General features: G+C 48.2%; 2 protein-coding genes and 1 pseudogene across 18 annotated transcripts; 2 read left to right on the top strand and 1 right to left on the bottom strand.

Moving 5' to 3' along the window:
- Positions 1-27,065: 27,065 nt before the first annotated feature.
- LOC107130326 (uncharacterized) lies at positions 27,066-88,696 on the bottom strand. 10 transcript variants are annotated; one of them, XM_073996800.1, is made up of 7 exons: positions 88,002-88,696; positions 71,555-71,699; positions 65,982-66,073; positions 37,768-37,859; positions 35,832-35,944; positions 35,496-35,662; positions 27,713-28,561 (listed from the first exon to the last, which is right to left on the bottom strand). In XM_073996800.1, exons 1-3 carry the CDS (start codon positions 88,490-88,492, stop codon positions 66,062-66,064), a joined length of 648 nt encoding a protein of 215 aa, XP_073852901.1. In that variant the 5' UTR covers positions 88,493-88,696; the 3' UTR covers positions 27,713-28,561; positions 35,496-35,662; positions 35,832-35,944; positions 37,768-37,859; positions 65,982-66,061. The 10 variants fall into 10 exon arrangements, with proteins under 10 accessions (XP_073852902.1, XP_045251952.3, XP_045251955.3 ...); XM_073996801.1 differs by lacking the exon at positions 35,832-35,944 and having other exon boundaries at positions 27,066-28,561; XM_045396021.3 differs by lacking the exon at positions 65,982-66,073.
- On the top strand, positions 88,075-134,286 carry RGMA (repulsive guidance molecule BMP co-receptor a). 8 transcript variants are annotated; one of them, XM_073996799.1, is made up of 5 exons: positions 88,075-88,360; positions 104,665-104,780; positions 123,971-124,169; positions 125,003-125,517; positions 131,993-134,286. In XM_073996799.1, exons 4-5 carry the CDS (start codon positions 125,200-125,202, stop codon positions 132,698-132,700), a joined length of 1,026 nt encoding a protein of 341 aa, XP_073852900.1. In that variant the 5' UTR covers positions 88,075-88,360; positions 104,665-104,780; positions 123,971-124,169; positions 125,003-125,199; the 3' UTR covers positions 132,701-134,286. The 8 variants fall into 8 exon arrangements, with proteins under 8 accessions (XP_073852900.1, XP_073852897.1, XP_073852898.1 ...); XM_073996796.1 differs by lacking the exon at positions 123,971-124,169; XM_073996797.1 differs by lacking the exon at positions 123,971-124,169 and having other exon boundaries at positions 124,849-125,517.
- LOC135971917 (Y-box-binding protein 2-like) lies at positions 108,990-112,234 on the top strand (annotated as a pseudogene).
- Positions 134,287-143,045: the final 8,759 nt, after the last annotated feature.

The following is a 143,045-nucleotide window of genomic DNA, read 5'->3' as shown; positions in this document are numbered from 1 at the left end:
AATCAGGCCTGGCTGCCTCCGTGTCCACGCCCTAACCTGCGGCTGAGGCCCATTTCTGTCTCTGGTGGTGACCCTACCTCCCAGGACGCTCCCATGTAGCTGTCGATTGTTCTCCTTCCCTTCCTCTCATCCTTTCTCCCTCTTCCCTGTCTGTGAATGGCATTTCTGGAGTGTGAGAGAGGCCCGGGACCGCAGGTATGTTTCCTGTCTACCCGTTCTAATCAAAGGCAGATGCCTGTGGTGCGCCTGGCCTCGCAGAAGAGGAGAACCCATCCTCGGAGAGCGGCCAGAGGAGAACTGTGTGCTGCTTCACGGCTGCGTGCTTCGGGTAAGGGCTCCCTTTATGCTTTTTACTATTTTAACTTCAGAGAGGCTACCCATCCTGTCTGGGGGCTCCTGCCCTGCCTAGGACAGTAAGGTGGTGTAGAATCGTCATGCAGCTGTGAGCCTAGATAATCCTGAGTTCAAATCCCGTGCCATCATTTCTTAGCTTCCCCTACCTTTCGTCCTATGGGAAAAGGGGACACTAGATGAGGGAGGAGGGAACAGTACAGCCACTGGCCCTGGCTTGCTGTTGGAGGGATGAGGCAGCAGACTCAAAGGTCTGGCATCTGACGGACACTTCATAGTGCCAGCCACCTTCCCGCCCCACTTGACAGTGCCTGAACCTGCAGGCGAGGTTGTAACCATGAGGAAAGATTGGGGACCCGGTCACTCGTGCTCACGGACAACCTGCCACTCCCAAGCCAAAGGGTGACGCAGGGGAGATGCCCAGGAAAGGAAGCGAAACCTGGCATTGTTCCACCAACCTCTTAGGCCCTGAATTTCTGTTTCTTAACAAAGTCACGTTGTTACATTTTGTGTTGAAACATAAGATCTAGGCTAACTTCCTTCTTGGGTCTTGGGACACTTTCTTGCTGTTACATGATCAAGGTGGGGGCTGCATAACTATTCCCCACTGCACATACTCCCTCCCTTCCCCCCCAACTCCCTCCTTCCCCAACGCCCCCCACCCAGTGCAATCTACTAACTGTCTCTCCCACAATGTTTCCCTGACCGGCTCCTGCTGGCACAAAGGGTCCCACCTTTGAAGACCTTTGGGTTTAAATCCCAGCTCAGTTCCTAACCAGCTGTGTGACATAGGGAAGTTGCTTAACCTCTCTGAGCCTCAGGATCGCCATCTGTAAAACAGAAGGGCTGATGGCAACATCTTCTTCTCAGGACCCATGGAAAATTAAAAGAGTGCCGCTTCCAAAGATGTTTGTGCAGGGTGGAAACTCAGCAGAGGGTCGTGTCCATTTCACGCCCTTCTAAGGGCTGCAGCCTAAATGTGGTCTCCAGCCATGGGAGAGGATAACAGCTGCCCTTCTGTGGCAGGCCCGGGAGTAAAACTCCCAAACCATCCCCAGTCAGCAGAGGCTGCCCAGCCCAGCCCCTCCAGCAGGGTGGCTCCGTAGACTGCAGGGCATCAGGGCCCAGAGGCTGTTTCTGTCCACCCATGCTGCACCAAGCTGGCTCTGGGAGGGGCTGGGGAAGGCAGCCAGGGGAGGAGGCAGGAGACTGGGAAAGATGCTACAGACACAAGTTTGATTTTTCATTAAATCCTCTAAATATTGTGAAGGGAAAATAAATCTTGGAACCCCAAAATCACTAAGCCAAAGGATAAAGTAAAGCTGGGAACTGCTTAGGGCAAACCTGCCTCTCATTCTATTGCTAATAATAAAAGATAGCTACTAAGATTCAAAAACCACCAACCTCTCTCACAAGAAATTTCCTTCTGGACAAATGACAAACAGAACTCAAAGTCATCCCTCTGCTCGCTGAGATAAATGCATATCTGATTGCCTCCTTTGGAAAGGCTCATCAGAAACTCAAAAGAGTTTCACCAGGTGCGGTGGCTCAAGCCTGTAATCCCAGCACTTTGGGAGGCCAAGGTGGGCAGATCACGAGGTCAGGAGATCAAGACCATCCTGGCTAACCCGGTGAAACCCCATCTCTAATAAAAAATACAAAAAATTAGCTGGGCGTGGTGGTGGGCGCCTGTAGTCCCAGCTACTCAGGAGGCTGAGGCAGAAGAATGGCGTGAACCCGGGAGGTGGAGCTTGCAGTGAGCCAAGATCGCGCCACTGCACTCCAGCCTGGGCGACAGAGCGAGACTCCATCTCAAAAAAAAAAAAAAAAAAGAATGCAACCATTTGTCTCTTACCTACCTATGGCCTGGAAGCCCCTCCCTGCTTAGAGTTGTCCCGCCCTTCTGGACAGAACCGACGTACATCTTACACATATTAATTGATGTCTCATGTCTCCCTGAAATGTATATAATATGGTCTGGTTGTGTCCCCACCCAAATCTCATCTTGAATTGTAGCTCCCATAGTTCTCAAGTGTTGTGGGAGGGACCCAGTGGAAGATGGTTGAATCATGGCGGCGGTTTCCCCATACTGTTCTCGTGGTAGTGAGTAAGTCTCACAAGATCTGATGGTTTTAGAAGGGGTTTCCCCTTTCGCTTGGCTCTCATTTCTCTCTTTGCCTGACACCATGTATGACATGCCTTTTGCCTTCCGCCGTGATTGAGGCCTCCCCAGCCATGTGGAACTGTGTGAGTCCATTAAACTTCTTTTTCTTGATAAATTGCCCAGACTCGGGTATGTCTCTATCAGCTGCGTGAAAACGGTCTAATACATGAATAAAACCAAGCTGTGCCCTGATCACCATGGGCACATGTCATCAGGACCTCCTGAGGTTGTGTCATGGGCATGCGTCCTTAATGTTGGCAAAACAAACTTACTGAATTGACTGAGATCTGTCTCAGATATTTTGGGTTCACAATGTCAAAGGTGATTCTTTATGGAAAATGTAGGTTAGCATTATGGAAAATCTAGAAAACATATACAAAGTCAAACATATTTTGAAAGGCTTATGATCAACCCCACACTGTGAATAATGGAGTCTTTTTCTCCATCCTCTACCTCTGACTTTGGCTCACTGGTTGATGATATCTTATTGTACACCCTGCTTTGCATCCTGACTTCGAGCCTACCATTATACAGTCATAAACCCAAGGAAATGGTCTATTTCCCAGTTTTATCGATAAAGGTATTCAGGCTCTAAATAAGTTGGCCAAGGTCATAGAGGTCAAGGTCATATGGAAGAGCCACTTGTATCCTTTCCACTGGCTGCTGATGGTGACCTCCACTTCTGAGAAATAACCACAAATAATAACGAAAGAACTATTAACCCTTGGCCTTCAAACAGCACTTTATTCTCTAAGAAGTCCTTTTATGACTGTTATTTCTTCCTGTCCTCCAAACCCCCCTGCAAGACAGACAGGAAGGCTACCAGCATTTTCAATTTGTAAATGAGGATCCAAGAAGTGAATGACTTGGCCATAGTCATGGAGGTGGAGGCAGAATAAAAGATGGTGGCTATGCCCTTCACACGCGCCACCACCTTCTCAGATGGCGCTGGGCTACCCCCTAGGGCTTAGGCAGAGTGAAGAAGAAGAGATGAAGGTTAAGATGAGGCAAACAGGAGGTGAGAGAGAAGTTCTGTCAAGAAATTCAGAGGAGGGCTGCAGAAAACTCACCTTTGCCTGCAGTGCCTACTCCAGCCAGACATCAACACAGTGGGCTCCACACCAATGTTCTGATACATTCTGAGCTACAAGCTTCCAGAATATTAGCAGCCGAGCTCCTCCGCCTCCGGCCAAATATGCCACCAAAAGGCCGTTTCCCAGGTGATTTATCGTAGGTTAGAACCCTAATCAAGCTGAATTCAAGTTAACCGCTGGTGATTTTAGCACAGTGCTCTGAGCTTCCATTTAAATGCAAGGGGAATTGACTTTTGGAGTAACAGCTTCAGGGGAGGCTTTCTTCCCACGCCTAGATGGAGCAGAAGCTCACACTGTGTGCACCCAGCAATGAACGGGGACCCTTTTGGAGGCACCTGACTCAGGCTTCTGGATTCTGTCAGGAGGCAGATGTGCCATTTCCAAGAGGCCAGGCATTAGAAAGTGCTCAGCATGGTTCTTGCAGGGCAAAGGCAGCCCCCTGCTCAACTCACTCATACCTGAGGAGACGTAAAGCAAAGGCCACGGAAGGCCCGAGGTACCCCGGCACCCCTAGACCCCAAAATACAAAGAGCCAACAGCACCATCAGGCACACACACTCTCTCTCCGCCCCTTGGCCTCCCTGTCTCTTCCGCTTTGTATCTCTATCTCTCTTTGTGTCTCTACCTATTTCTCTCTGTCTATCTCTTGGTCTCTGTCGGTTTCTGTCTCTGTGTGTTTCTCTCTGTATCTGTCTCTATCTCTATGTGTCTGTGTCTCTATTTCTCTCTCTCTCTGCATCTCCATCTCTATCTCTTCCCATCTCTATCTCTCTATCTCTACCTCTCCCTCTGTCTCTCTAACTTTCTCTCTGTCTCTATCTCCTCCCGAGGGGGAGGAGCTCAGCTGCTAATATTCTGGAAACTTGTAGCTCAGAATCTATCAGAGTGTTGGTGGGAAGCCCTTCGTGTTGATATCCAGCTGGAGTAGCCATTGCAGGCAAAGATGAGTTTTCTACAGCCCTCTCTCTGTCTCTGTTTCTGTTTCTCTCTGTCTATCTCTTTCTCTGTCTCTTTCTATCTCTGTCTCCATCTCTCTCATCCCTCTGTGCCTTTCTGTCTCTGTCTCTATCTCTGTCTCTTTGTCTCTGTCTCTATTTGTGTGTCTCTGTCTCTGTCCCTCTCTGTCCCTGTCTCTCTGTCTGTCTCTCAGGTTGTGTCACTGTCTCTCATATGCTCAGGGGTATTTATGCTATGTGGGCATTTGCAAGGAGCTTTTGAGTCTGAATTATCATCTGGGATTTCTATCAGGCTCCATCTGCTTCCAGAACTGTGTGCAAACAGTAACATCCAAAGCTCAGAAAAGGGAGGACATAAAACATTTTTATTTGTTCTGACCAGAAAAGCCATATGATCTAGAATGTGTGAAAGAAAGTCAGAAAAAATAAGGGAAAACAGATTGTCAGTGCTGGTCATAGCCCACAAGAGTCTCTCAGACCCAAACAATGTGGCCCAGGCATATATAAAACAAGCCCACAACATATGCCTGTGGCCAACAACACAGCTTTCTGATCCACTCCTCCTTGTCTACTGGAAGAGCAAACAAACCTGGTTGAAATCCTGGCTCTGCAGCTTTCTACTGTGTCATCTTGAGCAAATTCTTAACTTTTCTGAGCCTCAGTTTCCTCCACTGTAAAATAGGACTAGTAATTTCTACTATGTAGGAGTATCGTGAATATTAAACCCTTTAAAAGCCTCTAGCATGGTGTCTACCATGTCACAAGAGTCCAGTAAATGGTAATGGTGGTGATGACCGTTGTGGTGGTGGTGATGGTGGCAAAGATGATGGCATTGAAGGTGGTAATGAGAGTGAAGGTTGTAATGGTGGCAGTGGTGGTGGTAGAGGGATGTGGTGACGGGAACTGTGGAAGAGGAGATTAAGATGGCGCTGGTGGAGGTGGTAGTTGCAGTAGCAGCATCAGCATTTTAGGAAGACCAGGCATATCAGTGACAAACTGCTCCTGCTTTTCAGATGCATTTCTCCCTAAAAGACTTTCGGAATCACCATTATGCATTCCAATCCTGCTATGATTGGATATTTGACCCTCCATAACTCATGTTGAAATTTCATCCCCGATGTGGGAGGTGGGGCCTAGTAGGAGGTGTTTGGATCACAGGGGTGGATCTCTCATGAACAGCTTGTGCCATCCTCACAGGAACAAGTGAGAGTTCCTGCTCTATTAGGCCTTACAAAAGTCCCCTTGAGAGCTGGTTGTTAAAACAAGACTGGCACCTTTTCCCTTGCTCTTGCTTCCTCTCTCATCATGTGATCTGCACACACCAGCTCCCCGTTCACCTTCTGCCTTGAGTGGAAGCTTCCTGAGGCCCTCACCAGAAGCAGATGCCTATGCCATGCTTCTTGTACAGCCTGCAGAACTGAGCCAAATAAACCTGTTTTCTTTATAAATTACCTAGCTTCAAGTTGAACAATGAGAATACATGGACACAGGGAGGGGAACATCACACACTGGGACCTGTCAGGAAGTGGGGGGCAAGGGGAGGGAGAGCATTAGGACAAATACATCTCCAAACCCAAGAAAACTGGCATGAACCTATCAATTGACATCAAGAGCTCATTTGGAATTTATTCTCCCAGAGTTCTAACATTACAAGTCACAGTTATAGCAATGGAGAAATAAGCCAAAATAATGTGGAATCCCAGAAATCAGTGGTGACAAGGATACAGATAACAAGGGAGAGCAATGGCACATGTATACCTATGTAACAATGTAACAAACCTGCACTTTCTGCACGTATATTCCAGAACTTAAAGTAAAATAATTTGTTTAAAAAATCACCCAGCTTCAGGTATTCCTTTATAGCAACACAAACAGACTAAGACAAATCCCTTCAGCCTAATTCAGACAATAGCTGTTTATGAGTCATTTCAACACAGCAAACGTTGAGCCAGGTCTGGGCTAAGGCCTGGGAGTGCCATCATGAAAAAAAAATGTGCATTCTTTCTCTTTTCTCTTGACTCTTTCACTTCCTGCCTGCTAAGTACTCAGCTTTCCAAGCACAGAGAGGTTTTTTTTTTTTTTAACCAGCTGCTATGGTTTGAATGTTCCTGTGTTGGAAACTTAATCCCCAATACAACAGTATGAGAAGTGGGACCTTCAAGAAATGTTTAGGTCATGAGGGCTCTGCTCTCAGGAATGAATTAATGCCATTATCATGGTGGTGGGATAGTTATCTAGGAGTGGGCTTGTCATAAAAGTTAGTTTTGCCCCTCTTGCTCTCTTACCCTCCCTCTCTTGCCTTTCCGCTTTCCGCCATGGGGTGAGGCAGCACAAAGGCCCTCATCAGAGGCCAGTGCCACACTCTGGGACTTTCCCTCCTCCAGAAACATGAGCTACATAAACTTACTTATAAATTACCCAGTCTGTGGTATTCTGTTATGGCAACACAAAATGGACCAAGACACCTGCTCTCCCTGCTTCCTCCCCATCTCCCTTTCTGCCCTGAAGTCCCAATTTCTTGTTGGCTGTTGAACTTCAGATCTTACACTAGGGAAACCCAAAGTGAGCAACAAAAATACTGATTTTTCTTCAATATAAGCCAATAACTTCCTCCTGCCTTGCCTTAAACTGACCTTGATAAATCCCCTCAACATTCAGAGAACAAACTCTTTTTAAAAGATGAGCCTGGGCTGGGCGCGGTGGCTCATGCCTGTAATCCCAACACTTTGGGAGGCTGAGGCAGGTGGACCACTTGAGTTCAGGAGTTCAAGACCAGCCTGGCCAATATGGTGAAACCCCGTCTCTACTAAAAATACAAAAATTAGCCGGGCGTGGTGGTGCATGCCTGTAATCCCAGCTACTCGGAGGGCTGAGGCAGAAGAATTGCTTGAACCCAGGAGGCAGAGGTTGCAGTGAGCCAAGATTGCGCCACTGCACTCCAGCCTGGGCACCAAGGACAAGACTCCGTCTCAAAAAAAAAAAAAAAGTGAGCCTTGTAATTGTAAACTCCAGTTGGATTTAGAACAGAAAAGCCAAGAACTGAGTGACAAATTTTAAAAGGCAATAGTCACTCAAAGCTAATTTCAGCCTTGTACACACTGAAGGCTCTCGAGAGACAGAGAGATGTGTCCTGTCAAGTTTTGCATATGACACATTTTTCTATGGAGATTTCAATAACAATGATACAAGTGAAGCAGACAGCAGATCTGGGGTCAAAGCTCTGGGTTCAGGTCCAGGCCCTTTTAGTAGCAACTCATTCAATCTCCCTAAGCCTCAATTTTCATATCTTCAAATTGGGGATAATTCCCCATGATGAGGAATGGATCAGTTTTTAAATGGTGAAGAACTCTGCAAATGTGAGCATTTTTTATTCTTCTGGTTTATTTGTACATCTTTCCAGAACAACCAACTTTCATTCTTCAGGCAGGGCTGTGGCTCCCCGCTGTCCCTGTACAATGTCTGTTAGTCTATCTCCTTCTATTTTCAAGCCGCTTCCTAAAAACTTCAGTGATAATAAGGTCTGTGAAAAACTCCCTTGAATTAGGGTCAGGGTAGGACCACACGCTGCATCAGATTGTAGCCTATAACGGAAACTTCTGTAGATTGAGGTTGAGGGGCTAGAAAACATTTTGCTGGGGAATTTGCATATATATGTATCTTCCTGGGCTTGGCAGTCTCTTCCGGGGAAAATTTCCCACACAACAGGAAATGAAGTGATTTTTAAAATCTACTCTGCCCTTTTCCAACAAATCCATTCCCATTCCCATAAGCCTGAGAATTTTTAAGGGACAAGGTGAGGAAGGTAAACTGCTGAGAGATTGAAATATTCCAACTGAGGCTTATTTGGAGAACATCATTGTACTGCAGCATAAAGGGCAATGCCTGGTATGTCACAACAATTCAAGAAATATTTGGGAAAGCTGATTGCTGGCAACCTGAGAGCCTGCACCTGTTCTTCCCTTTTCCTACAATTCTTTCTACTTAACCCCCGGTCACTTTTTTTTTTTTTTCCAGCACAAACTGAACTCGGTTTCTTTTTTCTGGGAAGCCTTCCCTTACCATCATCCTGCACTCCCACTTGCTCTAAATGGTCCCAGAACAACTTGGACATAAATCTCTAGATCCCTTTCATACTTCACTGGAATCATTGGTTCAGTGGCATCCACTCCACTAGTCTGTGAGCTGCTTTAAAGCTAAAACTGTATTTTCTTTTTTTGTGTGTATCTTCACATCTCCAAACCTAAGAAAACTGGCATGAACCTATCAATTGACATCAAGAGCTCATTTGGAATTTATTCTCCCAGAGTCCTAACATTACAAGTTACAGTTATAGCAATGGAGAAATAAGCCAAAATAATGTGGAATCCCAGAAATCAGTGGTGACAAGGATACAGATAACAAAAGATCTTCTTCCACTCACCCAGGGCCTTAAAAACAATGAGCATCAAGAAGAATGACTATGTGGCCTCCTAAGAATTGGTGCTTATGCCAGAGCCTGTTCTGTGACTTCCCCAGCAGCAGGGTGGTCTGGCTGCTATGGAGCCTACCTGGCTCAAAGACACCTGGCTTCCCTCTTCAATTCACTTATGAGCCCTGACATGTGAGAAAACTTCAGGGTCCTCAACAATGCAATGGAGGTACTCATCCTTCACCCCCATCTGTCTCTCACCACTTTCCAAAACATTGACTTTATTTTATTCTTAACCATGGGAAAATATCCCAAGCTTCTCATAGCCAGGTGGTGCTCCCAGAATCTTCCCCACATTCCACCACATGTCTGCCCCCGTCACTGTTAAAGTTAGGTCTGGTTGGGAGCCAAGAAATTCTGATGAATCCCAAGCCAGAAAACTTGTTTCTAACACATCTTTCAGGTTTCTTGGTGCCATGTTTTCAAATCCCAACATGTGGCTGATTAGACAAACCGCCTTCTTGCTAAGCAGCAGATGTCATCTACTGACTGAAGGGAGAGTCTTTTAAAACTCACAGCACATATTAACATAGCAGAGAAGAGTGGCTACACTTGCCTTCACTCAGAGAATGTAGCTGGACAGCTCCCCTGAGAAGTGTCTCGCCTGGGTTTAATGCAGCCTTGCAAATAACTTCACAGCCACTTGTCCAGGGCACTGCTGGATGCCGAATAAAGGACAAAGAACTATTACACAGAAAGCCAGACAGGGGCTTGAAGAAGCCATTGACAAAAAGGAAATATACATGGCTGATATTATAGAATTGAACCATTTGTTTTGGAAAATGTACAAGTCAAAAAGCACATTTATCCACTCACTGCAGGTGGGAATGCGAAATACTAACTTTCTACAGATTACTTAGAAATACTGAGTTACGGCCGGGCGCGGTGGCTCAAGCCTGTAATCCCAGCACTTTGGGAGGCCGAGGCGGGCGGATCACAAGGTCAGGAGATCGAGACCACAGTGAAACCCCGTCTCTACTAAAAATACAAAAAATTAGCCGGGTGCGGTGGCGGGCGCCTGTAGTCCCAGCTACTCAGGAGGCTGAGGCAGGAGAATGGCGGGAACCCGGGAGGCGGAGCTTGCAGTGAGCCGAGATCGCGCCACTGCACTCCAGCCTGGGCAACAGCGTGAGACTCCGTCTCAAAAAAAAAAAAAAAGAAATACTGAGTTACTTAGACATACTAAATCTGCAAAATGGGGTGGGTGTGGTGGCTCATGCCTGTAACCCCAGCACTTTGGGAGGCCAAGGCAGATGGATCATTTGAGGTCAAGAGTTCGAGACCAACCTGGCCAACATGGTGAAACCTCGTCTCTACTAAAAATACAAAAAATTAGCAGGGCATAGTGATGTGTGCCTATAATCCCAGCTACTCAGGAGGCTGAGGCAGGAGAATCACTTGAACCCAGGAGGCAGAGGCTGCAGTGAGCAGAGATCTCGCCACTGCACTCTAGCCTGAGTGACAGAGCAAGACTCCATCTCAAAAAAAAAAACAAAAAACTGCAAAACGTACCCACCCTTTGAGTCAGTAGTTCCACTTCTAGGAATCTATTCCAAGGAAATTATCAATGATTATGGTTGTGATAAACGCGCAAGGGTCTATACTGTTACATTGTTTGAATAGGAAGAATCTAGAACCAATATAGTTGGACATTATGAACATAAGAATTTCTAATATGTAGATATGATTGAAAATTATAGAATATCATGCAGCTCTGAAAAGCCATTCTACATAATAGGGTTTGGCAAACAGTTTCAACTGCCAGAGGGTGAATATTTTAGGCTTCGTGGGCCATAAGCCAAAATCAAGGCTATTACGTGTAATACTTATAATAATGAGAGAAAACAAATTTCCACACATTTCTGGACAAATTAAAAATACAAGAATGATTAATTACAACTTTTTGTAATACAAGTCAACCAGTGAGAATACTCTAATTCTCTCTGGACTAACAATATTTTGATTAATTGGAATTCAACATCAGTTTTCTTTACCATCAAGTTGATTTCAAATGTTTGTCTGTAAAAAAACAGCTGGCAGACCAAATGAAAACGTACAACAATCAGATTTGGCCTGTGCCTATACTTTGCGGATCTCTGCTATAAATACTTGCTCACATGGAAGAACATTCACGAAATATTGTTATGCAGAATCTGAAACAGTATAAGCAGTGTGTATAGCAGTCCTTTGTACTATTCTCCTACTATCTCCAGTTCTCTGCCTTTCCAGGCACAGAGTAGAAGTGCATGTCCCAGCCCCTTTGTGACCACATGTGACCACAAGACTAATTCTAGCCAATTTTCTCACTGTAGAAATAACCCATGTTATTCTAAGGCCACAGATTGGGAGAAAATATTCGCAAATCACATATGTGGCTTCTATCCAGAATATATTCTTTACAGTCTCAAACTCAGTAAGAAAACAGACAACTCAGTTTTTTTAAATGAGCAAAAGATTTAAATAGACACTTCACCAAAGAAGACATATGGATGGCAAATAAGCATGTGAAAAGACACTCAATGTTATTAATCATTAGGGAAATGCAAATGAAAACTACAACCAGATACCATTTTGCACCTATTAGAATAGCTTAAAGTAAAAAAAAAAAAAAAAACCTGACATTATCAAGTGTTGGGAAGTAAAAGAAGGAAGTAGAACTCCCACATATTCTTGGTGAAAATGTAAAACAGTACAGCTGATTTTGAAAAGTGTGGCAGTTTCTCATAAAGTTAAATATACCATATGACTCAACAGTCTTGCTCCAATATATTTGCTCAAAAGATATAAAAACCTATGTTCACACGAAGACCTATATGTGAATGTTTATGGCAGCTTTATTTGTGATCATCAAAAACTGGAAACAACCCAAATGTCCTTCAGCTGGGGAACAGATCAACAAATTGGGGTACATCCATGTAATGGAATGCTACTCAGCCATGAAAAGGAATGTAACTGAGACACAGAATCACATGGATGAATCGTGAACATAATTTCTAAACAAAAGTAGTCAGACTCAAAAGGTTAAATATTGTATGATTCCATTTATATTACATTGTAGAAAAGGCAAAACTATAGGGACAGAGAACAGATGGTTGCCAGGGGCTGGGTGTAGTGGGAGTGGATGACCACAAAGGGGCAGCATGCAGGGTAGTGCAGGGGGTTGGTAGAAGCTCCTTTGTCTTGATTGTGGTGCAGTCGCATGATTATTGCATTTGTCGAAACATAAAAAACTATACACCAAAAAAAGTGAATTGTACTGTATGGAAAACACAAAACAGATTTTTTTTCAGTGTTTAATGCCGATTCTGGAAGGAAGGAAAGAAGGAAGGAAGGAAAGAAGGAAGGAAGGAAGGAAGGAAGGAAGGAAGGAAGGAAGGAAGGAAGGAAGGAAGGAAGGAAGGGAGGGAGGGAGGGAGGGAGGGAGGGAGGGAGGGAGGAAGAGAGGGAGGGAGGGAGGGGAGGAACGAAGGGAGGGAGGGAAGAAGGAAGGAAGGAAGGAAAGAAGAAGGGGAAAGGAGGGAGTAAGGGAAGGAAGGAAGGAGGGAGGAAGGAAGGAAGGAAGGAAGGAAGGAAGGAAGGAAGGAAGGAAGGAAGGAAGGAAGGAAGGAAAGAAGGAAGGAAGGAAGGAAGGAAGGAAGGAAGGGAGGGAGGGAGGGGGGAGGGAGGGAGGGGAGGAAGGAAGGGAGGGAGGGAAGAAGGAAGGAAGGAAGGAAGGAAGGAAGGAGTAAGGGAAGGAAGGAAGAAGGAAGGAAGGAAGGAAAGGGAGTAAGGGAAGGAAGGAAGAAGGAAGGAAGGAAGGAAGGAAGAAGGGAAGGAAGGAAGGGAGGAGGGAAAGAAGGGAGGGAGGAAAGAAGGAAAGAAGGAAGGAAGGAAGAAAGAAGGGAGGGAAAAGAAAAGAAAAAAAGGAAAGAAGAGAGGGAAGGAGGGAAAAAGGGAAGGAGCAAGAGAAAGAAGGGCTGAAGGGTGGAAGAGAGAGAAGGACCACTGCATGGGCCATATGGATGGGCAGCTCAGCCCTGCTTAGCCCTGAGATCTAGCCTGGCTGCTGCCCCTCCTTGGACCCAGTGTGGGAGTGAGCAGAAGCACAGGCTGCAACTCGGGAGCTGATGGAGCATCACTCGCTAGTGAGGCCTTCAGGCAAAGGGAAGCCTGAAGTAACTGAAGCTGCCCAGCGAGTGCCTACAGTGCAGAACTGCAAAGGCATCTCCTGGCACCTGCCTCTGTCCTTTGCACACCCTGGTCAAGCAGCTCCCTACATCTGCAGGCAGGGGTTCTGCCACATCCACCAATTCAATTCTTTTGGGCCCAATCCTGCACAGAAGCAAACGGAAGTCAGAGAGAGAGATCAAAAGCTCGTTGCAGATTCAGCAGCCTGCATTCAATGCCTCACTGAGCCCAGGCTGAGCATAGGGTGCTACTGCCCACCGTTTTGCCCAGTAATCTTATTCCTGAGCCACACATATGAAGCCCACATATCCCAGTTGTCATTCTGCAGATTAAATGAGACGAAGTGCAATGTCTAACACCAAGTATCACCAAACAAATGTATGCTGACATGTGGTTTTTGTTCCTCCCCTTGATCCTAAGGTCAGCATCCTGGCCTGAGAGCTCTGGTTGAAGGTGGAAGGTAAAGTAACCAACCAATGTTTCATGAGCACCTGTGCAGCTGACATCCTGCCACTGTCTGTGAACTGCAGCTGGGTGCTCCCTCACCTGCCCCTCCCAGACCCCACAGTATCAAAGAGGCTGTGTGCTGCTGAGAACAAGCCTTCAGCAAAAGCTCGATTCTGCAGAGAACCAGACCCTCGGCTCCCTGGGGAAGCTGGTGGGTCTTACTCACCTGGGGTCCCAATGAGGTTGGCAGCAAGCACAGCGTTGAGTCCCATCTGGTGAAGAATGAATGAATGAATGAATGAATGAATGGACACGTGCACTATCACCTGTATCTGTTCACACCAAAAGCAAATGATCAAAATCAGTCAATGAAGCATAGAAAACAAGGTATATCCTAGTGCAGGGCTTAATGGGCCAGCTGGTGGCCAGTCAGACTTGAGATCAAATCCCACCCTGCTGCTCGCTGGCTGGGAGGAGCTGGACAAGCAGTTTCCTCTCTGGGAGCCGTTTCTTCATTAGTACAATAGGGGAGCATGAGATATCTCCCTCATAGGGTTGCCGTGGGGATTAAATGAAGTAATTCATGTGAAGCACTTAGGACAATGCCAGGAACAAAGCAAGTATCAATGAATAGTAGCTATCATTATCACTGTCATCATCGTTATCACTATTCAGCTGTGGCAAAAGAATAGAGCCACAAAAGTTGAAGCGGTGAAGTGGATGCTGCCTGCTCTTAAGCCCGGACTCCACTGACAGACTTCATGAAAGAGACCAAATTAACAGGTCCCTTTATGGTGTCTCCATCTCTGTGATAACAAGGAAGGGCAGGGTACAGACTATCGTAATGGTTCTTTTTTTTTTTTCCTCCTATACCTCCCAGAATGGAAGACAATAGCAACACCAAACAGCCCCTGACTGCCGTGTCTTGCATGTTGTCCCTGGCATCCTGTGTGTGCTGTTGCTGTTTGTGCTCTGTTTGCTTATTTCTCCATCACTCTCCTGGGCAAAATTGATCCCCTCATCAGCAGCTGGGAGACAACCGGCTATGATCTCACGCCTTTGGAAGGTCAGCTCAAGAGGCAGCATCTTCCTAGCAACAGTTGCCAGGGAAGATTATGAGGGTGGACTCGACTCCCAGGGGAGAGGAAGACATGGAGGGGTAAATAATTGGCATTTGTTTAAATGAGTGGGGGTGGGGGGTGGGAGGTGGGAGGGCTTGCCACTGTGAAGGGGATATGCAATCTCCCCGGGTAGTGTGCCTCTCATTCCCTCTGTTAGAAGTTCTGGCTGGCCTTTTTGTCTTAAAGTATTACGCTGAAAATTATTCAGTCCAAAGATTCTTAACCCTGTCAGACCCAACATCCCATTTTATAAAATGGTCACGACAGTAATTCACAACATCCCTTTGGCTATTCTTAAATGAAACTATAGATATATAAGCTACCTAAGTACATTTCTTTTTTTTTTTTTTTTTACTTTGAGACAGAGTCTTGCTCTGTCACCCAGGCTGGAGTGCAGTGGCGCGATCTTGGCTCACTGCAAGCTCCACCTCCCGGGTTCACGCCATTCTCCTGCCTCAGCCTCCCGAGTAGCTGGGACTACAGGTGCCCACTACCACGCCTGGCTAATTTTTTCTATTTTTAGTAGAGATGGGGTTTCACTGTGTTAGCCAGGATGGTCTCAATCTCCTGACCTCGTGATCCACCCGCCTTGGCCTCCCAAAGTGCTGGGATTACAGGCGTGAGCCACTGGGCCCGGCCTAAGTACATAATTTTTAAAACCAATATAATGCCCCGTAATATAAATGAGAAGTAAAGTAATATATAATACAATGAAAGTCCAGTATGTTTTCCATTTGTTCACAAATACACCTGGAAAACATAATGAATACATCAAGTGCTTACACCTATGTAATCATATGTATGGTATGTTATCTACATTGGTCTTTTATTTTCTCTCCTGCCCCTCCTCTACATCCACACTTTCTAGTTGACATTAGAAACTGGGTAATTTATAAAGAAAAGAGGTTTAATTAGCTTATGATTCTGCAGTCTGTACAGGAAGCATTAACACTGGCTTATGTTTCTGGGGAGACCTCAGGAAGCTTCCAATCATGGCAGAAGTTGAAGGAGGAGCAGGCGTCTCACATGGCAAAAGCAGGATCAAGGGACAGGGGAGGTGCCACACAATTTTAAACAACCAGATCTAGATCACTAGAATAGCACCAGGGGAGAGTGCTGAACCACTCGTGCAAAATCCACCCCCATGAGCCAGTCACCTCTTACCAGGCTCCACCCCCAGCACTGGGGATTACAATTCAACATGAGATTGTGGGCAGGGATACAGATCCAAACCACATCAGTGACAGATATGAATCACCAAGAATCCAATGGTTAGAAGTGCAGTGTGAGAGCACTGTATCAGCACCTCAAACCCTAAGAAGGGTGTTGTCATCAGTGATGTGATTTTCTAAAATGTGAGCAATTCTTGGTAAAGCTAAAAGCAAAACAAAGTATACACTTAGTTCTATTTGCACAGTACTTACTTTCCTTGAAAATTCAGTGTATATTAAAACCATGAAACAGTGGATTGAGTTTATATGTAAAACAGAGTGGGATTTGAGGCCCAGATCATTACAACAAGTTTTGTACCCATTGAATGACCAGCAGAGAAATGTCAGTGGGCTATGCCTTGGGATGCCTTGTGCCCCACAGGGTCCCATGACTCTCTGGTCCCACCAACTAATGCCAGTAGAACCCTGCCTCATTGCTGTGATGGTCAAAAATGTCCCCACGGCTGGGTGCGGTGGCTCATGCCTGTAATCTCAGCACTTTGGGAGGCCAAGGCGGGTGGATCACGAGGTCAGGAGTTTGAGACCAGTCTGACCAACATGGTGAAACCCTGTCTCTAGTGAAAATACAAAATTAGCCAGGCGTGGTGGCACACACCTGTAGTCCCAGCTACTCAGGAGGCTGAGGCAGGAGAATCGCGAGGCGAAGGTTGCAGTGAGCCGAGATCGTGCCATTGTACTCTAGCCTGGGGAACAGAGAGAGACTCTGACTCAAAAAAAAAAAAAAGAAAGAAAAAGAAAAGGAAAGAAAGAAATGTCCCCACAAATTTCCCAAATGTTTCTATGAGTACCAGTAGTCCAGTTCAATCCCCTCAATTTAAAGGTAGATAAACTGAGGTTCAGAGGGAAAAAAGTGGCTTGTTCAAGAGAAAGCCAAGATGAGAACCAGGGTCTTCTAATGTACAGGTCGGGGACTGAACAATTAACTGAAATTTTGTGAATCATCCCTCACTCCCTGGATGTGGAGACATGAAGCTGTGATCACACGATGATGATATTCATGGCTCTATTTATTGTCTCCTCCTCTGTCCATTTTCAAGGTCAACTTTCCTTCTGATGGCCAGTAATTTCTGGCCATGTACTAAGTTGTGAGCTATTCTGAAGCTCTGCTTTTGGCAGGAAGACATTGTTTTTTAGAGAAACAAGTCATTTCTCCACTTTGGTGCTTATGTTGTTTGGGATGGCTCAACAATAGGGTCTGTTGATGCTGGGCCAATGAAGGAGGATAGGCTAAAGGCCAGTCTTGGGCCACTGTGAAGAGTTTTGATTTCACTGTATGTGCAAAGGGAAGGTTTCAAGGACAAGAGTTTTATCACCTGGTTTACCTTTCTAAAAATTATTAAAGGTCGGCCTGGCACGGGGGCTCACAGCTGTAATCCCAGCACTTTGGGAGGCCGAGGCGGGCGGATCATGAGGTCAAGAGATCGAGACCATCTTGCCTAACATGGTGAAACCCCATCTCTACTAAAAAATACCAAAAAAAAAAAAAAAAAAAAAAAATTAGCTGATCATGGTGGCAGGCACCTGTAGTCCCAGCTACTCTGGAGGCTGAGGCAGGAGAATGACGAGAACCTGGGAGTTGGAACTTGCAGTGAGCTGAGATCGTGCCTGGGTGATAGAGCAAGACTCTGTCTCAAAAATGACCTTTTTTAAAGGTCATGTGTTAATTAATAGTATCATTTTTAGGAGAGACATTAATTGATTGCCACATGTTCAAAGGCAACGTCCAGAATGTGAAACTGAAGAAGGAATTCATGACTTTTACAAGTAAAATCAAAGACAACCAAAAATTTTTACTTTTTCCTTCAAAAGCTAAGTGTAGTGTAGCGCCCCCCGTAGTCTAAGTTAGAGAAGAATACTAACACCTGTTTTTCCTTCTGTGCTCAGCGAGCCTTATCTGTACTCCCCAGTTTCACATTCCTTGAGGCTCAGCGAGCTCCTGCTTCACCTCCCTAGGGGAGCTGCAAAGTTACAAGGTTGGTCCAGAAACATGGCTTCCCAAGGATGTAAAACATACAGTATAGATAAATGTAAAAGACCGATTAGCTGCCTTTGTTCTCGCTTCCGTAAGTACGCTTCCTGCATCACGTAGCTCCCGGCCACTGACTGCTTAAAAGTTGGCTGCTTTCTTTATCTGGGGCTCAGACTTTCCTGGACGCTAGTCCTACTGAGCCAGGTGATCACCTTTTAATAAAGACCTTTTCTGAACTCACTCTGTTCGGTCTCTTCTATCTTCTGATTGTCCTGCAACAAAATAACTATGAACTAGACACCCAAGAAAGAAGAGACAGCTGAGTTTGTCTGGTGGGGAGGGGGCTGTGATGGTAAGATGACTTCAGACGTGGAGGTGCCCATGAAACAGCCACATGAAGATGCCCAGCGGGCCTTTAACAAAGTGGTCTGAACTTTGCAACAGAGGGGTTGAGCTGAAAGCCCAGCCCTGGGGGTGATAACCAAGGAGAGAAGTGTTGGCCACCACAGGATTAAGTTTAATCGCCCCTAAAACCAGGTGTTACATATGAAGAAAGGGAAAAAACAGATTAAAGATAGAACCCTCAGGAAAGTCCATGTTTTAGTGGCAAACAGAGACAAAATGCCAAGAAAGGACACTGAGAAAGAACAAACAGGAGATAAAGGAAGAGAGTGTTGTCGAAACAAAATAGCTATTGAGGACTAGGCCCCATGCTAAGACCTTTCACAACACACACCATCTCATTTAATCCTCACAATAGACCAAGAGCTCATGCCTGGAATCCCAGCACTTTGGGAGGCCGAGTTGGGCAGATCACTTGAGCCCAGGAGTTTGAGAACACCTTTGGCAAAATACCAAAACTCCATCTCTACAAAAAATACAAAAATAAGGCAGGCATGGTGGCACGCGCCTATGGTCTGAGCTACTAGGGAAACTGAGGCTGGAGGATCACTTGAGCATGGGAGGTCCAAGCTGCAGTGAACCAAGATGGCACCACTGCACTCCAGCCTGGGCAACAGACGGAGACCCTGTCTCAAAAATAATAATCATCATCATGATCATTCCCGCAACAACTCTGACAGCAAGGTAATATTTTGGTCCCCCAATATATCCTTAAAGAAACCACAGAAAAGAAAGGTTAGGTTACTTGTCCACAAATACACAGCTAGTAAGAGGTCAAGCTGGAATTTGAAACCAACTTGTCTGACTACAAAGACTACACGTTAACCTCCTGTTGGATTAAAGAAAGATAAGAACTAAAAATTATGCCTTGGATCTAGCATTCATAACAAAATGCTTGGAAAAAGCCAGGTTTCGGCTCACACAGTTGAGTTGGGGGCTGTGACTCCTGCCCCCGGTAAGCATGGTGCAGGACTCAGAAGGACAGCAGGCTCTGTCAATCTCCATCAGCGATTCACAGCCTCCTGCCGTCCTCAGCACAAGCGTGAAGATGGAAAATTTCTCATTATGGATTACATTGTCTTCTCAATAAAGCAAAAATTGCCCCCCAAAATAGATCTTCCCAGACAAGTGAGTAAATGGATGAACTAAGAAAACACGTGTCCAGTCTATTATACAGAGCAAATGAATTTGATTTTAAAATGTGGAAAGCAAAAAATTGATTGTATCACTGACATTGGTCGTCTCTCACTCTTACCCTTAGCAATCTGGTCACCCACACGACGCAGCAATTCCTACACTCTTAGGAAGAGTTTTCTGACAGGCAGTAAGAGATGAGCTCCAACTCCACCCTATAAAAGAAAACCAAGCTTGGACTAACTGGACCAAGCCATCCCACAGGAACAGTTTCCTGCCATTTGAATGAAACTCTCCTTATAGAGAATAGATGACGTTCGTTGTTTGTCCTGGACTTCGAGCGATACTTAGCTTTGCCAGTCTCCTCCAGCAGAAGAAAAATCACGTTATGTTCAAAATCAAAACAATGATAGCCCTCCTGAGGTTGTGGTGATGGGGGATTAAGAGACTGGAGAGGCCAGGCGCAGTGGCTCATGCCTGTAATCCCAGCACTTCAGGAGGCCGATGCGGGTGCATCACGAGGTCAGGAGTTTGAGATCAGCCTGGCCAAGGTGGTGAAACCCTGTCTCTACTAAAAATACAAAAATTAGCTGGACACGGTGGTGGGCACCTCTAATCCCAGCTACTTGGAAGGCTGAGGCAGGACAATTGCTTGAATCCGGAAGGTGGAGGTTGCAGTGAGCCGAGATCGCGCCACTGCACTCTAGCCTGGGTGACAGAGCAAGACTCCATCTCAAAAAAGAAAGAAAGAAAGAAAGAAAGAAAGAAAGTAAAAAGACTGGAGAGCAGCCGGGGAGGCAGGACTGGAACCTCCTTTTTCATGGCTGTCCTCAACACTACAGCCCTTGCCTCACTTTGCAGCCAGCTGTGGGGAGCTGGAGAGGGCTGGTCCCACCTAGGGGTTAGGATATGGAGAGGAGCCCACTGGCCCTCAGGGACTCCAGCTTTAGAGGGCTCAGCTATATACACAGAGCTCTGCATTGATTGAAGGCCCAGGGGACTTTGGTGGAGGCCTTTACAAGTATGTGCCTTGGAGGGAAGAAACAGGACACTGGGAGGGAACCACCAACTCTGTTGTGGGTAGAGGGTCAGGAAAGCCCACTGAGGCTGTGACACTGAGCTGAGTCTTGACAGATAAGTGTCCCCAAGCAGATCAAGGGGACCAGGCCACATTCAGGCAGAGAGAGGCGTGGAACAAAGCCTGAATGTGGCAAACACTCCAGAAACACTAGCCAGTGGTCACTCGCCAACCTTAGCATGCAGCCAAGTCACCCGTGGAGCCTGATTCAAAATGAAATGGTTGGTTCTCCAGCCCAACTAACAAAAAAATCCCCGTTCCCTAGGTCTGGAGAGGTGTTTGGGAATATGCATGTTTAACTACTGTCCTAGGTAATGTTTATGCAGGTGGTCCCCAGAAGGAGCTGAGGAACATCACTTAGTGGGTGTACGGGCTGGCTCCCAAAGGAAGAAGGCAGAGGCATGAAACAAGAAAGGAGAGATAAACAGGGCCTTTTATTCCTGGAGGCTGAGAGATCAGGGGACAGATTGCCTTTTAGAAAGACCACTCTCAGCAGTGGCCACCTCTGCCACCAAAATATCAGCGCTTGGGGGTCTGTTTTTGCTGCCACTGTCTTGCTACCTGAGTGTTCAGCACGTAGTGGGTACACAGAAAGTATTTCTGGAATGAATGAATGAGTGAGTGAATGGATGTTTTTTGAGTTTTTTTGTTGTTGTTGAGATGGAGTCTCGCTCTGTTGCCCAGGCTGGAGTGCAGTGGCGTGATCTCGGTTTACTGCAAACTCCACCTCCTGGGTTCACACCATTCTCCTGCCTCAGTTGCCCAAGTAGCTGGGACTACAGGCACCCGCCACCACGCCTGGCTAATTTTTTGTATTTTTAGTAGAGACAGGGTTTCACCGTGTTAGCCATGATAGTCTCGATCTCCTGACCTTGTGATCCGCCCACCTCGGCCTCCCAAACTGCTGGGATTACAGGCGTGAGCCACTGTGCCCGGCCAAGTGAATGAATGGATGAGTAAATCAGTGAATAGTGGCAGGATAGAGGATGGAAGGAGGGTGGGGGGCTCTTACTGCAGCCCTGAGTGTGGTTAAGGAGGTGTTCTATGCCAGGGGAATGGCGCTAGAAAGAAGAGGCAGAATTTGCCATCATCTGGCATATTCGAGGCCATACAGGCCTCACAGTGCTTCTTGGAGGTGTTTCTGTATTTCTGGCAAATTCAGAAATGTCTACAAGACTAAAGCAGTCGTGAGATATAATCAGGATTGAAATATATTCCAAAGCTTGTCCACCGCCCTGCCCCAGCCCTGGGAAATATTGTTCTTCGAGCACAGACAGCTGGGCAGTGGGATGCGGACTCTGCATTCTCCAGACCAGAACACACCCAGGCCAGGTGGACACGTTTGTGGCTCCCTCCAGCTAGAGGTTTCATTCTGGGTTTGGCAGTCATTTTGGGGTTTCTGTGTCCTAGAGACATTGAACTCTGTACTGAATTTAGGTTTAATAGGCAGCTATTATGTTAAATAGAGACCAGCTGAACTGATTATTTAAGCCATAGTTACGGTCATTTAACAACTATGTGGTTTGACTGCTACATCTCAAGAAAGGTTTTCCAGCCCCCGGCTATGATTACCATTTTGGTAACTGTCCTCACCTAGCCGCTGCTTGCCTGAGGGCCCAGAAGCTCCCCACTCTGCCTCTTTCCCTGGTCCCCAGACTGGTTTCTTTGCAGAGTGTCAGAGTGTCCATGGAGGTCAATGAACTGGAGCTGAGGCTACACATGGCTGTGCAGGAGGGCGTGGCCCTGCAGGCAGGGTGCCTGCCAACCACCTGTCCACAAGGCTCTGGATTTGTCTCTCAATGAGAGTATGGCTTTGCTGGAGAGCTCAGAGGCCACAGCTGAGCCCAGGAGGGGATGAAGTCACTTGGAACCCCTCTAGAAGGAAAGAGTCTGTGTGTAAGAAAGAAATTGGGAAGAAAACTATAGGGGTACAAATTCGCTAGAAGTTTCGCTATTGCAAGGTTACTTAAAGGAACACTGGACCAGTGCCGATGAGACCTGTTCTAACTGGTCCACAAATTAAGGATAAGAATTCAGGAACGTGCATAGCACTTTAAAATTGCCACAGTACCTAAGCATCACATCAACATGCCCAGTTCATTGAACACGGCGTAGACCAGTTTGCGCATTGAACTCACTAGCTGCAATTAGTCATGTGTGAGGACCATGTAACTGTCCAGCAAGGACTGGAAATGTTAAAGCTGGTCTTCTGGCTCAGATGCTTTAAGGACCACGGCTTGAGTGCAGTATCTCTCACCTCATTTGTTTCCCCACCCTGCCTGCACACTTTGAGCACATAGCAGGACTTTTAAAATCTTCCTTATGGACATTTAGAAATGCTTATAATGGGCCAGGCATGGTGGCTCATGCCTGTAATGCCAGCACTTTGGGAGGCTGAGGTGGGCAGATCCCTGAGGTCGGGAGTTCAAGACCAGCCTGGCCAACAATGTGAAACTCAATCTCTACTAAAAATACAAAATCAAAATAAAAGAAATACAAAATAAATAAAAGAATTTTAATTGGCTCATGGTTCTGCAGGCTGTACAGGAATCATATTAGCTTCTGCTTCTGGGGAGGCTTCAGGAAGCTTCTAGTCATGGCGGAAGGCAAAGGGGGAGTTTTCTTCTCACATGGCGGGAGCAGGAGCAAAAAAGAGAGATGAGGGAGATGGCACACCCTTCTACATGACCAGATTCCATGAGAACTCACTCACTGTTGTGAGAATAGCACAAAGGGGATGGTGCTAAACCATTCATGAGAAATCCACCCCCATGATCCAATCATCTCCCTCCCGACCCCACCTCCAACATTGGGGATTAAAACTGAACATGAGATTTGGATGGGGACACAGATCCAAACCATATCACGGGCACAGGACTAATGGCATTTAGTGGCCAGGAGACACAGATGTCACATGTCTTCATGCACAAACTGTTCTGCACAACTTTCAAATGTACTTACAGACATTACGTCGGTTAAAAAAAATTGCTTATAGGCCAGGCATGGTGGCTCACACCTGTAATCCCGGCACTTCAGGAGGCCAAGGCGAGCAGATCACCTGAGGTCAGGAGTTCAAGACCAGCCTGGCCAACATGGTAAAACTCCATCTCTATTAAAAATACAAAAAATTAGCTGGGTGTAAGCAACAAAAATTAATTTCTCACAACTCTAGAGGCTGGGAAGTCCAAGATCAAGGCACCAGCAAATTCAGAGTCTAGCAAGGGTTTAGGGTCTACTTTCTGGTTCATAGATGGTGTCTTCTTGCTGCATCCTCATGCAGTAGAAGGGGCGAGGCAGCTCCCTGGAGCCTCTTTTATAAGGCACTAATCTCATTCATGACAGCTCTTGCCCTTGTGACCTAATCACCTTCCAAAGGCCCCACTCCCATTAAAATACAATTACTTTGGGGATTAATTTCAACATGTGAATTTGGGGGAGATGCAAGCATTCAGTCCATAGTGCTGTCTTTCTCCTTGTAGGCAGTTTATAGGCACATCGTGCTCAACTTTATATCCCCAGCACCTCGAATGTGGCCTGGCTCACCGGTGTTTATGGAATGATTTGCTCCCTCAGGAAGACACATAATTTGAAGATGCTCCACCTGTGTGGCTTTCCTATTCTATATATTAACAATGTATGACTTCTTTGTTTATCCAGGATGTCATATATTCCTTCCCTAGAAGTAGCTTCAGCTTGGGAATTATGAGTCAGCTGTCCCTTTATAAAACAACCCAGGAGACCCGGAGAGTAGAAGGAGTGATGAGAAACTGCAGAGAGGAAGCAACACTCTTTGTAGCCTACTCACATTGGTTCCTTAGAGATTTTCTGACACAGGACTGGAAGTTGTGTGTGACTGTGAGCTTTTCCACTTAGGGACTACCCACTGCTGTCTCCTGTAGGACTTTGCTTATTGGAATTTCAGGATTCACTCGGAATACACAGAAAGCAGATTCTTCCTCTTGTCCACCCACCACCACGAGGCTCCTTCTTGGAGTTAGGCTGGGAGAATCCACTGGTTTCCAGTGTGGCCCAGCCCAGTGAGCCAGTGTGTCAAGTGTCCCTGCTCCGTGTGACTGACTTCGTACCCTTGGAGGAAGCGGAAACATCTCTAAGAATTAAAATTTAAAAAACCTGGAGCGAATGACAGAGGGAAAGGGGCAGATCTGAATGTGTCTGCTTCCAAAACAGAGGGCGCAAGAAGTAGATGACTTCCCCTCGAGCTCTTTAAATTATATTTTACATTCAGAAATTGATTTTTAATCCTGACTCAGTGCATAAACACACATATTGTGATGGTCAGTTTTATATGTCAACGTGGCTGGGCTACTGCCCAGCCATTTGGTCAAACACTAAGCTAGGTGTAGCTGGGAAGGTATTCTGGAGATGTGATTTAAAGTCTATAGTGAGTTGACTTTCAGTAAAGAAGATTACCCTAGATAATATGGGCGGGCCTGGTGTAATCAGTGGAAAGGTCTTAAGAGCAGAATAGAGGCTTCCCTGAAATAGAAGAAATTCGCCCTGGGGATAGCATCAACTTGTGCTGGAAAGTTTCTGCTGCCCTTCCTTCCTGCCCTGTGGACTTGACTGGCCAGTCCCAGAATCAGGCAAGACAATCCTTGCTGTAAATTTTTTTGGATGTATACATACATATTTTTTAAGATAGAAAGAGTTTTAGGCTGGGCATGGTGGCTCACATCTGTAATCCCAGCACTTTGGGGGGCCGACACAGGTGGATCACTTGAGGTTAGGAGTTCAAGACCAGCCTGGCCAACATGGTGAAACCCTGTATCTACTAAAAATACAAAAATCAGCCGGGCATGGTAGCACACACCTGTAATCCCAGCTACTTGGGAGGCTGAGTCAGGAGAATCACTTGAACCCAGGAGGTGGAGGTTGCGGTGAGCCGAGATCATGCTACTGCACTCCAGCCTGGGCAACAGAGAGACACTCCACCTCAAAAAAAAAAAAAAAAAAAAAAAAAGTTTTATATATGATTATTTGATTATTTATTCATTTATATTTCCTACTGGTTCTGTTTCCCTGGTGGAACTCTAACTGATACACATACAACTAGCAAAAGATACTCAAGACAGTTATTAACCTTTCCTATGTACAACAAACTTCTATACAGTCAATGCAGGACAGCCCTTTAAATCAGTTTTTTTTCCCTAGTAAAGGGTTATCAGCTGCCGTTTAAAAACCATACAGTGCTAGTGAAACTTCTCACACATGCTCCACTGGAAGGTCTGAGCATGAAACAAGTCTGCATGGACACCCTTCTAAAAGGAATCCTTGAGGGACAGAGCACCCAGACTGTACCTAATGGCCCTGCCCAAGTACTGCTGAGCAAGTGTCTCTAGGCCAGATCCTGGAGGAATTTGGACGCCTGCCCTCAGAAGAGGGGGAGAGGAAGGGTGTCAGAGCAGTAACCCTGGGGTCCTCTAAGAGACACAGAGAGGAAGGTGGAGGCATTGATGGGCTCCCCAGGAGGCCAGAGCACTGGAGGACAGGCTGTTCCTTTCCAGGAGCAGAGAACAAGCCAAGAAAACTCTTGGCAGAAATCCAGTTGGAGACAGCATCATGGAGCCATGGGACAATGTTTTGGCAGTGAGAACAATGTGGTTTTCATCGTTTTGAGACAGTAACTCAAAAGGACCTCACCTGCTGGGTTGATGGACTCAGTGCAAGCAACATCGGTTGATCGCATGCACCCAGAATGGGGGTGACTATCCTAAGAACATTTATGGGAAAAGAAAGCTGACGGTTTTAGTTTACCATGAGCTCAATCTGAACCAATCATGTCTAAAAAAAAAAAAAAAGAAGAAAGAAAAAAAAAAAACCTCTCATTAAACACCCTGAATAACAAAAAAAAAAACCTCTCATTAAACACCCTGAATAACAAAAACATACTGTATCACCAGGTTCAATTGCAAATAGCATGAAACACTCTATCTAGTTTACACAGAAAGGGACTTCATACAGTGACTTACGTCCTTGCAAAGCTGATGGAATGGCTGTAGAGCAAGCTCAGAGCTAAGCTGCCAGGAATGACTCCCAAATGACAAGCTGCTGCCTTGGTCCTGATTGAAAAGCCAGGTAACGAGGAGGCTGCTGTCTCGCCTGCTGGGACCAGGGCCACCAGACAGCCTGTTCTAACTCCCTCACCTCCCCAGTGCTGGGACCTCTGCTGCGGTTGTCATAGGAAAACCCAACACTTCCTCAATCACACAGAAGCAGTGGAAACAGTTGCACTTAATGTTGTTCACCCTCTCCTTCCACATCTCATGAGACAGGTCTTCTTGGGGAAAGGCAGGCCACGGACTAGAGACAAAGATGCAAGGGAGTGTAGGAAGTGGAAGCTGCGGTTTCCACTGGGGAGCACGGCAGGTCTCTCTGCAGGATCTGTCCCACCCTCTCTTCCCACTTGCACACCTAGGAACACAGAGAAAGCAAACAAACAAACCAAAACACCCAGACACCCATAGCACCACTGAAAGTTTAGTACTCAACAGCTGACCTGCTAACGTCTTGGAAGAAATGCAAGAAACCACTTTATTTTTACTCCTGAACCTTTTCTCTACCCACCTGCTCATCATCAGCACAGAGTTTAATGGCTCTAAAGGAAGACTGCCTAGGTTTGAATCCTGGTCTCGCCATTTATAGCTGTGTGACCTTGAAAAAAGTACTAACCTCTCTGTGCCTTGGTTCCTTTTCTGGGGGGGAGGGAAAGTGAACTGCATAGAAAAAAAAGATAATTGCACCGATCTGCATAAGTGAGTTAATACGTATAAAACTCTTAGCATGGTGCGCAGTATGTAGTAACACTACTTGTTAGCTGTTGCTGTGGCAAATTCTATGTCCATTCAAGACTGGAACTCACAGTCACTAAAGGGTGGGTATTAATGTCGCACTGGTATGAGAGGGTGGTAGCAACAATATTAGCATTGCCATGCAAGGGATGCACATTCTGTGCCGTAAGACAGAGTAGATTGGTGGTTACTAGAGGTTGGGAAAGGGAGGAGGAAGAAAGGATGAAGGGAGAGAAAGAATATGAACGTATTCATCACCACTCAACTGTACACTTAAAAATGGTAAGGATGGTAAATTTAAAAAATTAATAAAAAAATTATTTGGGATTATGTTGTAATTACAAACCAGTTTTGTACAAATCATATCATTATATGAGTCATCCTCATTTTTTCTTTTTTAAAGTTGAGTTTATGGAGAAAACTTATGAGCAGAGACGTGGGAGAGCACATGCAGTCCTGTGAACTGTCATTGTCCCCAGCTCAGGCCAGCTGTGGCTGGACTGCAGGCCCCACAGCCAAAGCTCCAGGCAAAAAGAAAATGTCCCCGTTAAGCTCCACATTTTATGAGGCCACGGAGCAGCTACAGACACATGATTATGTAACAAGTGAAGTTCTTGACCAGGATAGAAGAGGCAGCCCTAAAAATTAAAGGCTGGTGGCACCAGCCGGTTCTGCCAATGATCTAACTCAGACCTGCTGAGCCAGCCCATGGCTCTGCTGCTGAAAGGGAGGGGGAAGTGAGCCATCAGCCATGCAGATCTGCCTCTCCTCAGTTCGTCCCCTCGCTCGTGGGGGAATATTAACTACAAGTTCCTCCATAGGCTCCTGCTGACACCAGGATTAATGGTTTCCGAAGCATTCCATCACATCCGGGAGGGAGGTGCCAATAGGGCCCCCACACTTATGTTGGATGGAAGTGGACATGTCTAACATCATGAACAGTTTGGGCAGAACATATTCATAACCAGAAAAAGAAGAGTTCTTCATCTATCCCCTCTGGCCTTTAACCTCTTCCCCGGGGACAGACGTGGTCGCATCTTTCCAGCTGAGGTCTCTCTCCCCTCTGGGGCTGAGCCAGATGGTCTTTCCTTTCTCCAGGGCGATGACTTCCACAAGGATCCAGGTGCAGCATTTGTCATGGTAAGTGATGTTGGGGGCAGAAGAGGGGGCTAGAAAACAACCCAAAGCAAAGTCAGGATCCAAGTTCATGTCTATTCAGAAATCCTCAATCTAAGCACTATCAACATATGAGCATCATATGACATAACATGAATTTCCATCAATCCAGAGAACAGAGTGTATACAAAAAGGAAAAAGGGAGAGAGAGAAAGAGAGAGAGAAGGAAATTGTTTTATTTATTTATTTATTTATTTATTTATTGAGACGGAGTCTTGCTCTGTTACCCAGGCTGGAGTGCAGTGCTGTGATCTCGGCTCACGGTAACCTCTGTCTCCCGGGTTCAAGCAATTCTCCTGCCTCAGCCACCCGAGTAGCTGGGACTACGGGGGCCCGCCACCATGCCTGGCTAATTTTTGTAGAAAGGGGGTTTCGCCATGTTGGCCAAGCTGGTCTCGAACTCCTGACCTCAAGTGATCCGCCCACCTTGGCCCCCCAAAGTGCTGGGATTATAGACGTGAGCCACCGCGCCCGACAAAATGATTCCTCTTTCAATATGTCCAGCTCAAAAGAAAGGAGAGTAGTAGACTGCTGCTTCTCACGTTCTCTTTGTTCCCCATCTCTGCCTCCTGGGTGCCAAGGAGCTCAGACAGACAAACAGGCAGACAGGGCGAGGCTATGCAGAACTCATAAATAGCTGAAGCCAGTCTGACCAGCGGGCCCTGTATAAGTTGTCACTGGAGACACAAATTACCAAATTTGTCTCAAAGAGAAGCACAAAGGCTAGGCACAGTGGCTCACGCCTGTAATCCCAGCACTTTGGGAGGCCGAGGCAGTCGGATCACCTGAGATCAGGAGTTGGAGACCAGCCTGGCCAACATGGCGAAACCCCGTCTCTACTAAAAATACAAAAATCAGCCAGGTGTGGTGGCGCACCTACTACCAAGTAGTAACCCCAGCTACTTGGGAAGCTGAGGCAGGAGAATCGCTTGAACCTGGGAGGCAGAGGTTGCAGAGAGACTCTACCCTGGGCAACAGAGTGAGACTCTGTCTCAAAAAAAAAAAAAAAGAAAAGCACAAAAATTTGTGTTAACCAACAAGAATGGAAGAAAGCAAACCAGGTTTAAAGAACTGCCTCCCCCAAAAAAGGCTTTTGAGTCAGATTGTTGTCACAGCACATTCCTTCAAATGTTCATGGAACAGATTATTCTCATATTATAAAAACTGTTCCAAAGTGTGGAAAAAGATGGAATACAATCCAATTTATTTTATCAATCTAGCACAGTACTAATAACAAAACATTAAAAAGGACGTAGCAAAAAAAGAATAAATTCATTTCAATAATAGGCTACAAAGATCCTAAATAAATTCTAATTATGTCCTAGCACTCTGAATTTGATGGCTCCTCAAAAGACGTTGACAGCTTTGGTGAGACACAGTGGGCTGCATGTGCTCCTACCATTTGCCACAGCGAGGATGCATGTGTTTCCTCTGGGCCCACTGACACCTGTGAGGGTGGCTGGGATCTTTCCCTAGGGGGCAGCCCACTGGGCAGGGAAACCCCAGCAGCAGGAGGACAGATCTGAGGCTATAGTAGAGTTGTCAAGAGAGTCGAAAAATCACTTGGCTCTTGTAAATAATGCTACAATAAACATGGGAGTGCAGATATCTATGATTTTATACTTATTTCAATTCCTTTGGATATATACCCAGAAGTGGGGTTGCTGGATCCCACGGTAGTTCTGGTTTTAGTTTTTTGAGGAACCTCCATACTCTTTTCCATAGTGGCTGTAGTAATTTACATTCCCACCAACAGTGGGCAAGGGTTCCCATTTCTCCACATCCTCCACAACACTTATCTTTTGTCTTTAGATAAAGAATCAACCTAAGTGTCCATCAGAGGACTGGATTTTTAAAATGTGGTATATATACACAATGGAATACTATTCAGCCATTAAAAAGAAGAACACTTTGTCATTTGCAACAACATGGATGAACCTTGAGGACATTATGTGAAGTAAAATAAGCCAGGCAAAGAAAGACAAATACTGCATGATGTCACTGATATGTGGAATGTGAAAAAGTTGAACTCATAGAAGTAGAGAGTATAATAGTTACTGGGGCTGGAGGAGCAGGGTGGGAATGGGGAGATGTAGGTCAAAGGGTACAAAGTTTCTGTTAGACAGAAGAGGCTTTAGAGATGGATTGCACAGCAGGGTAACTGTAATTAATGATATGGTTTGGCTGTGTCCCCACCCAAATCTCATCTCGAATTGTAGCTCCCACAATTCCCACATGTTGTGGGAGGGACCTGGTGGGAGGTAACTGAATCATGGGGGCAGGTCTTTCCTGTGCTCTTCTCGTGAGAGTGAATAAGTCTCATGAGATCTGATGGTTTTATAAAGGAGAGTTTCCCTGCACAAGCCCTCTTCTCTTGTCTACCACCATGTGAAACGTGCCTTTCACCTTCCGCTATAATTGTGAAGGCCTCCCCAGCCACGTGGAACTATGAGTCCCTTAAACCTCTTTCTTTTGTAAATTGCCCAGTCTCAAGTATGTCTTTATCAGCAGCATGAAAACAGACTAATACAGTTAAACATGTGTTGTAAATTTCAAAATTGCCTAAATGGTAGATTTTAAATGTTCTTACCACATTGATGTGATGGATATGTTCAGTAGTATGATTTAATTATTCCACAATGTATACAGGTACCAAAACATCACATTAGACTCCACAAATATGTACAATTATTATTAAAAATAATTTTTTTTATATAAAGGTCATGCAGAACTAGAACTTTATCTAGAATATTGGGGAACAGCACCTTGGGGAGCTCTGCAGCTCTCCTCAACTAACCCCTTTAGCCCCATGTGCTCCCACAAGATCCCCAGCCTTCATAGGCCTGGCACGCGTGGGCTCCGACATCACACAGCGGGCTCCGACATCCAGGGAGAAAAGAAGGTGACAGCATCGAGGGAACAAAGGAAAGTCCTGGCTCCTCCCTCCCTGCTGTGGCCCCAACATGCTAGAGGGTCTGCCTTCCAGGGAGGGGGTGGCGAGCGGGACTGTCTTCCAGGTCAGAGGTCCCAGCTCCAGCCTGTGCAGAGGAGGGCAAGGAGGTGCGGTTTAAATTGAGTTTGAGACTGAAGCATTGCACTGGGCTGAATTTGAATAACTCAGGGGACCTGGGGTACTACAGGACTGGGATGCGGTTGCAGGTTCGGTGACCTGGCGGGGAGCACTGCCCAATGAACTGGGTGTATTTACCCAATGTTCTCCAAGCATATATTATTTCTATAAATATGGCCAGGCATGGTGGCTCACACCTGTAATCCCAGCGCTTTGGGAAGCTGGGATGGGTGGATCACCTGAGGTCTGGAGTTCGAGACCAGCCTGGCTAACATGGTGAAACCCTGTCTCTACTAAAACTACAAAAAAAAATTAGCCAGGCGTGGTGGCAGGCACCTGTAATCCCAGCTACTCGGAAGGCTGAGGTGGGAGAATTGCTTGAACCCTGGAGGTGGAAGTTGCAATGAGCGGAGATCGTGCCATTGCACTGCAGCCTGAGCGACAGAGCGAGACTCCATCTGAAAAAAATAAATAAAAATAAATAAATAAATAGGAAAAAAGATTGAATCTGAGACTGTGGGCTCTATGGAAAGGAAAAGTTTGCCATTTAAGGAATGTATGAAGAAGGCTGTGCTATTTGACCTAGGGAAGAGGAAAGGGAATTTATCACATATTTAAAAGGGTATCCTTTATAACCATCAACTCCACAAAAACATAAGCTCTAAATAATAATACTTGGGAGAAAGAATAGGCTTATTGTGTGATCTTGAAAATGCCAGGACAAGGGTCTGAGGGCCACTGATTTCTAACCTCAGGGAGGCAGATTTCTGTTCCATATGAGGACAATTTTCCATCATCGCAGGATGAGACAGCATCAGCTGTCTGCCCATGTGCCACACTGGCTGCATTACCACATTCTGGGAAGGAGCCTTAGTGGCCCATACAGCTCCAATGTTCTAGAATTCCTTGCTTGCCAGGGCTAGCCTAGAGCATACTATTTAATGCTGAGTCCAGCCAAGAAGGGGTGGCCAGTAGCTGGTATCATCCATAAATAGTGTGAATCTAAGATTGTCTCACACTCAAATACATGAGGCTGTGTATGCAGCATGGCTCACTGTGGATATGCTGTCCTAAAAATCTTACTCGAGGTGGTAGGGGCAGGTGGAGGATGGGTAGAAGGCAGTGGAACCCAGGCTTGGGAGAGCAAACTTCCCCTTCTTCCTAGGGAGAGGCAGCGGAGCCAGCTAGTGTGCCCATGGCTGGAGCCAGTCCCAAGCCCAGTGGTACTGGGAACGCTGCCCTCTGAAGTCAGTTAAGGACATAGTGCCTCTTGGAGTAGCCCCTGGGCAGAGTTGGATGCCCAAGTATCCTTCCTTCATTAGCACTCAGGAAACAAGTGCTCTAGGCCAACACTCAACGCCTCAACAATCAGCTCTCGGCAAAGCCTGGCCATCTTCCAACAAAAAGACAAGGGACATGGTGGCAATGAGTATGACCTCACTCCCAAGCACCATCTCCCCAGGCTTCCAGCTTTCAAACTTCTCCAAGTAAGTCCTTCACCAGAGGCCACGTTTGCCCAGGTGACACTTGATTGCAAGGGTCACACACAGGGAGAGAGAATGCAACTTTCTCTGCCTCTATTCCTTACAATAAAGTGGTGAGATCATTTCAGGAAGCCAGGAAGTTAGGCTTCACATTTGCCGTGAAAGTGATGAGTTTGGTTAGCCTGATGTTGCCAGAACCTGCTATTCATTCTATGCATTTTCGGCAGCACAGACTTCACTAAAGTGATAAAAGTATTAGATATAGTATCAGAAGAAATTGAGTCACCAGATTCTCTGAGTTAGAGAGATTACCCCTTCAGGCAGCAGTTAGGATGATGTGCCGACTCCTTGACAGGCATGAGAAACCCCGCCCACCCCAGCTGCTGCCCCAGCCTCCCCATCATTCCTCCAGCCACCTGCAACTCCAGTCCTCCAATAAGCCTGTGTCTTTGCTTGGGCCCAGAGGCTCCTCTCCCTCCCTGTTCTTTGAATCATCCTTCTAGAATCCTCCAGTTTTCCCGAACTCCTCCCTGTCCACCCAAGTCACATCTTGCTGCTCGCTGTGTCCTCTCATGATGACCTGGATATGCCTCTTTCACAGCAAGCCAGACACTCCATCACCATTGCCCACCCGCCACTAGGCTGTGTGCACCTTGGGGGTGGGACTTCTGTCTTCTAAACTTTGAGTCTGCAGCACTGTGCCCGGCACAAGCAAGTGCTCAGCCAATGCTGGCTGAATAACTGAATAAAGGAACCACAGCATCCTAGAGGTGTTCCCTTTTTAAAATGCATGCAATGGACAGTACTGTGAAGCCAAAGTGACTGCATTTGGGCAGTGCTTAAAACCTCAATCTCTCTCTCCTTTCTGTAATTCACTGAAGCCCCATACATCAATCAAGGTGGACATGATCATTGTGCACTTTGGTTAATTGTAAAACCGATCAGTTCCAATCAATACCTGGCATTTTACATAAAGTCCACTGGTTTTAAAAGTGTGTGTGAGGTGGTTTCCTGATGGGCAAAGAACTTCAAGGAAATATTTATTGTGCTCACGGATGACATTCTAGCTATTGTCCGTGTTCCTTTTCACGGAGCTGTAAAGATGCCTTTTTACGGTCAGGCCAGCTGACATCTTCCTCATCCACTCCTCTAATGCACACATTCACTGTAGGATCTTTGTATCAATGAGGAATATTCAGCCACGTTCCACAAAGGTTTTTTGAGTGCTTGCTCTGAGCAGGGCGCTGAGTAATGTGATTTGTCTCCAAAGCTTTCAAATCTGCTAAAAATATTCTCCATTTCCCAAGCAGTTGGGACAAACAAAAATTTTGCTCGAGTCTCTCTTCTGGGGCCCACTGAGTAAAAACGCACCTAGAGTTGCCCAGGGAAATAAAACCTCCCTTCATGGACCTTCCAGATCTCCTGAAAGGTTTTGTCTCCAGCTGGCTGGAGAGAGCTTGCTCATTAAATTCAGCACACAATCTCTGTCTCTAAGCAGCTGAGCTTCAGGGCACGCTGCAATCCATCAACCCTAGGAACTTGCCCAAGACCAGTCCCAGAGATGAGACGAAGCGTACATGACCACGGCTCCTCATCCTTCCCTATTCAAAATCCTAAGGAGCCTCCAACGTAGAGGGAACAACATCTGGTTTCTTCATCTCCAAGTGGGGATAACATTGCCTTACCTCCCAGAAACGTTATGAAAGTTAAAGATAATCTATTTCAGTTGTCTAGCATAGTGCAAAGTATCTAGTAGATGTCCCAAAACAGGCTCATATATTTGCTTTTTTTTGAAACAGAGTCTCGCTCTGTCTTCTAGGCTGGAGTGCAGTGGCGCAATCTCGGCTCACTGCAAACTCCACCTCCTGGGTTCACGCCATTCTCCTGCCTCAGCCTCCGGAGTAGCTGGGACTACAGGTGACCACCACCACATCCGGCTAATTTTGTTTTTGTATTTTTAGTAGAGGCGGGGTTTCACCATGTTAGCCAGGATGGTCTCGATCTTCTGACCAGTGATCTGCCTGCCTCAGCCTCCCAAAGTGCTGGGATTATAGGCATGAGCCACCACGCCTGGCCATCTATTTGCATTTTTTCTAGCCAAATAGGACACCCTGGCTACTCTGTGGATGTGGCAGAAGAGATAGAGAAGAGGGAACAGGGAGGCAAGGAGCACGTTAGAAGGAGACACCACTGGCCTCAGTGACAGGCCAGGCATGGTGGGGAGGGAAAACTAAGAGTCAATGATGGTGCCAAGGCTTCTAGCCCAGTGACCATGTGGTGATGACATCATGGACTATGGCCTGGGGAGAGGCAGATTTGCTTTGAGAGCTCTTTGCTGTGGTTTTTATCCTATTCCACCCCTTCTTCACTCACCAAACTCTGCTCCCCGTACAGCACCAGTGCTTCCCCCTCCAGGCAGCCTTCCTTGGGATCAGAGGGAGAAGCAATCCCTCTCTCCTTTCATGTTTTGTTTGTCACATCATTCCATAATCATGGACTCCCTTCCCTCTCCATTAGGTAGGAGTGATTCCCCCAGGTGCCTGGGACAAACAGACAGAAGACAAATGGGGCTGAAAAATCATGAATGAACAAATCCCACCCATCGACACCCCAGCAGGAAACAGAATCCAATACAGGAGGTTCAAATGCAGAGAGTTTCAGAGGTGTGGGCAGGATAGAAGGATCAGAGGCACGCCCAGAGACACACACCTGAGTCCATGAACTTGCTAGTGTGCCGATGGTCCTGGCTGCCAAGGGATGGCTTGGACATACTACGCACACAAGGTGGAAGGGGCCACCACTAGCAAACGTTGAGTAGAACACTGTAGAGATTAGAGGAGGGGGGTGAGTGTGAGAGGCTCAGAGGTGGAATGAACGCACCTAAATGCATCACTTGAATGTGGGAGGGGGGACGACTATGATGGCACCAACGACCAAGGCAGCAAGCACAGAGGAGGATGGGATGGCATCCAGAGTGAGAGCGGAGTGAGGCGCCTGCATTTCCTCCAGGCAACGCATTCGGGAGGCAGATGGCTTCTATGCCAGAGGCCCGGGCTAGGAGACAATCCTGGAGGCAGCAGGGGATGGGTGGCAGGGGATCTTCCAGGGAAAGCCCAGACAGGCATGAGCAATGAAAAATGAGGAGAATCCCTGAGCACACCTTTAAAAGAAGGCAAGGCGTGCCACAGGGCGTTGAGCAGAACAACTGGAGAGAGGGAGCACGAAAAAGTCAAAGGAGGAAGTGGTCAGTAGCATGAAATGTTCCTGAAAGAACAAGTGGCGTGAGGAGGATGGGGGCAGAAGGGACATCCCATGCAGGCCTCAGGAGGCTATTGGCTCCATTGCAGGATATATAGAGGCAGGCACCCGACTCTGGTGAGTGACAGTGAGACTGGCCGTAACTGCAGTGCTGGGATAGGCAGGATCGGGAACCAAGATGTGCATCCGTGAGGGATGTGTTAGTAAATTCTACTGTGGAGGAATCTGTAAATCAATGGAACAATGTGTAGACAGACATTAACTATAATGAAGTAGGTCTATATATACCATACAGAAAGAACTCATTACATGAAAAGACAAATTGCAGGACAAATGGATATAATATATGGATATGATCCAAATATGCCTAATGTAGAGAGATAGATACAAGAGGTGTACCAAAATTCATTGAGCCACATGCTGAATAGCCAATAGTTTAAAAAAAAAAAAAAATATATATATATATATATAACTGCAAAAAAGATCCAAACCAAATATTGCCATGGAGAAGGAAATTTTGGGATCCAAAAATAAATCTCAAAGCCACTAAAAATTAATTATAGTTACTTTTTTGTTATTAAAAATTTAATAGGCCAGGCGTGGTAGCTCACGCCTATATTCCCAGCACTTTGGGAGGCTGAGGCAGATGGATCACGAGGTCAGGAGATCGAGACCATCCTGGCTAACACGGTGAAACTCCGTCTCTACTAAAAATACAAAAAAATCAGCCAGGCGTGGTGGCAGGAGCCTGTAGTCCCAGCTACTCGGGAGGCTGAGGCAGGAGAATGGCGTGAACCCGGGAGGTGGAGTTTGCAGTGAGCCGAGATGGTGCCACTGCACTCCAACCTGGGCGACAGAGCGAGACTCCGTCTCAAAAAAATAAATAAATAAATAAATAATAACTAAATTGTAAAAGTCTGACATTATACATTATGGGGAAAGAATTATTAATATACACACACTAAAGCTAGTAGGAAGGCAGTTTCATTTTTGTCTAATTTCACCAGGATGGGGTGCTGCTAATGGTGAAATCGACACGGAGTGATTTAGTCCCTTTTTGTCTTTAATAGTAACTGTCTGCAGAAAAGATACATCTCCTCCTCTGTGGCTGTGGTAGGTTGCATTACAGTGCCTTCTTCCCATCCTCTCCCTTTGCCTTATGACTCGGCAGGACCCCCTCTAGATTGCCCTCTCCCTCAGCCCGATTGATTGAGCTGGACCATGTAAGCTTCATCAGCCAATGGCCTGTTAGCAGACATAACATGATCAGAAATTTAAATGTATTTGAGTGATTTGGCTTGGCCTAGAGGCGTCTGCCACTTGCCATGAAAAGAACTTGTCCCACATACCCACTGGTCCCAGAACGATGGAGACATATAGAGCATACCTGAACTCGACCTGAAGGCTGGGGTTCACAGCGCCCGGCAAAGTCAGGGTGAGCCTGGCTAAAATCAGCTGAACCAAAGCTGTCTTGCAGACCTGTGAACAAAAACAGGAAGTGAGGGTTGTGGTAAACCACTAAGACGCTGGTATTGTTCACTTTACATCATTATTGTAGCAATTGTTGACTAATAACATGGCAATATACAAAACACTTCCAGGAAGATTAGAATTATGATATAAATTATTTTCTACCGTTTTGCCTTTTATTATTTAAACTTTTACAAACATTTGTGTTGCAAAAATAATACGTTCTTTGTAAAGTTACCCTAGACTGTCTTAATATTTGAATTGACTGTTGATCTGTTTTCCTGCTTATTTAACTATCTGAACATTCTTTTTTTATTATTTTTATTTATTTTATTTTTTTTTGAGACGGAGTCTTGCTCTGTTGCCCAGGCTGGAGTGCAGTGGTGTGATCTCGGCTCACTGAAAGCTCCACCTCCCAGATTCACACCATTCTCCTGCCTCAGCCTCCCAAGTAGCTGGGACTACAGGTGCCTGCCACCACGCCTGGCTAATTTTTTGTAGTTTTAGTAGAGACAGGGTTTCACCATGTTAGCCAGGATGGTCTTGATCTCCTGACCTTGTGATCCACCCGCCTCAGCCTCTCAAAGTGCTGGGGTTACAGGCGTGAGCCACCGTGCCCGGCCTGAACATTCTAGTTTTGTACATAAGATGAGTAGCATCCACAATCATTAGTTGTTGCAACAATTTGTCTCACAACAAATAAATACACATTTATGCTTCAGTTGATTAACAATTCAATGTGTGAAACACAAAAGAGATCTTTACTCCAAATGACATATAAATACCTCCTACACTTAAAGTAACTATTTTTGCATCAGCCCCAAATCTCAATGACATGTCATGTTCATAATGTGGACATTATCATCCTGATTAGATATGCGGATGATTTCCACAAACACACAATTATTGATCAAGGGCAAGCTCAAGAATGCCAGAACTTACATCAACGTAGGCATAAAACTAAGGCCAGGGCAGATTCTAATTCCACTTCTTGGCTTCAAAACCTTCAGCAGCTCCCCACTAAGAAATACAGGTCAAACTTGCAAACAATTCACTCACTGGCCTCAGTCTCTTCCCTTCACAGCTCTTTAGGTCTCAGACACAAGGAAATCACCCTATCTTATTAGGGTGTACCTCGTGTCTCAGTAACTTTGTACTGCTGTTCCCTAAAGCCTAGGAGGCCCTTCCCTTCGCCCATTCCTTTGAGCCCCAATTCTTTCCAAATGCTCAAGTTGTAAGGGAAGTGCTCCTGCGGAACTCACAGGACGACCTTTACTTCTCTATTGTTATCTTCATCTCACTACATGGCAACTGTTTGCTAACACATCAATCTCCCCCTCTGAGTTGTGAAGGGCCTGGACTTTGGGGCCAGGACTGTATCATCTTTACAGGCCCAAGACCTAGCACAGTGCCTAGTGGTGGATACATGTTAAGTGGAAAGGTAATGGGGTGGATGCATAGACAATCAAGTGGATGGATCTTTTCTCATAGACACCTCCAATATTTTTAGAATAAGTACAAATAAAGAAAATATAGCAAGATGACAATGATAATAGTAAACCAGCATTTGGACAAGCATCCTCTGTGCAATGCGGGATGGTGGGGAGGCAATTCCCAACCTCCCCCATCTTTTTGGCATGAAATCACAGTTTTTTCAGATTCCCTGCAACTGGCAGAGGTCACCTATAGGAGTCTGCTTGCCAAGATTTATCCCTGGTAGCACAGGGGATGCCAATTCATGTATGCAGCCCACTCATCAGTCCTCCCTGCCTCTAGGAGTGTTCCTGACATCCCTGCTGGCCCTGCCTGTCTCCTGACTCTCCTCTTTCTCAGAAGGTCACCTATGCTGGCCTGAGCTCGTCATGACAACAGTCTTAGGTGCCATCATTCACCTTTGGAGGTAAATCATGCTGCCTACTTGGGCAGGCCCAGGTCTAGCTTAACAGATGCGGAGTTCCACCACCCTTGTCCAGTAGATTTTTTTGAGGCTTTTCGGACATCTAAGTCCTTTGTCAAATGGAAACCTATTGTGCAAAACAGATACAAGATGTGGCTGTGGTTGAAGCTGAGTTGAGTCGCACAAATCCTCCGGCTCCAAGGCCACCCAACCCTGAGACATCTCCGCCAGGCTGCATGGCTCTATGGCACATGGTCTACAATCCACTGCCCTCATCTCTAGCACTGGGCTTGCACCTTGACATGCCCCCCACCGCTCATCCTCTGCAAATGTGCAGGTACCCTTCCTGCTGTTCCAGACCCCCTATAAAACCAGTGTCCTACACTGAACGCCAGTAACTGAACTGAGTCCCTGAGGCCCCACATGCTTCTAGCAGACCTCTCTCTCTTCATAACACAAGGATTCTATTGTGAACAGAGAGATCTCCCAGAAATACAAGGCAGTTCGAAGCCACCTGCTGCCAAGTCCTTCCCCACCTGATTGCAAGATTCTTCCTATTTTACTTTTACTGCTTTGACTCACTCAAAACCTGACATTTCTTGAGAGAATACCCCCTCTCGATCCCATTCCTTGTCATCTGGATGGGGCTGACTCCATCTCTCCCCATCTCAACAGGTAGACATCCAACCGGGGCCAGATCTACCACAGCATTCATCCCTGTGGACACTGTGATTGGGTCACCGATGGACAAATGGTCCAACCCACGCAAATGAGATTCAATCCTGGTATCTTTGCCAGACCTTTCTTTCAACTAATGTTACTAAACTACATAAAACAAGCCACCACTGCTGGTAGCTACCGGACCGTCGTGTGGGGAAAGCCTGTCCAAACACAGGGCCACACAGAGGAGAGAGGAAAGAGATAGAGATATGTTCTGGTGCATTTGATCGTCCATATCCAATCATGCCTGATGCTGGCCCACCCACGGCCTCTCAGTAATATGAGACAACATTACTTTGCTTGAACCAGTTTGAGGTGGGGTCGAATACAATCCTCTAGCAGCTGAACTGTCCCTGACCCTGCTTTGCCCCTTAGAATATATGTTGGACAACTGCCCATTCTTGCCCAGGCAGCTTGGTGTCCCCAGCATCCTTCCTGCTGTCCCAGATCCCCTCTAAAACCAGTGTCCTACACTGCACCCCCAATAACTTAGCTAAGTCCTACAGGCCCCATATATTTCCTGCGGTCCACTCTTTTCAAGACACTAGGGCCCTATTGTGAATGGAAGAATCACCCAGAACTACAATGCAACGCGAAGCCACCTGGACCTAGGCCTGTTGCAACATCCAGCATCTCCTCTGCCCTTTAATCCTCCGTGGGCTATTGTCAAAGGTAGCCGAGGCCTTCCTCTGTCCAGGTTTCTCTTGCAATCAACAATGCCACCTCTTCTAGCTCTTACTTCAGTATAATTTGCCTTTGATGACTTAAAGAAAAATGAAACAATCCATTAAATAGCAAATACCAGTCTCCTTTCAATATGCTTCTTTTCAGTGCCTAATGCACGGGCCCGCCTGTAAGCTACACCTATCACTACAGAGTAAAATCATCAGAGTCTGAGCTGATGGGAGCATTTAAACTGATCAGAAAAGCAATTGATTGTTGACATGCTGCTGGCTCCTTGGTTTAGGATGTCAACAGTTCATCAATGCCTCTTTCTGTGTGTTTGACAACTTGACTCCTTTTCTGCTCCAGACAGAACAAGTAGAGTTCCAGCCATGGGAAGGAAAGAGTTTGACTATTTGGCACATGGAGCAGATTTTCACATAAAATACACTTTTCCCTCCGAATATATTTGTTTCCTTCAAATAATCTGGGTCCCAATGGCCCAATAGGTAGTCACCATGATCTCCTAACTTAGGTATCCATTCACCTCACAAATACCCACTCTAATATCAAAGACAGAGTTTAAACTTCCTTCCCTCTACCAAAAAAACTGTGTCCCTGCTTGCAAGATGCTCAAAGCAAGATTTTCACACAAATCCAAGGGTTGACTCTCAAAGTGAAACAGAGTTTCTCACCTGGTTTCAAAGGATTTAGCTCTCAATGTCATCAGGGCACTGGATGGGAGAAATTTTACATGCAAACTCTGTTGACTAGATTAGGCCTGGTATCCACTTACCTGTAATCTCCACAGGCAATCTCATTCACGTTGGAATTCATTTCTACCCTAATGCTATTTCCCAGGTCTGGATATATGTCTGATGTGACAATGTCTTTGAGCCCAAACCTGGAGCTAGGAGCTCCCTTCCTTTAGGATATTACCAGGTAGCCTGCAGACACCTCAATCTAAATGTGTCCAAAACTGAACTCAGTATCTTCCCAGAAAATCTGATTATCCAACTATATCTCCTCTCTCGGTCTATTTTTTTTATTTTTTTATTTTTATTTTTTGAGATGGAGTTTCACTCTTGTTGCCCAGGCTGGAGTACAATGGCGCAATCTCAGCTCACTGCAAACTCCGCCTCCCAGGTTCAAGAGATTCTCCTGCCTCAGCCTCCCGAGTAGCTGAGATTACAGGTGCCCGCCGGCACACTCAGCTAACTTTTTGTATTTTTAGTAGAGACAGGGTTTCACCATGTTGGCCAGGCTGGTCTTGAACTCTGGACCTCAGGTGATCCGCCCACCTCGGCCTCCCAAAATGCTGGGATTACAGGCGTGAGCCACCTAGCCCGGCCCTCTCAGTCTATTGGATCACCCATGTGCTCATGCCTCATTCATGAAAATTATTCCCATCTCTTCCTAGAGCTGACTGCCCCCAAGGCCTGTTGACACTACATGCTTGGCTTCTCCTTGCCTGCCTTTCATCTTCATCAGTGCAGCAGCTTTGGCAGGGCTGAAATGACAGCCTACTAGCTGATATCCCATTTCCCTCCAATCCACTTTGCCACTATACCCAGCATGACCTTCTCTAAGACTCAAATCCAACCCTGAGCTGCTTCAGAATCCTGTGCTGCTGCCAGATAGATCTGCCTGCAGTTACCAAGACATTCCTGCTGCTTCCTGGCGCTCCTTCAGGCTGTCTGCTCCCCAGAAGGGCCACCCTCCCTGACACCTTTCCCTTCCCTCAGTGTTGACCATTGCATCATTGTATCTTCTATGTCGCCTGTAACTTGACCATTCCTCTAATATTGCACTCTGCATATGCCTGACAGTTTCTCAGCTCTGGTTCAGGCACTTAAAAACGTGCACGCCATGTTTTCTCCCCAGCTGAATCCCCAGCATCTAATCAGCATTCAGAAAATCTCTGCAGACTAAAGATCAGGAGAATTTCTGTCTCATCAATAATGTTTCCCTTATTCCTGGGATGACCCCCAAATTGACCTCAGAATGCAGCTGGTCTTGGTGCATAGACCCCTGGGAACAAGAACCCATACGGCGGTTCAGATTCCTGGGCTAAAGGAAGATGCCTCAAAAGTTTGCAGCAGGGAATTTGCCCTTTAAGGGGGAAGAAAAGATGATGCAAGCTCCCTCCCTACCCACGACAACTGAGAGTGCCCCCAGAAAACTCTCTCTGCCCCCCTATGCATTTTCACTCGTTGCCTAGGAGTCCGGCTTGGTATTTATGAGTGTAAGGACTGCTGCTATCACAGGCCATTTAACCTTCAAAGACAGCATACTGCTTTTGAGAAGAGTGGCCTTTTTCCTTCTATTTCATTAGCCAGGAGCATTTTATGGTTTAATGCTTGCTGTTCTTCTCAGATGCAGAAATGTTAGTGGCTCCTTACTGTGAAGGCCTTTCTCATTCCCTGAGGGTCATCTCACCTGGAAGTAATCTACAGGACACTGAGTTCAAGATCCTCAGCTTGACCTCTGGTAAAACCAGCAGGAGGTGGCCCTCCAGCCCCAGAGGCCCCAGCTCCTTCACAATAAATTCCAAACTACCATGTGATATTTTATCCTAAGGTATCATAACACACATATCTTGTGTTATGGTATTTATATTTTCAAATGAGTGCATTCATCACAAACATCACTGCACAGCCATCAGTCTCAACTCACAGCCCTGGAATCCCATGGCCAGCAGCAGGTCCAGAGTCAGGTGGTCAGACAAAGCTGCAGGGAGACCAAGGCAGGAATAGAACCATCCACTCCATCAACCAGTCCTTGCTGCTTTGTGCCAACTCCTACTGTGTGCCAGGCACTGCAGGTTCAGTGGCAGACAAGACGGATAGTCCCTGCCCAAAGAGTGCTCATCTATACACAGCGCAAGAAAGTCTGTGAAGTGCGTTGAAGCCAAGAGGAGCCTGGTTTTCATGCAAGGGGCAAGCAGAAGTCATCGAGGGCTTTTGGCTAGAAATTGAGTTGTTGGCCAGGAGTGGTGGTTCACGCCTGTAATCCCAGCATTTTGGGAGGCCGAGGTGGGTGGATCACAACGTCAGGAGTTCGAGACCAGCCTGACCAACATGGTAAAACCCCGTCTCTACTAAAAATACAAAAATTAGCCAGGTGTAATGGCACGTGCCTGTGATCCCAGCTACCCAGGAGGCTGAGGCACGAGAATCTCTTGAAGGCAGGAGAATCGCTTGAACCCAGGAGGTGGAGGTTGCAGTGAGCCAAGATCACGCCACTACACTCCAGCCTGGGCGACAGAGAAAGACGCCATCTAAAAAAAAGAAAAAAGAAAAAAAAAGAAATTGAGTTCTCTGGTTTGCATTTTGAATGGGCCATCTGGCAGTTAAGAATGGATTGTTGGAGAGTGACAGGAGATGCAGCAGATTAATCAAGGGCTACTGCAGTGTGTAGACCCAGCACCAAGGGAGAGCACTGAGAGATGGACGTCAGGTGCCTGGAGTCACCAGTGCATACAACGTGAGGGATGTGAGGAAGAAAAGCATGCAAGATGCCCCCTTGGTTTTTCACTTGAGGACCTAGTGGAATAGCGAACATTTAGAAGATGAAAAGGGCTGAGTATAGGGAGGAAGTGTTTTGGGGGAGGAGACGATTAGAGTTTCCTCCTTTGAGGCCTCAGACAAATCATGGAGCCTGTTTAAGTTTTGTGCTGGACGTTTTAAGTTCGAGACATTGTATGGCAACATCGTTGAAGTTGTTGAACATGCAAGTCTGAAACTCAGAGGGGTGAGAAGGGGGAGTCTGAGCTGGAACCAGAAAGAACCTCGGAGCCTTCAGAGTGGAAATATGGGGCTATCTTATACCCCAGGAGGGAATACGAACAATGGGATAGCCCCAGAGAGTTTCCATGAGACAGGCTTGTTTCAGGGTAAAAGTAAACAAGAGTTTTGAAGGGAAGAAATCGCCCTCTGCAATAAAGTCCAGATTTTCTGTGCATTAGGAGGTGAGCAAACCATCCATCAGTAGAACCTACCCCCCGCCCCCCAACTCCAGTCCTGGTGACACTCCTTTGAGGCCTCAGACAAGTCATGGAACCTATGAAAGGCTCCAGGTCTTCGTCTGTGAAATGGGCGTCGGACTCGATGGTGTGACCATGACCCTTAGCACATCACCTGTGAGCCCAAGTCATTCCTCTGCTCACACCTGTATGCTCGTGCAGTGCTAGGTGTGAGGGATGCTCAGGACTATCGAGAAGGTCCCCACATCCGGACATTCTTTTTTTCTTTTTTCTTTTTTTTGAGACAGGGTCTCACTCTGTCACCCACGCTGGAGTGCAGTGGTGTGATCATGGCTTACTGCAGGCTTGACCTCCCAGGCTCAAGCAATCCTCCCACCTCAGTGGGAGTCCCAAGTAGCCGGGACTACACGTGCATACCATCACGCTTGGCTAACTTTTAAATTTTTTTAGAAACAGGATCTCACTATATTGTCCAGGCTAATCTCAAATTCCTGGGCTCAAGCAATCCTCCCCGCTTGCTGGCATTATAAAAGTAAGCCACTGCGCCTTACTTATGGCTTACCCGGCCATAAGTAAGCATCACATGGTGGATGTCTCAGGAAGTGCACCTTCTCAGTGTGCTATCTACTTCTCAATCCCTGCCTAGGAAAGCTGTAGGCCTCAGTGGTTCTGGTGTTGGGCAACCTCTTCTCTTTCTAGGAGGAAAGAAAAGCATCTGTGATGGTGGCAATTGAGAGCCACTCATCACTGTCACATGTACTACAATCTGTGTTGTAGGCAAGGTCACCATGGAGATTACAAGGACACCGAGTCTAAGAAAACTATCTGCTAGGGCCCGAGTTTGTAGCTCACAGCCTGGCCATAAGATTCAAACTGCTTACCAGTCACTCAACCCAAGAGTCTAGCTCCCACCATGAAGGGTGGGAGTGGGCGCCAGGGGAGAAGAAGGGGTAGGAAGAGAGGGAGAGAAGAAAAGGAGAGGATGCTGATGCTGAAAGTAATTGTAAATAACCATTAGTATTAAAATACTCACATACACACACACACACACACACATACACCATAGTTGGGAACTAAAATCCAACTTGAGAAGTATCATAGTGGTGAAGAGGAAGCAGGGATGTACACGTGTGCTAAAATTTGGCCATTAGGAAAAATGAAGTGCTGACAAATGCTACAACGGAGATTAACCTTGGACATTATGCTAGGTGATATAAGCCAGTCATGAAGGGTTACATATTGCATAATTCCATTTGTATGAAATATATAAAATGTCTAGACATGCAAATCCATAGAAACAGAAAGTGAACTCATGCTTGCCTAGGGCTATGCAGAAAGAGAAATTGGGGGATAAAGGCTAAAGGGGTTGTGAAAATGTTTTATTTTATCTTATTTTTGTTTTTATTTATTTATTTATTTGCTTATTTTTGAGACGGAGTTTCACTGTTGTTGCCCAGGCTGGAGTGCAATAGCGCGATCTCAGCCCACCGCAACCTCTGCCTCCCGGTTCAAGCGATTCTCCTGCCTCAGCCTCCTGAGTAGATGGGATTACAGGCATGCGCCATCACACCCAGCTAATTTTGTATTTTCAGTAGAGACAGGGTTTCTCCATGTTGGTCAGGCTGGTCTCAAACTCCTGATCTCAGGTGATCCGCCCGCCTCAGCCTCCCGAATTGCTGGGATTACAGATGTAAGCCACCACACCCAGCCTATTTTATTTTATTTTATTTTATTTTATTTTATTTTATTTTTGAGACAGGGTCTTGCTCTGTTACCCAGGCTGGAGTGCAGTGGCGCAGTCTTGGCTCACTGCAGTCTTGACCTCCAGGTTCAAGCAATTGTCCCACCTTAGCCTCCTGAGTAGCCGGAACTATAGGCATGTGCCACCATGCCCAGCTAATTTTTTTACTTTTTATAGAGACGGGATCTTGCCATGTTGCCCAGGATGGTCTCGAACTCCTGGCCTCAAGTGATCTTCCCTCCTTGACCTCCCAAAGTTCTGGGATGACAGGTGTGACCTACCATGCCTGGCTGGAAGAGGGTTTAAAATTGATTGTAGTGAAAGTCACACAACTCTGGGGATATACAAAAAAATCACTGAGTTGTACACTTTCAATGGGCAAAGTGTATGGTATGTGAATTATATCTCTCTAAAGCTGATTTTATATATATTTAAAATAATATATTTTTATGTAAATAATGTATATTTTATACAAAAATTAACATATATATAAGTGCACTGAAATACTTGCTCTTTTTGTGTGTGTTGAGGGTGCTTATAGATATTGCCTAATTCTAAATGATGATAGATGAAACGCTGACTGTTGATTCAATTATTGAAGTAAGAACCACTCCTCTGTCACAAGAGAACAGAGACTAATCATAAAATGTTGCCTTGAAAACCACTTGCCAAACTCATTTCATTCCTAGATTTGTTTGGGGGTTGGAAGAAATGTCATAGTTGGTTGTTTGAGAAATGCGATAAAATAAAATATATGTTTTATAATAAATGTCACTTCTGTCAATTCTGGCAGTTGCAATATGTGCAAAAACAGAACTCTCCCCACCGGGTGTGAAAGTGGGAGCTATGTTTGGAGGAGCCGTGGAGCAGAGCCAGCAGGATGGAGCATGCCATGAGGGAGAAGATGCTGGAAGCCATGGGTCAGGGGCACTGGGTATGGGATCAAGAAGACAAATGACTGGCTACTGCTAACTCTTGTGGCCCACAATAAAGCAGGCTTGATGGATATTAAAGCTGAGCCCTGCTTGTGCTTTCTGTTATTATTAATTTTTATTATTTTATTTTATTTTATTTTGAGACAGAGTCTCTGTTGCCCAGGCTGGAGTGCAGTGGAGCCTTCTCAGTTCACTGCAACCTCTGCCTCCTGAGTTCAAGTGATTCTCGTGCCTCAGCCTCCCAAGTCACTTGGATTACAGGCGCCCACCACCACGCCCGGCTAATTTTTTGTATTTTTTAATAGAGGCAGGGTTTTGTCAAGTTGGTCAGGCTGGTCTTGAACTCCTGACCTCAGGTGATCCACCTGCCTCAGCCTCCCAAAGTGCTGGGATTACAGGCTTGAGCCACCGCACCCAGTCTGTTATCTTAACATTTGGTCCTATCCTCGTCCAGTGGCTCTCAAACATGTGTATGCATCAGAATCACTCGGAGGGCTTGGAAGAACAAAGCTCACTGGGCCCCTCCTCCACATGTCCAGGGTGGGGCATGAGAATTTACATTTCAAGCAAGGTCGCGATGATACTGGTGCTGATGCCGACACTGAAGCTGATGCCAATGCTGGCGTGGCCAATCTGTGGACCACAGTTTAAGTGGCAACCGGAAGAGACTCTGCCAAATGCATTCCGGGGCCGGATGCTATCACACTAAGGCTTTTTTCAACAGGGGTTTCTTCAGACCACTCTTGAGATGTCTTCCAGGGGCAGAAAGGGTTAAGGAAGAAAGGGATGTTCTGCTCCTGAAAGACCTGCTGGGGCCCTCATACAGTTTAGACTGGATTCCAGGCTTCTTGCTTATTGATTGCAATCAGTTGTTACCCCGTAACAAATTGTGTTAAATTATTGAAATAGTAATAGGCGCAGCTGGGTAAATAATGCCCAGGACGGTGCAAGTCTATATTCATCAAGAGATTGTCCACACTACACGTCTCCCACTGGGCCTGGCTCAAAACGATTTGTTCCCACCAACTTGATATTTCTCAGTGCTTGACCATCTGCAGACTCCCCAGCTGAAGAGAATGAAATCGCTCACGTATTTTGTACAGGTCTCTGAACATAGTCTTCAAGGTTTGCCTGCACACATCCACGAAGTGGCCACACGGACGTGAATCCCAAGTGCCTTTAATCTGCTTAACAGCATGTATGCTAAAAGTATTTAATATCTCCTGATGGTAACGAAACTCATGATTAGAAACAAGTTACTCTCAATTACATGCTGCATTAGAGGCAATTTAATGAATTTGAACTCAAAAAGCCTTTGTTTTCAAAATGCAAATTTGGTTTTTTTTTCATTGAGATTTGAGATTGCTTTTTTTGCCCCAGTGAAATGAGCTTTATGAAATACAATGTTTTCTTAAGGAAGCTTTCGCTGTAATGAGACATGGCGGAGACAGCCGTGGTGGGGCCGATGAGGATTAAGATAGGCTCTTTGGAAAGCACCATGAGACAGAACATGCAAATCGCCATGGAAACCCAGTCATGTAGTTATTGTATAATAGGTTTGCTAATTAGCCTAAAAAGGTAGAAAGTCCACGGCCTAAGGGGAGATCAGGGTGGGTGGGTATTAATGAGTAATACAGCAAGAAAATGGATGAATGGAGCAGCCGGGAATGTCCGTCTCTCCCTGACCTGCCAGGCAGCGATGACATGCAGGGCTTGGCAGTGACATGCAGTAGAGTGTCTTGCCGTCCTGTTGGAGGCAGGGACACGAGGGTAAGTCATGGGCTAATGCCCAGTCTCCCCAGCCTCGGAGGCCTGCTGCTGCCTCTCTGACGTTTCCAGGACTCACGGAGCCTCCCAGATTCTTGGGTTGTGGGAGAGCCAACCAGTTAGAGCAGGCTGTGCTGCTGCTGTTGCATCCGGAAAGTCAGCCTGGCCCTGCAATCTACAAGGCTCCGGGTACGAGGCTGGACCAAAACCTGAAGGCAGGAGGGGAGGCAAATCCATCCTGGCGCTTGCACTAGCCAGGCTCTACTCTAGGAAATTTCTCCCACTGCAGCTCATTGAATGTGCTCCTAAAGCCTAGTCAGGACAAAATATTTGTTGGACACCAATTATGTGCCCAACGCTGAGCCCTTTTCTCTTAATATTAATGATCTGGAGTGCAATGTTGGCTGGAGTGCAACCTCCGCCTCCCGGGTTCAAGCGATTCTCCATACCTCAGCCTCCCAAGTATCTGAGATTACAGTCACCCGCCATCATGCCCGGCTAATTTTTGTACTTTTGTAGAGATGGAGTTTCGCCATATTGGCCAGGCTGGTCTTGAACTTCTGATCTCAGGTGATTCTTCTGCCTCAGCCTCCCAAAATGCTGGAATTACAGGCACGAGCCACTGCGCCCTGCCCGAGAGTTGTATTTAAAAATTTAGCAATAAGACTTTACCTCTGTCAATTATGTTGAAGATCACATCTTTTCAAAAACATGTATGATATGAGTCTTTTTTATTTATTTATTTATTTATTTTTTGAGACAGAGTCTTCCTCTGTCGCCCAGGCTGGAGTGCAGTGGCATGATCTCGGCTCACTGCAACCTCCACCTTCCAGGTTCAGGCAATTCTCCTGCTTCAGCCTCCCGAGTAGCTAAGATTACAGGTGCCTGCCACCATGCCCAGCTAATTTTTGTATCTTTAGTAGAGACAAGGTTTCACCATGTTGGCCATGGTTGGCTAGACTGGCCTTGAATCCTGACCTCAGATGATCTGCCCACCGCGGCTTCCCAAAGTTCTGGGATTACAGGCATGAGCCATCACACCCGGCCTGATATGAGTCTTATGGATACAGAAATACAAGGCTCAAAGCTGGGACATGACAGACTTAGGGTTGGAACCTGTCCATTTCCAAAGGCAGTTACTTCTCTTTCTCCTAGAGGTTGGTATGATCTAGCCACCCAGCAAACAGAGGCAATTGGGCCTGTGTTGAAACTCAGATCTATGAGGCTGTGAGAAAATGCTCAACTCCCAAACTATCGTGCAAAATCTAGCAAATAAAAATCTACCCATTCTACCTGGAAGCCAACCTGAGAGAGCCATACATTGAGCTGCTCGCTCATAAATGTTACCCGAGGCTACCACATACCATTAGCCACCTCCCAGCTCATTTCTGACCTGTTTCCTCCTACATCAGATCCTATCTGTCTCTTGGATCTCAGTGGCCTCCCTGACTGGCATCCTGCTATCCTCCACTTGTCATTTTAGCTGACCTGATCTTGCCTGCTGACTTTAAACTGGCCCCATGGGCTTCCCCCAGTAGTTCTAGCTCCCATGTGTGCCCCTACACACACCAGGCCCCGCAGGCCCCAGGCCCACTGCCCCACTCCCCAGTGACGCCCTGGCCATCAGATGGCCCGACAAAAGCAGGTTCCTAAATGAACCACCAAAGCCCATTCCAAAATGTCTTCCCAGCTCTTATGTCTGATATTCTGCCTGTTACATTGGAGATGGGAATGGCAGATTCACCATGACACTAACTTAGCTTGGGCCTCAGGGGACCTCCTTTCCAAAGGCCCCTTCTAAAATGCTGTACTTAATTTTATCTTCTCAAGGAGGATTCAAAAAAATCCTAGGAACTTCAGGTCACCCAAAACCTGGGTCCACCCCTGCAGAAGTGACTTTTTCTTGAAGATCTCATCATCAAATAGTGAGGTGCTTTGGGGAAGTTCATGGGTTTAATTCCAGGATTAAAGCTTACATGAGAGGAGCAGGCCTTTGCTCGTCTCTTTCCACTTGTGCATCAGGCTCAGAGCCTTCCCCCATGCCACCTGGGAAATGCTGGCCTGGGTCAGCCCTGCTCCGCTGTGGCCTTCAAGCAGAAGGGAAGGCTTCAGCTCCCAGCTCAGCAATGTGCCTGGGCCCCGCCCTGCTCCAGCTGTGTCCACTGGGCTTGTGGGGAAGGGCCAGGACCAAGCCAGATGATCTGACATGATGGAAAGGGAAATTCTCAGCATTCTTTCTGCAGAAGACATTTGCCAAATGCAGTGCAGTGAGGGGCAGCAGGCTGGGGTTTTCTCAAGCAGCCAAAAGCATCTTCAACTCTAGCAGAGTTCAGTGCGGAAAAAACTGGGTCACCTCTAATGAAGTCGAGTTTCAAGGGGAACAGGCATCCGCTGTGGAACAGGAGGCCGGGAAGGGGAAGACCACGGGGAGGCCAAGGGAGGATACAGAACGGAGCCCTGAAATACTCTCTCAACACACACAGACTTCCAGTTTTGGAAAAATGTCTTTATATTCCCAGAAATGACCCAATGGAACAATCAGATTACATTATTTTCTCCAGTCTTCAATGCACAGTGATGGTTCCAGATGGAAGGGGCCAAAACCCTATTTTTAACTCTGTCTTGACGGTCACACTAACCGACCACCGGATGTTCCTCAGCAGGGACCCAAATGTTCATATTCCTTTCTCCCCACCCACAGGTCGGGCTTGGTGGGGAAACATCAGTCTGGCACTGTGAACTTCCCGAGCCAGCTTCAGCTGCTCAGCTTCCGCCAGGGCACTGGGGGGGTCTCTAGAAGGCTGCCAAGAGCCCTCTCTCCCCTAGAGCCAGGGGAACTCTCTATGAATGACTTCCTAACAGACTCTCTTAGAAGCCTGTGCATTTTAATGACTAGAAGCCTTACATTATTATCATGTCCTCTTGACAAAGCCAAGTTTTCCTTCAAGACTCACCTCATTGACTCCTCCACAAAGTCCTGTCCAGCCATCTCCCACCTTGAGGCTGAACCAAGCCCCTACCCCCACCCCAGCATCTCTGCATGATAGCACTTATGACTGTATAATTGCCTACTTCTTTTTTTTTTTTTTTTCTTTTTTTGAGATGGAGTCTCGCTCTGTCGCCCAGGCTGGAGTGCATTGGCACAATCTCGGCTCACTGCAAGCTCCGCCTCCCTGGTTCATGCCATTCACCTGCCTCAGCCTCCCGAGTAGCTGGGACTACAGGTGCCTGCCACCACGCCCGGCTAATTTTTTTTTTTTTTTTTTTTTTTTTTTTTTTTTTTTAGTAGAGACAGGGTTTCACCATGCTAGCCAGGATGGTCTCCATCTCCTGACCTCGTGATCTGCCCACCTCGGCCTCCCAAAGTGCTGGGATTACAGGCATGAGCCACTGCGCCCAGCCTTAATTGCCTACTTCAATTCCATCTTCCTTGCTAGTCTAGAGGCATCACATCCCCACCCTCCCCTCCTGTAGCTCCCTCTGTCTCTACACCCTAGGGAGTCCACAGACACCTTTCCCTTACTGCCCAGCCATTATGATTATGAGCCACCATTTGACAAAGAAGCTATGACTCGGAAAGATTGTTTGCCCAAGGTTCCAAAGTTGGTAAGTATCAGCACCTAGACAACACCCAGATCTTCTGATTTTGAGTCTGATACACTTTTCATTGTTCAGTGGCTACTGGTAATGAGGCTTTAAGGAAGTAAAGATGGGGGGAAGCAATAATATTTTGATAAATGCAGCTCCTCTACCCCCAAACAGAAGAATTGAATGATAAATCGTGGCCGAAGGCACAAGAAATAAAACAGTCACAAACTAAAATGCCTACAGAGGCCAGGCAGGAACTGTGATGCCTGAAACAGGCCAGGTGGGGAGGATGAGCCCTCTGAGAAGGTATGCCCAGCTCCAGGCCCAGCCTTTATTCAGAACCAACAGATTGCTGCCACCAGCAACACGGGTCCGTAATTGCTCATTTTATGTATGTAGTTAGAATCTGGGCTCTGATATGAAATTGTCAATATTTTTAATGATGGCAGGTAATCCATATGTTTAAAGAAACAATCTGGGGGGTGGTGAATAAAACACATCTGCAAGCTGAGCACATACAGGCCACCAGTTTGCAACATCCTCGGACATCAGATCAACCAGTGCACATTAACCTGGCTCAGCTTCCCGGCTGCTGCCTCTCTGGGAGGCCTGGGGCTTCAGAGGATTCAGACAGAAAGGGCAGCCCTCAGCAGCGAGGCTGCCCGCTCCAATGTAGCATCTTGCTCTTCTGCACTTTTATCCTCACAACCGGCAGTGATTCCACTGCATGATTTTCGTCACCCAGGGGGCCATTCTCATCAGTCAGCCTCCAGGCGGGGAAGACGATTTTTTAGTTTGTCTGATTTGGCATTTACTTTGCTCCTACCAGACTTTCGACTACTTTCTTACAAGATGCCTTTGAGATTCTTCTTTAGGTATCCCCTGAACTCACACAGTAATTGCCCAAGAATGAACACTTCACCCGTGGGAAATGGAAGAACAGATTGCCGCCCAAACCTTCAGCCCATTCCCTCCTCCTGTCCCTCTTCAGGCGTGTCCGTCTTAAACCCACTGACAGGCAGGCTTTCCACAGACTGCTAGAGCTCTGCTGCTCCTGGCATGACTGAGTATCTGCCATGTGCCAGGCACTGCTCCTCATCAAATCCTTGAAACAATCCTCTAGGATAGGTCCTAGCTTGGTTCTGTACTAACAGATGAGACTGAAGCTCAGAAAAGGAAAAAAAACTCAAGTAGCAAAGCTGGGATTTGAACCCAAGTCAGTGTAATTCCAGAGTTCATACCCAGTGATACCAGCTGTTATGATCTTCATTTTACAGATGGATGAAGAATTTCAAAGAGATGAGAAAACTTCCTATAAGTCACATCCAGCTGGTGAAAGAAAAAAAAAAAAACCTCACAATGACATCAGGTCAACAATAAGCTCAGACCCAAGGGGCAATTCTAGATCACTTCTAAATTTTAACATAGGCCTAGTTGAAATGAAAAAAAAAAAAAAAAAAAAAAAAAAAAAAAAAAAAAAAAAAAAAGATCCAGCTAGGCGGTGGCTCATGCCTGCAATCCCAGCATTTGGGAGGCCAAGGCAGGAGGATCACTTGAGGCTAGGAGTTCAAGACCAGCCTGGGCAACATAGCAAGCCCTCATTTCTACAAAAAAATAAATTAGCTGGGCATAGTGGCCCACACTTGTCATCCCAGCTACTCAGGCTGCTGAGACTGGAGGATCACTTGAGCCCAGGAGTTCGAGGCTGCAGTGAGTCATGATCATACCACTGCACTCCAGCCTGGACAACAGAGCAAGACCTTGTCTCAAAAAAAAAGAAAACGAAAAATGATCCTAATAAGAACATAAGTTTAAGGCTGGCTTTGCTCTAATCCCAGCTAATCATGGCTTTCACTAAAAAGCTTAAAAAGTACACATGAACTTATCAGGTTGAATCTTCGCATTTGCACGTAAATCTGATTTATTCCCTCCTTACAAGTATGCCCTTGTAGCCCAGCTTCTTGATACTCAGTGTGGTCTGCAGCAACAGCAACATCTGAGAGTCTCTCAGAAATGCAGAATCTCAGGCCCCACTCCAGACCCACAGAATCAGAACCTGCAATGTTAACAGCATTGCTAGGTGATTTGTTTGCACAGGAAAGTTGGAGGAGCACGTGACCCCAAGAAATCTCAAATAGCAGCAATTTTACAAACATTTCTCCGTGGTGTATCTAAAGACAGCATGGACTAGTAAAAGCTGTTTTGTTTTTAAAATAAAAAAACAGAGACGAGGATCTCGCTGTGTTGGCCAGGATAGTCTTGAATTCCTGGCCTCAAGCAATCCTCCCACCTTGACCTCCCAAAGTATTGGGATTATAGGGATGAGCCACCACACCAGCCAAAAGCTATTTTTTAAATACAAAGACTCTACCTAGAGACAATGCCCCCCAGACAAGAGCCACCTGAGTGGCCCACGGTGAACTGTCTCAGAAAGGTCATTTCTCGGGTGAATAAGCCAGCTTTTCAGAGCCCTGTGTTGCACCTGAATCCTCAGCTATCCCCTTACCCAGCCACCAGTATCACCAATATCACCACAGCAACCCTGCCTCTTCACCCACTGCACCCACCCACGCTGTCTACAACTGTTCTGGGCCTGTTGTTCCCAGAGCTGCAGGGAGGGTGTCATGGGTTTATCAAAAAAATTGGAAAAAAGAAAGAAAAGTGGCTTTCAAATTCCTTTCAAATGACTAGAGAATAAAACTGGTCTTTGGCCATATGGAAAAAAAAAATGCACCCAAAAATGAGGTAATAGGGGAATAGCAACGAACCTCAGAGGCTGTCCTTAAACCAAACCTAGGATCAGTTTGGAAATGTCCTTATAAAGCCATATTGGACATGCCACTGGTGATTCCTTGGTGGCCTGGCTGTGTGTGGTATGGGGCTGAGACCAGAACCGTGGAATCCCGGGTTACGGGAAGGTCGGAGCTGTTTCAGTCACCAGCCAAATCTACAATTAGTCCTTCGGGGAGATATTTAGGAAGGGACCCCTGGCTGGAAGAAGGACCCAAGCCTAGGAAAGCCAGGAGCCTTCTCCAGAAGGCATTGCTCGGCTTTTCCCAAGGCTTGCTGGAATTTCATTATCCCGTTCACGGAGTACAGATGGGAATTTAATAATTAATTAGGGAATTGCTCACCCCAGAGCACGTGCAAGGGGATTATGCAAATCAGTTGAGATTGTGGCAAACGGCTGAATATTTTATAGTGTGTTTAATTTGCAAACACTACCCACTGAGACGGCTTAGGTAGGAAACCTATAATAATAATTATTATTACTCATCAAAAACCACTTGGGTTTCCATCAAACTGCCTTCCTTTCAATTGCTTCCACCAAACACTTTCCCCCCAAAATGTAGTATCTTTTTAAAAATGAAAAACAGAAAGTAACTGAAATTCAAAAGAATATTAGGAAGGAAATGAACCTGTCTAGATAAAATAAAAACTAACCTGGACCCTACCTTTTGCCAGCCTACAACTCTTGTAACACTCAAATATCTTCCATCCTGATGGTTTTCTCCTCTAGATACCAACTGAGCTAGGAAGCTGAACACAAAAGAGAGCAATGTGTTCCCCTTTGTGCACTCCACACACTACTTAATGCATTAATTCAGCCAACCATTGATTCTGTAAACACCCCTCTATCCCTCCTATAAATATCCCTTTGCTTAAATAATCTGGAGCCATTTCCTATTGCCTCCCAACAGGCCCCCTAGCCGCTCTAGCTTGTATGGATAATAGGGGCTAGAGAAGCCCATGCTCTAGGGACTTCTAGCTAATTCCACCTGTTCCACCACCTCCACCACCACAGGTTGAAAACTCAGTCCTCTAGAACAGGATTGGCAAACTTTTTCCATAAAGGGCCAAATAGTAAATATTTAGGTTTTGCGGGCCATACGGTCTCAGTTGCAATTTCTCAACTCTGCCGTTGCAACACGAAAGCAGCCTCAACCAATATGTAAACAAATGAGCATGGCTGTGTTCCAATAAAGCTTTATTCACAAAAACAGATGGTGGGCCAGATTTGGCTGCCACCCAAACCTTCTGGCACTTGATATTATGCACTTTGTAAAGCATTCATGCAGTTTTCTTTCCTTTTTTTTTTTTATGACTCTGAGCATATGTATATATAAACCTAAATATATTAAACCAGTGACTCCCAATGGGGGACAATCTGGCCCCCTGGGGAACATTTGGCACTATCTGGAGATCAGGGTCATCTTTGTGCATGTGTGGATTGAGCAGTCAAATGGGGTACCAAGCTTAGAAGGATCCCGACCCCACACTTGATTTAATGCTCTGCTGTTGCTGTCTTTTTTTTTTTTTTTTCGGTGTTGTTGTTGTTGTTGAGAGGGAGTCTTGCTCTGTCGCCCAGGCTGGAGTGCAATGGTGCAATCTCAGCTTACTGCAACCTCCGGCTCACTGCAACCTCTGCCTCCCAGGTTCAAGTGATTCTCCTGTCTCAGACTCCCAAGTAGCTGGGATTACACGTATGTGCCACTATGCCTGGCTAATTTTGTTTTTTTAGTAGAAACAGGGTTTTACCATGTTGGTGAGGTTGGTCTCAAACTCTTGACCTCAAGCGATTTGTCCCAAGGTGCTGGGACTACAGGCATGAGCCACCATGCCTGGCCAAAACTCTTAATACATATTTGTACAAGAGGCCCCACATTTTTATTTTGCGTTGGGCCCCACAAATTATACTGCCAGTCCTGCTAGATACACAGAAAACGTTGACAATTGTCACAACTGGGGAGATGCTCCTGGCACCACCTGGTAGAAATCAAGGATGCTGTTGAACATATCACAACCCAACCAAGGATGATCAAAACATCTACCGTGCCAAGGTTGAGAAACCCTGGATCAAACCATGTGAACCTGCCAATAATCTGCCATTTTTAACCTACAAATATTGTAATTTTATATGATACAATCTAATTTAACTATGTTTTATTTACAATCCAGGAAAAAAATCCTCTCTCAATCTATGATTTCTCATTTTTTTGCCCTTTTAATCACCCCCAATTTGTGTACTCATGAATTTATCTGTTTTCTGTTTTTTTCTAGATAACTAATACAGGTTCAGCATCCTAATCCGAAAATCTGAAATTGAAAATGCTCCAAAATTCAAAACTTTTTGAATGTCAACATGATATTCAAAGGAAATGCTCCTTGGAACATTTGAGATTCTGGATTTTCAGATTAGGAATGTTCAACCTGTATGTACAATGCAAAAATTACCAAATCTGAAACACTTCTGGTCCCAAACATTTCCAGTAAGGGATATTCAACCTGTACGGCAAATAGCACAAACTTCTAAGATTCAGAAGCATATTCAGGCCAGGTGCAGTGGCTCATGCCTGTAATTCCAGCACTTTCAGAGGCCAAGGCGGGCGGATCGCCTGAGGTCACGCATTCAAGACCAGCCTGGCCAACATGGTGAAACCCTTTCTCTACTAAAAATACAAAAATTAGCCAGGCGTGGTGGCGTATGCCTGTAATCACAGCTATTCAGAAGGCTGAAGCAGGAGAATCGCTTGAACCCAGGAGGCAGAGGTTGCAGTGAGCCAAGATCACGCCACTGCACTCCAGGCTGGGTGACAGAGCAAGACTCCACCTCAAAAATAAAATAAAATAAAATAAAACAAAACAAAACAAAATAAAATAAAACAAAACAAAAACAAGCATATTCAGTAAAAATGAATCCCCCCACCCCAGCCCGCCGCCACCTCTGCTCCTCTCTCAGAGAAATCCCATTCATTTTCTCATCTGTCCTTCACAGCTATTTTGTAAATGGAGGCATTCTAGCCATGATCACTCTCCTATCTTCTTTCAGGATGTCCTTTCTCTGCCTCCCAACCCACTCACAAAGGCTCCCCTACTGCTGGCCCATCTGTTTTGCCTCCAATTTTACCAAGGACACCGACTTCCCTGACAAGAGTTCCATTCGTCCAGGGCTTCTGCTCCCACAGCTTTGTCTCTTGGAACCAACTGACTGGTTTTCTCTGCTCCCCTCTTCTGAAGTCCTGGCTGAAAAAAAAGTCGCATTCCGCTTTCCATCTCCTACTTCCTCTCCCTCAGTGTTCTTTGTCACAGAACATATGATTGCTCTATTTAAAGTCTGCTGGGACCCAGCACCTGTCACAATCGTTGAACAAAATGAAAAGCTCCTGCACTTGGTTCACGCCAAACCGCTATACATAGACTTGACCCTTGTGTCTGTTCCAGGAAGAGCAGGAAAGAGACAGTTTGATGTTGGCGACTCTAACTTCCTGGTATCGATGTTGAGTTGAAGAGCGAAGGAGGGGCCACCTCTCATTATGAGTGTGAGTGTGGTGTGTGTGACCACCTATATGCTCTTCAGTTATTAATACCACTTTTGAATTTATCCAAAGGACCATCAAAAGCAACCAGAAAAGCATAAGCTGGCAGAGAACACCAATTCAAGAGAACAATTAATTATTTAGCAGTATTTAACCACTATCTTAATTCAAGGGCAGCACTTCTGGCTGGGAGGAAAAACTGCCAAGAAAATGTGGCTCTAACCCTAGCTAGCAGCAGAAGGTGGCTGGGAGGGCAGCTGGTCCCTAGTAGTCTACCTCCTTTGTCTTCTTGGCCTTCCAACTCCCACAGTGGCCAGGCTTCATCCCCCAGGAGAAGAGCTGCCCGCCCATGTGTCGCCTACCCCTGCTAGGGGATGAGAATGAGCTGCAGTGGGGCTGGTTGTCCTGGCTGTATGATGTTGGGGGTGGCAGCTCGGGGCTGGAGAGAAGCCTGGGCCACAATATTGACGGGGAAGTTTGGTCTCAGACACCCAAGCGGGCCCGGCTCTCACCTCCCCAAGCATGGCTGTCATCACCCTGGCTGGTGGAGAGCACTGAGAGGAAGGAGAGGGGGCTCATCAGCTCTTCTAGCTGAACTGTTCTGCCTCCCAGTGCTGTGACTGCATGTTCCTCCAGGGAACACTGGGTCCTCCCCAGTGCCAGCTACATCCCTGCCTAAATGCATACTTGGGATGGTGAGCGTCAGGAAGGACAGATGTAGTATAAGCTAGGGACAAAAGAATAGGAACAGATGAGCCTCTAATGAATCTAAATTCTCAGATTCATTAGAATAGCCTGTGCAGCATTGTTTGTTTGTTTGTTTGTTTGTTTGTTTGTTTTTAGGTAGAGTCTCGCTCTGTCCAGGCTAGAGTGCAGTGGTGCAATCTTGGCTCATTGCACACTCCACCTCCCAGGTTCAAGCGATTCTCCTGCCTCAACCTCCTGAGTAGCTGGGATTACAGGTGTGTGCCACTATGCCCAGCTAATTTTTGTATTTTTAGTAGAGACGGGGTTTCACCATGTTGACCAAGCTGGTCCTGAACTCCTAACCTCAAGTGATCCATCCGTCTTGGCCTCCCAAAGTGCTAGGATTACAGGCATGAGCCACTCACCTGTCCTGTACAGTCTTTTTTGTTGTAGTAAAACGTATGTAACATAAAATTTACCATTTTGACCATCTTTCTATGTATAGCTCAGTGACATGAAATATATTCACATTGCTATACAGCCATCACCACCATCCATCTCCAGAAGTTTCCCATCATCTCAAACTGAAACTCTGTACGCATTAAACACCAACTCCCCATTCCCCACTCCCCAACCACTGGCAACCACCATTCTACTTTCTGTCTCTGAATTCTGCGACTCCAGGTGCCTCACATAAGTAGAATCATAGTATTTCCCCTTTTGTGTCTGGCTTACTTCACTTAGCAAAATGTCCTCAAGGTTCATCTGTGTTGTAGCCTATGCCGAATCTCCTTCTTTTTCAAGGCTGAGTCATATTCTATTGTCTGAATGTGCCACATTGTGTTTATCAACTCACCTGTTGATGGACACTTGGGGTGCTTCCACATTTTGGCTTTTGTGAATAATGCTGTTTTGAACATGAGTGCATAAATGTCTGTTTTAGCTACATAGATTTTTTAAAAATAATACATATTCCCAAATCCTACTTTGGGAGATTCTGTTCAGTAGCTCTGGAGACCTGGGAATCTGCATTTCTAACGAGATCCCCAGCTAATTCTAATGCCAGACGAGGTGTGGGAAATAAGATCTCTTAAGAAGTTGTGCTAATCCCAGCAGCTAGTTATCTTTGCTGCTCTTTTGTAATCATATGAAAGTAAGTTTCATCTAAGCAAAGAGGGGTTGAGCTGAAGCAACACCTTATAGTATAAATTCTCCCTCTCCCAAATCCCACCCCGATCATAAGCGTAGAAACAGCTTCCATTTTGTAAACATCAGCTCAACATCTGAACAAGGCAAGTCTGATTTTCCTGTCTACAATAAGAAAGCAGTCTCAGACACAGCTCGTACACCAGGACTCAAGTTCTCTCTGACCCTCAAGACCTTGCTATTTTGCTCATGATTTCTACTGTTCTGACTATGCTCAGCCCACCGTGGCGCTGCGGGGTGACTCTCTCAAAGTGGGGGATGCAGCATCTCTCAGAGGTGGGCTGTCTCCTCCTTCCTGGAAAGGTACCATCCACATCTTGGAACCAGTGAATATGACTTATGTTTCATCTTCAGGAAACCTCAGTCTTTGCTCTTAGGGTCTTCAGTTGATTGGAAGAGTCTCACCCACCTTATGGAAGGTAATCTGCTCTACTTAAAGTCAACTTGGCATAAATGTCAATCACCTTTTTCAAGTACTTTCACAGCAACATCTAGACAGACTAGTGTTTGACCAAACTGGGCACCATAGCCTAGTCAAGTAGACACATAAAATTAAACATTTTGGAGGGCATAACTCCAAAATCTAGAGATTCATAAAAATACAAGGGGAGGGGTCGGGCATGGTGGCTTACACCTATAATCCCAGCACTTTGGGAGGCCGAGGCGGGTGGATCGTGAGGTCAGGAGATCAAGACCATCCTGGCCAACATGGTGAAACCCCATCTCTACTAAAATACAAGAAAAAAATTAGCCAGGCATGGTGCTGCACACCTGCAGTCCCAGCTACTCAGGAGGCTGAGGCAGGGGAATCGCTTGAACCTGGGAGGCAGAGGTTGCAGTCAGCCAAAATCACGCCATTGCACTCCAGCCTGGTGACAAAGAAAGACACTGTCTCGAAAAAAAAAAAAAAAAAGCAAGGGAGGAAAACAAAGATGTAAAGATGTTAAAGACTGCCCACTGTAAATAATAAGACTACTATGAACTTATAATCACAATGTCTATAGTCAGGATGCTGTTACTATTATATTTGAAGAATATTTGAAGAATCACATAGTCAAAAGCAGAAATCCAGAAATTGATAAGAGAACTACAATTATTGAGCCTCACTGAATGTTCACACTGGAGAGTAATAAAATTACAAATTATTTTACCTCTACTAACTCATAGAATTTTAGAACTAAGAAGCATCTCGGCCGGGCGCGATGGCTCACGCGTCTAATCCCAGCACTTTGGGAGGCTGAGGCAGGCGGATCATGAAGTCAGGAGATCGAGACCATCCTGGCTAACACGGTGAAACCCCGTCTCTCCTAAAAATACAAAAAATTAGGCGCCTGTAGTCCCAGCTACTCGGGAGGCTGAGGCAGGAGAATGGTGTGAACCCGGGAGGCGGAGGTTGCAGTGAGCGGAGATTGCGCCACTGCACTCCAGCCTGGGAGACAGAGCGAGACTCTGCCAAAAAAAAAAAAAAAAACTCAGAAACATCTCAAGCTGGAGTGTACTGTTTTATGTAAAAGAAACCCAATAAAAGATATTTTCAAAGCCTTAGAAGAGGAATCTGAACATAAATGAGAGGCAAAAAAAAGATTATTCAAAAAATTGATAAAGCTTGAATATACTTTCTTTTTGGAATTTGGAAATATGTTTGGGAACATTTCAATAAAAAAGTGAGAAATTACAGACTCCTAATTTGGATGTAGGTGAAAACGAACCTATTTAATTATCTTTAGATTTGTTTATAAAGGAACTGAGAGTAAAGTCAGATAAACTTAATGGACTATGAACAGAATGTGCTCAAAATAATGAAATCAATAGAAATCATTCTGACATTAAAAATTGTAAAAAAATATTTTAGATATGTTCAAAGATGAAATTCATTAAGAGAAAGATGTTCTATTTCTAACAGAAGTGATGACTAAGCCCTTAGACTTTTTTTTTTTTTTTTTTTTTGAGACGGAGTCTTGCTCTGTAGCCCGGGCTGGAGTGCAGTGGCCGGATCTCAGCTCACTGCAAGCTCCGCCTCCCGGGTTTACGCCATTCTCCTGCCTCAGCCTCCCGAGTAGCTGGGACTACAGGCGCCCGCCACCTCGCCCGGCTAGTTTTTTGTATTTTTAGTAGAGACGGGGTTTCACGGTGTTAGCCAGGATGGTCTCGATGTCCTGACCTCGTGATCCGCCCGTCTCGGCCTCCCAAAGTGCTGGGATTACAGGCTTGAGCCACCGCGCCCGGCCAGCCCTTAGATTTTTACATAATCCAATTAACTGAATGAATCTTATGAACGCATTGGGACAAGGTTCGTCTTAAAATCAGATTAAGTTGAATTTGCTTCCAAAATACTGACATCAACAAGATAATTTAAACCTACAGTACACACTATAATGAGGGAATCAACAATAAACTGCTATTGAGTTTCATCGATTTAAAAAGTTCAATGACTATTAAGATGAGTCATTCAGAAACCCTGAAGTACCCTAAAACTTCATGGCTCATGTATACATCTTGAGAGGTTGTCTCAGTTTTGACAATGGTCCTAAATATGTGCATGGGCAAATCAGAAATTAATTGAGACGTGAAACAAATTATTTCTAAACTGTTAAGAATAAAACTCAAATTTCTATCAGCCACGCCAGAGGAAGGACTGAATGATCTATTTTTGGTGTAGAAAATATTACCTTTTCATAAAAAGAGGCAATCAAAGAGTGTACAGAAAAACTGTGGAAGGATGAAAGCATTGTGGAGGTCAATCAGGCAGTTAATAAAAAGATTATAAAATTTTTTCAGATAGTGCAATGATTGTGGTAGTTGAACTTTTAAAAATGTGCAATTTATTGAGTTTATCCCCATTCTAAGTAAATATTCATTTTTGCACCTAATTTTAAGGTCATAATTTTGTATTTTAAGGAGGACTGCCAAATTTTATTAGCTTCCAGCCCCACAAAATCTGGATCTCCCCATGCCCTAGTCTGAACGTCATACCCTATTAAGGGTCATACCCTAGCTACACTTTGCAACCAGGCCACAAACTCAAATGAACTCAACCTTTATCAGGTACCTACTATGTCCTAGACTCGGGGTCTCCCCAGTCATGCCTCTCAGCTGCATAGTTCCCAGGCAAGCTCTAAGACTCCCATCTAATACCATCCATCCTAAGCCTTTAAAAAACCAAAACCCAAGCCCCTAAGATCTTTGTTTGTGCTTTTATCTTTCCCCAGAAACAGTCTCATAGAACGCACAAGAACACATACTTGGGAGCCCAGCTGCCTGGGTTTGAATTCCAGCAACCTGACCTTATAACTTTGTGACCTTGGGAGAATTACTGCTGCGCTCTGTGACTCAATATTTTCTTCTCTAAACAGGGATAATAACTGTATTCATCCTTTCTCTTACTGCTATAAAGAAATACCTGACACTGTGTAATTTATAAAGAGAGGCCGGGCGCGGTGGCTCAAGCCTGTAATCCCAGCACTTTGGGAGGCCCAGGCGGGCGGATCACAAGGTCAGGAGATCGAGACCACAGTGAAACCCCGTCTCTACTAAAAATACAAAAAATTAGCCGGGCGCGGTGGCGGGCGCCTGTAGTCCCAGCTACTCAGGAGGCTGAGGCAGGAGAATGGCGGGAACCCGGGAGGCGGAGCTTGCAGTGAGCCGAGATCGCACCACTGCACTCCAGCCTGGGCAACAGCGTGAGACTCCGTCTCAAAAAAAAAAAAAAAAAAAAAAAAAAAAAAAAGAAAAGAGGTTTAATTGGCTCGCAGTTCTGCAGGCTGTACAGGAAGCATGGCGGCATTTCCTCAGCTTCTAAGGAACCCTCAGGACACTATAATCACCGCAGAAGGTGAAGCAGGAGCATATATATCACATGGCCAGAGCAGGCGGGAGGGAGAAGCGGGAGGTGCTACACACCTTTTTTTTTTCTTTTTTTCCCGAGACGGAGTCTTACTGTGTTGCGCAGGCTGGAGTGCAGTGGCATGCCCAGCTAATTGTATTTTTAGTAGAAATGGGGTTTCATCATGTTGGCCAGACTGGTCTTGAACTCCTGACCTCAGGTGATCTGCCCACCTTGGCCTCCCAAAGTGCTGAGATTACAGGTGTGAACCACCACGCCCAGTCGGTGCTACAAACTTTTAAACAACCGGATCTCACAAGAACTCACGATGGTGAGGACAGTACCAAGAGGATGGTGCTAAACCATTCATGAGAAACCACCCTCCGTGATCCGATCACCTCCCACCAGGCCCCACCTCCAGCACTGGGGATTACAATTTGACATGAGATTTGAGTGCGGACACAGATACAAATCACAACAGAGTACTGTTGTGAGAATTACGCAACTTTAAGTGCCTAGAAAATGCCTGGCACGTGTTTCCAGCACCTAGCAAGGTGTTTCGCAGAATGCCTCGCATATGATAGGTACTGAATAAGGGTTGAGTTCATCTGAGTTCGTGGCCTGGTTAGAAAATGTGGCTAGGGCATATGACTTAATAGAGTATGACCTTTAGTAAATTAATTGATTTCTCTGGTCTTGGTTTTCTTTTACATAAAACAGTAGACTCCAAGTTGAGATGCTTCTTAGTTCTAAAATTCTATGAGTTAGTAGAGGTAAAATAATTTGTAATTTTATTACTCACCAGTGTGAACATTCAGTGAGGCTCAATAATTGTAGTTCTCTTGACAATTTCTGGATTTCTGCTTTTGACTATGTGATTCTTCAAATATTTTTCTGTAAGCAAGCAGAATGTAATAGTAACAGCATCCCAACTGTAGACATTGTGATTATTAGTTCATAGTAGTTTTATTATTTACAGTGGTGAGTCTATAACATTTTTACATCTTTGTTTTCCTTCCCTTGTTTTGTTGTTGTTGTTGTTTGTTTTTTTGTTTGTTTCTTGAGACTTGCTCTGTCACCATGCTGGGGTGCAGTGGCGCGATCTCGGCTGACTGCAACCTCTGCCTCCCGGGTTCAAGTGATTCCCCTGCCTCAGCCTCCTGAATAGCTGGGACTACTCACTTAGTAGAGGCAACAAGAGGACAAGGAAATAAAATGCCCCAGGTGACTCTTGATTGCAATGAAAGTATCTTATTTTTGCAAATTTACAAAACTTAGGACCATGTGAACACTGTGCTGGAATCCCTTCCCAGGCCTTGGAAAGGGCCCTGAAACTGAATTTTCCAGGTTAAGAGAAGTCGAATGCCTGTATTAGGAGACAACACAGACCCCAGAGCTTGGCAAGGCAAGGCGGGGTTCACAGGAACACCAGCAGGTGGGTAATGCCAGGGCCAGGGCACCCAAGGGCACTGAGAGTTTCCCCTGTAGGTGATGAGGTGCCCAGGAGGAGTTTGAGTTTAGGAGTTTTCTTGCAGTTTAAAACAAAATTATGGAAGCAGGAGAGAATGGAAAATTTGAGTTTAATGTGTGCAGAGTTTCAGTTGTAGAAGGCGAAAATGTTCTGGAGATACACGGTAGTGATGGATGCACAATGATGTGAACGTACTTAATGTCACAGAAATGTATACTTAAAAATGATTAAGATGGTAAATTTCATGTTATGGATATTTACCACAATAACAAAAATGGAAATAAATTTTAGAAATCTTTAACAAACTTTAAAAATTGAAATAAGCGTCAATTCACATACAGTTATTAGAAATAATAGAGAAATATCTTGTATACTTTACTCAGTTTTCCCAAATGGTAATATTTTTGCAAAACTATAGTCCAACATCACAATGAGGGTATTAATACTAATACAGTCCATTCCCATCTTATTCAGATTCCCAGTTTTACTAGTACTCATTGCTGTTAGTGTATCAAGTCTATACAATTTTGTCACCTCTGTAGGCTCGTGTATCCATCATCACAGTCAACTGTTATTCAACAACCCACAAGGCTCTCTCCTGTTATAACCACACAAACTTCCCTGCACCCTGACCCTCACGCCAAATCCCTGCAACCACTAATCTGTTCTCCATTTACAAAATGTTGTCATTTCAAGAATGCTATGTAAATGGAATCATACGATCATATACACCATTTGGGTTTGGCTTGTCATACTCGACATTATTTCTTGGAGATTCATCTAATCTGTTGCAAGTATCAATACTCCACTCCCTGTTGCTGAGTAGCATTCCAGGGTATAGTTGTAGCACAGTTTGCTTAACTATTCACCTGTCGAAGGGCCTCTGAGCCAGTGAAGGGCAGATTTTGGCTATTATGAATAAAGCTGCTGTAGACATCTGTGTACAGGTTTTTGTGTGAACATAGTTTTTCTTTCTCTGGGGGTAAATGCTCAGGAATGCGACTGTTGTGTGGTAACTTGGTTAGTTTTTACAGAAACTGTCAAACTGTTTTCCAAAGTGACTGTACCTGGGGCTGGGCACCGTGGCTCATGCTTGTAATCCCAGCACTTTAGGAAGCTGAGGCAGGCAGATCACTTGAGGTCAGGAGTTCAAGACCAGCCTGGCCAACATGATGAAAACCCTGCCTCTACTAAAAATACAAACATTAGACGGGCATGGTAGTGGGTGCCTGTAGACTCAGCTACTAGGGAGGCTGAGATACAAGAATTGCTTGAACCCGGGAGGCAGAGGATGCAGTGAACTGAGATAGCACTGCTGCACTCCAGCCTGGGTGACAGAGTGAGACTCCATCTCAAAAAAAAAAAACAACCAAAGTGACTGTATGTTTTCCCATTCCCAACAGCAACGTAGGAGTAATGCGTTTTTTCCACATGATTGCCAGAATTTGGTGTTGTTGCTATTTCTTATTTTAGCCATTCCTTTAGGTAAGTAGTGGTATCTTGTGATTTTGATTTGCATTTCCCTTGTGACTACTGGTACTGAGTATCTTCTTATGGCGAGAGGTGTTATGCTTGGGAATGGTATGGCACATGGGAGCTTCAGGGGTCAAGTGAAGGTGGTTTGAGCCCCTGACAATGCCACCGAGGGCCTGAGCCAGGCTATGACAGTGAAGGGCCAGAGAGGAGTGGGGGTGTGGGGTTCCAGAAATGCTTTAGGAAACTGCCAAATGTGGTGACTAAGGAGACAGGAAGAAGCATTGCTGAGGAAGAGGGAGGCATCCAAAGTAACTTCCCAGCTCTAACTCAGAGAAAGAAGTCTAGAAATGGTGATTTTTACCTGTAAGACATCCATGTAGCCCACAGGCATCTGGACACGAGCATTCAAAACAGCGATTGCATCTGGGCTGAATGTATGGATTTGGAAGCTCAGAAGTTTCCCTCACATAAGATAGAGGGAGGAGTCCGATTGTTCAAACTTCTAGTTTATTAGTTCCCATATGTAGGCCAGGGACCGGGGAGTCTAGGGACCCCCGCCCCCGCGCCCGACCCACACGCAGACCAAACATTTTCCAAAGCGCACCAAACATTTTCCAAATCGCACACCTAAACGCGCTTTTTCAGTGGTATGTATGTACATTGGTAAGACTTCACAAATCTATTTTCTAAATTTTCAATTTTAGGGTTTTTTTTTTTTTACGACTGCTTTTCAATCAGACCATAAAAGTACTAAAACCAGTGTGAAAGCGTGCAAAATGTTGACTCCTTTAGAAGTGGCCGCGACTTTCTGCTAGTCGGTCTTCCCAGGGACAGGGGGTCTGGCGGCTCTAAAGTGCCGGCTCTCGGATCCCTTGGTATTATTTTACAGAAACCGTCTCCCGCCCGCTCTCCTTCGGGAAGCGTCCCTGCCCTTCCTGCCCAGCCCGCCCCCCTCCCCGGGCGTCCCCACCGGTTCCTCCTCCAGCGACAGGTGGTTGCAAGCCTTCCCTTTGAACTCGAGAATCCCTCTCCCCAGCCCACCGCCTCGCAGCAACTCACAGGCCAGAGGGTCGACCCCTCTGGGTTGTGACTGGAGCCCTCCGGGGTGAGTGCACTGCTGGGCCCCGGACCCCCCCGGGTCTGCCGTGCGCTCTGCGGGGGAGCTGGCGGGAGCCCCTCGTCCAGTGCTTGCATCTCAGCAGCGGAGTTTTGTTGGCAGCCGTTAAGAAGATTCGTAAGTTACATTTCCCAAGCCCTTCCCCTCTCCAAGAGCACAACACCCGCATCCCCAGCATCACGAAAACAAGCGCGGTCACCGCGAGGTGAGACACGCGGAGCCTGGAGTCTCAGTGCAGACCGCGCTGCAACGCGCAGCCGCGCCTTTGCGAAAGTTAGACGGCCTGCGGGGGCGTCCGACCAGAAAACACAAGGAATGCAGATGCCACCCTTGCCTCTGGTAGGTATTTCACTAGGTTGCTGCTTAAATATAATTCCAAACAAATTGAGGTTGTCCTTTGGAGGAGGGGAGGGAGGGCCGGAGGGAGGAAAAAGAGAAAGCTGACTTGGCCTCTTCTATTACCCGAACTGCAATCGCTGATCCTTTGTGACATAAAAGTCATAGGTCAAATCCAAGATCTTACTGCAAATCGGCGGGGATTTTTCTCCCAGGAATATGAGACTGGCCTCTTATCTCCTGATAATACCTCTAAAGTCTCCAGCCCTGAGAATCAGTGAGAATGATGACACAGGGAAGGGACAAGGGGGAGCCATCACCCGCCATCGCTTTGCATCCATTTAATTGATTCTGTATGTTTTTCAGTTCAGGGCTCCCAGAGCTCCCTACCATGCATTTTTTTTTTAACCCCAGGGAACATAGTGAAACTTCTTTTACTTCTATTTATCTTTTTGCTTTATTTCTGAGTTCCCTAAATTAAAAACCCAACGTCTAGACTCTGATTATTTAACTTTGGCTGCATACATTGGCCCCTTGAATAATTTCCCTGGAGACCCGCTGATTTTTCAACTGAATATAATCGGAGGAAGCCAGGAAGGAGGGAGGAAGAGGGATGAACTGGTAGTTGAGGGGGTATTTTTTTTCTTTTCGAACTTATATTTTAGAATCAGGAGTTACATGTGCAGGTTTGTTACAGAGATATTTTGTGTCATGCTGAGGTTTGGGTATGAATGATCCCATCACGCAGGTACCTATAGTACCCAATAGGTAGTTTTTCAACCCTTGCCTCCCTCTATCCCTTCCCTATATAGTAGTCTACAGTGTCTTTTGGTCCCAACTTTATGTCGTTGTATACCCAATATTTCGCTCCCATTTATAACTGAGAACATGTGGTATTTGGCTTTCTGTTCCTGTGTTAGTTTGCACAGGATAATGGCCTCCAGCTGCATCCATGTTGCTGCAAGGGACATGATTTTGTTTTTTGCTTTTTGGTTTTTGTTGTTTTTTGAGACGGAGTCTCTCTCTGTCGCCCAGGCTGGAGTGCAATGGCTCGATCTTGACTCACGGCAACCTCTGCCGAGATTCTCTCGCCTCAGCCTCCCAAGGAGCTGGGATTACAGGCGCACACCACCACACCCAGCTAATTTTGTATTTTTAGTAGAGACAGGGTTTCACCATGTTGGTCAGGCTGGTCTTGAACTCCTGACCTGAGGCAATCTGCCTGCCTCCGTCTCCCAAAGTGCTGAGATTACAGGTACAAGCCACCAAGTCTGGCCTATGATTTTGTTTTTTTATGACTATAGTATTCCATGGTGTATATGTACCATGTTTTCTTTATCTAATCCACTACTGATGGGCACCTATGTTGATTCCATGCTTTTGTGATTGTGAGACACACTACAGTGAACATACAGGTGCATGTGTTCATTTGGTAGAACAATTTATTTACCTTTGGATCTATACCCCACAATGGGATTGCTGGGTTGAATAGTAGCTCAACTGAGTTCTTTGAAAAATCTCCAAACTGCTCTCCACAATGGCAATACTCATTTACACTCCCACCAACAGTGTATAAATGTCCCGTTTTCTCCACAGCCTTGCCAACATCTGTTACTTTTTGGCTTTTGAGCAAAAACCAGTCAGACTGGCATAAGATGGTATCTCATTGTGAGTTTGATTTGCATTTCTCTGAGGATTAGAGATGAGCATTTTTTCATATGTTTGTTGGCTACCTGTATGTCTTCTTTTGAGAAGTGTCTGTTCATGTCCTTTGCCTAATGGACAAATAATGGGGTTATTTGTTTTTTGCTTTTTAATTTGTTTACATCCTTTCTTTTCCTCTTCAGCTTTCCCTCCAAATCTGCTCAGGCCCCTGGATCACAGGATCCTCCCCTGCACCAAGGCAGCTTCTCCTGTGGGCTGAATGGTGCCTGCTGTCCACAGTCCAGCCAGCCCCACCCCAGGGGACACCCACCTGAATTTGGCAGCACTGCCTCCTCGTTAGGGCAGTGCCACAGGAGTCCTGGTGCCTCCGCAGCTCAGCTAAGGAAAGGGTCTTCCCAGCATTTGAAGTGAGTTCAGGCCTCACATTCTTTGAGGGCTTTATTCTTTGGGGCACACTGCAAAAGTCAATTTTCCATTAAAACAGAACATCACAGTTACATGAAAAGCTTATCTTTTAAAGCAGTAGATCTAATGATCAGATGATTTCACAGATAACAGGGAAAAAATTGGAAAGACAAATATGCATTTGCAAGCTTTTTACTTTGCCAAGAAAGTATATTTTTAGCTGGGCATGGTGGCTCACGCCTGAAATCTCAGCACTTTGGGAGGCTGAGGTGGGGAGATCACTTGAGATCAGGAGTTCGAGACCAGCCTGGCCAACGGGGTGAAACCCCGTCTCTACTAAACATACAAAAAATTAGCTGGGCATGGTGGTGGGTGCCTGTAATCCCAGCTACTTGGGAGGCTGAGGAAGAAGAATCACTTGAATCTGAGAGGCAGAGGTTGTGGTGAGCCAAGATTGTGCCACCACACTCCAGCCTGGGTGACACAGTGTAAGACTTTTTCTCAAAAAAAAAAAAAAAAAAGGGATATTTTTACAACAACTTTCTACTATCACCTTCATCCTTCATTTCTTTCTTTTTTTTTTTTTTTTTTTGTTTGAGATGGAGTCTGGCTCTGTTGCCCAGGCTGGAGTGCAGTGGCATGATTTCCGCTCACTGCAAGCTCTGCCTCCTGGGTTCACGCCATTCTCCTGCCTCAGCCTCCCGAGTAGCTGGGACTACAGGCACCTACCACCACGTCTGGCTAATTTTTTGTATTTTTAGTAGAGACGAGGTTTCACTGTGTTAGTCAGGATGGTCTTGATCTCCTGACCTCATGATCCGCCCGCCTCAGCCTCCCAAAGTGCTGGGATTACAGGCGTGAGCCACTGCACCCGGCCTCATCATTTCTTTTCAGAAAGAAAACCTGAACTTACGCACATAGTCGTGCTTGCTCATGACTGCATGCTTATGTACATGTGCATACACGCACACACACACAAAAAACGCTCAGAGTAAAGTGTAAAGAACAGCCCTTTCATTGACAATGTAGAGCTTCCTGGAAAGCTGATCACCGTTTAAGAGCACTGGATTGTAGATATCAGTCCCCTCCCATAGCCGTATATGGGGACCTAGCTTCCATCCCTATCTTCTCTCACCAAAGATTAGTGTGTCTCAGACCCCAGTCTCCTGCTGTGAACTTCTCCAGTAAATCTACATAAGAATGAATCAACTCCTCTGCAAGTCACACCTTCCTGAAAAACAAAAGCAGAAAAATTGGAGACTAACAACAAAAATATTGTTTTTGCTGTTTGACCATTGTTAACCACCTCCTAAATGTGGATTTCCATATTCAGTCTAAGTCCAAAGCTGTTGGTTCTATCTTCATGATGCTAGAGGTTTGGCCCAAAGCTTGGCTGGCCCTGTGATGTGACCTGCTCCAGTGTTAACTGTAGAAGGAAATGCTTTTGCTTATATCTTTTGATGAGGCCTAAATCATTCCAGATGTCCTTCAAAGACCCAGGAAGGCATCTCCCCAACTAGTCTGCAATGCTTTGGGTGCTCAATAAATACCCATGTAATTGGTTGGCTTCGATCAGCTCTGAGCAGTTCTGCAGAATGGAGAAATGGACACCTTCATTCTGATAAAGGTGCTGATGCCTCAATTGTATGCCAAGCAGAAGATTCCCCAATGATATTCAGAAGCAATTTGTAAGGGTTTGGAAGCCTTTGTGAGGGGTGCACCAGTGACTGGGATTGTATAAAGCCCGGCCTCTTAGTCACTGTTGACTTTTCTTCACACAGGTTCCTCACTCCCCAGCAGTCAATTTGTATTCTAATGGTGAGGAAGGAGAGGGCCTCTTGGGAGCTTAGAGTGCATGGCAAGAATCAATTTCCCTCATTCTCGCAAATGTTCTCCCACCTGAATGTGGGTCTCTGAGGATGAAAGAGGAAACCCTCAACCAAGAATAACGTGTGAAGATGATGCACTTGTTTTTAAAAAAGAGTCAAGGAGAGGAACAAAAGAATTAAATATAATAAATAGAAGAAAAATGTTCAACACCATTGGTAATTTTTTAAAACATGGATTGATACAAGATGACATTTTTAGTGCATCCAATTGGCAAAATAAAAAACGATAATAGTCCTTTACTGAGGGCCTGGGGAACCTGGCACTCTCATGCCCCATAGAACATAAAAACAATCACAGTTTCCCTGGAAGTCAGTTTTGCTTTGTATATCAAATCTCAGAAGCAGACTATCCTTTAACTCAATTATTTCACATGTATAAATGTATTCTAGGAAATAATGAAGAATGTGCAAAGATGTCTCTACATAAGGATATTCACTAAATATTCAACAGTAGGAAGTTGTTTACATTGGTTGTGGTATCTCTAGGTAACGGGATGCTGTGAGCATATAGTAATTGTGTATTCATTGAAGTGGAAAGAAGTTCAAAATACACAGTTAAATTTTGAAAGGGTTACAAGCAGTAAAGTCACATATATTTTTTTAATTAACTCAGTTCATTCAAAAAGTATTCCCAAGCAAACAGGATACACCAGAGATCAAGATAGGCAGTTCCCCGCTTTTATAAAGATTGCATTTACTGGGGCGATGGGGTCTGGGAATTGGGTAACAACAAATAAGTATATTAGTGAGAAAACTATAAAACTGTGTTAATGGCTGTGTAGAGAATTAAAGTAGGCTGACATGATAGAGAGAGGTCATTCTAAGATTTTATACTGAGGTGTGGATTACTAAAAGCACAAAGTGTTAAGAGTTCTCCAGGAAGGGAAAATAGTCATGCAAGGCCCTGAGGCAGGAGCAAGATTTAAATGACATGTCTATATACAGCTGGACCACGTGGCTAAAGCAAAGTGGAAGAGGGGAAGAGTGGCAGATGCAGTCAGGGAGGAGAGGTCACATTGCATGGGGCTTGGTAAACCAGAGTAAGGAGCTGGGGTTTTATTCTACATGCTGTAGGAAGACACTACAGGTCTCAAACAGGAGACATATCTCATTAATGTTTCTAAACTTCACTCTTGCTCTGTGTGAAAGGATGGATTTGAGAGCATAAGAATGAAGGCAGAGGGACCAGTCATTCATCAGTCCAGACAAGGCTCAAAGGTGACCTGGACTACGGAAGGAGGTACACGAGAGAAATAGACGCAGTCAGGATTTATTTTGGAGTTAGTGCCAGCGGGTTTTGCTAACGGATTGAGGGCTCCTCAAATTCCCTCCTCTTTACTCCTTTTGTCTTCAAATTCCAGTCCTTCCCTACAAAGGTCCATCTATAGTTCCTGCCTTCGGGTTATCTAAAATGACTTGGACCTCAAATTAAATCTCTCTTTTCTCAAGCTAACTCAAGCTGGTTTTCATTTCTTGCAACCATGACCTGTTGTGTTACAATCAAGCACCTGTTGTGTTACAAGCAACTGGTATCAAGTTACAATCAAGCACCTGTGTGTTACAATCCTCCCAATTGCTATTTAAGGAAGGCACAGCAGTTGAAGCAAGCCATGGTCAGAGAGATGAGGCAGTTTGCCCAGTTTAACATAGTAGAGCAAGGATTTGAACCCACGTCTTCAGGGTCCAGAGCCAGCACTTCCTCTTCTATGCCATGCTAGATCAATGAGATGCACCCAGCTGCTAGTTGTCTACCAAACATTACTAGTTGTCCACAAAATCTAAGCTCCGCTTGTTTCATAACAGTAAAACAATGGCTGCCCAAGTGCATTAATTTCCCAGTCTCCCTTTCAGATAGATGTGCACATGTGATTTATCTCTAGTGGAACAGGAGAGGAAGTGAGGATGCAAGAAGAGCCATGTTTCCTCCACACCCTTTACCTTTCCTACAGGCTACAACCCAGGCTTGGCAGTAACACAGCTTAAATTTTGCAGATCACAATAATTGTGGATTATTGTGGAACAATGACTAATAAGGAACCTAATCCCTGAATGACCACATGGAGCTGAATCTCCCACTAGTCTCAAAAGCTTACCCTGGACTGTTGCAATTGAAATTACTGGACTGTTACATGAGAAATACATAAACTTTAGTCATGTTATTGTTGGGTGTCTTTGTTGTAGCAGTCCAGCTTTACCCTAACTGATATACAACCTCAACATGATCTACATATTTAAAAATACTACTGGCCTCTTTTGTTAAAAAATAATTGAGCCTCTCAAGCAAATCCTCCAGACACTGGGTAGATCCTTGAGTATCCCCATTCCTATTCATGGCTGAATTTGTCTAATCTGTAGACTAGATTCAATGCCTGGTACTCTCTTAGGGAAACCTTTAAAACCTACTGTTGGTTGGAAACCAAACAACAAGACCTCCATGCATGAGTTATGAGAATTTATTTATATCAGCCAGGGAGATCTCTTCCAAAGGGCTCGAACTTTGGTGACCACCCTAAAATCCCCAGCAGCAGGTGTGACGTAGTCACTTCCTGGAACCTCATCTGAGTGCTTTAGGAAATCCAATGTCTCCCTGAGCTTCCCTGTGATTCACAAGGTGGGCAGAGCCCTCCAGAGCCCACTAGAAGAACAATGCACCGGCAGAACTTGTCTATAGACAGTGGGTGCATTGACTGGAGGTGACAGTACCACATTCATACTCCACTAGCTTTGGCAGTGCGGCAGAAAGTGGGGTAAAAGCTTGCTCCCCGAAGTGTTTCTCCATCAAGCCTAGCAGGAGAGGTGAGGAGACAGTAAGGAAAATGAGCCACATGCTTAGTGGAAAATGCACCGGTTTTGGATTCAGGTGAACGTGGATTCTAATCCTGACCCTACCACTTGTTCATCCATTCACTTAGCTTTTGGAACCTCAGTTTCCTAAAGAATGGGAATACTCCTACCTACCTCATACAGTGGTAATGAGGACTGAGGCAGAGTCTATGATATATATAGAAAGAGCTGGCAGGGAAGGAGCACAGTCAGTAATAGCAAACCAAATTCCAAACTGATCCAATCTTGAGATAAAGAAGTCAGCAAACCTTGCCCTCCCAGGCAAGCCACCATGAAGACAGCGCGTGTGCCGGCTGGCCCCAAGGTCTCTCAGTTGTCAAGGACAAGCTTCTGTGGGTGCTGTTATGGGACCGGGAGATGTGCTCACTGACCACATCCCAGCTGTTCTCCTGCCGCTGTGGTTACCCAAACCCTGCAACTATGTTCATGTCTAAACCAGCCAGCAAATCACACAGTCAAAGCCTCACGGAAACGCCCGCTTTCTGGTCACCCTTTTCTCTTGTCCAAATTCAGGAAACGACCATGAAAAATCTGTTTGCTTTCTATTCCTGTGGTTGATAGTTTATTTAATAACAACAACAACAAAATCTTTTTTTTTTTTTTTTGCCTTGATTATGGTCCTTACCATGACGTAGCAAATGACTGGCTGTGGGAGAAAAGGCTAAAGAGAAACACAATGAATTAACTACGCCTTATTTTCTTCTCATGGGCACAAGCACTGGGTTTTTGGCTTAAATGCATGTACATACTATCAAATATGGAAAATCAGGCGATTTACTGGGTATGATTTTGGGGCTCCCTTTCATGCTGAAGCCATGATAGTGGGTCCAATTCCATGGTTGGTCTCATCATCATCCCCCCAAACCCTTTTAAGCTTTCCTTGTGATGTTACCATTGCCACTTACCACCTCTGCCACTTTGATACTCCTCCATTTCCCACTTCTGCAAAGCATTTTTTTTTTTTTTTTTTTTTTTTTGAGACGGAGTCTTGCTCTGTCGCTAAGGCTGGAGTGCAGTGACACGATCTCAGCTCACTGCAACCTCTGCCTCCCAGGTTCAAGCAATTCTCCTGCCTCAGCCTCCCGAGTAGCTGGGACTACAGGTGTCCGCCACCACGCCTGACTAATTGTTTGTATTTTTAGTAGAGATGGGGTTTCACCGTGTTAGCCAGGATGGTTTCGATCTCCTGACCTTGTGATCCATCCACCTTGGCCTTCCAAAGTGCTGGGATTACAGGCATGAGCCACTGTGTCCGGCTTCTGCAAAGCATTTGAGACTTCCAGCAGCCGTGTACTTCCCCTGTTCTCTCAGCACCCTCTCATGCTCTCAATAACATTGTATCAAGATTATTAGAATCTGGCCAGGCACAGTGGCTCATGCCTGTAATCCCAGCACTTTGGGAGGCTGAGGCGGGTGGATCATCTGAGGTCAAGAGTTTGAGACCAGCCTGGCCAACATGGTATAACCCCATCTCTACTAAAAATACAAAAATTAGTCAGGGGTGGAGGCACGTGCCTGTAATCCCAGCTACTCAGGAGGCTGAGGCAGGAGAATCGCTTGAACCCGGGAGGCAGAGGTTGCAGTGAACCGAGATTGCGTCACTGCACTCCAGCCTCAGCGACGGTGAGAGTCCATCTCTTAAAAAAAAAAAAAAGAAAGAAAGAAAAAGAAAAAGATTAGTAGAATCTTCCAAGCTTGGGGGCTCATGCCTGTAATCCAGCACTTTGGGAGGCCAACATGGGTGGATTACTTGAGCTCAGGAGTTTGAGACCAGCCTGGGCAACACCGCAAAATCCCATCTCTACAAAAATTAGCCAGGCATGGTGGCACACATCTGGAGTCCCAGCTACTCAGGAGACTGAGGTGAGAGGATCACCTGAGCCCAGGAGGTCAAGGCTACAGTAAGCAGTGATCACACCACTGCATTCTGGCCTGGGTGACAGAGCAAGACCCCACCAAAAAAAAAAAAAAAAAAAAGATTAGTAGAATCTTCTAGCTAGTCTTCTGCCTTCTGGTTTCTCTAAATCAATTTCCATTAGACCTCCCTAAAGTGCAGCTCCACTTACATTATTCCTCTGCTCTGTAACCTTCACTGGCTCCCTATTGCTCACTCTAGCCAAGGTGCTCCACAAGATGGCTCTATGTCATCAATTTGTTTAATACAGTTGCTGCCTCGGCATCAACTTTTAGGCCCAAAGTAAATTGTTGGAAACTCAGTTGTAGGCCATCACCTTTGGGTTAGTTAAAACTTCCCCTCCCTATGTGGTTGTGTGCGACATGGCCTTATTGTTCCTCATCTCACTGACACAGAACCCAGCTCCTCCCACAGCTGCTGATCAGGATAAAACCTATTGATCAATACCAGAGTCATGTAAGTAAGATCTCCCCTTAGAGCATGTTTTCTTTTTATTTATTTATTTATTTGTTTATTTATTTGAGATGGAGTTTCGCTCTTGTTGCCCAGGCTGGAGTGCAGTGGTGCGATCTCGGCTCACTGCAACCTCTGCCCTCTGAATTCAAGCAATTCTTCTGCCTCAGCCTCCCAAGTAGCTGGGACTACAGGCAAGCGCCACCATGTCCAGCTAATTTTTGTATTTTTAGTAGATACAGGGTTTCACCATGTTGGCCAGAATGGTCTCGATCTCCTGACCTCATGATCTGCCTGCCTGAGCCTCCCAAAGTGCTGGGATTACAGGGGTGAGCCACAATGCCTGGCCACATGTTTTCTTTAAACTCACCAATCCACAACCCCATAGGGAAAACCTAGGGAATAATACCTATGGACCTAAATAAAGGCCTGGTCCCACAGATCCTCTCTCTTTCCTCCTGCCCCTCACCAGTTAGTTGAGCTCCCAGTCACCTCCAGACTTCCCCTGGGCCTCCCATGGGCACCCCTAACCTCTGCAGGAGCTGTAAGAATTTTCTTCTGCTTCATGCATGTGGGTGTCACCTCCTCATTGTGTTTCACCTGAATGATACACCTGTACCCAACTTTCCTCTACCAGGGTTTTCCTAAAGAGGCTGTCTTGGCTTTTGGCCACGCTTAATAGACCTCAAGACCAAATTAGAAAGAAACCATTACAACGAAAATCACAGGCCGGGAGCAGGGGCTCACGCCTGTAATCCCAGCACTTTGGGAAGCCGAGGCGGGCAGATCATGAGGTCAGGAGATCGAGACCATCCTGGCCAACATGGTGAAACCCTGTCTCTGCTAAAATTACAAAAATTAGCTGGGCATGGCACCTGCCTGTAATCCCAGCTACTCAGGAGGCTGAGGCAGGAGAATTGCTTGAACCCGGGAGGCGGAGGTTGTGGTGAGCCAAGATTGCGCCACTGCACTCCAGCCAGCCTGGGCAACAAGAGGGAAACTCCGTCTCAAAAAAAATAAATAAATAAAAATAAGAAATGGGGCTGGGCGTGGTGGCTCATGCCTGTAATCCCAGCACTTTGGGAGGCCGAGGAGGGTAGATCACAAGGTCAGGAGATTGAGACCATCCTGGCTAACACGGTGAAACACTGTCTCTACTAAAAATACAAAAATCAGCCTGGTGTGGTGGCGGGCACCTGTAGTCCCAGCTGCTTGGGAGGCTGAGGCAGGAGAATGATGTGAACCCGGGAGGCGGAGGTTGCAGTGAGCTGAGATTGTGCCACTGCACTCCAGCCTGGGTGACTGAGTGAGACTCCATCTCAAAAAAAAAGAAAAAAGAAAACAAGTTACTATGATGTGATCCAATTAGAAATTCAAATTGTATATATAAATTTATATACTAAATAATTTATATAACAAAAATATTTCAAAGGGCATGGATTGGCTTTTGTGCCTCTACAACACAGGTTCTCACTTGACTTTAACATTTGCTAAAATGTACCAATTGGCAAAAGTTCTTGGGCTTAGTCAATACTGGGGCTTCAATCACAGTTATACCTGGAGATCTCAGTAAATTTAAACACTCTGCCTCTACCATCTTAAAAAATAGCTAAATATAAAATAGCGAAAAATAAATATGTCTCACTTTAACTGTAGCCTTGCCTAAATTTCCTATAGTCATGCACCCATTGCTGTAATATAGTCTATATTAAGTATAGATGCTCTGACACAATAAATAATAAATTAAGCCGGCATGGTGGCTCATGTGTGTAATCCCAGCACTCCGGGAGGCCAAGGTGTGAGGATCGCTTGAACCCAAGATTTCAAGACAAGCCTGGGCAACATGGCAAAACTCCATCCCTACCAAAGATACAAAAATTAGCCAGGCATGGTGGCACGTGCCTGTAGTCCCAGCTACTCAGGAGGCTAAGGTGGGAGGATCATTTGAGCCCAGGAAGTTGAGGCTGCAGTGAGCCGGTGATCTTGCCACTGCACTCCAGCCTAGGTGACAGAGTAAGACCCTGTCTCAAAAATAATAATAATAATAATTGTAAATTAAAGTAAGTTTTTGGCACTTACAAATTGGCTTGATAAAATAAAATTCCATGAGCCTCCAGTTAAGATGGTCAATTTACAAAGGCCTAATGTAAGTTAAATCAGGATCTTCAAGGATTCAAACTTACTATATACAGTCTAATTAATAAAGGGGTAATGATCTTTACTCTTCCTCCATTTGAGAGCCAGTTTTGCCTGTTCTTAAATGTAGAAAAAATTAAGGGTGCCTCAGAGTGGATTACTACAACCTTTACACCATGTTCCTATCCATTAAGGCCTCCATACCCAATTCCCAATAATATGACTAATTCTAGTCAATGACTGGTGAATATTGAGCTCTTATACATTTGGCTAACATGTTCAGTTCTGGACCTATTTCAACAGCCTCTCAGATGCAGTTTGCCTCCACCTCCAAAAGGGCACAACACACATTTTCTGGGCTACCCATAGGGCACCTCAAGGGCTTTGTCATCACACATAGTCTCTGAAGACAGGATCTTAAGGACATCCACCTTCTCTGGGAGCACAGGCATGACATTACATTGAGGAGATCCTCCTCCAAGAAGGCTCCTTTGACACACTTGTAAGGACGTGTAAGTCCAGTATCTCTTAGTACTTTTGGGGTTATGGTGGCAACAGATTCCTCATTTATAAATATTACTTATAAATTAAAATCAACAGGCACTCTCACTAGCACCTTCAGAAATAAAAGGTAGGCCGGATGCGGTGACTCACACCTGTAATCCCAGCACTCTGGGAGACCGAGGTGGGCAGATCACCTGAGGTCAGGAGTTCAAGACCAGCCTAGCCAATGTGGTGAAACCCCATCTCTACCAAAAAAAAAAAAAAAAAAAAATTAGCCGGGCATGGTGGCGGGCACCTGTAATCCCAGCTACTGAGGAAGCTGAGGCAGGAGAATCACTTGAACTCAGGAGGCAGAAGTTACAGTGAGCTGAGATTGTGCCACTGCACTCCAGCCTGGGTGACAGAGTGAGACTCTGTCTCAAAAAATAATAATAATAAAATAAAAAATAAAAGGTTTTGGCAACCTCTTCTCATGCCTCATGATGTCTATGGACCACTGATGATGGCCATTGGTTGCCCCACAACTTCTGATAGCAAAAATTGCCCCTCTTGGTCTTGTCCTATATTCCAGTAAAACAGCCAACTACTGGCTACTCTCTGGGTTCTCCTGCAAACAGAGGCTCTCACAGTCCCTGAGCCTGTGACTCTGCATTCCCAACTTCCTGTTATGCTGTGGGTCATGGAAACTGCACCCCCACAAGCTCAGCACAGCTATAATGGCCTCTCTAAGATAGGACAGATCAAAACCTGGGCCCCTTGGCATATTCCACCTACAGGAGGGGGTGCCTTCCTTGTTCTCAGCACCTTTCCATATGCCAGAGTGTTGGAAGAGGTCACCCCTTTTACAGAGCCCTTGGCTACCTGAAAGCTCATGAGATTCCCTGAGTGAACTTTAATGGGAGTTTGTAGACTGTGCAGATGGCGCTGCTGACCATCCTACGTGGTGGAACTCGGTGGAATGTTACTGCTTCCCATCCCTTAGCTAAGATGTCCCTGGCAAAGGATGGGACCCAAGAAACAGACTTGGCCAAGCTTCAGGCAGTCATCTTGGCCCTGGATGCCCTGGCCAATAAATGGTCAAATTGATTAGAAACCATCAGGTCATTCTCTAGAAATTGTCCCCTTCAAGGTAAAGAGCTCTGGGATATTTTTGCCTCACAGATACCCAAAAGATATCAAAATCACACACTTCCACATATTCTAAGGCCACACTATAAGGCCTTCCCAGAACACTTTTTATTCCTTTCAAAGTTGCAGACATCACTGGTAGTAACCAAAACACATTTTACTTTTTAGAATACACCATGATACTGGGCTCTTGAGAAAGCCATTACTAGAACTTTCATGCCCCTGACAGGTCCCTGATAACCAGTTAAACTCCAAGACACAGTGATGTTTTCAAATAACCTCTTTTCCAATTCCAGTCCAACACATAAATCACTAAAATTCTCTATCTTGCCCCAGGCATTAACCTACTTTTTATAAATCTTCTATCTTACCCCCATCCCGTAAGGGCTGGAGGCCAGATTGAGGGAACATGCTCTCCTAGAACTCATTAACTGTAGACCAACAGGCAGGCAGCTGCTCATCTGATACAGAACCCACTTAAAATTAAACTTACACCAAAACCAAACAAAACAGAAGCCCTGCCAGGGAGAGCTGCATATGTCTGTTGACTGCTGGTCTTATTACTATTGCTTTGGAAGTTTTCCCTGGTTTGCAGTCTGGAGGTCTACAGCATCCATTCCAGGGGACACCCACTCAAAAAAGAGACCCCAGTCCCACACCCCAGACAACATCACCCTAGCCCAAAATCCCACTGCTGGAAATGACAGTGCCTCAGATAACATTGCCCCAACCCAAGACTTCGATCGATGCTGGAGATGACCTCACATCCTGTGCCACACATGACTTCGCCTCTTACACTGAAACCTCCCCCCGGCAGCGCTTGCCAGTGGATTGCCTCTCCTAAGGCACATGATGGACACAGAGCATCTTTTGCTTTTCTTCCTGAACTCGCTGCGTGCTTGGCCCACAGTCCTGGTATTTTCCTTGCTCTCTGCTCAAAGGTACACCCCCATACTTCAATTTTTAAAGGCAAATCTGGCACTGGTTATGAAAATTAAGAGAGATGATTACTTTTCCCAGGAGGCACCTGCCTCATATCAGTCAACCCCTTGACCCCCCGAGAAGAAGACCACCTATTCCTGGCTGCCCTCTCCTACTAACCACCTCCAGCCTTCTACCACAACTCCCTGCCTTGCATCTCCAACCCACAGCCACCATTCCTCTTGGTTAAACAGAATACCACTAATCTTTACATGTACTTGACTAAATTATCAGTTCATAATCTCCAACAACATAACCGCCCTACGCTAATGCTTACTTTGCTGGTTAAATGATCGTATTCCCCTTGCAGTCAATATCTCCACCACTCAGACTACACCTGGCTTCTATTTTTTTTTTTTTTTTTTTGAGACGGCTTCTATTTTTTAAAATGACGCAAGGCACCAGCACCATGACAGGAAGAGTCATACATTTGTTTAATCTACGTGCTGTCTTAGCACCCATTTTTAGAGCTGACATACGTTGTTGGAAACCCAGCCGTACCCCGCCACCTTTGGCCTAGAAGAAACGTTTCTTCCCGGTGTGGTTGTGTGTGATATGGCCAGTGTGTTCCTCATCTCACTAACCCAGAACCCAACACTTCCCACAGCTGCTGCTCACAATAAAACCTAATGGTCAACGCTAGAGTCAGGCAAATAAGTTGCCCCCTTCACATGTTTTTTTAAAACTAGCCAATCCACAACTGCCTCAGGAAAGCCTAAGGGATTATGCCCATAGAACTTAATAAAGCCACGGCCAGCAGGTTCTCTCTCTCTCTCTGTCTCTCCTTCTCTCTCTCTCTCTCTCACTCCCTCCTCTCCCAGCTGTTTGAGCTCCCTGCAATCTCTAGACTTCCCCTTCGGCCTACCGTCCGCCCTCCTAACCTCTCCTGGATCTGTAAGTAACATATTTCTTTTATTTCATGCATTTTACATTCACCTCTTCATTGCGTCTCACCTGAACCACACACCCAGACATAACTTTTCCCCATCAGGGCTCTCCTAGAGTGGCTGTCTTGGCTTATGGCCACTCTTGACAGACTTCAAGACCAAATTAGAAAGAACCCATAACCATAAGGATCACAACACCCTGCCCTCCCTCGTCTCTCCAGTGCACACATTCCAACCAGACTCGACATTCCCTATTGAACTTGTCCATATTTTGCCACCTCCGTGCCCCTATGCAAGCGACTCCCCTGCCTCGAATGCTCTCCCTCCTTCCCTATCAACCATGCACTACAGTCAGATCTGTCAGATGGGCCGTCAGTGATCATCTCAAGTGACACCTCTTCCATAAAGACTTTCCTAGTCCTTCCAACTAGCAATAATCCCATCCATCTCCTAAATCTCATGACATTAGATTTCGTTTGTCTCTTCTTCCTTTCTACCTTGCAGTGTCAACTCCAGAGTGTCTCTGGGACCCTCTGAGCAGCAGACTGGCTGGAAGAAAAGGCCAGAGACCGGCCTTAAGTGGCATTTGCACAAGTGCTGTGTTTTATTAGAATTCTATGCAGAGAGTTGCTGATGAGGACAGATAATGGAGCTGCTATGCAACCCCCTGCTCAACCCTAGCCACCGAGGCCTATTGACTCTTTCTTCCTTTCTCCCACTAGACTGCAAGCGTCTAAGGACAGAGGCTGTGTTCCCCAAGTCAGTACCCGCTGCAGTGTCGAGCCCAGTGCCTGACATGGAGGAAGTGCTTGACACAAATGCCTCTGGGAGGCATCCCTGCCAGAAGGAAACACAGCTTCTTCTGGTCTGTGCAGAGCAAGTAAGTCCTAGCACCTACTACCGGCTCTTGGCTCACTGAAGCCAAGGGTGGGAGTCAGTCAGTCCTTTCTCAGTACGTTCCAAGGAGAGTTGCTGACTTGCTCTTTCTTTAAGGTGCCCTTTTACTTTTGAACCTGAATTTTTCTAGAAAAATGTAATGGGCAGGGCACCCAATCCAAAGGGATGGCCCCCAGAGGCAACCCTGAGTGAAAAATAAGGCCAATTCACTGTCACATTGCTTTGTCAATTTCACTATGAATCCACGTTCTGAGGATGCACTCTTGCCCAGTAGGCACCACCCCTCACTGGCAACAGACAGAGACAGCAAATTGCTCCACACCCCAGTAGCATAGCCTTTCCCTGTGCCGGGTGTGGTGCATCCCAGGAGAGCTTTCTCACACCAGGTGGCATCCAGGTGGATCTGGCGACCGCCCAGCAAGCACGTGTCCCCCTCACAAAAGGGAAGAAGAGGAAGAGTGGCCAAGAAGGGGTGGAAACCCCAGTTTTCCTTTATAAATTTAAGGCCAGATTTTAACCTCTCCCTTGGCAACTCTACACATCAGACAAGAAAGAAACTAATATAGATATTAGCCTTGTACTGACTTAGACTTTCACTTACCCCACCCCTTGTTTCTTAATGGCCTTTAAAAAAAAAAAAAAAAAAAACTCTTGAATCTAGGTTAGCCTGTTTCCTGTTCATATTAAGGAATCCAGGCCCTTTGCAGTAAAGAAAGACAATGATACCCTGGAGCTTTATATAAGGAATGTTTCTAGATTGTTGGTTGAAAGCATGTGCGTTTGTTAATTTGCACCCTAAACACACCTCACGGCTTCATTTAAACCTGAGCACTCTGTGTATTCCAACTGCCTATGCAGAGTTCCAACTTAATCAAGTACTTAATGAGTAGCATTAATATTCGTTGTCTCTTCCACGGGTGCCTGCACTCATCAAGGTAAACAGTTACTGGCAGCCTCCACAGCCCTTCGTTGAGCTGAGAATTGTCTGTCCTTATCTAGACAGCGGATTGTTTGTCCCCCACCATGGGAAAAGCCTGCTGGGTACTTTCCAAAGGCCTCATTTTAAAAAGACACGTTTCCACTTATAGACCTTTTAAAAATGCCAGGCAATTTGCAATAACAGTAAGAAATCTATTATCTGGATAACCGTCATTCAGATATTCTTGTAGTGTGCCAGGCACCATACTAAGTGCTAGGAATGCAGTGATGACCCCAAGGAGTCCTGGTTCCTGCCCTCATGATGCTTATGGTATAGTGGGAGAGGCCAACACGTAAGGAAAGGTCAATCTAATGAGCGCATAATTACAGAGTGAGCTCAGTGTTAGGAAGGAAAGGCATGGATGTGAGGACTCCCTAGAGGATGAGAGGATGGGGAAGATGTTGGAGCTGAGCTATGAAAGATGATGATGAAGAAATTGGTTATTCACTGAATGTTAGGGCACAGAATGTTAGGACAGGAAGATCACACACACACACCCACACACACACACACACCCTACTACTCATAGATGAGGAAACTGAGGCCCAGCAGAGCTAGATGACTTGCCCAAGGTCAGAGCTAATTCTAGAAACCCATACCCAATCCCTTCCTGCTAAACCACTTAATTTTATTTATATCCCAGCTATAGATTATCCAAATACACTTGACAAATAAAACGGAGAATATTGAGTTAAAACCACATCTCTCAAGACCACACGCATAAATAACGATCGTGTTTTAATGCGGACGATACCTTTTCATTTTGCAAATCCAGAGTTCTCATCATATCAAAATTCAAGACAGTTTGTTCTGTAAGAAGGGGAAGGTCATAACCCTGTCTAGAATGTACGGGCAAATCTCTCTAACCGTGCAGTGCTAATTTGGGCCTGAGCTGTGTAACCAGACCGACTTCACGCTCCAGCTGGGGTTTCAGATCCACACATGGCGATTGGATGGCTCTTTGCTGTTTCACAGCAAGGGTCCTTCCCTGGGCTCCCGGAGCCTCTGGGGATTTACTCCTCCCGACGTGGCCGTGTTTTCGCCACTGTGTGCATGCGCTGAATGTTGAAAACATTCTTTTGAAAAGCCCAGGAGATTCCACTCGCAATCTGTGCGTGTACATGTAAAAGCGCAGAGACTGGAAAGAACCGCGGCGGAGTACACCCTGACCGAACGTTACTCCCGGGGAGCCGCGGCCGTGGGAGGGAGTGCGATACTGTCTTCTTTTCACTCTAGACACTCCTGAGTTACGTAAAATTCTACGCAAGAATGTATTCGTGTGTTAGCATGTAATACATATGTATTAAGTTTTTTCAAGAAGACTCTTAAACAACAAAATCTCTATAGAACAAAGGTGCGTCTCCGCAGAGCGCAACAGCATTTGTCTTGCATGTAACCGCCTTCTCCAGAAATCTCAGAGGAACTCCCCTCAAAGGACACTGTGCGCTCCACCGCAACCCTGCGGGGCATTCGGAAAGTTGGTGGCGCCCCGGGGGGTGGCCGCACTTGCAGCCCGCGCCCCGTAACCCGAGCATTCAAGGAGTCCTGACTTGGCGGCTGGCACACTCCGCACCCACCCAGCCGGTCCTGATGCGGGAGGGTGGGGCCGCGGCGGGGCGGGGCAACGTGGGCCCGCACCCCGCTCCTCCCCGCCCTTCCCTGCCGGCCCCGCCCGCGCGCGCCCCCCGCCCGCGGCCCGGGCGCCCGGCCCGCCCCCTCCCCTCCGCGCGCAAACGAACCTCGCGACGCCTCGCTCGGCGGCTGGCGGGGGCCGGGCGAGGGAGGGGGCTGGCCCCGGCCGCCCTACTCTGCAGTTGTCTCCCGAGCGCTGGCTGCGCCGCCCGAGCCGCTGGGCCGGGGAAGCAGTGGTCGTTCGCTCCCGGGCCGGCTCCTCCAGGCGCTCGCAGGCATGCAGCCCGGGAGCAGGAGGCGCGCCCCGGGCCGCTGCTGAGCCGGCCGGGGCGGCGGGGACCAGCGCCAGCGGAGCCCCTCCCACCTTGCCCCGGGGCAGACGAGCGGCGCCCCGACACCCCCTCTTCTCCCACAGCCCCGCCAGCGCCACCCCCCGCGGGCCGCAGGGGCTCATGCAGCCGCCAAGGTAAGCGCGGGTCGGGAGCCGGGCGGACCCGGCTCTGACATCTCCCAGGCACCGCCGACACTTGCTGGGGCCACGGCGCTGCTTTGGTCTTCCCCAGCCCCGCGTCTCATCTTGCTCCCATCTTGCCCACATTTGGAGCTTTGCTGCGCGCCTCGATAGCTTTAGCTGTTGGCAGCAGGAAAGTTTTTGTGGTTTGGTGTTTCTTCTTTTTTCCTAAAATACTCTAACCCCGGGCAGCCGCCAGCGCGCGTGGTTGGGCAGACCCGGCACACGTCCCTTACACCGTGTGAGGGCTGGGAACTCCCTCCCTCCGCCGGGCTCGCGGAGCCCGGGACTGAGCCGGCCACCCGGCTGTCCTGCCGTGAACCCCCATTGGCCCGCGCCGCCCGGGCCCCCGCCTCCCGCTCGACGCCCGGCTGCGGAGCTGCCTGGCGAGCTCCTGCCCTCGGGGACGTCGGCGCAGTGCACCGCGTGGGCTCGCGTCCCGGCGACCCTTTGCCTGGGCGCGTCGGCGTACGGGAAAGTGTGGACCTTGGGTTGAGGGCCGAGGATGCCCGTTGCCAAGCCGCCCCGGCGTTCCTAAGTGGATGGGTGGGCACGGCGACGATTCAGCGCCGGCTCGCGCCGCAGCTTAACCCAGGGGTAGAAGCCCGGGCAAGGAGACAGGTGTATTTAATGGGAGGGCCGGTGTGGGGGACGCTCGTGTGCAATTGGGAATTGTATCTTATTAATGTAATTGTATTAGACTTGCTCAGAGTTGGAATCATTTCTCCCAGATTGAGATTTTAATGGGAGCCTGTGAGCTGCTATTATGTGGTGTGGTTTTGGGAGGTGTTGGGTTGTATTTATTTTATAAATTCGGTGTCTTGCGGGCGGAGTAGGGGAAGCAGCGCCATCTAGCGGAAGTGGTGAGCTGTGCATTCCTCTTAGGCTGCGAAGTTGTGTGTTCTCAAAGGAGTCTCCTGCGCAAGGTGGAGAGGTGGGAACCAGCCCTCGCCTCCAGGCTAGAGGCTACAGTAGCTCTCTCGAGTATCAGCGGCACCAGGGGGGAAACCCCGACGTCCCATGCTCAGCACATTGAGCTCAGAGGACGAAATTACGGGTCGTGTTGAGTGGCATGCTGTCACCTAAGGGAGCTCCATCACCTTCTCCACCTGGTTTTAGACTCTTCCAGCAAAAACATAACATAAAATGTTAACTGCTGCAAGAAGATGCCCCTTCCTCAGGCATCTGGTGCAGAGATCTTGAAAATCAATTCACAACCCTCTCTTCTCCTGTGCATCACAAACAGGTGATTTCTTGGGTGGATTTTGAGCCATGACCCCTGGGAAGGAGAGTAACTGTGCTCCGAAGGGCAGCAGGAGGAGAACTGGGAGAGGGCCTCCTGCCCGTCTGTACAGGAACAGAATAGTGAACCCAAACTGGCTTTTTTTTTTTTTTTTTTTTTTGCACATACAAAGAAGGGGTTTCTTGCTGTTACCACAGCAAGTGACAAGCAAGCCCCCTTTACAGGGACATGATCTCCAGTTAACAACTGGGGCAGACGTGGCTGGATGGCAAGTCCTGCAGACAAAGGCTCTGTCTGGGTGGGGCACCCACACATCCAGGGCGGGCTGCACGTTCTCTGTGGCTGGTTTTTGCTGCCACCTTCCAGGCCAGATAATATATTATCAGTGAGCTGAGTTCACCCTGTTCTGAAGGGCACCCTGGCCCCTTGTAGAGCAGTGTAGTGGTCTACTGTAGTACCCCCTTGAGACTCTCTGGGCTGTGGTAGTAGTGAAAGAGGTCTTAGCCTCCTTTTTTCAAACATCCTGCTTCCATTATTTCCCTCCCAGGTGTCAAACAGGTGCTTACACTCTCCAATAGACATAAGAAATGGTGGGTGGCTGGTCTGCCCCCTCATGCTGTCTCAAACTGTGTCTTCGTTGGCAGGTATTTATTTCATCATGAGACTTGTGAACAAACAGGGTCTTAGAAGAGCTTAGCATCTCATTCAAGGAGAGTACCTTTGACTTTTGCTAAGAAATCTCTGTCTGCTTTCTCTTTTTACAAACCTCTCCCAAGGTATGACTTGCTGCTTCCCAGTGTATGTAATAATAGAGAATGAAGGCACAAGAATCTCCTGTTTAATACAGTCCCTTGCTCTTCGGCAGCCCTGTGAGAAGCCACACACAAGAATTCTTAGATGAGCAGTTGCAAAATGAAATAAATAGGGACTGAGCATCCCTGACATTGGGACAGGGAGTTTTTCAGCCATTCTCCCAGGGATGCTTGCTGCTCCCAGGAAGCAGGCAGGAACGGGTGCTGGTATTTTCAGTTTCTCAGAAGAAACTGATGGTCAGAAAGCAGAAGGGATATGGCCAGGGTTCTGTGTTTCTAAAGTGCTTTTTTCCCCCTGCAACCTTGCTACCAAATGACTTAAGTTCTAGCGCTTGTTTTTTACCAAGTATGGTTGCAAAATTTGTTCCTGCCTTGAAGCATGCAGTATAGACATGAAAGAAGGCATGGTCACCAATCCATCAAGAAGCCTGCCATCCAGGGAAAGAGGCAGGATGTATCCGAGTGCAATTGAGCAAAAACATACAAGGATTATCAGAAAGCAGTGCAGGCTAATTGGAATCTGTTAGTTCTGTGAAATGAAATGACACTACTCCTTACAGGTAATTATTCTAGAACTTGACTTATAATATCCCAAAGGTAAGTTTACTTAACTTTTAAGTGTCTGTGGTGTTCCTGTGGCTCTTTTAGGGAATGACTTTGCCTCTATTATTTAGCCATTCAACAAACTTAACTGAACATAAATTTAACCTGAAGAAGGGAAGCTCCAGGTTTCCCCGCCTGTTTGGTATCCAGCCTATCCAAAAGACAGGCTCCTCTTTTTCTTATTTTGAGCAAATGACTGCTCAGTTTCAGCCTCTCTTCTCTTAGCAACAGAGCTATAAAGGAGCAATGAATAGGGCAGTGGAAAAAATTAAGGATTGCCTTACTCAAGTATGCATACAAGGCCAGGCAGAAGTCAGTTTCCTTGGTGACAGATGAACAAATGAACTGTATTGAAAGGATACCCAGTTTCTTAGCCAGGTCTGTCCTGTGAGTAGAAGTGCTAAATCATGTTAGAACCCAGGGGTCAGGAGGCAAGAATGCCTTAGTGAGGTGTGAAACTTTACAATTCTTAGGGCAGGAAGAAGAAGGAATTTTCAAATTGGGGCAGAAATTGACAAAATAAATGCAAATGACTTTTGTAACCTCATATAAAACTTTTTAAGTCACTGGTAACTGACTAACATAAAAATGTACTATGTACCTACCCAACTTATGAAATGATTATGTCCAGATTACTACAGTAAATAATGGAAGTATAGCAAACAGTTTATGCAGAGAGTGACTACAGAATTGCTGGTTGGATTTACTTTTTTCATTTTTCAATTGCTTGTTTAAAGCAGTGCTACAAGATGAAAAACTTTCAGAAAGCAAAATACTTGATTTGCCAGAGCCTGAAAATTAGGCAGAAAGTTTAAAGACTCTGTCAACTATCTGGTCAAAGGAGGCCAATTCCCATAGGTACTGTGTCCTCTGTGGGCCAAAACAGAGATCAGCGGGTGTGAGTAAAAATGCCTCAAAATTCATTGACTTCTGTCTTGGCAGGACGTTTTAGTAGTTACCATCTGTTGTGGCTTCTCCTTATATTTCATTTTTTCATCTTCATGGACTCTAAGATCAAGGTCTTTGTAGCAGCTTGCCCTGACTGACAGGAAGAGTTTGCTCTGTTTCCTGGTAGTGTTCCATTCTTCTGTCCTTGTAAACAGAGATATTCTGCCTAATATCTCAGTAAGAATTTTGGTAACTATTTTATTTTTGAAGATGGATGCAACCCATTTTTATCCTCTCTAGGTATGTTGAAGGATTTTCCCCTTGATGTCTTTAAACAAGATTAGGTGGAAGCATGCAACATACATATACCTACCCCTGAAGGCCCCTACACATCCCTCACATGACTAGTATTGTCAGCCACAGTGCATACTCTTCTTTAGGATTCACTCCACTATTAGACTTACATACCTTTCTCAACTCATCTGCACCATGTGTCTCTCCTCTCCAGATTGTCTATTCAAACTCCCTGAGATAGCCAGGCATGGTGGCTCACTCCTGTAATCCCAGCACTTTGGGAGGCCAAGGCGGGCAGATCACTTGAGGTCAGGAGTTCAAGACCAGCCTGGCCAACATGGTGAATCCCCATCTCTACTAAAAGTGTAAAAATTGGCCGGGTGTGGTGGCACATGACTGTAGTCCCAGCTACTCCGGTGGCTGAGAGAGGAGAATCACTTGAACCCAGGAGGCGGAGGTTGCACTGAACCAAGATCGTGCTACTGCACTCCAGCCTGGGCAACACAGCCAGACTCCATCTCCAAAAAAAAAAAAAAAAACCTTGAGATCTGATTGTTTGAGGTGCTTTCACAAAGTTTGGTTCTCTCTATCGAAGTCTGACCCACTTATAAGCTTATAAGAATAGAAGACCTTGCTGATGAATTTTGCCTTGCAGGAATACCATTCTACCTGTTCAAATGCTCGTCTAAAAGAGGCTTGCTCAAAAACATCTCCTGGACAAATGCTGGGGCCCTCTCAGTCACTTAGAAATGTGCTGCCAGTGTGCATTTTCAGCACTGACAGTGGCAGCCTGAAGAACAGATTGCCCTCGCAAGAACATAACCACTGGACTCTCTCTTCTTCCACACAGGGTTTTTTCTGGTTGTCAGAGCACACAGAAATGCCCGTTTCATTCTTAGAATCATAAAAAGTTACAGGGTTTCCTCAAAATAATTGGTACCTTGAAAATAATAATTAACATTTGTTTGGAAGTTTTGGTGTCTAATGTGCTTTCATTTACATTTTGGTTTAATATCCTTTATGGAAAGAGGTAAAGCATAAATAATAAATAGATTTTTTTGTGCAATTGCATTTTCCCATGTGAGCTCCCATTTATTGATACAAGGGAAGCAAAGCAAAAAGAGAAGCAAAGCAAAAAGGAGAAGCAAAGCTTAGAGGCTGGGCTCACCTGTAGACATTATGAAGTTCATGATGGCATTCCCTCACAGGTCCAACCCTGCTAATAACTCCTCACTGCTGAATTTGGACAGGTCATTTTTGCCTCTGAACGTGAGGCTCCTGTGAGTTTATTTTGTTTTATATTTATTTTGTCATATATCAGTCAGTGCAACTAAAATAGTCTGACATTCAGATTTCAGAACACTGATTTCAAAATGCTTCTCTTGGCTGGGCGTGGTGGCTCACATTTATCATTCCAGCACTTTGGGAGGCCGAGGATGGCTGACTGTTTGAGCTCAGGAGTTCGAGACCAGCCTGGCCAACATGGTAAAACCTGGTCTCTACTAAAAATACAAACATTAGCCAGACGTGGTGGCGTGCACCTGTGGTCCCAGCTACTTGAGGGGCTGAGGTGGGAGGATCGCTTGAACCTTGGAGGTGGAGGTTGCAGCGAGCAATGACCATGCCATTGCACTCCAGCCTGGATGATAGAATGAGACCTTGTCTTAAAAAAAAAAAAAAAAAAAAAAAAAAAAAAAAGCTTCTCTTGCTTTCCTGAAACACTTGGATTTGGTTTTGTGTCTTTGGGTATTCCAAGATCATATGACAAAAAAAGCTAACTGCCACCACCTTCTTCCATGCTATGAGGGTTTTAAGTTGGTATTATTTCTCTCTGATAAGGAGCATTTTGAGCAAGTAGATCCCTAAGCTCCAGGTTCTTTTCTCATTTCTTCATGAGAAATGAAGCTCCAGGTTCTTTACTCATTTCTTCATGAGTAAATGCATGCTGTTAGCAGGGTCTACTGACTTCAGGCCTGGTGGAGAACACACTGGCCCTGTGAGCCTCAGCCAGGAGTCAGCAAGAGCAAGGCAAACCTAAGCCAAGATGGTGCGCCGGCGCTCCCTTTCTGGGTCAGTGACCAATCTCTAAAGGCAGAAGCCCATCTGGCTTAAAACTTTAGATGTTCTGTGAGTGGCTTGTGGACTGAAAGAACTCCAATAAATTGATACTGTAGGTAGGTTTACCTAAATATCTTCCTGTTGTTTAAGTAAATCTGTTTAACTCGCATTCAAAGGCTAAGTCTAGGCATACGTGATCTAAAAAATGTCACCATCCAAAAGAAAGACAAAAAAATTCCATAATCTAATTATTTCAATTTCTGAAGTCTCTAGGATGGATGGGGGAGATTGTTCATGGAAATTTTTCTCTTCTTAAAACGTTTTTATATTTTTGTTAATGTCTGGAAAACAGTATATCTCTAAACATATTCCCATTTCTAATGCATGATCCGTCATTCTACATGTGGGGCATATTATCGGACTGACAGAAATAAATAAACCATGAGTGAAGATGAGAAGCAGCTGTAGTTTGGTGGGAAAAACACTGCACTTGGCATCTCAAAACCTGGGTTTAAGCCTCTGCACGGCTACTTGTATTTATGGTCCTTAGACAAGACTTACAAATGAGTTTGTCTCATTTGTGAAATGGAAACGGCTGTGCCCATTGCATAGTTAAGAGGACAACACTGTGATTATATGGGGGAGCTTTTTCTAGTAGGTGCTCATTAGGCCTCGAGTATAACTGAAATGAACTTAAAACCCACCTAGAAGTCAAGGTTATCCATGAGTCCTTGCAGAATTCTGCAGAGCTCCCCCAAGATCCTATACATACAAAGGCTCTAGCAGAATCTGGCACATAGTAGGTACTATTTTAATCCAAACAATAGTGCCTATCCATGATATAAAAAGAATATTGGCAACTACTTATCAACACTTACTCTATGCCAGGCATCTGTTCTAAGTGGGTTATTACTGTATTAACTCATTTAATCCTCACAACAATCTTTTGATTGATCTGCAAATATATCCCTATCTTACAGATGAAATAACTGAGATCTAGAAAGTCTGGGTTCAGACTGCATGTTCTTGGCCCAGCATACTGTATTACCTCTGTAATATAAAGTGAAGAAATTCCCTTAGCCTCTGACAGATTTAAGAAAGAAAAACAGTGGTGGAAGAGAATGTCACATAAGGTGACACATTTGTTCTTCTTTCTGGATTGGCACTTTTCCCCACCTCCCATCAGCTGGGGATTGTCTCTATTTCAGCTATGCTTAGCCATTCTAAACAGTGTTGAATTTGATGAACAACTTGGTTATCTGTTCCGATTGCTAAATGTCTATGGTATTTGTGCTTGGCACTAAATTATTCATTAATCCAAATACTCCAGCCTTCTGTTGGTTGAGAGAGAGACGCAGACTCACTGTCGGTTCAGACAGTTGCCATTTGGTGGATAAATGGTTCCAAGCCAGTTCTTCTCCCTAGAACTTACCGGAATGGGGAGACATAAGCGCTGTGTGGTCTGTTCTCCTTTATGGGAACCTGGTATGTCTTGTGTATGCATACCCAAAAGCTGCTTTCAAACCTCAGGCGGTTGCTAAATGTTTCTAAGGTGTGGTTTCAGGTATACCATAGTATTGTTGGGGATTATTGCTGAATTTCATGCTGACATTAAAACATACAAATGTCGGCCGGGCGCGGTGGCTCACGCCTGTAATCCCAGCACTTTGGGAGGCCAAGGTGGGCGGATCACAAGGTCAGGAGATCGAGACCATGGTGAAACCCCGTCTCTACTAAAAATAGAAAAAATTAGCCGGGCACAGGGGCGGGCGCCTGTAGTCCCAGCTACTCGGGAGGCTGAGGCAGGAGAATGGCGTGAACCCGGGAGGCGGAGCTTGCAGTGAGCCGAGATTGCGCCACTGCACTCCAGCCTGGGCGACAGAGCGAGACTCCGTCTCAAAAAAAAAAAAAAAAAAAAAAACATACAAATGTCACTCTTCCAATGACATTTCCTACGTGCTTGGCCACATTTTCACTTGGGGACTTTAGAAGTGTTACAGATGAGGCCTCAGAATGGCTCCTCACAATCAGGTGTGGGCAAGGCTAGTTAGTTACAGAGCCAGTATCAATTCACTGGATCCCTGGACACAGGACTCTGGAGCTTGGAGATCTTCTGGGGCAGCCAGGCTGTGATTCTGCAGATTGAGAAGCTGAGGGGCCGAAGATAGGACAGGGCATGCTGCCACACAGTTGGAGTTAAGACCACTCCGAATCCCAGGTCTCTGTCTTTCCCCATCTTCACTGGCAGTGTCTTGAAGCTTTCCATCTCAACACTGACAATTAAGCAGTTCATAAATGCTGTTGCTTTTGTACTGGGTTTTGCAGGCAGAAGAATGTGCAGACTTGGAGACCAGATAGTAGGTGTGATAGGAAGTCTCAGACAAGAGTTTTAAGAAGAAAGCGGTGGTCAGGGGGAGACTTTCATTAAGAAAGTGTAGTTATACCCCAGTTTATAGTCCCAGTAAGAAGAAATGGGAGAAGTAGGGAGAAAAGAAACATGACTGCTCCAGGAGGTTACTGAGAATACGGGAAGTCAAGAAGGACAGGTATGAAAGAAGGAAAGAGGGTCACATCCAAATACCACAGAAAGGCAGCCGTGGAAACTGCTGGCCGACCAGCAGGAAGGCTCCAGCCCAGCCCAGCCTGAACTGAGCCTGGGGCAGCAGAGGTCAAAAGGAGCACAGAGAGAGTCCTTGCTTCTGTTCAGAGCAAGAGGATGGAGTAGGGTTAGTAGAGGCAGAGAGAAAATGAAAAGCCCCATGCCTGAGGAGCAGCTGTGATCTCATCAGAGGTGACCTGGCAGCTGGGAGTCACCGAGACCTGCCCAAACCTCACTCTGTCACCAAGCCTGCTGGGTGACCTCAAGCAGGTTACTTACCTTCTGCAGTGTAAGTTTGGGTGAATGTGCCAAAAACCCCATCTCCACAAAAAATACCAAAGAATGACCCAGGCATGGTGGCATGTGCACCTGTGGTCCCAGCCACTCAGGAGGCTGAGGAGGAAGGATCGCTTGAACCCAGGAGGTTGAGGCAGCAGTGAGTCATGATCGTGCCACGCTACTCCAGCCTGGGCAACAGAGCAAGACTTTGTCTCAAAAAAAAAAATTAAAAACCCATTAAAATATTGGAATAAAATTCAGTACTTGGTAATATTTGGTAATTTTTTAATTAAAAATTTTAGTTTAATTTTTAAATGAAAAATTTTAATTTTGGTAAAATTTTTAAATTTTTTGGTAGTTTTGTTCTTCTTGGTAATTATGTCTTAATTACCAAGAATAAAGTCCCTCATGGTGAGGGAAGCAGCATCAAAGCTCAGGTGATATTCTTTGTACAGAGAGAAAGGAAGCCTCAGATAATGAAGATGGCAGCAACATCCTTGTAGCCAAAATGCGCAGCGGTCCTTCCATGTGACGCCTGTATCCACAGGCATGCACACTGTGCCTCCTTCCCACAAGGGGAGTCCACCCTACCTGAGAAGGGTCTTTCTTTCTTTCTTTCTTTTTTATTTTTTATTTATTTTTGCAACAGTCTCACTCTGTTGCCCAGGCTGGAGTACAGTTGCAGGATCTCTGCTCACTGCAACCTCCGCCTCCTGGGTTCAAGTGATTCTCCTGCCTCAGCTTCTGAAGTAGCTGGGGTTACAGGTGCCCACCACCATGCCTGGCTAATTATTGTATTTTTAGTAAAAAGGGGGTTTCACCACATTGGCCAGGCTGGTCTCAAACTCCTGACATCAGGTTATCCGCCTGCCTCGGCCTCCCAAAATGCTGGAATTACAGGTGTGAGCCACCGCACCCGGTCAGAAGGGTCATTTTAAATAGTCACTTTTACAGAATATATACTAAAAAGTATTATTGTGAAGCACACTTTATAAAGTCTCAGCTAGCTGAACAAAGCACAATATGTTTTCTAAAAAGAACATGAAACCCAACCAATCTATTAACATTCTTTAAGGAGTCAGAAACAGGCCTGGAGACAAGGGAGAAACCCAGGATGAATTCTGTTTAGACTTTAAAAATTCCTTCTGACAAAGTTCCACCCCAAAGGTCATTTACAATAGTAAGTCTCTCCAGCATGTGCGGGGAAATTGCCATGGATCAAAATTATCCTTAGAGACAAGAAATAAAAAATAGGATAAACAGGTACTTTTCTGGATGAAGAATTATTAACAGTGAGGATCCCCCAGGATCGCGGGTACTCCAGACTTAGTTTAAATTTACATGGATTATCTGAAGGAGACAAAGCTCAGATGGTTCCAGGCTTTGGGATGAAATGAAGGCTATGCAGAGATGGCAAACAAATGGTGATTAACTGCAGGATGAGCTTAGGAGTTAGCAAGAACATGCATATTAAGCTTTTGCAGGCGCAAGTCTGTTAATGCATTTATGAGAACATAATCCAAATTACAAGAAAATGGACTTTGTCCAGTCTGTTTATAGCCACAGAAGAGGATCCTTGGGGTCTTTGCAAAATGTTTGTTTGCTACAGGCCACTCAGGACCAAGTGTTCAGAAAATGCTAAAATACTATCAGAAATGATATTGGAAAACAAGCGAAAAATAGTATTCTACCTGGGCTCTACCCAAACCTGGCAGTTTGTGTTCTCTTCCTCTTGAGAAAAATATCTCAGAACTGCAGAAGGTGAGCAATGTCATCACCTGAAGTTCTTCGTAAGAGGCCGGGCTGCTTTGTACCTTAAGAGTTTTAGTGTGGAAAGATGAAGCCAGAAAGGTGATATGATCAAAGTCTGTAAAACCTTGAAGGTTATGGAGAGAGAGAACAAGTACTGATTCATCAAATCTGAGATGACCAGACCCCAGGGTGGCCATTAAAATTTGAAAGAGGAATTTGAGGGATAAATTAAAAATAAGGATCTGTTCCCATACTCTGAGCTGTAAATTGAAGCAACTCAGTTCCTCAAGACATGGTCTGGACAAACATTTTTTAGGACATGGGGGAATGGTCGGTTGGTTACTCAAGAAATGTCAAATTTTTGGTCAGTAAGTGAATGGTGGATTAAGAGCCGTTAGTAACATATCCCTATGCTTGAGAGGTTGGCAACAATACCTGGGACCAGTGTTGGGTCATTTCCTCCATATTAGACAGGGATCTGTTAGTGAGAGAAATCTAGATCAAACTAGTTTCAGCAAAATAAGGAATTTTTCTCAGCTTCCGTAGCTGGAAGAGGTACTAGAGTAGTTCACAAGAGCTCAGGAAAGAGCTGCAAGGGAGTCACGTGCTGAAGAGTGGCTTGGGGAGGGTTAACCTAAATAAAATCTTCATCACTCCCCAAAAAGCTCACCTGATAAAATACAACTTAAGTAAAAACAAAATGTCAGCTGGGCGCAGCGGCTCCTATCTAGAATCCCAGCACTTTGTGAGGCAGAGACAGGCAGATTACTTGAGCCCACGAGTTTGAGGCCAGCCTGGCTAACATGGTGAAACCCTGTCTCTAAAAGAGACAAAATTTGGCTGGGTGTGGTAGCACATGCCTGTAATCCCAGCTGCTCGGGAGGCTGAGACACAAGAATTGCTTGAACCCAGGAGGCGGAGGTTGCAGTGAGCCGAGATGGTACCATTGCGCTCCAGCCTCCTGGGCGACAGGGCAGCGTGCGCGCGCGCGCGCGCGCACACACACACACACACACACAGTATGTCAGGTCCTCAAATGCCGCCTCAACTACTAACACTCATAAACACTCACCCTCCCACAAGATTGCTGTTGGAATCGGATAAGAACTGAAGCTTCTTCTGTAGCAACAATCTCAAGAAAGGTTCTGATTGGTCCAGCTCGAGTCACTTGCAATCACTGTTTTATTGAAAGTAACTGTTAGGTTATATGTCTTGCCTTGACTTTAATCCCAAGGGGCAGAAACTGACTGACCTGGGTCTTTTATGCACCTGCCAGCAGCAAGGAGGGCACGGGCCCGAGACTGATAGAACTTACAAACCCAGCTATTCCCCTAGACATGAGTCACCTAGGGGAGCTCCTTAAAAATGCTGATGCCCAGGCTCTACCCACCAGAGATTCAGATTTCGCTGCTTTGGAGTAGGGCCTGGACAACTCTAATCTTTTTACATCTCCCACAGTGGTCTCCCAAAAGAATAAATCCCTCCCCCTCTTGAGGCTTTTGGTTGGGCTCCCGGGTGCTTCACAGGCTCCCCCAAGCTCTTTGCTCTGTTTCTCCAGCTTCACCTCTTCCTTCTACAGCTGCACTTCAGCCTTTGCAGATCCTCAGGCAAAACACACCTTGTTCTGGCATGCTGGGTGTTCCTTCTGCCTGGAGTTTTCTCCCTGCCATCCCCTCCCTTGCCCATTAACTCCCCCGGCACACTCTTACACTGGGAAAGCTTCTTTCCCCTCCCTGCACCCCAAACTGGGCTGGAGGCCCCTGGCACCTGTGTTCTGTGTCTCCCCTGTCAGAGTCTGTATTATGCTTTATTGAAAGTGATTGTTAAGTAATCTGTCTCGCCTTGACTTTAAGCCCGGTGTGGACCTGCTCACCACCATTGGAATGAATGGCACACACAGCACGCCAAGCATGGAGTTCAGCATGCTTGGCTTGGCATTTATTAGCCATTTATTGGGTGAATGCTTAAGCGTTCCCAGCCTCAGTTTCTTCATCTGCAAAATGAGGATGATAATAGAACCTTCCTTAGCTGAAAGTTTCTAGAAATGTAAAGTACTTAGCTGGTACCTGACACAATGTAAAAATACGTCAAAATGTTAGCCATTATTTTGAAAGACACCACCTTTTTTGGTAAAGGTCATTCACTCCTCACCTCTCCTTTAGCACTCATTTTTCTCTATTATCTGTTTCTACCAGCAATTCAAAAATAGGGACTGTCTTATTTATCCCCCAAGGTCTAGCCTGCCTCAGGTCCTGAATATGTATTTGTTGACTGATGACTCAGGCCCTAGATTTGAGAACGCTCTGTTCATACCCAGAAGCAGGCAAAGGTGGAGCCCCTGACTGTCACTGCCCCTGAGAGGGCTTCAGCCGGATGCAGAACCCTTCCTTTCAGAAGCCCCTTGACCCCTTCCCACACATCAAATAGCTACCCGCCACGTGGAGAGGGAGAGAAGGTGGAGGGGGATGCTCAGGATTGGGGCCTCCACAGTCAGGGCTGAAGAAAGCGAGCAAGAGCCATGCGTGAGAGTGTCTCTATCCCCAGGTCTAAGCTATAGCCTAGGGGACACCACATACTTGGTTAGACTCTGTGGGGCTGTGTGTTTGAAGTCAACTACACTTTTGAGTTAAATGAGTTTCTATGGCAAACAGAGTGCTGAGTTCTCAAATCTAACGTTTTAGGAATTTTTTATTCCTGCAGAGAGTTGGGGAGTTGTTTAAAAGTTGATTGGTTTAGCCAGTATAGATAGATTCCTCAAGGTCAGCACAACCCCGTACTGCTCTAGTTGGGGCTAGATTTCTCATGATAGTCTAAACTGTGTGATGGCCAAGTCCCCACTTTGAAGATGTCCAAATTCAGCCTCAGACATTTCTCCTCAAGAGAGGGGAGGAAAAAAAAAAAAAAAAAAAAAAAAAGCCCTTTGCATCCCTTTCCCAAATTACTTGCTCATGCCGTAAGACTGGGGTCTCCTCCTAAAATGGCAGCCAATCCCCGTCCCCTAGCAGGGTTCCAGGGGACTGGAACTCCCATGACCTGGGGCTTCTTCCAAGTTCTATTCAGTGGTATTCTTGGAGTGACAATATTATCAGCCTGATCCTTACAGATGAAGAAACTGAAATGTAGAGGTTTAAAGTCCTGCTACGAGAAGAACCAACTGAAAAAAAAAAAAAAAAAATTCTCAGGCTTTACAGCAAGCAAACTTCACTATGATTTTTACAGTTCTGATTCTGTATCCCCTGGGGGTTATCTCAGTTGCTTCTTTAGGATGGGGTTTATTATGTTGTACATATATCCTGATGTGTCTGGATGAATCTTGTCTTTTTGAGGGGAGGGCAGAGAGCGGTTCTTTTTTTAGATATTGTTCCTAAAAAGGAATAAATGGATACACCTGTTTGTCAAAACACCTTTGCTTTTTGTGCAACTGCTTTATATTAACGATACTAAAAAAAAAAAAAAGCTTTGAAAAAAAAACTGTATATAATGGAATTGCAGAATATGCTGCACAAGTATTTTATTTAGTTATCCTTGCTATAAGAATATTGGATGACATTTCCTGATGTGGGAGAAACTCCTTTTTTTTTCTGCTTTTGTAACATAGTTGAAGATTTCTTTTTTCTGTTCTCATTGGGGAAAAAAAAAAAAGGCCTGCTGTGAAAAGTCCACTCTTGGGCAAGGGCAGCCCCAGAAGGGCATGATCTCTGGGCTTCTGTGGGCTGCATGGCCTCCCCTGGATCCTGAGCCCTGGTCTCTGACCTGGACATGCTGCAGCAGTGATGGTGGTTAATTACTATCCAGGGGACTTGGAATGCCAGTGATCCCTTCTCATTAGTGAGAGACTCTAGAACTAGCTGGTGAAAGGCAGACTCTAGCAAATGGTGTTAATTAGTGGACCTCAGAGGTGAAAAGGCCACATGGTCGCCTCTGTGCAGCCTGGCACAGTGTCTGCTTAGCATGCCCTGGTGGCCGCTGGAATGGGCTGCCGTTCCATGATGCTGCAGAATAACTTGTTGGGTGGGGCCCCAGGACTGGCCAAGCTTGAAGGGAAGACCATTTTCGATGGTGGGCTTTCACTGGGAAAACCGTAGCATTTTGCAGAGTCATGCCTAAAATGAACCCTGGTTTGGGGGAAAAAACAATTAGAGCCTGTCGATCTTAGACCTAAATATTTTAGGGAAACACAGTGGTACCCCCACTGTAAAGAAGAGTAGTGTCTGGCGTTTCCACCTTGGGAAAGAGCAGCTTCGTGTTGCCCTGTTGCACAGCTGGCTGAGGCATGGTCCCCTTGTGTACCTGTTTTGTGGAAGCCAGATTCATAAGTCTTGCTGCTGGGGTTGTGTCTTCACAGACATAGGGCCTTCTGCCCTTCCTTCAAAGCTTGCTCCTCTCCACACCCCCGACCTGGCAGCCAGAACCCCAAATGCAGCTGCAGCCCTGCAGCCTTGCAGCCTGTGTGGCCTTTGCAGCAAGTGAGGACTGTGATAGTGCTTAAGAGAAACATCTAAATTGGATAAAAACCCAGAGGTGTTTTTTCCCCGAAGAACCAGATGGGCAGGCTTAGGAGTGAGGTGAGGAGGATGGTGGGAGGAATTGGTTTGAATAAAAACGCTTGCTCAGGACTATTTGTGTTTCATCCAAAAGATGTCTCTCAGGGGAAGTTACCAGTCCCTTAAATATCACAACGGCAGCAGAACTGCAGGGCCCAGGGAACCTTGGGAAGGAGATGTTTTTTTCCCAGAAAAATAAGCGACAGAGTTAGGAAAGGTCACCATCCTGAAGCCCTCCCAAGTGCAGCCTTGCGGGCCTCACAAAGAGCGCCAAACCGTCCGGCCCTGCGCGCGACGGGGACGGACATGGCCACATCTCTGGAGTAGCAGCTGTGTCAGGGTGGCAAGGTTAGGCCCGCAGGCCCTCAGCTCGGGGGCGCAGCCGGGGCAAGTCCTCAGGAAGCAGCGAGGTGCTTGAAGGGGGTGCTGGAGGCAGCCCAAGCCCAGTCAGGATGGGTGGCCCGGGGCCACGACGGGCGGGAACCTCGAGGTGCGTTAGTAGCTGAGATGCAGAGAGCCAACCTGCCCAGACCTAGACAACTCGGAAGTGGATTTTTCAGCCTCCTACACCGGTGTCGCGTCTGAGTGCGACAGATGAGCCAGGGGGCGTCGGTGGCAGCTTGGGGTCGGCAGTCTGGTTGGAAAGTAGGGCTGAGATTTCTCTCCAAGCACGGTTTTCTACTTGGATTGGATATTTGTGGAGGGGAATAAGGAGGCGCCCTGCCTCCCTTATGCCCTGTGGGGCTTGGGCCTCCCAAGAGTGCAGGGCGTGTTTTGCAAGGACAGCCGCGGGCTGGAGATGGCGCGAGGGTCGGAGAGCGTGGCGCTGCCTCTGATCTAGGGCCGTGGTTTTCCGAGGTCCTCAGGGCTTGCGCCGCAGCCGGGCAGCCTGAGTCCCCACCCGGCAGCCTCCCGCTACCTCGCCGGCCTCTCTGAAACCCGAGCGCGAGGGGGCGGGGCGCAGGCGGCTGGGGCGCGGGGCCGCGTCGACATTGGCGGGGAACCGAGTGATGGATGGCTAGGGAGGGGCGCGCGGGGGGCGGGCGCGGGAAGGGGAGCGCGCCGGGCGCCCGCGGCCGAGGTGGACCGAGCCTCCCGGCTCGCTGCTCCCGCCGGCGGAGCGAGGCTGCCCTTTCTCCGCAGCGTGATTTATTTTCTTCTCCTTTTTTTCTGAACTCTTCTTCCAGGGAGAGGCTAGTGGTAACAGGCCGAGCTGGATGGATGGGTATGGGGAGAGGGGCAGGACGTTCAGCCCTGGGATTCTGGCCGACCCTCGCCTTCCTTCTCTGCAGCTTCCCCGCAGGTAAGGCACTGCCGGCCGGGCGCGCGGGGCCGGGTCCCTGGGCCGCCCACCAATGCGGGGCCAGATTTGCGCGAGTGAGTCTGGGCTCAGGTTCTCTAGACGTCCTCCGGACCCCGCCTCCCATTTCCACGGGTCTTTGTTTCTCCTGCACCCCGTCGTGGGTGCGATGCCTGCCCTTGGGGAACCCGGAGAGGGGCACCCCGCCCGAGTTGCAGTGAGAAGGAACCGGGTGGGGAGGGCGCAGAGGCCGGGGGTGCCTCACTCCCTTCCCTTTTTCCGAGAAAAGGGGTGCTGGTAACGTGCCTCCTAGGGGGTCGGGAAGAAAGGGAGAAGGGGAGGCACGCCCTCGGTGCTGGGGACACTCTTCAGCTCCTCGCCCAGCAGTTTGCAAACCTGCCGGGTGCCCAGGGGTGGAGCCAGAGGCGCCCCTGAGGTCCCAGCCAAGTTCCCGACAGCCCCTTCCCCGGAGACCTCGTCCCGTTTCCACGCATTTGGCCACGCGGGGACACCCACGGACCCGGCTCAAATGAGCTGGTGTTCCTGTTTGATAACTTTCTGCGTCGCCCCCTGTTTGTTTTTATTGTGTCAGAAAGGGAGAGAATTTCAGAATTAAAGCTGAAAAAGCCCATCTGTTTCCAATGAATCCCCCATAGTTTTTCACAATGTTTTTGGCAGATCGCTGCTTTCAAATTCCTCGGAGCCCGGACCTCTTGTTTTTGTTGGGGGAAGGGAGACCAACTCCACAGAGAAGCATTTGTTCCTTCCCAAACGCTCCAGTTTCTTTACTTTTTTTTTCCTTTCGGGGGGAGGGGGGAGGCACGCAACTTAAATCCCCGGCCTGTTTTCTTTATGATGTTTCATAAAACTTTATTTCATTTTTGCCATATGCTGCTCACAGCCAGAAAACGCCAGTTAAGCCCTTTATACCCATTTCTTTTTTCTTGCTAAAAATACAAATAAACACAATGTCACGGGCCAAATGGCCTCCCCGGCGCAAGGCGGGATCTCCTAGCCGTTTCCATTGTGTTTTCGGGGTTCAGAGGTGTCTTTCTGAAAAAATTTCAGCTTGTTTTGCGCCACAGCCGGGCGTGGAGTCGCAGCCCCCGCGCACCACTGAAGCTTTGCAAGAAAGGACTTGAGTTTAGACTCGGATTGGGTTATTTTGATTTGCTTTTCAGCCAACTGGGTTTCAAGGAACTGGCAAAACTGGGCAGGTCTGGCTCGGCCTGGCTGCGAGTTGGGGCTCCCAGTGGGCGGATCACGCAGACAGTGAACAGTAGGGAGCGAGGGGTCAGTTTACCCCCTAGTCCCAGCCCTGCTTCTGGCCCCCAGCGCCAGCTCAGACTTGTGCATCCGGCTTACTCTACCACTGCGCACCCCAGGAAGGTCCCAGAGAGCCGCAACCTGCTCTCCAGACCTGGGTTCCATTGGGAGGCCTGGCCAAGGACAAGATGTGGGGGGAGGGATCTTGGTATCCCCAAAAAGTACTCAGCTTGGAATATCAAAACCTCCACAGGGGATCGAACAGCAGGGTGCCCTCTCCCCACCCCCAGTGTATTTAAAGGGCAGTTTCTCCACCTACTTAAGAGTCTGGCAGAACAGGCCAATTTGGTTTCCTCCCAAGAATTCAAAATAAAAATAAAAATCACCGTATTTAAAAAGAAGTCAACGTTTTGGAAAAGCAGGAGTTTGCAATTTGTGTTCTTGGTTTGGTCTAGATAAAGATCCAGCCCATTGGAAGTTTTATCAGATGGGTTGATAAATGGCTTTTGTCCCTTGGCTGCCGTGGGGGATGTGATCTCAGCTCAAAGCTGAAATTGAGAAGGGGGGCTTAGAGGCCCTTAAAACAACACCTTCCTGCTCTTAAAGCTGCAGCACTTGTTAACTTTTGGGGCTAGGGAGGAAAGGAAGCCCTGGCAGAAGTTCCCAGAGGTAGCAGGCTGCACGGCCTGAGTGGTGGTAGTTTTGTTGTTTCTCGATTTATTTCTCCATCCTAAAAACTTTTATTTTAAAGTATCCCAGCATAGGCTGAGGAACACTGGTAGGTTATATAAGTCACAGCCCAAATTCCATCACTTTTGTTTCCAAGAAACCCATTTCTTTTTGGCGTCAAGGCTGGTAACTAAAACCTGGCCGATAGAACTGATAGCTGCTCTCCTGTCATGCCAGCTGGCTAATGTTTCTTCTCATTTGAGGGCTTGACAGCTGCGTTTAGTCAAAATTGCCCACCTTACTGAAAACTGAGCTTCCAGTATCCCAAAACTAAATAAACTGGGGGCTGCAAAACTTGTGTGCTCTAGAAACGTGGGTCAAAAGACAGTTTCATAAGTAAGGGATGAAATGGAAAATTTCCACAACAAAGAGAGACTGTCTCATTCTTTGACACATTGACCAGGAGAGGGGCCACTTAGGAATAAAGTTAGAAAACTTGCAGGTCTGGAGAGCAAGGTGGGAGTTCAAGAAATAAAGAAAGCCCCGGCAAGTGCAAGGCACCCAGACACACTGGGGGCCCCTGTGTGCCTTGGCCTCTCCCGTTGAAGACAGGTGGAAACTGGCCGAGCAGCTGCGTGAAAGCCTCGGTTTGTTCTGTGCTAGTCAGCTTGAATGGCTGCCAGGAGTAAGCCTATAGGAGTGCAAATTAAATTGAACATAGTTATGTGAAGAAAGATGCCTTCACCTCGGCTACACTGAGAGCGTTTGTGTGTTTCGAGTGTTTGCATTTACTTACTCGATGGGGATGGCCAACTTACTGTGTTCCTGACTCAGTGACAACCTTTGGAGCCCTCTAACTAAGCCCCTCAGGCAGACCACAGCCTGGTGAAGAGAAAGGGCCCCTGCACTGTCAAGCGGGCTGGAAGGGTGTCTGTTTACATGATTCTTTAGGGACAGCACAGGCAGACAGGACCCACGTCTACCTAGGAAGGGAGGCCAGAAAGGATTCCTAAAAGAGCATTCCACAAATGGCATCCTACTCAAATCACAGTTAATAGATGGCTTTTTAAACTTTGAAGCCATTGCGACGTTTTTGAAAAGATTTCCAAGATAAATCCATCCGGGTGTATGTTTTAGACATGTCACCAGGCTTCCTGTTCACTATGTATGGGTCCTGTACTTCAGCACAGTGGTTCCCAAAAGTGTGGTCCCTGGACCAGCAGCATTTGCTTTACTTGGGAACTGGTTAGAAATGCAAGTTCTAGGCCCACTACAGAACTATAGAAGCAGTTACTCTGGAGCTGGGGCCCTGCAGTCTGTGTTCTAGAGCAGGCCCTCCAGGGAACTCTGATGCGTGCTCAAGTTTGAGGATTGCTGTTCTAAGAACTGTTGCACTCCAGCCTTTCTTTGTTCCTTCTTTCTTCCCCTTATACTTTTAAACTGCAGCTGTTTTAGAAATGTTAGTCCTCGGTGGGTAACTAAGGTTTCAGGAGACCAAGGCCCTCTGCAGTATCCAGGCACATCTGTGTGGCTATAGAAATGAGACTATTTCTATCAGAGCTGCTATTCAAAAATGCATCAGCTGGGCGCGGTGGCTCACGCCTGTAACCCCAGCACTTTCATAGGCCAAGGTGGGTAGATTGCTTGAGGTCAGGAGTTAGAGACCAGCCTGACCAACATAGCGAGACCCCGTCTCTACTGAAAATACAAAAATTAGCTGGGTGTGGTGGCACGAGCCTGTAATCCCAGCTACTCGGGAGGCTGAGGCAGGATAATCGCCTGAACCCTCCGGGAGGTGGAGGTTGCAGTGAGCTGAGATTGCGCCACTGCACTCCAGCCTGGGTGACAGAATGAAACTCTGTCTCAAAGACAAACAAACAAAAATGCATCAGCAGATCAGCCTGCTTACCACACTGTTGCTCTCCCAGTAGGACTTTGTGTCCCAAGAGTGTCTTAGTTTGTTTGGGCTGCTGTAACAAAATACCATAAGTGGGTGGCTTGTACATGGCAGACATTTATTGCTCACAGTTCTGAAGGCGGAAAAGTCCAAGAATAATAGGTGCTGGCAGATTCGATGTCTGACTTGTAGATGGTGCCTTATAACTCTGTCCTCACAGGGTAGGAGTGAGGATACTCTGTGGGGTCCCTTTTATAAGAGCACTAATCCCATTCTTGCAAGCTCCACCCTCATGACCTAATCACTTCCCAAATCCCTCCTACTTCTGGTACCATCACTTTGGGGTTAGGCTTTAAAAGGTGAATTTGGAGTTGATGTTCAGTGGCAAGAATTAGCCAGCTCGCAACCAGTGTGTGAAGGCATCTGCAGAACAGAGCACTGGCTTCTAGGGAGAGCACACACATAAAATTCTACAGATGGTCAGTCACTATGCCCTGAGGGTGAATTGAGGAGAAAGGGAAAGGATCTCCGGTCTTGTGATCTGAAGAAGGGAAAGGTCTTTGCAAAGTTGGAGAAATTGCTAGTAGTCACTCCAGCGCTCAGAGGATGGGAGCTGGGAAGAGGTGATCTGTGGGCACAGATAAGGCCACTCTATGAGATGGGGAAGAGGAGGTCTTGGAAGATAAGAGGCTGAAGGTGGGGACCAGTTTATTTGTTGAGGGGAGTGTAGTTCCTGTTAGAGATTTTGTCTTTGGTGGAATGTGCGAGGCCTAGAACTGGGCAGAGAACCCCAGCTTTAGGTGTTGGTTGAGTAGCAGTTAGGGGGCCCATGCTGTTTGCTGCTTGGCAAAAATGCAACTAGCCTTAAATTGAAGGTAGTATTTCTTCAAAGGTAGCAAACTTATCCCAGTTTGCCCAGGACTTTCCTAGTTTTAAAACTGGAGGTTGTATGTCCTGAGAACTATCCTCAGTCCCTGGCACACCAGGACAGTTAGATAAAACCCTAGTTTTATCCTCTCCTGTCCCCTGGACTCATGCCTAGCCTGTGTCTGTTAGGGACTCCCCTGTCCAGATCTGTGAAGTCCTGGGTGTGAAGTGGGCCTCTCCATGTAGTCTAAGCACCTGGGGCTGTGGGTCCTTCCTCCTCCTGGTCCTGCCTGTTCCCTCTGTCTTTGCTGCCATTGCAACAGTAGACAGGCTTAGGACCTTGCTGCCATTGCAACAGTGGACAGGCTTAGGACCTGCCTGCCTCCCCCGATCCTCGCCATGGTGCCAAATGAATCACTCTGAAACTCCTGCCCAGGAGCTCATGGCCTCTCATGGCCTGCTTTGGAGCATCAGAAGGGAGGGCCTCTGACTCCTGGTCCCCCACTTTTCCCAAGCTCATTTCCAAGGCTTCAAGTACATCCTCAAGCCCTAGGTCACCTCTTTCCTCCCACCTTGACTCCCCATATACCACCCCACCACACCTGGCTGCTCTAAGGCATTGCTCTGGGCACTGCCCAGTTTTACCACTCCAAGCTCAGTGCCATTTTCAGGGGTCCAGTGCAGACCCCCGATGCCAGGGGCACCTGTCACCTTGGTTGCTGACACCTGAGCTACCTCCTGGGCTTGGTGCCTCATGGGCCTTACGTTTTTGTCCTCTTGTAAAGCACCAGTTCTGTTTATAAAAGCAGGAACCTCATTTCTGTTTCTATATGCCCTTCTTTTCTCCACCCACCCCAAGCACACCCACATAGTCCTGGGAACTACAGGGCCCTTGGGGTTTTGTGTGCGTTTCTGTTTGTTTTGGGTTTTGCTCAATGGGCAAAGACCACAGGATTTTTTTTTTTCCTTTTTCCAGATACTCAAGTTTTTTTCCAAAATAATTTTTTCTGGTTATAAAAACAGTACTCATTTTTAACTCTGAAGGCTGAAAGGGATAAGTAATAAAATAAAAATAACCCAAAATCCAACCTCCCACAGACAGCTGTCACTAATGAACATTTCACAAACATCTTTCAAGATATAATACCTTTATATTCTTCTCTACAAAGTAGGATCATTTGAAGGAGAGTAATAATTTTTAAAGCTCTTTTGATTGAGTGGCCACAGTGTAGCAAGCCTTCTGCTAAATGCCTTAAGGACCTTCCCATGAGGATCATCATTCCCATTTCACTGATGAGAAAACACAGGGTCGGAGAGGTTTTGCCCACATTGCACACACAGCTAGTTGCATGGCAGAGCCAGAAGTAGAACCCAGACTCCTGCCCTTTTCCCATGCACAGATTTTGGATAAATGGGTCATTAAATTTGCCATGTAGTGCCAGGCTCGGTGGATCACTTGAGGTCAGGAGTTTAAGACCAGCCTGGCCAACCTGTCTCTACCAAAAATACAAAAAACTGGGCGGTGGCGGCTGTGGTGGTGGGGGCCGGTACTGGACCCGGCAGGATGAGCGAGGTGGAGGCGGCAGCGGTGGCGACAGCCGTCCCCGTGGCGACGGTGCCCGGGGTGGTAGCGGTGGTGGTACCAGTGCCCGCAGGGGAGTCGCAGAAAGCAGGCGGTGGGGTGGGCAGCGGCGGTGGGGGCGGAGCCGCCTAGGCCCGCTGCGGGGACCCCCTTGGCGCCTGGCCCTCGCGCCCCCCACCCACCCTGCCCCCCAGACCCCCGCGCCCGGAGTCAGGCGGACAAGCAGGTGCTGGCAACCCGAGTCCTGGGCACTGTCATGTGGTTCGACGTCCGGAATGGTTACGGATTCATCAACAGGCATGACACCAAAGAAGATGTTTTTGTTCACCAGACAGCTATTAAAAGAACCCCGGGAAGTTTGTGCGCAGCGTTGGTGATGGGCAGACTGTGGAATTTGATGTCGTGGAAGGAGAGAAGGGCACAGAAGCCGCTAATGTAACCGGGCCTGGGGAGGTGCCCGTGAAGGGCAGTCATTATGCCCCCAGCCGACGTAGGTTCCGCCGATTCGTCCCCCGGCCTCCCTCAGTTGCCCCACCACGCATGGTGGCAGAGATCCCTTCATGGGGGACAGAACCTAGCAGCGAAGGGGAGCGGGCTGAAGACTCTGGGCAGCGGCCCAGACGACGGGGCCCCCCACCCTTCTACCGACGGCAGTTTGCGCGAGGCCCTCGGCCCCCCAACCAGCAGCAGCCTACAGAGGGCACTGACGGGGTAGAACCCAAAGAACCCCATTGGAGGGGCACCAACAGCAGGGAGATGAGCGGGTCCCCCGACCCCAATTCCAGCCCAGGTACTGAAGGCCTTTCCGCCCCGGCAGCCTACCACGGAAGGTGGGGAAGGTGAGACGAAGCCCAGCCAAGGGCCTGCTGATGGTTCCCGCCCTGAACTCTACTTCCAGCGGAGACTGCAGCGGGCCCTCGCCCCGGGCAGCCCCTGAGACCTCAGCCCCTATCAACAGTGAAGACCCCACCACCACCATCCTGGAGTGGTTCCAACTCAAGGACACCCAGAGCTGCCATCTGGTATCTACCAGTTTTTCCAACTGACTTGTACCCTACCCAGTACCCTGCTCCCCGTTTCCCACAATTCATGGTATCAAAACACCATCTTTTCACCTTTTCCTTGAGACTCAGGAAAGTCAAAGCAACAGCCTTTTGCTTTTTTTTCCTTCCCTTATCAAGGGTTGAAGGAAGGGAGCCATCCTTACTGTTCAGAGATACCAACCCCCTCCCCTAACTCAGGCTGAGAAGGAACCAGCCAGCTCTTAACCCCTCCTGTTTTTCTTCCCTCCCTCCCCAAGTTTATTTTTGTTTTCTCTCGGCCCCCAACCTCTGAAGCCATTTTCTGATCTGTCATGTGCCACCTGAGCCTCCAGTAAAAACAAAAGCAGGCTTTCCTGTGGTCTTGGAAAAAAAAAATACAAAAAATTAGCTGGGCATTGTGGCGTGCGCCTGTAATCCCTGCTACTCAGGAGGCTGAGGCAGAAGAATTGTTTGAACCCGGGAGGCGGAGCTTGCAGTGAGTCGAGATCACACCACTGCACTCCAGCCTGGGCAACAGAGCAAGACTCCATCTTAAAAAAAAACAACAACAAAAAAACAAAAAAAGCAACGTACCGTGTAGTATATTGGACTCTGTACTGTGTGGTAAAGAAGACTTGGGATGGGGGAGAAGAAATAGACTTCGGGGGTATGATGAGGATATGCATTTTCCAAGGATCTAGGATTTTTGCCTCCTCCCAAAGGCCCTCTGCCTCTTGCTCACCATGGCATAGCATTCTAAAGAGGACGATACCACCCAGTCACAGGAAGACAAGTTGGCAGAGTTGTCATTGTGCACATTTTCCCAAGTCAGATTTATGTCTGTTGGGTTTTGCCTATTTATTCATTTTGTGCACCACTTCACTGCAGCCGGCAGAATACCCAGACACCGATTAGTGATGCGTCTGCACTGAGGTCCCCGCAGAAGGAAGCCCATTGTTGCTCCCTGTGCTAAGAAATGCCACATGAACACAGCCCCACACATGTGTGTGCACAGGCTGGGCAGGAGCCCAGCTGGCATGCATTTGCATTTCCCCTGTACACAGAAGGTGAAGGAGGAAGGCCTGCCTGCCGGCAGCATTGAAGGAGAAAAACCACTTCAAAGGCATTTAGACCCGCAGGCTAAGCGGAGGAGCCCAGGGTCACTAGAGGCAGCGCCAGCCCTAGATTCAGGAAAAGGAGTTATGCCTCAAAGCTGGAGGACCAAAGTGCTCACCTGCAAGCATTATTTACATCTGGAAAGTTATGTCCGCCTATAATCACCTACCTTGTGGAACTCGGAGTAGCTTATCTAACTCTGCCCTGAGACAGGATGGTGCTGGCATGGAATCCTGTGTCCAGCTCTTGCCGGCCTAGGGCCCCTCTTGCCTAGAGAAGCTATCAGCCCCCCCACTCAAGCTGTTTGTGACCTTGGGCCAGAGGGTGAACACCACACTCTCACACCATCCTACTTGCCCATGGTCTGCCTCCACATGGCCCCAGGAGGAACTGAGGGATGGGAGGGCAGTTTGGAAAGCTGAGGTGTACCCTTTCCCTTGCCACACAGTGTGGTTTCGTGCAGCCACTTGGTATGAGTGAGGCTGGGGCAGGGCAGCCCTGGCTGGATGTGACACAGGCAGTACCTCCTGCCTGAGCTCCGTGAGTGGCATTCGGCCACTTTTGCCCTTGCTTATGTGGCTGTGAGTTACCCCTCCACGACCCCAGCACCCGAACTGACCACCGCCCCCGCCACCTCCACAGTTAACTAAGGTTTTCTGAGAAGCTCCCTCTTTCTCCTGTGGCTGGTTTCTAGAGCAAACCTCCTAGAAAATTTCCAGTGGATTCAAAGGGTGGAGCCACATTGGAGTCACAGGTTCCCTGGGACATTCTTGAGCTAGACTCAGGGAGGAATGCCTTTTAGAAAAGGTGACACATTCTGGCTGCTTGTAGGTTAAAGGTAGGGTCTACTGCACCTGGTGAAAAATCCAGCGCTCACCTGGGTGTGTTCCTTTCGGTATCTGATGCCAAACACCTGGATGTTTACACCAGGATGACAGAGTGAAATTCCTGCAGGAGTGACACAAACAGGCAGCCTCAGACATCTCAACTCAAGAAGACTCCTGAATACTGCTCTGGCCAGAGTTTGCCACATATGGGTGGTAGGTCCGTCTGTTACTGTCCCCTGTGAGATCCAGCACTGAGGCACAAAGGACAGGAGAGGGTGGAGAGGGGTGGCAGCTTGAGTCTCAGTGGGTGTGAACTGGCCGGCCCCCTGGCTCAGTGCTCCCTCCTCCACCTCCTTTGAACGGGGGACGTGGCATGTTGCTAAGAAGGGCATCTCAGCATCTGCTGCTCAGGTGAGGTGGACAGTGAGGAAGGGGACATGGGAGGTCTGAGGCTTCAAGGCTAGTGTCTCCACAGGCACTGGCAGTGATTTCTCTTTTAAACTGCTCTCCCTCCCTTCCCTCCTCCATCCTAATGGAAGCCATCGCCTCTTCAGTTACACTGCTTCCTAAAATAGTGTTCTGATCATGCCCTGGGTGCTCACTGAAAATGCTTCAGGGGCTCCCTGCCATCTATTGGAAAAAGGTAGAAATCCTTAGGCTGGCGTGCCAGGGTCCAATCAGAAAAGCAAAACCCACCCGGGATGTTTCCGCAGAGGGAACTTCATGTAGGACATTGTTATGGGCATGGGAAGACTGAAAGGGCAAAGAGAAGCCACTAAGACAGAGAGTGGCGGAAGCAGTTTCAACCCCTGCAGCCAGAGGGACAGAAGGAAGGCAAGCTTGGAGGAGGGCCCGGGACCCTGATGGGGAAGAAGGGCCGTTGCTGGGCAGTGGTGGGAGAAACAGCCTTGGGGATGGCAGGTAAACCTGTCTCCTGCCTCCCATCTTCCCTTCTCTATCTAGTGTCTCCTCATGGGGAAATGTACCAGGGAACCCAGCGACTATAGAGATGGGGTTTGCAGAATCCCTGCACCACAGAGCAAAGTGGTTTGAGGCTGAGTGACATTTGCTTCCTAATGGGCACAGGTGGCACTCTAGGTTTCTCTGTCTGACCCCAAACTCCTGACTACACTCTGACCAGCCAGCATGTCACCTCCTGCCAAGCTCAATTGTTCTGGAGGCCCCTGTTGTTGGATCTTTGCCCTGCATCACCCGTCAAATTCAGAACCTTGTTGAAACGCTACTTCCCTGATACCCTCTCATACTTCCATTCTTAAACCTTTGTTGCTGTTAAGTGTTCAGATGAAACATGTTTGCTTTGTGTTCTAGAAGTTTATGTGATTGACCCTACCTGAGCACAGAGATTAACTGGGGTTTGTTCCAGAAACAGCATTAATCACAGTGCCCGGCACATACAAGGGTCCAGAACTTGGAGCAAGTAATTGAACTCAGGCTGTTACCACGCAGGCCACAGAGTTAGACAAAAACAGCTTGACCCTGGGGCTTGCACTCAAAATGAGCCTTACCCCTTTAAGAGAGGGCAGGTCTTTTCCCTCTCCGGCTCACCCCACCCCTCCTACACAGTAACTGAAACCTGATCTAATCCCTTTGCACACGGGTAATTTATTGGTCTATTGAGCTTTTCTTGGTGGCAAATTGCATTGTCTTTATTCCTGGGTTCAGGCTCTGCAGCGGCTCACTGCATTCCTAGGACTCCTTTCTCAGGGTCGATCCTTCACACCCCCTTGTGCACTGCAAAATAAGTCTTATTGGGCTTCTTTGTCATGCAAACAGGGCAGTAATAATCAGGCTATTATTCTGAAAGATTGGGCTTGATTAACAGTTCAAAGGAGGTCTCTGAAAGCAGCTAGAGCCTCATTGGTGCATAAATATTTTCATCCTGCCTGCGTTGGTGCAGCTGGTGCTCCAAGCCCCCTGCCCTATCTTTCTGATTCTCAGAGGTGCTAGGTTGTTATTGAAAGGAAAAGAACTAAGTCAGACGTGCTGTGTGGCTGTGATTTTTCTTTCTCTCTACCTTATCTCAGTCCATGAGGAAGGCAGTCTGGAGCCCACCTCCCCAAAAGAGTGAAATGTCACCTACATACATTTATGTGGGTTGTGGGGCAAGTGCATCTCCCAGGCACAGGGTCCTGGGTGGGAGGTTTAAAAAGGCATCAAATCTCTGATAGGGGGCCAGGAATGGTGGCTCACGCCGGTAATCCCAGCACTCTGGGAGGCCGAGGCAAGTGGCTCACCTGAGCTCAGAAGTTCAAGACCGAGTCTGGGCAACATGGAAACCCCATCTCTACTAAAGTATAAAAATTAGCTAGGCGTGGTGGTGGACGCCTGTAATCCCAGCTACTCGAGAGGCTGAGGCAGGAGAATTGCTTCAACCTGGGAGGTGGAGGTTGCAGTGAGCCAAGATTGCACCACTGCACACCAGCCTGGGTGACAGAGCAACTCTATGTCAAAAAATAAGTAAATCTCCTGATAGACTTTGGGTGTGGAGTATGGACACCAGGACAAAGATGGGGGTCCCCAGCCCTCAGGAGATTGACATGCAAGTGGGGAAGAGGCCGCTCAGCAGCCACTTCCTAGAGGAACCTGAGCTGTGCAAGGGCAGATGGGTGACACTGACAGTCCAGTGACAGCCAAAGAGAGGAGCAGCTGGAGGGACCAAGAAGGTGGCGCAGGGAAGCCGAGGGGCCATCCTCGACAATCACAAAGCCACCCTACTTCACGCTTTCCTATGTGACTCTAGACAAGGGCCAGGGGAAGTCCCTGAGATGCCGCAGTATGCATCCACAGCCGGAGCTGTCCAGAGCAGGAGGGGCCAGCCCTGCCCTGGCAGGAGTGCTGCAGGGAGATTTCCTGCTGCGTAAACCAGTGACCTCTGGCATCCACAGGCTCCCAGGTTCTAAAATTCCATGGGGTGCCTTGAAAAGTAACCATTGTTTTTGGTCACAAAGTGATTGTTAGGGCTCTTTGATAAATTTGATTGCACAGAGAAGCCGTGAGCTCTGGCCTGGATTGCTCGAGTCAGGAGCAAATGGGTCAGATGGTTGCCAGGGGTCCCGACCTGAGCACCAAGGGCCCACCCCACCCCCATCGGGTCTGAGAGCCACTCTGTCTTCTAGGCATTGCCTGGGCATCACCCCTTGAGCCGAGTCCCTCACCCCATGGGGCTCCAAGACAAATTTAGGGGCTTTCTGTTGTTGGATCTGGAGAGGGCCAGACCACTGTCTTTGTAGGCTTCTGGATTCTCCTGTTTGCCCCACCGTAGCTAATCCTGAAAGTTCAAGACCTCAAGAGTCCTGGGTCAAAACAAAACATGTAGTGCACATAATACCACATAATATGCTTGTAAGGAGCATAAAGCTCTGTGTCTGTGTCTCTGAGGTCGAACCCCAGGTTGCAAAGCTTAACAAGGGGCCGGAGGGCGACCCCTGCCCAAGGACACACTCAGGGCTGGGGTAGAAATGGAAGCTCAGGAAACTTCTTAGGTTTTTCAGTCCGCTGGTTCTGTGTGTATTGGCTGTCCTGGATCCATCAAGAGGCGGCTCCAGCGCTAGAAGCGGCCACTTTCTGGACTGCAGCACTGGGCAGGTGTGCTCAGCTCACCCTCTGCGGAGCAGCTGGCTCTGTGTTCAGCGTGGCTTGCTCTGAAAAGCAGGTTTCCTCTTCCGCTTGCAGGAGTTGCTGTAAGATCTATTTTTCAGCTCTCAAACTTTCCTTCCTTCTTTCCATGGACATTTGCATCAGAAAAGTCTAAGGTTTATTGCCTGGAATTGGGGTCTTTTACTTTTTATAAAGATACAGCACATAAAAATCAGCCCCTCTGAGATCTCTTTGGCAGGTGATACCAAGCTATTGCTTTTGATGCCGGACCAGGTTTCATTCAGGTCCCTGACCTCTGGTGGGGGGCTGTAGTTGGTGATTTAGTGCATTGGAGGCAAGGTGATTGGATGACCATGGAGGTCAGGGCCCCTCACTCCAGTCACTGCCCGTGGGGACTGCCCAGCCCCTCACATGGGAAATGAGGCCCCACACACACATTTCTGGGACCCATGGTTCCCAGAGAGCTGCCTTTCCACATGGAGAGATGGCACAGGGGAACAGGCACCCTTTATTCTGTCCCAGCTGGTCACTGTCAGTGACCTTTTCCAAGTCATTCCCTTGAGCTTTGGAAGAAAGGAAGCCTCTTAAACTCTTAGGAAGATCTGCAGAGCTGGATCCAAGTTCCCTGAGAGTTTGGGGCACCTGGGAAACCCAGGAAATCGGGATGGGTCAGTTGGCAGCAGCCTCTGCTCCTGGTAGGCTCCGCACAGGCCTTTGTGCAGGGAGGGCCCAGAATTGATGAGGCATCTGGTTACCATCCTGAGACCAGATGAGTCTGTGGCTGCATAGGAGACCCACATCATGCTTTTGGGCCTTGGGGGAGCTGGGTCAGTCTCAGCTGGTGTCCTGAGGAGGAACTTGTGACATAGGCGTTTTGAAAAGCATAGAAACAGCTCCAAGCCTGCCCATCTCAGCCCCAGCCCTTCCACTTGTGTGACCCAGGCCTGCTCCCGCCCGAAGCCTCCATGTTTGCATCTGCAAAATGAAGATAAAAATTCCTACCCTCTAATCAGGGCAGTAGCGAGGATCCAACAGGAAAGCAATGTGTCACCTGCACAGGCCCCGGGAGCGCAGGGTATTTTATTATCATGATCGTGTTTTGTTTTCTGAGGTGAGGCTCAGCCCATGTACCTACCCCACCTCCCTCTGCAGTCCTAGGTGCACAGCCTCTTCCCCAGTGAGGCCCCCAAGGGCAGAACTCTTGACTTTGTTCATCTTTTGTGGCCCTGCAGCAGCTATGTGTTGCCTGGTATGGAGTGTGTGGAAATCCGAGAGGTGTGAAGGAGGAGGAGAACGCAGCTTGGGGGCTGACGGCTGTGGTTTGCACCTTGCCCCCTTCAGGGTACCTGGGGGTGGGGTTGCGGGGGAGCTATTTAATGCCTCTAGGCCTCAGTTTCCTTGTCTGTTGAATGAGGATAATCAGTTAGTCCTGGGTCTGTATTAAGGGTTTAAGGAGACATATGTAATGTCTAGCACACAGTAAATGCTCGATACACAATAGCTGTCAAACTCAGCCTCTCCCATAAATTGTGATTAAACAAAGTTAACACAAAACTGGCTGTCACAGAGCTTCCTTCCCAAGTCTCCTGGCTTTGCTCACATTAGTGCCTGCAGTCCCTTTAACACCCCTGTGGTGAGGTGCCCATGCATCTCTGTAGCTCAGAAAGGTCAGGGAATTTGCCCACAGTCACACAGCTCTGGAGTGGTGGAGCTGGAGTTTATCTCGATGCTCTGCCCCACCACAGTAAGGTCCACCACTGCGGTGAGACCCTCCCACTGGGCACTGCCCCATGAGAACATCTCACCTGTTGCCTGGAAACACTGAATTCTCCCCAGTTCTCTCTGGGTGGGGAAATTGCAGGTATCCTTATTTTTCTTTCTCATATAGAATCCAAGGTCTCTTCATTTACTCATTAACAAGGACAAAGGCAAACCTGTTGAAATTGTGCTTCAGAACCCAGTTTCTGACTGCATCTTTTCCCAGAAAATGTCTCAGCAGAAGAGGCATTTTAGGATGCCGTGAAAATTTGGGGAAGGAAGGGGTTGTGACAGGAAACCAAGTGCTCTCTGTCAGGAGCAAGGATGTGGAGACTGGACCACACAGGCTGTGGGGCACAGAAGTCTCCCAGCAGAGGTATGAGAGCTCGATGTGCCACCCCCTAGTCCCTCCCTCTGAAGAGCCAAGGGAATCATCCCAGGCCTGAGCAATCCCTGGGCGAAAACACGTCCTTGTCGGGAAATGGGAAAATGGGGTAGGTGAAGTTCAGTCAATCTGGTCCTTTGGTCTCTGGCCAAACAAATGTCTCCACTGATACTGGCAGCTTCCGCAGAGGTGACTTGGGAGGGTGCAGGAAGGAGAGGAGGGAGGCGGCCAAGTTTCCCTCTATGACTGTCTCTTCAGCTTGGCCACCATAAGAAAATACCCCAGCCTAGGAGGCTTAAACAACGGACATTTATTTTCTCAGCGTTCTAGAGGTGGGAAGTCCTAGATCCGGTACCAGCATAGTCCGGTTCTGGAGAGAGGGCCCTCCTCCTGGCTCTCAGACTGTGGATTTCTCATTATATCCTCACATGGCAGGAGGTGGGAGGGGGGCAGGGAGAGAGAATGCTTAGCGTTCTTCCAAGTGTCTTTATTTTAAGGGTACCAACCCTGTCATGGGGGCTCCACTCTCATGACCTCATCTAAACCTAATTACCTCCCAAATGTCATCCCATAAGGGGTTAGGACTTCAACCTACACATTTAGGGGGACAAAGTTCAGTCTATAGCGCTCTCCCTGGGGGTGAGTGAGGCAGTGGGGTAAAGCCACCTGGTGCCCATGGGAAGCGAGGCCCCCTCAACAGTCATGACGGTTGACTGATCCTGGGCAGTCAGTGGATTGAAGGAGCTGCCAGGAGTTGGGGAACCTGGATCCAGGTGGAATCCACTGTGCCCTGAGAGTGAGTCCCAGCAGGGCCTACCCTGGGGAAGGAGGGAAGAGGAGAGATGCCACGTCTGCTGGAGCTTCAGGGAGGGGAGGCTCCCTCCAGTGCCCTTCCCGTCTCAGAAGCCCATGACTTCTAACGTCTGACCTCCCAGGGCTGCAAGCATTATCCCTCACTGTGGCCTTTGTCGGGACCCTGTTTGTTGGATGCCCCTGGGGCTCAAGGCACGCCATGTACATCTCTTCATATCCTCAGCGACACTTTAAGGTGGACACAGTCTCTACTTGACAGTTAAGGAAACTGAGGCTGAGTCAAGTTCCCGAAACTACTGGAAAGGGACAGAGTGGGACTTTGAACCAGACACCTCCCTTCAGGGCCTGTGCTGGCCCCCAGCCCACCCAGAGCTGGGGCTGGCAGAACTTGGAGGGAATAGTGAGGCAAGGAGCTCACCCCACCACCAGGATCCTGAAGCCTACAGAGGAGTGGGGGAGACGGGGACCCTGGTTCCTGGGTGCAAGGGTTCCAGAGAGTGACCTCTGCCACCATCTTTGAGTGGCAGGCAGACAGCTACGCCTGCTGGGTGAGGGGTGGTCTTGTTCTTAGAGTGGGTGGGCTCTGGGAGGAGGAGAGGAACGGGAGAAGGTGCCCATGTGGAATGGAGAAGTGAAAGGGCCTTGTCTCAGGCACTTCTTAGCCGCTCTGCATCAGGGCTAAGGCAGCCACATCCCTGCTGTTTGCTCCTGGGGGGCTGTCTGCCTCTCACCACCCCTCTGCCTGCAGCCCCCTTCTCTGAACCTTCGCCACCGGCCGCCTCCACATCCTGGGGAAATGCGCCTTCACACACTCCAGGCTGGCCGGACTCCATCAGGCTCTAGCTTGGCCCCTTGTGATTGCTGAAAAGAAGGTGAACCAACTCTGAAGCCTCACTACTCAAAGTGGGCCGCGGACCAGCAGCATGGGCCTCTCCTGGGAACTTGGTAGAATTGCAGAAGCCCTGGCCCGCCAGGCCACCCAGCACAGCCTCATCTGGGGCTACCAGATCCCACTCCACAGCCCTGGAGCATGTGAGGGACCCCTTTCCGGAGTACCTGGGTAGGATTTCTGTCATGAATTCCCCACACACCCCAGAGTTCTGTAACAGGGGTGCTGCTCTGAGAACGGTTTTGAAGGCTGTGGAGATAGCAGATCCCGATCACAAATCCAGTCCACTTAAAATTCAGGAGCCTGCGGGGTTGTCCATTTGGAGTGTAGAGCCACACCTGGGCGCCGGCCTGACCCTGCCAGGAGGCTGGTGGGAGCCCAGTGTCATAAGATGGGTCTTGCAGGAGAGGCTGGAGCCCACCCGTGGTGGAGGGAATCGGGAGTGTGCTAATGAGGCTATGTGATGATGTGTGGCTGCAGGGGCATGAGCTCACGGGTCCAGTGGCTGGATTCATGTCCTGCCCTGGCTCACTTCCTCGAAGTGAGACTTGGGCAAGAAGTCAGCCCAGCAGAGCCCAGCTTTCCCCTGAGCTGGGGATGGCAGTCGCACCGGGAAGATGCAATGGGGGAGGCCTGTACTGCCTGCAGCGCTGGACCTGGGACATAGCCAGCCAGCTGGGACTTCACAGTCCCTGCTCTCCAAGGTTCTACCAGATTCCGTCCTGGTGGAGAGTCAGAGCACAGCACAGCTCCTGCTTGTGTTGCAGTGGGGCCTGCTCTAAAGGGACAGGCAGTGTCCTTTTTCTACTTTGATCACAGTAAGGGCCAGAGGTAAACCGGAGCCTGAGCGTGGCCATCGGTTAACAGGAGACCAGTGTTCCTTCCGCTTGATTTTCTCTGATGCCCACATCTGCATGATTCTGAGGAGGCAGAATGTCAGGTCAGCACACCCGGCTCCTGGAATTAATGAGGTTGCCGGGACAGGCATTGTGTGCAGGCCGCTGCACCAGTCAGTTCCTGTGCGCTGGGTCCCTCCAAACGCTTGTTCTGCATAGTACTCCCTCCGCATACACCCCACCCCACTCACCTCCTGTACTGGCTTTATCAGGGGGCAGCAAGGAAGCTACCTTGTCCCACACAGACCACACCAACATTTCAAAGCCTGCAGGTAGGTTGGGCCCTTCCACATCTTGTACAGGTAAAGGAGACGTGAAGACAACAGAGCAAGAGAATCTTCTCATTGCCTTGGGAGGGAGACCTGTCCTCAGCAGCACACCTGTGTGGGAGGAAGACTACATGGGGGGATCTCACCAATGCTCCCCACGTATCTGCCATAGCACCCCTTTATAGTGGTGTATTAGTCTGTTCTCACACTGCTGATAAAGACATACCCAAGACTGGGTAATTTATAAAGGAAAGAGGTTTAATGGACTCACAGTTCCACATGGCTGGGGAGGCCTCACAATCATGGCAGAAGGCAAAGGAGAAGCAAAGGCACATCTTACATGGCGGCAGGCAAGAGAGCACGTGCAGGGGAACTCCCATTTGTAAAACCATCAGATCTTGTGAGACTTATTCACTACCACCAGAACAGTATGGGGGAAATGGCCTCCTGATTCAGTTATCTCTACCTGGCCCCACCCTTGACATGTGGAGATTACTACAATTCAAGGTGAGATTTGGGTGGGGACACAGCCAAACCATATCAAGCAGGTACCACCTGACTGTCATTTACCTAACCTGACCCTTTAAGTCAGCATACTTTAATTTAAATAAAGCTAATAAAATGGAAAATCTGTAGCTCTTACATCAATTTTTTTTTTTTTGAGATGGAGTCTTGCTCTGTCTCCCAGGCTGGGGTACAGTGGCACCATCTCAGCTCACTGCAACCTCTGCCTCCCGGGTTCAAGCAGTTCTCGTGCCTCAGCCTCCTGAGTAGCTGGGATTACAGACGCATGTCACCAGGCTCAGCTAATTTTTGTATTTTTGGTAGAGATGGGGTTTTGCCGTGTTGGCCAGGCTGGTCTCGAACTCCTGACCTCACATGATCTGCCTGCCTTGGCCTCCCAAAAAGTGCTGGGATTACAGGCATGAGCCACCATACCCAGCAATTTTTTTTCTTAATGCACATTTAAATAAAGGTATGACTTCTCAAATTAAAAGACAAAGTGTTCACTTAGGTATCTCCCGAAATTACCTTGTTACTGGCAGTATGGCAAACACAGGTCACATGAGGGGGAGAGCCCAAATTTCAGATGAGCACTGACTTCCCCCATGCTCAGGTCTGTGACCTGGGAAGGTGACTTATGCTCCAGTAGAATGGTGCCCACCCACCTGCAGAGGCGGGAGAGATCACCCAGGTCCAGGGCTGCACAGCGCAGACTGGGTTCACACAAGGTGCTGGGATAGGTGGGTACTTGTGCTTGCGTTAGCCTGCCCTCAAATATGTCTGTTTTTGGTTTTATGTGCAACTCAATTTTATAGGTAAAACCAGCACCGGAGAAACAAACTGACTTTTCTAAGGTCACAGGCCAAGTTAGTGGCCTAGACAGGAGTGCTGAGGCTCCCTTTCCCCCCTGGAGACCACCCCGGCCAGCACTGGGCTGTGACGCCAGAGGCTGGATCTCCCAGCTGGTCTGCTGGCCCCTTTCTCCTGGAATCCATGTAGAAACTTCTGCTGCAGGTGTGTGTGCCTAGCCACTTGTGGTCACTATGGGCTGTGCAGAGGAAGGCCAGAAAAAGGCAGGTTCTATGTGTTGAGAAGATTAGGTGTGTTAAAGCCATAGTTCTGGGGCATGGTCATTTTGGCTAATTGTCACTAAAGTCTCAAAGCTTGTGAGGGATCCAAGGTTACTACTCTCGGTTGCTTCTCAGCTTGCTTCTCCGAGCAGGACAGAGAAGGATGGGGGCTACGGTGAGCCTGAGGGAAGCCAGCTCCTCTATGGCCAGGGGGCTAATGGAGCACTCATACCAGGCAACATTCATTGAGTTTTGGCTATGAATGCTGGGGCCAGACTAAGTCCTTTATATATGATAAATCACTTCACACACATTATCCCATCTTCCAGATAAGTATAACAAGGCACAAAGACAGGAGGTCATTTATATAAGGTCATACAGTACCAGGACTAGGGACACATATTTAATAGTGGGGCTAAATTCCCTGCCAGATTCCTGTTGCTTTAGCCAAAATTCTTGGGGATGGCCATGAAAGTGTATATAAATGTCAAAGGCCCCGGGGTGGCCTGTCAGCTTCCAAAGTCCTGCTACCCTCAAACAGTGACCACTTCCCTTTCAGCCTGCCTGTCCGCTTGGGGTCACTATAGGCTGGGTAAAAGGACCCCTTTTCTTACCACTTGCAGGAAGTTTTTCACCATCTGTGTGTGGCGTGGGTGGCTCTGCCCTAGATGAGATGTCCTCCTGCGACGTGTGGCTGCTCCCCTGCCCCACAGATGGTAGCAGAGGCTGGAGTTGCCAGACTGCACCCAGACAGGCTGTTCATTCCTTTCTCCTCAGCCACCTCCCCGTGCAAGATCCTCAAGTGCAACTCTGAGTTCTGGAGCGCCACGTCTGGCAGCCACGCCCCAGCCTCGGACGACACCCCCGAGTTCTGTGCAGCCTTGCGCAGCTACGCCCTGTGCACACGGCGGACGGCCCGCACCTGCCGGGGTGACCTGGCCTACCACTCGGCCGTCCATGGCATAGAGGACCTCATGAGCCAGCACAACTGCTCCAAGGATGGCCCCACCTCGCAGCCACGCCTGCACACGCTCCCACCAGCCGGAGACAGCCAGGAGCGCTCGGACAGCCCCGAGATCTGCCATTATGAGAAGAGCTTTCACAAGCATTCAGCCACCCCCAACTACACGCACTGTGGCCTCTTCGGGGACCCGCACCTCAGGACTTTCACAGACCGCTTCCAGACCTGCAAGGTGCAGGGCGCCTGGCCGCTCATCGACAATAATTACCTGAACGTGCAGGTCACCAACACACCTGTGCTGCCCGGCTCAGCGGCCACTGCCACCAGCAAGGTAAGGGGGAGGGGGCGGCTGTAGGGCACAGCCCTGCCCTTTTTCTGCCCTGTGTGGACACTGAGAGGCTGAGAGGGCCTCGGGTGCCTGGAAATGGGGGAAGATGGAGCAGAGTGGGGACACGGGAGCACTCTCCCTGAGCATCCCAAGGGGTGGATCTCAGCTTCCTCCCTCCTTCCCTGAGCCAGCCCAGCCTGGCTGGCATAGCTCCATTTCACAAATGGGGAGCCTGACGCTCTAGGAGGCCAAGTGACCTTCCCACTCCAAGTGCATAGTCAGCTGGGATGCTGAGCTAGAATTTGCCCCAGGCCCAGGTGATTCCAGAACCTGGCATGTTCTCAGCGGCCCCACGAGGCCACTGAAGGCTGCTGGTTTTCCAACCCAAGGAGGCCTTAGCATGTGGGCAGCAGGACTCAGGTCCTGCTCATGGGGCCACAGCCAGAGGCAGCCACACACACGGCCATGGGCCCATGCAAGTGGACACTGCTGTCTACCCCAGGCTCTCCCTCCCCTACCCGCTTTTGGGGAGGATGTCCTGTGACCTCATATTCAGACTTAGCCAGAGGGCAAGGCCTCGAGGCCAGGAAGGAAGCTGGTGGCTCCCAGTTCAGGTGATGGGGACACGTCCACCCTCCCCAGTGCCCGGCCTACCAGTGCCCCCTGGGGTTTCCAGCTTGGCGAAGCGGCAGTGGGTCTGTTTTCCTAGGAAGAGCCAGTTGGAAGGCCATGTGTTGGGCAGTGCCAGACTTACCACAAGGGTGTTTCTGTTCCTTCCCACCCCTCCACACCCAGAGGAGGACAACGAGGTGACCTGGCAGCCGGGGAAATGCTCCATCCCTGCCACTTCCCTCTGCTCCGGTGGCCGTTGCCTGCCTCCAGGGGGTCGCTTTGTGGGCCCTGGCTGGGCGGGAAACAAGCAGGTCTTCACCCTGTGGATTCCCAAGCAGGCCCTTGGCACCAGACCATGACGCCTAATGGAGAAAACTTGCAGCCGGTACGCTCCACCCTGTGCCCCCGCAGCCCTCTGTAGACTCAGGGCCTGCATCAAGGACCCAGCCACCTCCCCCACGGCCCCTGCACCTCCCCAGCACGTACCCTCCTGAGAGCCAAGACAAACGGACGCCAGGAGCCTGAGGCTGCAGCTTCTAAATCCAGGCACCAGCACGCTTTGGAGGGGACCTGGCCTCCCTGTCCCATCCTGCAGGCTCCCAAGGGCTGGCAGGGCACACAGGGAGGTCTGAGGATGTGAGAGGGATGTGAGAGTAGAAGCACCAAATATGACAACAGAGCCAAGCCGCACACCGGGAGGATTTGTGGTTTGTGCTCAGGGAGGCTGGGCTGCTGCCTCCATTATGGGTGGGGGCAATGTGACGGGGTGGAGCAGAGCCTGCAGGCTGGGGCAATGTGCCTGGGCTCACGACACCACCCTCAGCTCTTAGCTGAGGCACACTGGGACCTTGAGCACAGCAATGCTATCCACAAACCACATGTGAAAGGACTGGTCATTCATTCCTTCTTATATTTCATTCATTCACTTGACCCACGTTTTTCAAATGCCTGCTCTGATCCAGGCTTGATTCTGGGCACTGTGGACAGCAGAACTGCCCGAGCAGTGAAGGGAGAACTTCCCTTCTTATCCCAGCATGGAGGCTTCCAGAAGAGTATGAAGCAGAGCTTCACCAACCCAGCCCGTTTCTGCTGCAACCGAAGAGCACCTTTGATCTCAGCAGGCTGAGAGCTCAGCCCTGTCAACCAGGCTCTGCTGGAGGCCAGACAGTGACAGCGTCTGTGGCCAAGTCAGTCTCAGAACTCAGGCCAGACTGGGGGTATTGTGGTCCCCCGGTGAGAACATCGGTGGCTGGCTTCAGGCACCTTTGGCCTGCCCCCGCCTGTCTTTCAGGCCTCCGTTACTCAGGTGTGTTTGTTCGCTCATTGATGGAGCGAACACTTACCAGACGCTGCATCTGTGCCACCTTCCGAGCTAGTTGTTGCCCTCCCTCCCAGAAGCTCCCAGACTAGTGAAGAGCAAAGACCGGCAAAGGGGAGCTGGTGATGGGGGCTGGGGCAGCAGGATGTTGAAGGCCATTGGGAGCCTTGGCTCTGTCCAGAGAACTGGGGAGCCCATCCACCAAGCTCACCCCTGAAGCACAGCGTGAGTTTCCAGATGGAGGAAAAGAGGAGTCAGCATCCAAAGCAGGCAGAGTGGGAGAGCAGCCTGGTGTCCGCAGGGAGCAGGGAAAGGCAAGGGACTTTCATCTCCACGATGATGAGGCCTCTGGGCTTCTGTGACCACCTCGACCACCACCAACAGAGCCCTCTGGGCCTGCCAGACTCTGCCCTCCACTGGAACCCACTCCCCTTTCCTCTCTCAGCCAGCCAGACTCCACCTGTCCCTGCACACCTGCCCTTGAAGGCCTCTCTTCAGTGTTCCCAGAGTGTGTCCAGCCCCTGCCTGGCCTGACCCTGACCTTGCAGCCATGAGATTTGCCTTGTGCAGAAGCTTCCTGTGCAAGTTCCGTGTGCATGAAGCTGGCCCCAAACACCTGGACATCACTAGGGGCCCATGACACTGGCAGTATCAGCCAATCAGCCAATTCCTCTGTTGTTGTGGACGATCAAGATCTGGTGTTTTTCACGTGGACATTTTAGCCAGTTTGTTACTGCTGTGGGACAGCCTTCTGTGCCCAGACCTCTCCTCCATCACCCTTTTTCCAGCTGTGCTGCTAGTACCCATTTTACAGATAAAGAAACTGAGACTCAGGAGAGGACAGGAACTCGAGTCCTGCGCCTTCCCCTTCCTTTCCCAGCTGGTTAGTTTTCCCCGTAGCACTTGCCAGCCTGTCCCTCTGCATGATTCATTTGTTTAATCTGTGACACTCTGGAGCATAGGGATCTTCTCCCTTGTGTACCCCAGCCCCCAGCACCGGGCGTGGCATGGAGTTGGTGCACTGTAAATAGTAGCAGATGCAGCCCGGGCTCTACCTCGTGCCCGGTGCAGTGGAAAGGGCCAGGGCCCCTTCAGAAGGGGGAGCAGCAGAGGCAGGAACAGCAGCCCGCCCGTGGCTGTGTTGGCAGTGAGCCGCCAGCTTTCGACAGGCCCCCTTCATGCTGTTACTTGTGGTTGAGTCCCTGGTACCGGTGCCAAGAAGAGTCAAGCAGCCTGTCAGCCTTCCAGGAGGCTGTCTCTGAGAGATGGTGGTTAGAGCGAAACCAGCCTTTCCTGTTCCAGGGAGACTGATGGCACTTGGAAAGCAGGACGCCCCCCCCAACCCCCAGTGTCTGTGTGGCCCTGCACACCAGGCAGGGACACCAGAGTCTCCCCCTTCCTCCCCCCATGGCAGGACCACCCACGGCCCAGACCACCCTGGCTGGCCCACCTCCAGCCCCCCCAGGCGGCCTCCACACCGAGGTGGGCTGGCCAGTGGGTGGAAAGAAGGAAGAAGTAGGAGGTTGAACCGTATGAAGTTGCCATTTCCATAGGTCAGGAATGGCAGAGGAGCAGCAATTTCATCACGTTCCAGGCTTAGGGCTCCATGCTGGATGGAGAGGCTGCAGCCATCTTTGACATCCCACAGCAAACCGGAAGTGTGCCATGTCCTAGGGCCAGGCTGGGACCCCTGTAGGAAGGGAGGTGAGGAAATCGAGTCTAGTGCTCAAGGAGCTGTGCCCTTGGGGTCCTCCTGGTGCTGCGCTCCATGGACTCCCACAGAGCCGCGGCCCCAGGCAGTCTCCATCGGGCACAGAAAGCACAGCGCCGGGTGCCCGAGATGAACGGGCTCATGAAAAGACTGCCATTTCTTTTACAGTCCTCCGGCGGCCTGCCCCTCATTCAGCTCCTCCCAGCCTTGCCTTTCTGACTAACATGGTGAGAGGACAGGATTTTCCTTCCTCAGAAGCCTGGGCCTAGTGTCTCCCTCTGTTCTTGTGGGGGTTCCACACCCCTCAGGCTACCAGTTCTTCCCACTTCGTCACCCCAAAGCCTTATGCCAATATGGGGAACCCACAAAGCCACAGCAACACAGCCAGGGACACCTCTAGTGGCTCTCAATACCCCACTGGCTTGTATTACCTAGAAGGTTCTGTGGCCCCCTTTTCGGCCCTCAGGCCTCTTAGCACCTGGCCCTGAGGCTATGACCCTGGGCGAGCCTGCCCCAAACTGAGGCCACTATGCTGCACCCCTGGCCTCCGGGTCCCAGAGGACAGGATGGCCTCTTGCTACATCCCTAGCCAGACCCCACCTTCCACCTGTCTGCGACTCTCCTGCCTGAGCTGAGGTCCTTCTGTAGTTTCCCTGCCTTCCCTTCCCCATCAGAGCAGCTTTTTATTTTATGTTGCTTTCTAGCACCTCACACTGTGCCCTCACCACACATCTGCTGTTAGGCCAGAAACTCCCTTGGCGCTTAGTGGCATTGCCCTCTACCCGGAGAGCCGGCCAGGCAGTCCTCATGCCTCCCCGAAGTGCCCAGGCAGAGAATGACTGTGCACGTCATCAGTAGCTCCCCCTTGCTCGGACCCCTTCAGCCTGCAGACCCTCTGAGGCCGGGTTGGGGTGGGATCCCTTGGGAGCTCTGTCAGCCAGCCAGCTAGCTGGCCAGACCCTTTCCTGGGTGGGGAGGGGTGAGCTCTGACCTACAGAGGGGTGAGGGGTTGGGGCTTAGTGGTGGGGGTAATTGCTGGGCCTGGGAGAGGGTAGTGCAGCAGATAAAGGTGGGGTTTTAGCAGGAGGTCCCAAAAGGCCTGGGTGCCACCTTGCCCCCTTCACCCCACCTCCCTTCCTGGCTTCAGGCTGGGATTCCAGGTTCCAGCTGCCCTTGGTCCAAGGGGACCAAGGCACCCAGAGCTCCTGTGGCAAAATAGCTGGCACCTGGGAAAGGAGTGGAAGAGGGGGTAGTTGTTTCTCCCAATTTCTCTGTTTCCAACCCAGAGAGCCTACTTAGTTAGGGTTAGGGAGGAAAGAACAGCCAGATACCGCCCAGGACAGGACAGTAGAGGAAACTTACCTGCTACCCTGGCCACCTGCCCTCCTCCTCTCAGGCCTGCCACCCAGTGGGCTTGTGGCCAAAAGAGCCCAGACTGTGGAAACCCAGAGTTTAATCCCAACTCTGCCTCTTGCTGACTGTGTGACTTTAGGCAAGTCACTGCCTCTCTCTGAGCCAACATTTTCTCATCTGGAAAATTGGGAGTAATGTCACTGATCCTTGCAGTGTCACATGAGACTAGAAGTAATAAATGCAGTGCCTGCTGAATGCATCCAGTGCACCTGTGTTTGGCTCTCAGGAGGAGAACAGTGCCACCCAGCCGGCTGCTCCTCCAGCAGCTCAGTTCAGCCCTTCACCCCTGGCCACAGGCTCCAGCAGAAAGGAGTTCCCTCCTCCAACCCTGGCCAAGGTTGCGCGTTCAGCCTGGAACATCCATCTCCCTTTTACCCACCAGCACCTTCTTTCCTGTTTCCCTCGTCCATGGCCCAGCTTGGGGACCCCTTTCAGCAGCCTTGGGACAGTGGCTTCTACTTGCCTCTGCCTGCTTGCATGAATTTTGCCTTATTCATTCTTTCTTTCAGCATAATTTCCCTCCATTCCACCTGCTGTAATGTTCAGACATTTGCTTGGGTTCTTTGTCAGGAATTGTGCTCCAGTACCACCGTCATTATGCAAGATGATGTTTGCAAACCATACTGGTTTCCTATTGCCACTGTAGCAGATTAGCGTAAACTGAGTGGTTCAAACCAACAGAAACGTTTTATAATTGTGGAGGCCAGAAGTTGAGAATATGTCTCATGGGGATAAAATCAAGGAATCAGGGCTGGTCCTTCAGGAGACTCCAGGGGAGAATCCATTCATTGCCATTGCCAGCTTTTGGTGGTTGCCAGCATCCCTTGGTTTGTGGCCACATCATTCCAATCTCTGCCTTGTTGATCACATCATCTTGTCTGTCCTAGTTAGTCAAATCTCCTTCTGCCTCCTTATAAAGATACTTGTGATTCCATCTAGGGCCCACCCAGGTAATCCAGAATAATCTCTTCATCTCAGTGTTCTTAACCTAATCACATCTGCAGAGTCTCTTTTGCCATCTAAGGGAACATTCCCGGGTTATGGGGATTAGGGCATGTTCTCCTTGGGAGCCATTATTCAGCCTACCACACTGGGTTTTTAACCTTTTATTTTTAATTATCTATGCTTTTATTTTTGTGGTTTGCTTCCCTATATAATAGTAAAAGAGCTAGTTTTCTACTTCGGGTAGTGGCCTAACATTTTTCTAAGTCACTTTTTAAAGTAAAAAGGGCAAGTTTTTTTAAGGAACATGAAGTGCACAGCTGCACAGGTGGAACTGATCTGTCCAACCTGGGGAAGGGAGTGTCCAGGGCATCCCTAGGGAATCCTTTGTGCCCTCCTCTCAGTCTAGAGCATCTTAAGTGTGGGACTGGGCCTCCTCCCACTGTGCCTCACCTACTCTCCTCTGCCCCTTTCCCCGGCAGCTCACCATCATCTTCAAGAATTTCCAGGAGTGCGTGGACCAGAAGGTGTACCAGGCTGAGATGGACGAGCTCCCGGCTGCCTTCGTAGATGGCTCTAAGAACGGTGGGGACAAGCACGGGGCCAACAGCCTGAAGATCACTGAGAAGGTGTCAGGCCAGCACGTGGAGATCCAGGCCAAGTACATCGGCACCACCATCGTGGTGCGCCAGGTGGGCCGCTACCTGACCTTTGCTGTCCGCATGCCTGAGGAAGTGGTCAATGCTGTGGAGGACTGGGACAGCCAGGGCCTCTACCTCTGCCTGCGGGGCTGCCCCCTCAACCAGCAGATCGACTTCCAGGCCTTCCACACCAATACTGAGGGCACCGGCGCCCGCAGGCTGGCAGCTGCCAGCCCCGCACCCACAGCCCCTGAGACCTTCCCATATGAGACAGCCGTGGCCAAGTGCAAGGAAAAGCTGCCAGTGGAGGACCTGTACTACCAGGCCTGCGTCTTCGACCTCCTCACCACGGGCGACGTGAACTTCACACTGGCCGCCTACTACGCCTTGGAGGATGTCAAGATGCTCCACTCCAACAAAGACAAACTGCACCTGTATGAGAGGACTCGGGACCTGCCGGGCAGGGCTGCTGCGGGGCTGCCCCTGGCCCCTCAGCCCCTCCTGGGTGCCCTCATCCTGCTCCTGGCCCTGTTCCCTGTGTTCTGCTAGATGCGTAGATGTGGAGGGAGGCACAGGCTCTGTCCCCTCGGCTTCTCCATCTGTGGGCTGGGACCGCCAACGGGGTGCAGATCTCCTGGCATGTCCCCCATGGCCCCACAGAACGCCAGGGACCGCCTGCTGCCAAGGGCTCAGGTATGGACCCCCCCCCCTCTAGTGCACGTGACAAGGTTGTGGTGACTGGTGCCGTGATGTTTGTGACAGTAGAGCTGTGTGAGAGGGAGAGCAGCTCCCCTCGCCCCGCCCCCGCAGTATGAATGTGCAAAACAGCCCCTCAGACTGAAGCTCCCCACCCCCACCAGAGAGACACTGGGAACCGTCAAGAGTCAGCTCCTTCTCGCAATGCACTGAAAGGCCCAGCCGACTGCTGCTCGCCGATCCGTGGGGCCCCCTGTGCCCGCCACATGCACGCACACACTCTTTACACAAGAGCACACTCGAAACCCCTAGGCCAGCGGGGTCACCCCAGCCACACAGGCATCCTTGGGGCTCAGCCCCAGGCAGGGCACCCCTGGGGCGCTGCTTGGCACCTTAGCGGACTGATGGAAGCTTTTGGCCAGTAGGTGGTGCCTGCCTGGTGCCTTCTTGCCTGTGGCCTCCCTGCCCATGCTCACCTGGCTGCTGTGGGTACCAGTGCAGGTCCTGGTTTTCAGGCACCTGCTCAGCTGCCCGTCTTTGACCTGGGCCCCCGCCCCTTCCACCCTGTGCTTAGAAAGTTGGAGTGCATGGTTCTAAATGTCTAAACAGAGAAGAGATCCTTGACTTCTGTTCCTCTCTCCCTTCTGCAGATGCAAGAGCTCCTGGGCAGGGGAGCCTGGGCCCCAGGGTGTGGCAGGAGACCCAGTGGATGGGGCCAGCTGGCCTGCCCTGATCCTCTGCTTCCTCCTCACAACCCCAAGAGCCCCCACCCAGTCCACCCACGTGTGGAGTCTGGGGAGAGGAGCAGGGTCTTAGGCTTCTCAGCCCTGAGCATCCCTGGCAGGGTCTCCAACTTCTAATCTCTTCCCTTAAGCCCTGTGGCCACACAGCCAGGAGAGACTTGCCACTGGCTCCCGCCTCATTTCAGCCCAGGGTGCTCATCCAGGAGCCCAGAACAGTCCCACCTGTGCTGCTATGCCCACAGCACAAAGCCGGCTTTGCTCCCAGAAGTGCAGCCAGGCCCCAGAGGGTGATCCCGCCAGCAACTCTACAGCCCCACACCCTCCCCACCCATCAGCATCCACGGCAGCCCCTCTGCTGTTCCCCAGGGACCTCTCATACACTGGCCAGGAGGCTGCAGAACATGTGTCTCCCCCTCCCTCCAAGAGGTCCTGCTCCCTCTGCCAGAACCGTGTGGGCGGTGGGAAGGCGCTCGGCGCCCGGCCCCTCCCTCTCCCTGCTGGTTTTAGATGGTCCCTATGTTGGAAGTAAAAAGTGAAGCACTTTATTTTGGTTGTGTTTGCTCACGTTCTGCTTGGAAGTGGGGACCCCTCACTGCGTCCACGTGTCTGCGACCTGTGTGGAGTGTCACCGTGTGTACATACTGTAAATTATTTATTAATGGCTAAATGCAAGTAAAGGTTTTCTTTTTTTGGTTATTTTCTTTTAGACATGTTGGAGTTTGTTTTCTGAACAGACTTTGGCTCCCTTGAGGGGGGGTGGAGGATGGACTTTGGTGGTGGGGTCCCCTGCGGCAAGTGTGTGTGTGTGTATGTGCACGCGCATGTGTGTACGCGTGTGTGTACGCATGTGTGTGCGTATGTGTGCGTGCAAGTGTCGTGAAGGCATGTAGAAGGTGCAGCAGTGTAACAGCCACCACACGTTGCTTCTGTAAAATTACTTTTCCTCCTCACGATGAGCTGTCTTCGGAGCTTGGCAGGCCCGGGTCCTCTTGTTCTAGTGACAGTGGAACCCAGTCACGGAGACAGGTGACCACATGGTGGAGGGACATACGGTGCCCTCTGGGATGAGATGAGTGGGCTGGCCTGAGATCCGGGATGACTCTCTCCCAGCCACCACTGTCAGCCTGGAGCCCCAGCTGTGGGACTGCCTGCCACCCTCCCTGCCCAACTTCACATAGCCGGGGTGGAGCAGTGGCACTGCAGAGGAGGCTGCTGTCCATGTCATTGTGGGACCAGGTTTATTGCCAGCTGTGATCACATTTCATCTGTAAAAACTACCCAGTGGGGGCCGGGCGCGGTGGCTCACGCCTGTAATCCCAGCGCTTTGGGAGGCCAAGGCGGGTGGATCACGAGACCAGGAGATCAAGACCATCCTGGCTAACACAGTGAAATCCCGTCTCTATTAAAAACACAAAAAATTAGCCGGGCGTGGTGGCGGGTGCCTGTAATCCCAGCTACTCGGGAGGCTGAGGCGGGAGAATGGTGTGAACCCAGGAGGCGGAGCTTGCAGTGAGCCAAGAGACAGCAAGACCCCGTCTCAAAAAAAAATTATCCAGTGAATCAGAAACAAATGTAGGCCCATTTTGCCAATGAAACAGAGACTCTGTGAGATTAATTGACTTGCCTAGGGCTCCTTAGCAACGGGAGGGGCAAACTGTGCACCTAGGTTAGTACTGCCCTGAAGCCCCTTCTCTCCAAACTAAATGCCATGAGGCAGAATAGCAGCACAGTTAAACCAGCCTACGTCCTGGCTTCTCCACCTCCCCAGCAGTGTGACCATGCACAAGTCACTTCACCTCTCTGAGCCTGCATGCTGTTCTCTGGAAGATGGGGGGTGCCTGTCCCACACTGTTTTTTGGAGAGTCAGGAGTTCATTCCTGTAAATTGCTTAGGAGAGGGCGGGGCACCCAGGGCTTGTCTGGTGGTGGGGAGGGAGGGGAGGGAGTGGTATTTATCCCAAAGCAAGAGAAATCAGGTAAGGGGAGAAGGAAAGGGGCGATACAGACCCTGGACTCGGGAGAGGTGAACCTACAGGCTAGCAAGGGGAGGAGTCCCAAGAGTGGGTATGTATACTAATCCCAGGCAGAGCAGGAAGGCTGAAGAAAAAGGAGAAGTATCTTTTTTTTTTTTTTTAAATGGAGTCAGACGTCTTGCTCTGTCGCCAGGCTGGAGTGCAGTGGCACAATCGCAGCTCACGGCAGCCTCCGCCTCCTGGGTTCAAGCAATTCTCCTGCCTCAGCCTCCCAAGTAGCTGGGACTACAGGCACCTGCCATCACGCCCGGCTAATTTTTTGTATTTTAGTAGAGACGGGGTTTCACCTCGTTACCCAGGATGGTCTTGATCTGACCTCGTGATCCACCCGCCTTGGCCCCCCAAAGTCCTGGGATTACAGGCATGAGCCACCGCGCCCGGCCAAAAAATGAGAACTTTCTAAAGCCCTGTTCTTGCAGGGCTCCCAGAGAGAACACAGGAGTTGGGTTTAGGAGGCAGGAACCAGACTGGAAAGGACAAAACATACCCAGCATCTTCCCTGGTGGCTGGAACTGTCACCAGAGGCCTCATGCCCTTAGCAGCCAGTGGAACAGAGTGACTCAGGGAGGCAGCAAGGAGGAGCGGAGCCGTTGGTGCTCGGCTGGCGCAGAGAACAATTACTGAGAAGCCAGGGCGCACAGAAGAAAAACAAAACAAAAAAATTCGCCTCCATTAAATGAAAATGCTAAATGGCACTAGCCAGAAAGTATTCCTGGTTTGGAATTTGTTTTCAGGACCCTAAATGTCACCGGCTGGAGTTCTTTCCCAAGTATCACGCTACCAGTTGCCCTCATGAACATGGAAATTTCATCGTGATTATGGAACACAGCATCCTGAGCTAAAAGATTCTCAAGAGGCAGCTTCATCTTGCAGGACAGGCTAGGCTTGGAGCCTCTGGAGGTTCCTGGCTGCCAGCTCTGTGGAGGCCTGTGGCCTGGAGGTAAATGCATTAGCACCCGGAGGTGGGCGCCTCTCCCCGCCCCATCCTGTCTCACTGATGTGTTGCCGAGAACTCCTGGAGTTCTTGTTTAGCTAACCAGAATTTGCAAGGCTAGAAGACAGGAGAGAAATGGCCTTTAAAACAAATGAATGAGAGTCATGATGAAGGGGACAGACTGGGGGGTGAAAGTCATTACCAGAACACTTGGGCAGAGACCCGTCAGAGCCAGGGAGGAGCTGTGTCAGCAAGTGGCATGGAGCAGGGGTGGCACTTGGACTCGGGCTGCAGGCAAACTTGGCGTCAAAACTGGCTCAACCCGTCGCGAGCTGTGTGGTCTCCTTGGGATTTTTTGAGCCTTAGATTCCTTATTTGTAAAATGGATTTGTGAGTCCCCACCTCCCAAGGTCAGTATGGAAATCCAATGAGCTAACACCTATCAACGGCCTCGCACATGGCCCTAGCCCTGCGCATGGAGGCTGCCAAAAGTCACCGCCTCCTCTCTGCAATTGCGTTTATTTATACATTTGATAACTATTGGGTGACTACCCAGCATTGATCAGGGGGGTGGGGGGCTGCCGCATTGACCCAGACAGACTGCTGTGCATTCTTGTTGGAAAGACAAGGCAATAAACCACAGTCACAAAACCCAGGATCCCATGGTAACGAGCTCCACAGAGAAAAGCGAAGTGGGCCAGAGGTTCTGAGAGACACCCATTGGATTGCAGGAGGGTGAGAAGGGGTATTCATCTGTGGTGGAGTTAAGGGGACCTCTGACTAGCTCACCTGCATGAATTTGGGGAGCAAGCCATGCAGAGAGCTGGGGAGAGCATTCTGTGCAGAGAAAACAGTGCAACAGCCCTAGAGCGGCAGCAGCAAAGGGGTAGTTGAAGGGATGGTGGGAAGCCACTGTCACTGGACAATAGCAAGTGGACAGACCAGGGGTCCCAGGTGAGGCTACAGAGTAGCCAGAGTACGGCAGGGCTCTCCAGCTCCGGGAGGACTTGACGTTTGATTCCAGTTGCCAGCGGAAGCCGTTCACGGGCTTTGAGTGTAGGAATGATGTGTCCGACTTGGGTCTTTTTATTTTTATTTTTTAGAGACAGGGTCTCACTCTTATCACCCAGGCTGGAGTGCGGTGGCACAATCACAGCTCACTGCAGCCTTCACTTCCTGGGCTCAGCTCAAGCAATCCTCCCACTTCAGCTGCTCAAGTAGCTGGGATTACAGGTGCCTGCCATCACGCCTGGCTAATTGTTACATTTTTTGAAGAGACGGGATCTTGCTATTTTGCCCAGGCTGGTCTTGAACTCCTGAGCTCAAGCAAGATGCCTGCTTCAGCCTCCCAAAGTGCTGGGATAACAGGTGTGAGCCGCTGGGCCCGCCCTGGATTGGGTCTAAAAGAAACCGTTCTAGTTACTATACAGAGCAGACTTGGGGCCATTGCGGGAGAAAGAGGAAGCCGGTCTGAGGTAGTGGCAGTGCAGAGATTGTAAGAAATGATGGGCTCAGTAATAGACTGGATAAAGAGAATGTAGCACATATACACCATGGAATACTATGCAGCCATAAAAAGGGATGAGTTCATGTCCTTTGCAGGGACATGGATGAAGCTGGAAACCATCATTCTCAGCAAACTATCACAAGAATAGAAAACCAAACACCACATGTTCGCACTCATAAGTGGGAGTTGAACAATGCGAACACATGGTCACAGGGAGGGGAACAACACACACGGGGGCCTGTCGGGGATCGGGGAATGGGGAGCTGGGGAAGGGATAGCATTAGGAGAAATACCTAATGTAGATGACGGGTTGATGGGTGCAGCAAACCACCACGGCACATGTATACCTATGTAACAAACCTTCATGTTCTGCACATGTACCCCAGAACTTAAAGTATAATAATAATTTTTAAAAAAGAAATGATGGGCTTTGGGGTCTAATAAGAAGGTGGGGCTGACAGGGCTTGGGGAGACAGAGAGCTTGACAGGAGACCACGATATCTTCCCCAGGGGTCTGAGCACCTGGGGAAGTGGTGGTGCCATTTACCATGCCTGGAAAGATCATGGGAAGAGCAGGTTTGGGACACTGAAGGCCCGAGAGCCCCTGGCAAATCACGAGTGTAAGTCCAAGAGTCCAAAAGCTGAAGAACTTGAAGTCCAGTGCTTGAGGGCAGAAAACAGCCAGCATGAGAGAAAGATGAAGGCCAGAAGACTCAGCCAGTCTAGACCTTCCACGTTCCTCTGCCTGCTTTTATCCTAGCCTCGCTGGCAGCTGATTAGATGGTGCCCACCCAGGTTAAGCATGGGTCTGTGTCTCCCAGTTCACTGACTCAAATGTTAATTTCCTTCGGCACCCCGTCTCTACTAAAAAAATACAAAAAAATTAGCCGGGCATGGTGGCGGGCGCCTGTAGTCCCAGCTACTCTGGAGGCTGAGGCAGGAGAATTGCGTGAACCCAGGAGGCAGAGCTTGCAGTGAGCTGAGATCGCATCACTTCACTCCAGCCTGGGCAACAGAGCGAGACTCCATCTCAAAAAAAAAAAAAAAATTCCTTTGGTGACACCCTCACAGACACACTCAGGAACAATACTTTGCATCCTCCAATCCAATCAAGTTGGCACTCAATATTAACAGTTTTGGCCGAGCGCGCTGGCTCACGTCTGTAATCCCAGCATTTTGGGAGGCTGGGGTGGCAGGATCACGAAGTCAGGAGATCGAGACCATCCTGGCTAACATGGTGAAACCCCATCTCTGCTAAGAATACAAAAAATTAGCCGGGCGTGGTGGCGGGCGCCTGTAGTCCCAGCTACTCGGGAGGCTGAGGCAGGAGAATGACGTGAACCCGGGAGGCGGAGCTTGCAGTGAGCCCAGATCGTGCCACCACACCCCAGCCTGGGCAACAGAGCAAGACTCTGTCTCAAAAAAAAAAAAAAAAGTATTAACAGTTTCATTCATTAAGGCAATGACCATGGGGCAGCTCCTGCATGCCAGGCCACCTCTGCCCTGACATATTCCCAGGCTGACCAACAAGAACTGGGGAGAGGGCGTCTTGAAGAAACAGTCCACCCTCCGCCCTCACATACCTGTGTCTCCCAGTGGACAAGACACACAAGGGCAGGGACTGCACTTTCCTGTGTGCAAATCTCGGGGATGGTCCAGAAATCACATCTCTTTGGTCTGATTGGCCTTACCTACCAAACCCTTGAAACGATGGAAAGAAGCTTGGTGTTCCAGTGAGGGCCAATGGGAAGACCCCCACCCACCAAACCCTCTAATTAGGAGCCTACAGACCTCATTCCATGGAAGTTCCCCTTGTCCCCTGGGAAACCACCACCTTCTGAATCGGCAGAGCCAAGGCCCCCAGTGCCTGTCTTCAACAGCTTTTCTTAGCCACCTTCCCCATCCTGCAGGGCTTTTCAACATTTTGACCTTTTAATCCTTCCCTGCCTAAGATATAGACGTGGTGTTAGTACCGGAACCCTGAAGGCAAAGGAACAGAAACGAACACTCTCAGAAAGTCCTAGCAGGATGGTCTGAATTAATAGACGGCTGCAGGCAGCCTGTGTGCAAGGTATGTTCGTGGTGGTAGCGGTGTTTCCGGAATGAGGGCTGTGATCCCAGGCAGCCCAGATCCCAAGGCCAAAACATGCATGTCACCTGGCATCACCCTGTCCTTGCCCAGGGTGACCCTGAGACAGCAGTTGGATTCTTCCACATTTGAACTCAAACCTGCTCCCTCAGCTCTCCCCAGCACGAATTGGAGCCCTCTCCAGGCCGTTGAGCCAAAGCAGAATGTGTCTGGCCAAGCAGATCTGCCCAGGGAAGAACAAAGATGTGTTCAGACACTGTCTGGGGAATTGGTTTTGAGCTCACTGTGAGCTCCATTTGTGCAACAAGGTCAGCGTCAACTGTTACAGAGAAGGGGCTTGTGACAGTTTATTACCCTGCTGAGCTGGCTTGGGGTGAGGGGGACATGCTGACTGCAGGACTCTAAAGGACCTAAGGCAGTTGGCAATGTGGGAAGCAGCAGTCCCCAAAGCACCCCCTCAAGGAAACGATGCAAGAGCTCTGTCCACCGGACCAGCCCCACCCTACCCCGCCACGCCCCGGCCTAGAGGGAAGGACCTTGCATTTCATGGGCCTGGATGGCCAGGGATGGACAGTGGCATGGGCACAGAGACACCTGGACAGAAGGAAGGGCCCAGGCTCCAGAACCAGACCCGATCCAGGCTCCCAGCTCTGTCACCTACTGGCTGCATGAAAAGGGTGACTTTTCCTTGTTTTGCAGCCTCAGCTATCTCAGCTGTGAGAGAACAATGGCGCCACCTCCCTCACGTGGTGATCCTGAAGATTAAATGTAATGCATGCAGCACGGCTGCCGGCCCACCATGTGCTCTGAGTAACTGGCCGTTGTTCTCTTCAGCCCTCCTCTTACTGACCACCTCGAGGGCACTGTTCCTCCAAGCTGACCATTTCTTGCCAGTCACCCACTGCCCAGCTCGCCCCGACCATAGAGTGGGCTCTAGTCCACGTGCATGGTGAGCTGCCATCTTTGTTGTCCTCTGGACACCACGTCTACCTCCTTGGGAAATAGAAATGAGCCCTGCATTTGAACCTACCCTTGAGTCCTGCATTGCTTTGTCAAATTTCACAAAAACCCTAGAAAGCAGATATTGCTCTAGTTTACAGATGGATAGACAGAGGCTAAGAGAAGCCAACTGACCCGCCTCAGGTTACAACCAGGGTCCGGTAGGAGAGCACGCCTCCACCCACCGCTCACTGCACCCACCGACTCCTCGCTTGAGGGCAGAAAACGAGCTGGGGTGGGGCGCTCCAGGGAGCACAGGCAGCCTGTGTTCAAGGCAAGCTCCTGAGCCCCACAGCAGGGGCGGAGTCAAACCAGGGCTCTGGTTCTGGGGTGAGCAGAGGGTGGGGCCAGGCCCCCACTGGGAGGCTGACTGAGGAGGGGCTCAAAGTGCTGGCAGGCTCCATCAGAGAGGTTTGATGAGCAGGGCTGCTGAGTGACCCTCAGGTCAAGGCTGGGGCCTGGGCCACCAGGGACCAGGTCTGCAGGGCCAGGGGTCCCTCCCAGGATAGAGCAGGAAAACTCTGGCAACCGCCTTCTTGAGTGGACTTGACCTTCCCTTTCTTTGCTAATGATCTCAGATTAATCCTGTAAAGCAAGTGCCCCAGGGTGGGTGTTGGTTGCACAAAACAAGAGCAGTCTTTCTCCCCTCCCTTCCTGGCACAAACATTTGTAGGCCACCCCCGATGTGGCTCGTCGTGGTCTGGATTTGGGGGCACATTCAGTCACTCAACAAATATGTCGTGAGGCCCTGTGATGAGCTGGGGGGCTGTGCTTGATATTGGCAATACAGCTGTGATCACTCGAATGGATGTGCCCACCCTCACGGGACTGACCTCTAGTGGTGACAGACACTAACCGAGTCACATGTGTGATTACATGTGTAATCATACTTACATATGTAACAACACATGAGTTACACGTGCAGTGGGGGGAGGGGGCCCTTCACGGTGACCAGCCCAGCAGGGAAGGGGATGCGGGTGGCAGAAGGAAGTGGTACACCCTGGTCCTCATGGAGCTCACGGCAGGTTCTCTGACCCTCACCTTGAGCCACAGGCTGTGTCTGAGCCTCACTGCCCTCAGCTATAAACTGGGTGCACGACTAGGCCTTAATCACTGGGCAGCGGGAAGTACTACATAAGCTCATACTGGTGCATACTGGTGCAGAGGCCCTTGGGAGACCTCAGGGAAAGCTATTGCATGAGGCAGTGACAGACTCGGCCTTCGGAGTCGGGCTAGAATCTGAGTTCTGACAATGATCCCTGCCTTGACCCATCTCTCCTCAGGCTGCCCTGAGCCTTCCAGTTAGGCCTGGGCTTTGGGCTTCCATGTTTGTCTCTGCATTGTCCGATTTTAGCAAGAGTCCCGCTAAATCGGTCTCACTGGAATCCCCCGCCCTCCACATCTGATTGCCCTCCCTGTCTGATCGTGGTCTTCACACCCCATCACCTCCAGGGGACGTCTGATCACCTGGCCTGCCTTCAGCAAGAATCCCATCAGGTCCGTTTAGCCAGAATGCCCCCGGATGTTTCCTCTTAAGAGGTTTTCCATCCACTGAGCCCACCCTGCTCCTTGGCCATCAATTCCCACTTGCCTATACTGTATTCAGAGTGGACCCCAATCTCTCTCCCCAGCTGCAGTGGGCCCTGTCCGACACTGCCCCCCAACTTAAATAAAGTCTTTCTTACTGTCTTTAACACATGCCGTGAATAAAGTTTTAGCAGATCCACCAATTCCCAGCTCTGTGATCTTAGGCAAGTTACCTAACGTGTCTGGGCCTCAGGATCCTCATTTGAAAAATGAGATAAATGCCACTCCATAGGATTATCAGGAGACTAAATGAAAAAAATGCTACAAAGCGACAGGCCCAGAGCCTGGTGCCCAGTAAACCTTGGTA

The sequence above is a fragment of the Macaca fascicularis genome, chromosome 7 (genome assembly GCF_037993035.2).
Source record: "Macaca fascicularis isolate 582-1 chromosome 7, T2T-MFA8v1.1".
Lineage (NCBI taxonomy): Eukaryota > Metazoa > Chordata > Mammalia > Primates > Cercopithecidae > Macaca > Macaca fascicularis.
The sequence above is the reverse complement of the archived record's forward strand: the minus strand, read 5'-3'. Positions and strand labels throughout refer to the sequence as shown.

Coding starts and splice junctions, on each gene's coding strand:
- LOC107130326 (XM_045396017.3), bottom strand. CDS start 88,492: ATGTGGGCAAGATGGGAGCAAGATGAGACGCGGGGCTGGGGAAGACCA. Junction 71,700..88,001: donor GCCGAGCGAGGCGTCGCGAG/GTTCGTTTGCGC, acceptor TGACTTTTGCAG/TGTGCCCCAAAGAATAAAGC. Junction 35,663..37,767: donor AGCCTTCAGGTCGAGTTCAG/GTATGCTCTATA, acceptor TGTTTGTCCCAG/GCACCTGGGGGAATCACTCC.
- RGMA (XM_065548487.2), top strand. CDS start 123,135: ATGTGGAGATTACTACAATTCAAG. Junction 123,159..123,970: donor GGAGATTACTACAATTCAAG/GTGAGATTTGGG, acceptor TCAATTTTATAG/GTAAAACCAGCACCGGAGAA. Junction 124,170..125,002: donor TGTAGAAACTTCTGCTGCAG/GTGTGTGTGCCT, acceptor CTTTCTCCTCAG/CCACCTCCCCGTGCAAGATC.